This window comes from Scardinius erythrophthalmus (assembly GCF_964197995.2).
Source record: "Scardinius erythrophthalmus genome assembly, chromosome: 4".
Taxonomy (NCBI): domain Eukaryota; kingdom Metazoa; phylum Chordata; class Actinopteri; order Cypriniformes; family Leuciscidae; genus Scardinius; species Scardinius erythrophthalmus.
The window spans coordinates 53,168,070-53,312,248 of NC_138224.1; the positions used below are offsets into that span (position 1 = coordinate 53,168,070).

The window sequence follows — 144,179 nt, forward strand, 5'->3', positions numbered from 1 at the left end:
ATTGGGGCCACTTTTATTTATCATTTACCTCCTCCCGTTAGGCAATATTTTCAGACATCATGGCATTAACTTTAACTCCTATGCAGATGATACACAGCTTTATGTATCTACTAAGCCCACTGCTACACTTCCCCCAACCACTCTTGTCACCTGTATCCACGACATCAAGGCATGGATGACCACAATTATCTCCAGCTAAATAGTAACAAAACAGAGCTATTGGTCATTGGCACTCCATCCACACTCTCAAAATCCAACCTTTCATCAGTATCTATTGGGGAGGATGTCATACCAGTCTCCAAACAGGTTAAGAGCCTGGGGGTTATTTTGGACAGTACCCTTTCATTTTCCAAACACATCAATTACATCTGTCGGACGGCTTATTTTCACCTCAGAAACATTTCAAAGCTGCGCCCCACACTCCACGGAAGTCCTTGTCAACACCCTGGTGACCTCTCGCTTCGACTATTGTAATGCGACCCTGCAAGGAATCCCCAATAAATTACTCCACCGGCTCCAACTTCTCCAAAATTCAGCTGCACGCATTATCACCCGTACCAAGTCTACCGACCATGTCACACCCCTGCTGATACAACTGCACTGGCTCCCAATATCACAACGAATCAGCTTTAAAGTCTTGTTAATGACATTCAAAGCCCTGCACAACCTCGCCCCTCCATATATCACAGAACTGTTACAGATCTACATACCCTCACGTTCACTTCGTTCATCATCAGCAGGATTACTGGTAACACCAGACATCAGACTCTCCACAATGGGAGCAAGGGCTTTCTCCCATGCTGCACCAAAACTCTGGAACTCTCTTCCCCCTCATATTCGTGCTATAGACTCTATTTCTCAGTTTAAAACCACTCTCAAAACCTATCTTTTCAAGTCAGCTTATAAACTTTAAGCACCCCTCCACCTCATTAGCATTAGCTAACTAGTTGTTTTTAAATTCTTTTAATAAAAACAGTTTATTTTTAGACATTAATGTTATTTTACTTATTTTATTTTTTTTGTAAGGTGACCTTGGGTGGTTTGAAAGGCGCCTAAAATTAAATGTATTATTATTTATTATTTAAAACAAATCATTTATGTTTCAATTCCTTCCTCTAGGATCCTCCCAAAGAACTAATCGATAAGCTTGACTGTACATCCTGGTTTACACTGGCCGATGCATTTTCAAGGCGTGCACAGATCAGGGACAAAGTGCGAAGTAGTTTAGAAGGTGTATTTGTTTATTTTTTTAATGAATTTTACAGCCTGATGAAATGAATTCAGTTAAAATATCTAAAATCATGCGCCACTATTTTCTTAAATTTAAGGAAGATATTTTAAATACAGCATAGGGTGCACAAGCATAACTTTCTGTTGTTTTGATATGGCAGATGATATGTCTGTGCTACAATAATCTTGTAATACTGGTGATTGACTGAGTTTTGCTTATGCAGCGCAGGGAAGAGAAGAGAAGCAGAGGAAAACAAAGCAGAAGAAAGAGAAAGTGAAGAGGAGCAAATGGTTGCTGAGAGTGGGCAAGAGAAAAATATAGCCAAGAAAAGAAAGATAGAAGAAAAGATACCCGAAGAAAAAGAAGAGGATGAAACAAACATTCAGTTCTGGGAAGGCTGTCAGTGCCAGGCACCAAAAGAAAGTACACTGTAACCCAAGATGACTTGAAGAGAAGAATAATGGCAGAAAACATGCCTAACAATCTGTTAAGAAGCCTGATTAGGGTTTGTATATGCTATATATAAACATTATAGCTATTTGCTATACTTTTAATTTTATCATTTAAACATTTATAAAACCGTAACATATTGGTTTTACCTAAAGGTTCGTAAAAGAGGATCTCCTTGCGGAGCTCAGAGAACAACGGCCAATCAAAGCAAAGACAAAAATAAGCATCTTCTCTGCTCTCGGTGAAGGGGAGGCCTCAGATTTGGCCCAGGAGCTTGGAGCCATGCTTGGGCGACATGTAGACCTAGACATGATTGCAACTGTTCCCACTGCTGAGGCAGACATTGCAAAGTAAGTTGCTTTCCACTTTCCATCTAGATTTTTTAAACTTGCATCTTGTTTACAAATCTGTCCATTGATATTTACAAGGAATACACTCTGCACTCTCCAGCGCCTGCTAAGGGAAAAGGGAAAAACTGTGCTTGCTAAGGCTGACCCATACGTTTGGACCACAAGTGGTAGATGATCATCCCAGCTACAGCTTAATAGGCTTTCCATGGTCAGACTGGAACCATTACAGGTTGTTATTACAGTTTTATTTTAAATTTTAATATTTTTTTTATATTATTTTAAGATTAATGTTTATTGTAAATAAATAAAAAACATTTATACCTTTTATACCTGTTATAACCTTGTTATAAAACCACTAAAATATGACTCGCGATTGCTCCCGCCCACGAAAAGCCTGTAAGGATCCCACTAGGTAAGTTATGGTTGGACAAGTGACACTTGTAACTTGTTTGACGTGACCTGCACAAGCTTTCCATGGACAGGTAATAACAATTAAAATAATGCATGTTTATGAAATAAAAATGCATGTTTATGAGCTCTACTGTGCGTGGATATGTTAAACTGTATCCCTTGTAATTTTCCTTGTTCTTGTTTAACATTTTTTTTGAAAATGCAATTATTTTTTGAATATGTAAAAAGCGACCCTAACCCTCAAACTTCATTTCAGTCAGACGGTGTAAGCAGCTGCTGTAAACCCCTCGTATTTGTATCAACAGAACCCTTCGGCAAGGTAATTTCAAAGTATTATTTTGAGAATATTTCAGCCTACAGAGTTCCCGTCACTTAAGTTACAGTTGGGCACAGGAAGGGCCCACTTGCAACTTATATGACAGGGTCCCTGTAAGCATAAAATTGAGGACGCGGAGATAAAGGTGTTGCTGCGACTGGCAAGGGGGCGGATAAAGCTTAGGAACCTCAGGTGTCCCGAGTGTGGCATCGTTTATGACAACGTGGAGCGCCACTTTAAATGGGGCCATCCAGAGCTGACAGTAAGTATAATCTCAAACTAGCATACTTGTTTTTGTGAATTAATTTAATAAATAAAACTCTCTCTTCAGGGAAAACGGGTCAAGTTGTTGACAAAGGAGTTAGAATTGAAGGTTGCAGAGGAACAACTTCAAAAGTCTACGGGACCGTCAACAACCAGACCCTCCAGTCCTGTCAGCTCTGGATGTCCCTAAAGGAGCCACGACCTTCAGAGAGCCCCTCCAATTGCTGGGTAGGTTTTGAATGATTTTTTGCAATGGGAATATAACATATTTTTTACAAGATGTTGAACAAACTATTGAGTCTGTTTGTGTGTGTGTGTGTGTGTGTGTGTGTGTGTGTGTGTGTGTGTGTGTGTGTATGTTTGTTTATTGTAGACGAGTTTGAAATGGAAGGTGCTCCAAGCTTTCTGGGTAAGTGATCAACATGTAATTATGCTATATTGTTTATACAAAAACAGTACATTAATAACTTTTTATTGTTGACCTTCTTCTGGATGACAATGAGCCCCAGCAGGAAGTGCAAAACCTTGGTAGGTATCAGGTGAACAGTTGTTTAAACTTGGACTGTATTGTTTTTTCCATGAACAGGACATTAAGGAAAAAAAATTAACTTTTTCTTGTTCTTCTCTAGGATCAACAGATGTCTGCAGGTCCGCAAGGTAAGTAATAGGTGATAAGTTTACATGCATGAAACAAAGTTTTGTTGTTGTTTTATTTATTTTTTAATTATTGTTCTATAATATAAAGAATATAATATAATATACAGTGTCCCTTTTCCTTTTTTCATTTGCCAAGTTCTGCAGGAAAGCACAGATCTCTGCACAGTTGACCTCAGCGACCTACTTAATTTGTAAATCATTTTTTCTGTAAATTTATAAATGTATGTAGTTAAAATATTTTCAGAGTTTTATATTTATTGCATTTTAGATATTGTAAATATCTTGTTTTACTGTTCTATGTTCTGTTTTACTGTAATTTTGTTCTTTTAGAAGTCAAGGAAAATCAACGTTTGTAAATCATAGTTCAACAATTAAATTTTTGAAATTATGTTTTTGTGAGTCTCATCTATTTCACCAAAACATACCAACGATAGCTTATTTGACATGATCCAGATAGGCTTTCCGTGGACAATGCATTTGTATGCATATTCATCATTTTCATGAGCTGAAATGTACATAAACTTGTTATATGGTGTTTCCTGTGTATTGACCCAGAGCTTTTCCTAAATAAAACATTTATAATGATTAATTATGTCCTATTAATGCATTGACCACTGACAGCTTACAGAGACCCTGTCAAATAAGTTACAGGTGGGATGCTGTTTTTGAAATGTTCAGCGGTTGAGTGATTTTACAGGAAGTGCCCATCTGTAACTTATATGACAGGGTCCCTGTAAGGGTCCATGTCATTTTAATGCTAATAATGCAGAATCATGAACTGTAAAGTACACCAACATGTTTGAGTGTCTTCCCTGTGCACTCTACTCTATGATTTAAGCAATAAAACATCTATAATTATGAATTATGACCTATTAATGCATTGACCACGGATTGCCTAAAAAGGTCCCATCAAATAAGTTACAGGTGGGCCATTCCTGTGCCCACATGTACCTTATTTGACAGGGCCCCTCTAGGCTGTCCGTGGACATTACATTAAAAGGTCATATTTCATAACTACAGTGGTTTTATGTGGTGAAACCTACTGTACACCACACAGGGGACACAACACACTGATATACATTACAGCCATTCATTATGAATAATTAGCATAAAATTGAACTGTCCATGGACAGCTTACAGGAACACTGTCAAATAAGTTACAGGTGGGATCTGTTTTATATTTTGATGCCATGATCGATTAAAAATTAATAAAATGAATTAAATATCACTTTTACATTACTCTTGGGGCCCCCCTGAGCGATTTGCAGCCTTCAGAACCTCCAAATTCCACTGTCCACGAAAAGCCTACATTTTTGAATGGGATAGGTTGTACGTGGGACGTCCAGTTCTCAGCCTCTGGACAGAATTTTGAGCTGAAACATGCGCTCCTGCGCTCGTCTGGACGTGCCCCGACAGTGGTGTGAATTTCAGGGAGACGTCCCACCTATAACCTATTCCTTGCTTGTGGTTACTTAGTGTAATATTAACGCCTTTAATGATTGTCAAGTTAATAGTATTTGTTGTATTTTCTGCAACCCTGCATATATATTATGATTACTACAGAGACACGGAGAATTCGCGATCCTCATTATATGCGCTTCATGTGACATCTAGCCGTTAATTTTGGTAGTGCAGTACATGTCATTCTACATCCAATACACTTCTTAGGGTTTGGACTGCACTATAATAATGGACAAATTCTCTTTATTGGCTTTATTGGCATGAAAGTTTTTGAAACAATGTTGCCAAAGCTTATACAAAATATACAAATAAAATATATATGTAATATATACAAACATAATAAAAGTTATATGAAAAAAATGTGTGTGTGTGTGTGTGTGTGTGTGTGTGTGTGTGTGTGTGTGTGTGTGTGTGTGTGTGTGTCGGTCACTCACTGCCCATCAGGTTGTGGCATGTTTGTACATATTGGGCAGCAAGATAAGTTCTGTCTCCTTCTCCCAGGAGAAAGTTTAATTTTGGAAATTTAATTCAGGTCTTTGAAATTTGGGATTATATGGTTACATTTGTTAAAGTAAAGGTTCCTTGTGTCTTTGAACGCTTCACATTGTAGGAGAAAGTGCATCTCCGTCTCAACCTCACCTGTCAAACAGTGATCACACGTTCTGTTTTCTTTTGGTTGCCATGATTTTTTGTGTCTTCCTGTTTCAATTGCCAATTTGTGATCACTAGCCCCGTTTACATGGAGCATTGTATTCCGATTAGAACCAGTCTAAAAGTCCAATCAGAATGAAAATGCTCCATGTCAACACCTCAATCGGAATAAAAATGCTCAAACCGATTGAAATTTCAGTCGGATTGAAGGGGGTGGAATAAACCTTTTCATGAACCGATCAAACGAAAGATTACACCCTGTTTTCATAATCCTGTTTTTATTTTATCTGTCAGTAGCCCATAGGACTATCCTTTTTCTCTGACTGAAAATATAACAGTATCCTTCTGGGAGAGAGTGCCAAAGCTCCTCAGGTCATATTTTTGGTGGCATATTTGTAGAAATTAACATTCATTCTAAATGTGATGTTAATACGTGTTACTAACGTATTAGTACCAAATAAATGGCTACCAAATAAACAGAAACAGACGCGACTGAATAATTGTTTGTCCTCTTTCTTTTGTGAATGTTCACAAATGTCATAAAAGGTAAACCACTTTATTTCTGTGTGACTAATGTGCAATTTTGACACAAATTAATTCATTATGATCAATGTATCTCTTTTTATTGTAAACCTGTGGTAAAACATCTATTCTTGGGTTTTAAATATTCAATTAAACAACAAAAATGCCAGCAAACAGTCGCTCTTGTTTTGCGATCACGCTGTTTCCAGTGATTTCTTTCTGATCAGTTTTCTGATAAAACCTCTTTTTTCTTCTTCTTTTTTTTTTTTTTTACAATAATGATATATATTTAATTATATGCTACAATGAGTGTGATATGAGTATGAGAATGAAAAACTGATGCAAATACAAAACAAGACAATAATTAACAAAGAACACATGTGTGATATTGTTCAAGAGAGGCGTGTTACGGGCGTGTTTTAGTGAATCGCAGTAATTCTGGAAACGCAGCAGATTTTGGGCACGGTGCTAACGTTACGTGCCCGAGGCTATTAGCAGTGGAAATGTGGCTAATGCCTACAACTAACGCGACAATTAAGTGATGCACCATCTTGACAGGATTGAAAGCTTGGAAATAATGAGCTTCTAGATTCGGCAGACAAGCTGTGTGCGCATGTCAGAAAATGATTTCGATTGGAAGCGTCAGCACATGTAAACACCAGATCGGTTTAGATAACATCCCATGTAAACAGTCAACCGGAATCCGTCAATCAGAACGATCTCAATCAGAATAGCAAAAACGTGTGCATGTAAACGGGGCTACTGAGCCTGTACCTGGTTAGGATCTGTCTCTGCTTTCTATCTCTGACAGTAGAGAGATATTCTGCTAATTTACAGGTGTACGTGTTTATTAATTAAGGTGTGAAGGGCATATATATGATCAGTGGTGCGGTGTTTTGGGAGGAAACCAATCTGACTTTTGCTTAAGATGGAGTGTTCCTCAGTGAAATCTAGCATTCTTTTATTTAGAATGCTACAGAATAATTTGCCTAGACAGCTGCTGACAGAGATGCCACGGTAGTTATTAGGGTCTGATTTGTCCCCACTCTTATGAATGGGGGAAATGAGCCCTTTGCACCAGATGTCAGGAAAACATCCTGACTGTAGAACAATATTGAACAGCTTTAACATTGCAGCCTGCATCTCTGGGGTGCTGCATTTGAGCATCTCGTTTTTAATGCTGTCTGGACCACAAGCTTTCCTCGGCTGGAGAGATTTTGTCCATGTGATCAATTCTTCCCAAGTAATTGGAGAATCAAGAGCGTTTTGGTTCTTTAATTGTTTGTTCTAATGTTTGGAGTTTTTCTTTTATAATATTTTGTTCCGGTCTAATTTGTTTAATTGGTATGTCTTTGTAGAGGTTTTCAAAATGTGCTTTCCAGATATCACCATTTTGGATGGGTAATGTCTGTTGTAGTTTTGTGTTGAACTTGTTCCACATATTCCAGAATTGATTTTGATTAATGGCGTTTTCAATATCTTCAAGTTTCATGTGGGTATAATTTTGTTTTTTGTTCCTAATTGTACATTTGTATTTATTTAAAATGTCTTTGTATCTAATGCGTAAGGCTGCATTAGATACAATGTCAAGTCATCATCATCTCTCTCTCTCTCTCTCTCTCTCTCTCACTCTCACTCTCTCTCACGTCAAGTCATCTTCATTTATATAGCGCTTTTAACCATGTAGATTGTTTCAAAGCAGCTTTACAGAGATAAACGTATAATTCAATACAGGGGATTACCTTCTGGGGACTTTTGCTGGTTATCGTATCAAAGACATAAAGAGAAATCCTGGGCCCTCTGGTCTACAGGAAAGCAGTGAAGGGAGAAGGGCAAGTGAAGCAAAATCAGCCATGTCTGTTCAGAGAGAAACCAGCACATGTAGAGACTGTCAGATGATATTTCCTACGCTGAGAAGCTTAGGCATGCATCGACATTATTGTCACCCTCTGGAAGTGAATGAGGAAAGAATCAGGCTGCTTAAGACCAAGCGTAAGGTCAGGGACGAGGATGAGGATCTCATGCTATATGAGATTGTGGATAGAGAATGGAAGGGGGGCATGATGAAAAAAGACTATCTAATCATGGTATCTGCATTCCTTCCCCACCGTTCAAAAGAGGCTCTGAGGAAGAGACTCCAAGGACTGAAGTGGGAGCCGCCTGGTACCATCCGGGAAGTGATGATTACAGCGAGTACGTCAGCTTCGTTGGAAATGGGTGCAGCAGGAGATCAGAATATGGCCCATCCACCTATGGCTTCTAATTTCCCAGTGCCCAAACAAGGAAAGGTTTGGTCATGGGAGGAGGACCATGAACTGCTTGAATAGGCAGGTAGGGAGGGAATGTTAAAGAAAGACCTGGTGACTTCCCTTCATTCATCGTTCATTGGAAGCCATAAGAAAGAGGGTACAAAAGCTGGGATGGCCAACGAAAGAAACTTCTGTGGAAGTAGAGAGGAGGGACGGTGCAACATCTATTAATCCGCGACGAAGTTCTGAGAGGAAGCTACAGCACCCAGCCATTGTCGCTACCACTAGGGGATCAGCAACTATCCATGGTACAATGGAGAAGGGAGATCCTGGCGGGAATTCGAGACCAACTACGAGAGCCCAGAGTGGGTGCCAAGGAGTTGGGTCTGATGGTGGAGGATCTTCCATTTAGAGCCCTGCATTTCAGCCCGAGCCCGACGGGCCCCGACTTTTTTACGCCTCTAGGGCCGGGCTTCGGGCCAATTTTCGCGTCATAGTTCACATGCGGGCCGGGCCTCGGGCCTTTTTTAGGTTATCCTTCTTTTTAGATTTTTAGACATTAATTAAAAAAATATGAGAAGTTGACGTCGACGATAGAAGAACAAACATAGAAAGACATTTAATAACCTCATAACTTTCATAATCTTATAATTACACTGACATATGACTGACATGACAGTCTCACGCATGCGCGCGCGCGCACACACACACACACACACAGAAGGTTTCCCGTCAGCGCAACCAACGATTCACCGCATGTGCAAATAATGGAGAATATTAAGAGAAAAATCGCAGAATGATAGAAGAGAGGACTGGGTTAAAATCTTCCACTGTGGATGCTATTATTTTCTCCACGATGATCTGTAAGAGACTGTTCTAACTTTTCGTTTGATTGGACTTTATTTTCGTTTAACTGTTGGAAACTAGGCTACTGATGTTTTTCGTTTTTCGTTTGATTGGACTTTATTTTCGTTTAACTGTTGGAAACTACTGGAAAAAAGAATGAACATGTTCTGTGGTGCATTTTTGAGGTAAGATAACCTGCCAGTTTGTTTTTGATTTAGCTATTTAATTTAAATTGCTCTATTGCTCATTTCGTTTGCGAGCGCTGTTGCGAGCAGCCTGAGCCTGCCTCAGTATTTAAAAAAAAATTGACTCACTGTGGTTTAATAAATAAATATTAAACTAACTGTCTGTGTGATATGCTTGAAGTTTTATATCTATGGATTTTATTGTAGCCAAGTAAAGTATTAGCGTTGATTTGAGAGGCTAAATTGATCAAACATGTTTTACTCGCTGTTGGCTCGGCTGCTTGGTCGTCTTTCTTTTTTTTTTTTTTTTAATGCTCCAAACATTTGTCTAAATTAACTTAATAAAGAAATGAAAAGAAAAGAAACACAACTAACAAAAACGGACATATTTTAATGGCTGCAAATAGGGCAGGCTGCCGCTGTGAAAAAAAAAAAAAAAAACGGGCTCGGGTCGGACTCGGGCTGATAATTCTGATGAGCTGTCGGACACGGGTCGGGCTAGGGCCTGAGCGTCTCGGGCCAGGGCCGGGCTCGGGCCTAGATTTGAGGCCCGTGCAGGGCTCTACTTCCATTCTCTCTACACAGACTTTAAACGCAAACCTGTGATAAACGCTGATGGCGTTCACATGCGCATTAAGAATTGGTTCTATAGTTATGTGCGTTTGAATATCTGTGCGCAGATTTGGAATTCCCTACAAACCAAGCCTAAACAAAGTACTGGTCTTTCCTTATAAATTTTTATACAGAATTTTATTTTATTTTGTCACTTCGGGGTAGGTATGCGAAACAAATTTTCCCGACAATGCTTTATCTGTAGAGTGGTAAAGGGATCCTCCATAGGGAGAGACTAGTTGGCACTTTAGCACCCCGCTATGACATCGGGTCCAGGCGAAGGTCCTTTGTCAGATCTGGATACGGCCTGGATCCGGTAGGCTGCGGGAAAACTTCGGGATAAACAAAGACACTAAAATTAGCGTAGATGCCATTCTTCTCATGATGTAACGAGTACATCAGGATTTATGGGAAGTGTTCTCGGTTCCGGCTGAAGTAATCTATGCAGCCTAACATTGAATTATAGAAGTCTATAATGTGTTGTGTATGCTAGGTCAAAGAGATGTGTTTTTAGTCTAGCTTTGAACTGTCATGGGAACATTCCCAGGTGAAGGTAATGAGGAAATTAGGTGATATTTCATTGCTCCCTTCACCAAGTGCATTCCAAACAGCTACATAATGGCACGCCAATGCTCTGCTCCTTTCAAAGTCCCAACTTCAAGGCTCTGCCCTTGAGTAGGGGATAGGGATGCTCACTTCCATATATTCTATATACCCTACAAGTGGACTACACAAAAATGCTCATACTCAGAATTAAGATCATATGTTTTCTTTATAAATCAATATTTTCAAACAATGTTAGTTTATGAGAGGATGTAAAACTATGTGAAAAAAACAAAATTAAAAAAGGCTACTAGTGAGTCTCCATGGTGATGAGACTGCGTGGGATTTCGAGATCGCCCAAAATGTCCGGGATTCGGCTTTTGCGTTCTACAGTCCCCATTCATCATGTTTACTGTGGCGAGCAGGACGAGGCTAAGGCCGCGGGAGAACGGCGCGAGGCTGCTGGCGTGATTACTGATGAGCAGGACGCGCTGCAGTCAAAGACACACCATCTGTAAGACGCACCGGTCTCGTATCTCTCACGGAGGAGCGGGAATTTTCTGAGCAATGTTAAAATGCCAATGATCAACCGATCACTTGTTTAGCGTTCATGTAATGAATTTAGTTAAATTGAAACAAAAGGTGTGCATGTAAACAATGAATGGCGACTGCAGAAAGCAAAAGCCGAATCCCAAACATTTCGGATGATCTTGACGGCCGGACATGTCCGGGAAAAAGAGGATGGTAACCCCTACTACTCTGCTTTCTCCTACTACTCAGCTTTCTCCACAGAACAAGAGCCTGCTAGCTTAGCTTCCAAAGACGGCTGACACTATGTGTACATTCTGTGAGTGAGATCCCACCCTCTATGAGCGGGTTGAAAACATGCGGGACAGCCCCTACTACTGGCTGTAGTCTTTAGCCTCTGGCCAAAAAATACATACAGTGAGGAAAATAAGTATTTGAACACCCTGCTATTTTGCAAGTTCTCCCACTTGGAAATCATGGAGGGGTCTGAAATTGTCATCGTAGGTGCATGTCCACTGTGAGAGACAATCTAAAAAAAAACAACATATGAATTTTTAACTATTTATTTGTATAATACAGCTGCAAATAAGTATTTGAACACCTGTCTATCAGCTAGAATTCTGACCCTCAAAGACCTGTTAGTCTGCCTTTAAAATGTCCACCTCCACTCCATTTATTATCCTAAATTAGATGCACCTGTTTGAGGTCATTAGCTGCATAAAGAGACCTGTCCACCCCATACAATCAGTAAGAATCCAACTACTAACATGGCCAAGACCAAAGAGCTGTCCAAAGACACTAGAGACAAAATTGTACACCTCCACAATGCTGGAAAGGGCTACGGGGAAATTGCCAAGCAGCTTGGTGAAAAAAGGTCCACTTTTGGAGCAATCATTAGAAAATGGAAGAAGCTAAACATGACTGTCAATCTCCCTCGGACTGGGGCTCCATGCAAGATCTCACCTCGTGGGGTCTCAATGATCCTAAGAAAGGTGAGAAATAAGCCCAGAACTACACGGGAGGAGCTGGTCAATGACCTGGAAAGAGCTGGGACCACCGTTTCCAAGGTTACTGTTGGTAATACACTAAGACGTCATGGTTTGAAATCATGCATGGCACGGAAGGTTCCCCTGCTTAAACCAGCACATGTCAAGGCCCGTCTTAAGTTTGCCAATGACCATTTGGATGATCCAGAGGAGTCATAGGAGAAAGTCATGTGGTCAGATGAGACCAAAATAGAACTTTTTGGTCATAATTCCACTAAACGTGTTTGGAGGAAGAAGAATGATGAGTACCATCCCAAGAACACCATCCCTACTGTGAAGCATGGGGGTGGTAGCATCATGCTTTGAGGGTGTTTTTCTGCACATGGGACAGGGCGACTGCACTGTATTAAGGAGAGGATGATCGGGGCCATGTATTGTGAGATTTTGGGGAACAACCTCCTTCCCTCAGTTAGAGCATTGAAGATGGGTCGAGGCTGGGTCTTCCAACATGACAATGACCCGAAGCACACAGCCAGGATAACCAAGAAGTGGCTCTGTAAGAAGCATATCAAGGTTCTGGCGTGGCCTAGCCAGTCTCCAGACCTAAACCCAATAGAGAATCTTTGGAGGGAGCTCAAACTCCGTGTTTCTCAGCGACAGCCCAGAAACCTGACTGATCTAGAGAAGATCTGTGTGGAGGAGTGGGCCAAAATCCCTCCTGCAGTGTGTGCAAACCTGGTGAAAAACTACAGGAAACGTTTGATCTCTGTCAAGTCAAGTCAAGTCAAGTTTATTTATATAGCGCTTTTCACAACACAGGTTGTATCAAAGCAGCTTCACAGTAATAAATTAGAACAATACATCAATGTTTGTTTCTAGTGGAACGTCTACGTTCGGTAATGCTGATCAATAGTATCGTTGATTGATTAATTCAATTAAATATCCCCAAATATCCCCAACTGAGCAAGCCAAAGGCAACAGTGGCAAGGAACCGAAAAACTCCATCAGGTGACCTAATGGAGAAAAAAAAAACCTTGGGAGAACCCGGGCTCAGTCGGGGGCCAGTTCTCCTCTGGCGTTTATGAACTAGAGGTCGGATTTAACTGTAGGATTAAAAGTATTATATGAATGCCTGGCTGAAGAGATGCGTCTTTAATCTAGTTTTAAACTGGGAGAGCGAGTCTGAGCAACGAACAGTATCCGGAAGACTATTCCAGAGTTTTGGTGCTAAATGTGAAAATGCTCTCCCTCCTTTGGTGGATCTGGATATCCTAGGTATGACCAAAAGCCTCGAATTTAGTGACCTTAAAGAGCGCGATGGATTATAGGGCGATAGAAGATCGGTTAAATAGACTGGAGCTAAGCCGTTTAGGGCTTTATAAGTCAGTAGCAATACCTTGTAATTAATACGGGACTTTATAGGTAACCAATGTAGGGATGATAAAATCGGTGTTATATGATCATATTTTCTTGATCTAGTTAGAACTCTAGCGGCGGCATTTTGGACTAACTGTAGCTTGTTTATTAAGGATGCAGGACAACCGGCTAATAACGCATTACAGTAATCTAGTCTCGAGGTCATGAATGCATGAACTAACTTTTCTGCGTCAGAAACTGATAGCATATTACGTAGCTTAGCAATGTTTCTAAGGTGGAAAAAGGCTGTTCTTGTAACATATGAAATATGATTTTCAAAAGACAGGTTGCAGTCTAATATAACACCCAGGTCTTTTACTGTAGAGGATGAAGTAACAGGACATCCTACTATGTTAAAGTTGTATTGTGAGAGGTTTTGTGGGTGGTTTTTTGAACCGATAAGTAGTACCTCTGTCTTGTCTGGATTTAATAAAAGAAAATTATGCGTCATCCAATCTTTTATATCTTTAACACACTCTGTCAATTTGGATAATTTAGCGTTTTCATCTGGCCGTGATGAAATATAGATTTGAGTGTCATCAGCATAACAATGGAAACTAATTCCATGTTTCCTTATAATATTTCCAAGTGGCAGCATATATATTGAGAATAATAGAGGGCCTAACACAGATCCCTGCGGCACTCCATAGTTTACTGGAGTTATGATAGATTTTTCTCCATTTAAATAAACAAAATGGTAGCGGTCAGATAAATACGATCTAAACCAGCTTAATGCTTGTCCTTGAACACCAGTATAATTTTGTAGTCGATCTAAGAGTATTGTATGATCTATAGTATCGAACGCAGCACTAAGATCAAGTAAAACTAATATTGAGATACAGCCTTGGTCAGAAGCTAAAAGTAAATCATTTGTGATTTTAACGAGCGCAGTTTCAGTGCTATGATGCGGCCTGAATCCAGACTGAAACTTTTCATAGATGTCATTTTCTTGCAAGAAAGAGCCCAGTTGAGCGGACACAACTTTTTCTAGTATTTTAGACATAAAAGGTAGATTTGAAATGGGTCTATAATTTACTAGATTATTCGGATCTAATTGTGGTTTCTTAATGAGAGGTTTTATAACTGCCAGTTTAAATGTTCTTGGAACATGACCTAAAGATAAAGACGAGTTAATAATATTGAGGAGAGGCTCTTCCACTACAGGTAACACTTCTTTCAATAGTTTAGTTGGTATGGGATCTAATAAACATGTTGTTGTTTTAGAGGAAATGATACATTTATTTAACTCTTTTTGTTCTATAGTTGAAAAGCACTGTAATTGTTCTTGCGGCGTGATAATTGAGGCTGAATTATAAGGCGCGATTGAGGATTGAACGTTTACAATTGTGGTTCTGATGTTTTCTATTTTCTCAGTGAAGAACTTCATGAAATCATTACTACTAAACTGTAATGGAATACTTTGTTCAGGAGACATCTGTTTATTTGTTAGTCTCGCCACGGTGTTAAATAAGAACTTAGGATTGTTATGGTTGTTTTCTATTAGTTTGCGTAGATGCTCAGCCCTGGCCGCTTTTAGGGCCTTTTTATAACGTGACATACTGTCTTTCCATGCGATTCTAAAGACCTCTAAGTTGGTTTGTTTCCATTTACGCTCTAAATTACGGGTTTCTCTCTTTAGAACACGCGTAGTACTGTTGTACCATGGTGCTTTACTTTTCTCTCTGACCTTTTTTAATCTAATGGGCGCAACAATATCCAATGATCCAGAGAGAATGGTGCTCATAGTGCTAGTTAATTCCTCAAGTTCATCTGTTTGTTTGGGTTCACTGAGCAGCTGAGACAGATCCGATAAGCTGTTTGAAAAATTATCTATGGTGGATGGAAGGATTGTTCTGCCTAATCGATAACGCGGCGCAGCATGATATATTACAGGAGTACGTAATATGCAAGTTACCATGTAATGGTCAGTGACATCGTCACTTTGTGGAATGATATCTATATCGGTTGGATCGGTTCCATGTGATATAATTGAATCGAGTGTATGATTAAATCGATGAGTCGGTCCGGTAATGTTTTGCTTGACCCCAAAGGAGTTTAATAAATCTGTAAACGCAGCCCCTAACGCATCATTTTGATTATCTACATGGATATTAAAGTCTCCAACAATTAATGCTTTATCGAAGTTAACTAATAGGTCTGAGAGAAAATCTGCAAACTCTTTTAGGAAATCAGCGTAAGGCCCAGGCGGTCTATATACGGTAGCCAAGGCTAGAGATAATAGGGATGTTTTTCAAACATCTAAGAGCGTAACATTTAGTACAAGTACTTCAAATGAAATAAACTTATAACCCGTTTTCTGAGTAACATTGAGAAAATCTCTATAGATTGTTGCAACACCACCGCCACGACCATTCAGACGGGGCTCGTGCTTATAGGAGTATCCAGGAGGAGTAGACTCATTTAAACCAAAATAATCATTTGGTTTAAGCCAGGTTTCAGTAAGGCAAAGTACATCGAAGCTATTATCTGTGACTATTTCATTTACAATAACTGCCTTAGGTGTGAGTGATCTAATGTTTAGAAGACCTAGCTTTAAAAATTGTTTTTGATTACCAATAGCAACATTTTCTGGTTTAATAACAATTAGATTTTTTCTAGATCCTGCAGTAGATTTATGATTTGATCTCACTAAACGAGGAATAGACACAGTTTCTATGCAATGTTCTACACTATTTATATCAGTTAAATTGGTGCAGCAGAGACTATGATTTGGACTTTTGTTTACTAGTCAAAAGGTATTTAACATTTTGGAGATGTTATCTGACAGAAGATCCGATCCGAATCTGCTTGGGTGTAAGCCATCAGCACGGTAAAGCCTAGGACGCTCCCAAAACAGATTCCAATTATTTACAAAGAGAAGTTTCTGCTCATTGCACCATGACATTAACCATTCATTAAGCGCAAATAATCTACTAAACTTTTCATGACCTAGTCGATATGTGGGAAGCGGTCCTGACACAATAATCGTTATATCAGGCGATGTGCTGCGTACCGTATCGATCAGATTCCTGAAGTCTTTCTTCAAAACCTCCGTTTGGCGCAGTCTGATGTCGGCCCCTCCCGCGTGCAGGACAACGGTTCCGACGCGCTCGTTCAGAATCTCGGGAACGTGAGCAGCGATTTCAGAAACACGAGCACCAGGAAAGCAGTGACTATGCACCTTACTTTTATTTAACGTAACGTGTACGTGTCGAACGATGGAATCGCCGATGATCACAGCATCGCGTTCTGTTTCGCGAAGAGGGGAGAAGCGGTTTTGTGTGGATATCTCGAAAACCGGGAGGGTCGGAGAGAGTTTTCTTGGTCTAGACCTGACTCGCGACTTCCGCTGCGGAAAAATCCAGGCTTCGTGATGGCATGTTGGAGCCGGAGTGAACGAGACCATGGCTGATCGCGACCTCGACGTTCGGGACCGATGTTGAGGAACGCACGGAGTAGACGAGGTCGGAGTCAGCGGGTTAGTAACATTAATCTCTGATTTGTGTGCCTCGGCACGTGATGTTTCGAGAGCCAAACGCCGGTCTATCAGCTCGGCTTTTCTTACTAAAAGGTCGTGGATCTGTTTCTCAACAGCTTCCAGCTCAGACTGCACCGCGTGCAGCTCAAATGTGTCCTCACCTGCACCAAAAGGTAGACTACTTACATTTGATATATTCGCCATTTTAACAGATGGACAGTAAGTTAAGTTAGCAACGACGCTACCAGTGGTGCTATCAATATTAATACTAATTTATGGCTTAAGTCTTGGATATAATCCGTCTTTTCAGTGGTACGGGTGTAGAGTAGACGCACGATAGGCGAAAAAATGTTTGTTTGTAACTTAAATGAGTGCGGAGAAGACGCGTTCAGCCGTGATCCACGGACGTAACCTATAAGAGTATCCAGCGTTGGATCACAAGGCTTGAGACGCGTCTGCTCAACAATCCGCGTTATAACTATGAGGTGAGGAAAAGTAGAAAATGTTCGTTGTAAGTGAGTTTAAAGAGAAATCAAGAATTATAAATCAATCGATGGAGCTCCAAAGACAACAACGCGCTCAGACGCGATCTGTAATTGCAAACAAAGGCTACTGTACCAAATATTAACATTGATTTTCTCAGGTGTTCAAATACTTATTTGCAACTGTATCATACAAATAAATAGTTAAAAAATCATACATTGTGATTTCTGGATTTTTTTTTTTGATTATGTCTCTCATAGTGGACATGCACCTACGATGACAATTTCACACCCCTCCATGATTTCTAAGTGGGAGAACTTGCAAAATAGCAGGGTGTTCAAATACTTATTTTCCTCGCTTTAAATCTCTCGTCTCAGGGGGATATGAGGGAGGAAAGCACGGTAATTCGAAAATACTACAGGTTTTCTACTAATACAAAGCTTAATGCTAAATCCTGAAGTATCCATTTAAGTGTAATTGTATTTTTATTTTTTTTATTATTAAGTATATTTCTGAGTGGAACATTAAAACTAGACTGAAAGTATAGTTTATTTTATACTTTATAATATACTTTATATACTAATAAACACTTTTTTGTGAGGGGACTCTTTAACAAGGAAAAGAAACATTTACATGACTTTTCATAATGTATTTGTAAGTGTGATGTTTTTATTACACTGGTGACAATTTAATTGACTTTCTCTAGAGTGAATGCGCAGATGATTGCTAAAAATGCTCCTTTTTCGAAATTTCGTCACACTGAGGAAAACGGCTTTTTCTTTTCAGAATGAGTTTGCAAATGCCGTTTCAGCTCTGTGTGGTATGTGAAACTATTCTCACACTGAAGACACTTGTAAGGCTTCTCTCCAGTGTGAGCTCTCATGTGAATCTTAAGATTTCCTTTAACCGAGAAGCTCTTTCCACACTGAGGACAAGTGAAAGGCTTTTCTCCAGTGTGAACTCTCATGTGATTCTCAAGGTGTGCTTTGTTTGTTAAACTCTTTCCACACTGATGGCATATGTAAGGCTTCACAACGGTGTGAATTTTTACATGATTCTTAAGGTGATCCATTTCTGTGAAACTCCTTTCGCACTGATGACATGTAAAACTTTTCTCTCCTGAGTGAATCCTCATGTGATGATTAAGGTTTTCTTTATATCTGAAACTCTTTCCACACTGATCACAAACAAATGGCTTCTCTCCCGTGTGAATTGTCATGTGAGTCTTAAGATTTCCTTTTACTGTAAAGCTTTTCCCACACAGTTTGCAGGTGAAAGGCTTCTCTCCAGTGTGATGTGTTATGTGGGCATTAAGGTCTCTTTTCTGTTTAAAACTGTTTCCACACTGAGGGCATATGAAAGGCTTCTCTCCAGTGTGAACTCTCATGTGAGTTTTAAGATTTCCTTGTAGTGAGAAGCTCTTTCCACACTGTTGGCATGTGTGAGGCTTCTCTCCCGTGTGAACTCTCAAGTGAGCATCAAGGATTTTTTTCTGTGCAAATCTCTTTCCACACTGAAGGCATATGAACGGCTTCTCTCCAGCATGGATTTTCAAATGGGTTTTAAGGCTGTTTTTTCGACTAAATCTCTTTCCACACTGAGGGCATACGAACGGCTTCTCTCCAGCATGGATTTTCAAGTGGATTTTAAGGCTGTTTTTTCGACTGAAACTCTTTTCACACTGATGGCATATGAAAGGCTTCTCTCCAGTGTGAATTCTCATGTGAGTCGTAAGATTTCCTTGTAGTGAGAATCTCTTTCCACACTGAGGGCAGGTGTGAGGGTTCTCTCCCGTGTGAACTCTCAAGTGAGCATCAAGGATTTTTTTCTGTGTAAACCTCTTTCCACACTGAGGGCATATGAACGGCTTCTCTCCAGCATGGATTTTCAAATGGATTTTAAGGCTGTTTTTTCGACTAAAACTCTTTCCACACTGATGGCATATGAAAGGCTTCTCTCCAGTGTGAATTCTCATGTGAGTCGTAAGATTTCCTTGTAGCGAGAAGCTCTTTCCACACTGTTGGCAGGTGTGAGGCTTCTCTCCACTGTGAACTCTCAAGTGAGCATCAAGGGTTTTTTTCTGTGCAAATCTCTTTCCACACTGAGGGCATATGAACGGCTTCTCACCAGTGTGGATTTTCAAGTGGGCTTTAAGGCTGTTTTTTCGACTGAAGCTCTTTCCACACTGAGGGCAGGTAAAGGGTCTCTCTCCAGTGTGAACTCTCATCTGGACTTTAAGGTTTCTAGTTTCTGTTTTATGAGTCTGTGAGTAACTAAAAGATTTTTCTCTATTCATGAAATCATGACATTTCTCATACTGATTTTTCTCTTCTATTTTAATTAGTTCTTGACTCTCCTCTTTCAGCTCCATCAAGTCTAGGGTGAAAAGAAACGAAAACAAGTTAACACAAGTTTATTGGCACAAAGCAACAGACATTAAACCATTTAGACATGTAAAACATCAAATCCAACAAGAATGCTAAATACTACACCCACTAAACAAATGTAAAATGTGTATGTCGTCGTCAAAATGTTATTTCTCTGAAAGAAGCAGTCAAGCAAGAGGAGGCGACAGTAACTTTAAGTGTTTTTGTATCTTAAATTTGATCTAATCCCAGTTGTACTAGGAAACAGTGTTTGTTTACTGTGCTCACGAGCTGAAATCGCATTGGTGAAGTCTCGTTTGTTCGCGTTTTTTCAGTGCTCCAGTGAAGTTAACTTAATTTATTAGAATTTAGTTTCAATATTACTTCAGCTCTACGCTTAATCTGACTAAATCAGTGATAGACAGAAATCAAAAGGTCTTCAGATGACGTGCCTACTGCTCTGTTCATATATGCGCCTTTAGATTGACCAATCCTGGACACAGAGCTGCGGTACCACCAGCCTCCTCATAATCTACTAAAATAATGATTTCATTCATTTAATTGCGCGTCAATGCGGACAACGACGCAGAAGTATAAATCAGCCTTAAGACTTGAGACAGCATGACACTGACACAGCATTGCATGGGGGTTTTCCTGGTTACAGATTCCCAAAGACTGCTCTGTTACTTGCCCTTAACCCTCAGTGGTCGGAGATCACGCCGGCGTGATCTGCTCGCTTTTTTCCTTATGAGTTGAATTGAGACCCGAAATACTCTTTTGACTTTGATTTTACAAAACAAGTTTCATACATCAATCGATTCTGTTAAATGTGTATTATTTTTGTGTATACTCACAATAAAAACAAAGTGTTGTGCTTTTTGCCAAATAAAGAAAAATAAACACGAGGCGAGTTCTGCCTTCTCTCTGCCAGTGTAGTCCATTCTGAAACGCGTCCGAAAATGAACAATAACTCAGCGAATACACAGTCAAACAGGCATACAGTCACACAGGCATGAAGCTTGAATTCTCTTCTGTTAAATGAAGTAATTTATATAAAAAACCAATATTCTCATCTTGTGAAATCTGTATTAAAAGAGAGCGATTCCAGTCGAGCTAATTACATCTGATTCAGATGTAATGTGACTCCGCCCACTGAGAGCGCACGCTATTCAAACGCAAATGTCTGAGGCAATCCGCGCAATCCTGTGAACGCCCTCATATCAGCGCGAGAAAACAAGTTTATTCAGATCATTACTTGTTTACACCGTCTTGCAGCTGTGAGGAATAATAATGGAAAATGTCCCCCAGAAGTGCGGGTATATCGAGGAGCGAGCTGAGGAATACTAGTAAGTTTTTTTCCTTCTCACGTGAATTTCTTCACGTGGGTTTCTGTTTATGAATGAATGAACGGCAGAGATGTGCGCTGTTTACCACAGCTGGCAAAGACAGTTTAAATTTAAATCGCGTGTGTGAATGAATGATGATGTTTCAGCAAACTGTATTGCTATAGGCTACTGAGATGTGTAAAAATCGACTGAAATATGCTGAAATAAAATGTAGGCTATTTGTATAAGCAACGTATTAAACTGCAAATTAACAATATGCCCTAATATTTCATGAAAACAACGTTACAGTCAGGCGAAATATGAAAGTAATGAATACATAGATAAAATGTAGGCCTATAATCATTTATTTATTTTTTTTACAAAGAAAGAGTACACTTGAAATATTGTTGAAATTGTAATATTGTTGTAATTGTAACCTTTTTAATAAAATGGCAAAACATATTTACAAGATAGATGTAAGCAAAATCTTAAATGGTCAATATAAGTCTTCTTCTAAATATATCTTTTGTCCTTGCATTGTGGCTCAGTCAGTGTCACACCTGAATGAATGGCTAATTATGCAGAGTCATTATGCAGAGTGGGTGTTCTAAGTTGTAAACCACTCCTCGTTCACGCCCCCTCGCATATTGGCTTTCCAAGCAAAACCTGTTTTACATCGATTTAAATCAATGTATTGTTTTATGTGAATGATAAAGCAAGACTATTTTCACATAATTTTGAAGAAAAAACACTAGGCGAGGACATCCATTATTCAAAAGTCTTACTGACACATATTTACTATGTGTTTTGTGGCCTTATTTCAGAAATTTTATTTTTTATTTTTTTCAATAACCATGCATAAACATTATTCTCTCAAAAATGAAAACATGTACATACACGTGGCTCACATATTATGGTAGCCCTGTTTGTGCTTTATAGAGTGAATTTACACCTTTGCCATTAATATGTTTATAAGCAACTGAAAAAAGCACAAATGTCAGGGCATGTCAGAACATCTCAAGGGCCCCAAAAACAGCCCAGACCCCAGAGGGTTAAAGCTGCAGTCGGCAAGTCTGGCAGATTGAGTGGACTTAGCCAAAATTTTGAATGTTTACAACTCTCATGGCCCTCCCCCACTACCAACGAGCACCTGCCCATCGTCAGTGCATGTGTACCTGATTTTCTGTGAACGCGCGTGTCTCTTCAGCATCGATCAACACCATGGACTCGGAGGTAGGCTGCCCTGGCTAATCTATCCATAGATAGCAATAACAGAGGAATTGGAAGCTTGTTAGTAGATTTTCTCTCCGCCATCACGCTTCGTACAATCTTCAGGCGAACTTCAGGCGTGTCGTGTGCATGTGATATTGTAATGTGCGCGTCTGCGTGAGGGAGAGGGGATCTGTGGCGTGTGCACGAACTGTGATTGACAGTCAGATCTCACACCCCCCTGCGCTGATTGGACCCGATGAGACGGGAGCGGTGGATTTTTGCAAAACAAATAACACGCTTCAGGTGGAGTTAGAAGCTCGGGTTTTTTTCTAAATCCACTTTATTTATGTTGTTCTGTTGGATTATAGTGTCGATTACACTGAATATGATAAAAAAAAGTTGCAGACGGCAGCTTTAAATATCCAGACCAGAAAATCAAAAGAGCTGTTTTGGGTCAATTCATGTACCCCAGGGGGTAGCACCTGGTTTCGGGGGAGAGGGGAGATATCTTGAAGAGTCATCACCCAAAGAGGAGAACAATCTTTCTCATTAAACCAATGACTGCAATGAAATTAAGACCATTTTACGAATCAAACTGAGACACTTAAAATGATACCAAACATGAAAAGGAAAAACAATAGATTCACAAGATACATCATATGTGATATATTGACATTTTAGTGAACTTTTGGTGACTTGACTCAGGGGGGGAGGAAGGGTGGAGGGAGAGGGGGATGCAGAGTTAAGGAAGGAGAAAAGTTTGGACAGGACAATGTCATGTGCTCTATCTTTGAGATCTTTTTCCAGCGTGCGTTTTATTGCTTTATTCTAGGGTGAGCATTATCTCAGCTTTTGTCTTAGTAGGAAAATCAATTCTTACAGAGGCGTGGCCTAAGCCAGCTCACGCTATTTATACAGTGTGTATTGTAGCACTTATTAGAAAGAAGCAGTCAAGCAACAGGAGGCGACAGTACCTGTTAGTGTATTTGTATCTTTCTCATTTGATTTAAGTTCAGTTGTAGTTAATTGAAAACAGTTTTGTTTGTTTACTGTGTTCACAAGCTGATATCTTGTTGGTGAAGTCTCATTTGTTCGTGATTTTTTCACGTGGTAGTGAGGCGTTTCCAGCTGTATTCAATAACGACATTTCCGGAGTATAAAAGCAAGTAGTAGTACAGCAGACGTGACAGCCCTCGTGTGAAGACCAAAGAGTGTGAAGACCAGCGACTCTACCTGTGCGACCGAGCAAGGACACCGACAGGGCACTAGAGTATTATTTTCTAATATCTTTTCTCTTCTACATAACCTTTTTCTCATCTTTCTGTTTGTGACCTCTCTTTCACTATGTGCTTTCAAATCCCTACTATTACTAACACACGTAAATCAAATGTCCAATCCTAACAACCTGCGTACCTTTCCGGTGTCTTCTAGTACTTTATTCTCTTTTCCTATCGGTCTCTGGAATTGACCAGTCCGCTGTAAACAAAGCTGATTTCATTACATCTATTTCTAGTCATTCAGGTCTCAGCCTATTGGCCCTGACTGAGACCTGGATCAGACCAGAGGACACTGCCACACTGGCTGCCCTCTCCACTAACTTCACTTTCACACACACCCCTCTCCTGACCAGAAGGGGTGGAGGTACTGCTCTGCTCATCTCAAACGATTGGAAATTGTATCATTTACTCCTTTCTGCCTAGCTGCTGGTTTGCGTCTGTATGCTCCATATAGCTTCCTGCTTTTAATCTCTATTTACTATCATTCCTTGTTGTTTATATTGCTAATATAACTTACTCATCAACATATATTAGATATTGTCTAATATTGCCTGTCACATTAATCTGGCATTGCTAGCTTTTATCTAAATCATTATCGCTAGCACAGCATGCTAGTATCTCGCTAGCCTGTTAACCTGGCATCCGTGCTTGCCGTCTCGTGTGCGCTTGCGCCTTTTATGAGTCCATCAAACAACTGTGGTAAGTAGGATCAGTCAACTAGTAATGTTTTGAGTAATGTTTTCTCCTGTTATTGTCACTTGCACTTCGTGTCACATGTATAGTATATCCTTCTCAGCGGTAAGGACTACATGTGATAAATGCAAGGAGATAGTCAGGCTGACGGAGAAGATTTCAGAACTAGAGACACGCATCCAAGCTTTAATCGAGGTTAATTGTAAGAGTGCAAGGGCTTTAGATACTGTTTTGGATGCGACTAGCTTAGTGAACTCTGTACACTGTTCTGTTCCGTCTGAAGTTGAGCCCGTGCAGCAGGGCAACTGGGTGACCGTGAGACACTGTAGACGTAGGACAAAACACAGCTCTTCTGTTCCAGTTACAACATTACACAGATTCTCCCCTCTCAGTGAAACACTCACTGTGAATCCTGCTGAATGTGACCTAGTTATTGGTGATTCTATTACACGGAATGTGAAAAAGAGACACCAGCCACCATAGTCACATGTTTGCAGCACTTCAGATTACTGTTATAAAAACGAGCCACGTCTGAAAGGAAAAGGCTGTAAAGCACTAAATGTTGCTGTAATCTATAGTAATATTTTCAGAATTAATGAAAGTCTAGTTTCAAATATAATTATTTTGAAGTAATCACTATCTAGTGTAAATGGCAGTTTACATTTGTGCTAGCTACTGTATACAGGCCACCAGGGCACCATTCAGACTTTATCAAAGAATTTGCTGATTTTCTATCAGAGTTAGTATTGGCTGCAGATAAAGTACTAATTGTTGTTGATTTTAATAAACATGTAAATAACGAAAAAGATGCATTGGGATTGGCATTTAGAGACATTCTGAACTCTATTGGAGTTAGATGACAGGTGTCAGGACCCACTCATTGTCATAATCATAATTTAGATCTAATATTGTCACATGGAATCAATGTTAAAGGAACACGCCGACTTTTTGGGACTTTAGCTTATTCACCGTATCCCCCAGAGTTAGATAAGTCCATACATACCCTTCTCATCTCCGTGCGTGCCATAACTCTGTCTGACGCACCCACCGCTAGCCTAGCTTAGCACAAAGACTGGAGGTAAACGGCTCCAGCTAGCATACTGCTCCCAATAAGTGACAAAATAACGCCAACATTTTCCTATTTACATGTTGTGATTTGTATAGTCACCGCGTTTACAAATAACAAGGTCACATGAAACACAGCCATCTTCTAACCATATACATACTGGGAACTATATTCTCAGAAGGCGAAGCACTGCTACTTGGGCGGAGTGATTAGCGCAACACTCTGAGCGAACTCTCTGCTCCTCACCAAGGGGGCTTCTCAGGCGCTGCGAGTAAACCACTCCGCAGAAGTCGCCTTCTGAGAATATAGTTCCCAGTATGTATACGGTTAGAAGATGGCTGTGTCTCATGTGACAATGTTATTTGTACACGCTATGACTAAACAAATCACAACATGTAAATAAATTTGGATGACTAGTAATTTCCTTTTACTTAATTCTGAAAAAACAGAGCCTATTAATTCTGCAGATCTCAGAGCCTATTAATTCTGCAGATCTCAGAGCCTAGGCTACCTAGAGAGACGCGTTTTTTTGACAGCATGCTTATGGGGCGGGCAGCTAGCGAAATATTAGATGAATGTGATCATTTATGTTTGGGCCTGAAATCGCTGATACCACCTTTAAGTCTTCATCGTCGGTTAGGAACCTGGGTGTGCTCTTTGATACCAATCTTTCATTTAAAAGTCACGTTTCTAGCATCTGTAAAACCGTTCATGCGTTCATGACCTCAAGGCTAGATTATTGTAATGCTCTACTGGGTGGTTGCCCTGCACGCTTAATAAACAAACTACAGCTGGTCCAAAACGCAGCAGCTCGAGTTCTTACCAGAACCAGGAAGTACGACCATATTAGCCCGGTTCTGTCAACACTGCATTGGCTCCCTATTAAACATCATATAAATTTAAAAGTATTGCTGATTACTTACAAAGCACTAAATGGTTTAGCTCCGCAGTACTTGAGCGAGCTCTTAACGCATTATAGTTCTTCACGTCTACTGCGATGTCAAAACTCTGGCCAGTTAATAATACCTAGAATATCAAAATCGACTGCTGGCGGTAGATCCTTCTCCTATTTAGCACCTAAACTCTGGAACAGTCTTCCTAACATTGTTCGGGAAGCAGACACACTCTGTCAGTTTAAATCTAGACTAAAAACACATCTCTTTAACCTGGCATACACATAGAAAATTATACATTCCTATTATTTAAATCAGTTAAATAATTATTAGGCTACATAAATTAGGTCAGCCCGGAACCGGGGACACTTCCTATAACACCCAATGTACTTGCTACATCATATGAAGAATGGCATCTACACTAATGTTAATCTTTCTATTTATTCCAAGGTTTACTGTAATCAGCTGGATCCGGGCCGTATCCAGATCAGATGGAGGACCTGCGCCTAGACACGACCACAACATATCACTGAAGTGTCAGCAGAGATTGTGTCAACTAGACTCTCCCCTGTGAAGGCCTCATCGACACGACAGCCATCAGCACTGATCCTCAAAAAACCTGTCTCCATACCGGCGTGACTCCGATCTTCAACCAGAGGGAACTGGGTAGTAATCTGATTGTTCCAAACCAATCTGACTTCTGACCTGTAATGCTGCCTGAATCATAATCATACACTGTTCGTTCACTGGCCAGAGGAGATCTGAGTGACTGAGCCTGGGTTCTCCAAAGATTTTTCTTCCATTCTGTCACTGATGGAGTTTTGGTTCCTTGCCACTGTCGCCATTTTCCACCTTTGTTGCCATTGGCTTGGCTTGCTTAGTTTGGGACATTAAATTTAACATTTAATTTAATATTCAACAATAATATTGATCTGCCTGCACTGACACTATTATACAAGAACTGAACTAAGTTGGACAATGACATCACGGTTTACTCCAGAGCAGCTACAAACATATATATATATATATAAATTAACTAAATTAATAACTTTTTTAAAACAAAAATGAAACATCACTGAACTTACTTAAGCTGGACTGTGACGCTATTTTCTTCTGGAAACAAACTGTTTTGCATTATTTTCCTGTTATCTCTGTAAAGCTGCTTTGACTTGACTTGACTTGACCAAGGGTCCTTCTCTGTGATATAATTTTTTAATAAAAAAAAAAAATCGAAAGCAAATACCGTCTGATTATGTAATCATGCTCGCATCTACTTTACAGTGGAGATGTATGGTAGTAGAATACACTGATTTAGAAAACACTAGTTTATTAATAAACAATTAAAATGCTTTGTTATTTTTTCAGACACATTTATTATCATAAGCCTACTTTTGCTGGTGCTTTGCGGCAAGATTTCTGCATGCGCTTAAGTGCGGAATAGGCCATGTTCCTCCATGCACCCAGGAATTAATTAATATAAACGTGCGATTAGTCGATTAATTGCTTGAATGAATGACTACTAGTCGACTAGAAAAATCTTTAGTCTAATCTTATATGTTAATATATTAGGTATATAAAAAAGGCCTATATACCCAGGGGGCAAAACACCTGTTTTTTAGGAAATCAGACATGGGCTGCTGTAAAAGGTTGTCATATAAAAATGAAATCTATGATGTCTGAGGATCACAACCTGGGTGGCCAACCCGGTCAACAAGCTGCTGGAAACTTGTAGGATGTGTTCAAAGTATGCGTGTCCCCCCGCAAAAAAAATACGTTTTTGAACTCGCGCAGTTCCCTACGAGGCAACTAGCAGCAGCGATCAAATGCCATCATCCATAACTGCTTTCATATCTCTGCTATAGATAATTTTAGTTTTGAAATCAACAGCCCTGCCGACACAACGGGAATACAGCTTTCAAACGATATCTTGATTGTACAAGCAGTATGAAATAAAGTTGTGATCATGTAGGCTACATTAAAAAACTTCTGTTGTTGATAATTGTATTCCATCTTTCTCCACTAGCACTAGTTCTAGCTTAGTCTGCTGCAAAGAAAATAGTTTTGATTGGTCAAATAGTTTTACGTATACTTACCAAAAAGGTGACCTTGTAAGACAGACCATGCAAAATTAAAACAAATAACACATCAGTCGGTTCTGTCTTTATATCCTTACACTTTTACTGCAAATTTAGTCCACAAACAAACACATCAAAAACACAACTTCTGCATTGGTACATGTTTGCACGATTGTGTTAACGCTACTTCCTGTATTGTTGGAAATCTCATGTAAAATAGGCTACTTGGATTTTCATTACACCACTAGATGGCACTAAATAACCACTTATTGTTGCTGTGGACCGCAAAGACATCAACGTTAGCAGCGATACAATATCAAGAAGCTGGCAAATTCAAGGTCGAGAATTTCATGGTAAGTGCTAGAGTTCTCAACGGGTCGGGTCGGCCGAAAATATAAGCAAATGACTCGGGTCGGGTCGGGTCGGACCTCGGGAGGATTTTTTTTTTCCGCTAATTAAAAAATAAAATTTATTAATCATCGCTGCATCATGCTGTTCACCGTAAAGAAAGTCTGTCTGGCTGCTGTGTGTGCAACGAACGTGCATCGCGGCTCGTGGGGTCAGAGTGTCAGACCACCTGACGCCGCTGCGTGCACGCTTTTAGCCTGGACGAAGAAGATGGAGTTGCCGTTGGTGAAAAGAAAACTTGCCGCAGGTGAATTCACCGTCACCAGTCGAGGAGTGGGAAAATCAGAGGTCTGGAAAGTGTTTGGAGTGGTGCTGGATTCTGATGGAAATTCAACAGGTTATGTGCAATGCTTAAAATGCAAGGTGCTGATGAAATATGACAGCAAAAAAACAGGGTCGTGCAGCCTGAGCCGCCATACATTAAACTGTGGGCATGATTCGACCACCACCACAACGCAACAGCAGCTGACGAAGTTCCTTGCCAAAAATGTCCCCCTTAAAACAAAACAGGCAGTAACAGAAAAATGTGTTTACATGTGCGCCAAGGACATTAGGCCATTTTATTTTGTTCAGGGAGACGGCTTCTTAGAACTTGCACAGGAACTCATAAATGTTGGTGCAACACATGGCAGAGTTGCTGCAAGCTCTGTCCTCCCATCTCCCAACACAGTAGCAACACACTGTTGGAATTTGGCAGAGGAAAAAAGAGAAGAGCTTGCGAAGCAGGTGAAAGAGATCCTGAACAAAGGAGGAAAAGTGGGAATGTCTACAGATATGTGGACAGATGACTTCAGAAAGATTCACTATCTGTCAATAACGTGCCACTATGTTACAGAAGATTTTGAATTGATCGAAAAGAATCTGACCACGGCAATGTTTCCCGTGGATGAGAAAAAAACGGGCGATAACATCAAGAGGGAGCTGGTCAAGCTCTTGGTCACCAAGTTCGGGTTCGACCCACTGTCTTTAAAAGACATTGTTTGGGTTACAGACCAGGGGGCAAATGTAATTAATGCTCTCAGGTCATACACGAGACTTGACTGCATGGACCACGTCCTCAACACTGTCCTTCGCCATGCACTTGATAATGACGCACTGATGCAGGTGCCACCTGCATCAATAGCTATGTTTCCATCACCACGTTTTTATCCGAATTATGTGATATCGAATGAAAAATGCCTTATGGAAACAGTAAAATTCGATTGAATTTCGTGAATATCGACTCAAATGAAATACGGTCGGTCTCATCGGATTTTGTCTTGATCGATATACGGTTTATGCGCTAAACGCTGATGGAAACGTTATTTGCCGAATAAATAATGAATTGCGATTAAGTTTTAGGTCATTTATGGTTGCAACCCGGAAGAAGTTTTTGTTTATTTCAGCTCTGTTTGCGCCTCCTATGTTTGCACACATGGCGGGTATCAAAGACAGATGTAAGTGGACAAACGAGGAGACGAGATGCTTTTTGAGTTTAATTTATGAGAAAAATATAACGGCTATTTTAGATAGCAAAAATCTAAGAAATGCCATAATTTATCAGGAACTCGCGAAGGAAATGGCCAACAAAGGTTACGACAAGCCGTGGGACGTCCTCCGGAGTAAATGGAAAGCGCTCAAACAGCGATACATGGGTCAAAAAAGAGAGTTGTCTCGCAGCGGTGCCGGAGGGAAAATAAAAGGCAAGTTCGACCTTTTTGATGAGATGGATCAGATCCTCGGCCAAAGGCCCATCGTAGCTTCCTTGGCTTCTAATATTAACAGCTCAGGTAAGATATCACGTTATCATTTTCATTTACTTTGAGGAACGCGTTACGCTTTGATCCGGACTGTACGTCATTTCACATTTGTATCTTGTTCATTTTAGCCGAGACTTCAATTACTGATGAGAAACAGAACAATGATGAGGGAGACGTTACAGAGTCTACAGGTATGAATATTTATTTTATTTTCTAATTAAATGAATGTTTCAAGCGTTAGTGAATAAACCCCACATATATAGCCTATGTTTAAAAAGAAATCAATACTGGGGCTTTATATTGTGTATGGTTGTGGTTACTCAAATTGTTTTACCATATAAATTAATGCATAAGCTGCACATTATGTATCCCTGAACAAGGGAAGGCAAAGCCTGACTTGAGTTAGAAACAACAGCGACTGTTCAGCTGTTTTTCAATAAACTACATGAGGAAATATAGCACTGTAAATAACAAAGTGCAACCAAAACATTTTATGCAAACTTAAATAAACAACATGTGTAGATATAATGTGTTGTATGATTAATACAACCAACCATATTTTCATGAAACCTTCCCCTACATCAAAGTAAAAGGGTCATTTGTTCTAACTTCACTCTGACTAAGAACATTGTTCTTTTTACAGAAGAGTCAGGAGATGGAACATGCAGCTTGAGTGATGCCAACGTGTCTGCAACTATGGAAGCACAAGACACATCCTTGCCCATTGAAGAATCGGCCACACCGAGTAACCCACCAAGATTATGGCAACGCCAGTCAAGAAAGAATGATGCAGGGGAGATGAGATCCTTCTACATGTCCTTTCTCGATCAACAACGTGAGCAGGCAGCACAAGATCAAAAATCATTGGAGTCCATCACCACAGTCATTTCACAGGCAGTTCAGTGTCTTGAGCGGTGTGCCAATGCAGCCGAGAGGCATGCAGAAGCCACTCAAGTCTTAGCTGGGATGAGCCAACAACAAAGTAGGGGCAATTACAATACATTTCAAGGCCAACACCAATTTACCTACAACCACGCTGCCCACCCACCCACATCTGATGCTGCACACTCAACTCCTCACTCGGAACCTAACTTGCCATTCACTGCTTATCTTACCTTACAGTAGAGTAAGTTGTTAAAGGTGGAGTCAGCGATTCTGGAGAATGCTTGTTGTCAACATCAGTAAATATCTCCTCACGATCCGCTATCGGTCCAAACTTAGTGTGCAAAAAAAAAAAACTTGGTGTTAATGCACAGCCTAGGCTCTGTAAACTGGTATGTAAACAAAGGGGCCATCTTAGCTAGCAACATGCCGATTTACAGAGCCTAGGCTATGTATTAACACTGAACTTTTTTTCAGCGCACACACAGTACGTACAGGTAGTGGATTGTGAGGTGATATTCACTGATTTTGACAAAAAGTGATTTTGACATCAAGCTTTCTCCAGAACTGACTCCTCCTTTTTAAGAGCCAAATCATTGGGTTAGGGGAATAAAGTTCCAGAATTTGTTACTGATCATTTTGTTCAGGTGTATCTTAAAATGGCACTTTTGGTGTTACTGAAAGTTTTATTCAGTTGTATTTTTAAATGGCACTTTTAGTGTGTTTGTTTGTACAGGAGGGTAGGGGAATGTTGTAAGTACTTTGGTATCTACTACATGAAAACAAAGTTCCACTATATCTTTTGAAGCCTTAAACAGTTTAGGAGAAGAGTTATTGTCTTTGTTTAGTATTTTACAATACAGAAAAATTAATTGAGCATTGCATGTTTCGTTTGAATTGTACAATGTGGAACAGTTCGCATTATATATGTTTATATTTTCAATGGAAATACTGTACTGAAAATGCACTGATTAGATTTTGTTGGCAGCCAGTTGTGGCCATTCTGTGCCAGCTTCCCGATAAGAAACATGCAATAAAGCAGAAAGACTAGTTTGTTAGCAAAGAGATTCCCTTGCATCATTTGTTGTCACAAACTCCTATGCTATACTGTTTTTGAAAATGTGCTGTAGCTTTACCCCACTGTACTGAAAATGGCTTGAGGTTTAGACTGGGCTGGCCACTTACAGATGACAATACAATTGTCTGCATTCTAGAGCACAATCACTACATTACACTATACAAATTAAAAAGAGCTATAAAATGAGAGTGCCCCCAAGAAAGAAAATAGGCAAAATAAGAATTTGGAGGGAATACATAATCATACAAATCTAAAGTTGATATCAAGCATTTCCTTACTGAGAATGTATAGCTTGCTGTTGTACTACTGGCGGACTCTAATTGACACATATCTAAGTAGAGCTTGGCGGATAGCGGATAGCTGCTGCGTTTGGTGGACCTTCATTTGGGTGATGAGGTGGTTGTGGTAGGTTTTGGTGGTGCTGCTCAGGGCCCGGTTGGAAAAACCTTTGCCTCTCCTTTTCGCACAAGTTGTGCAATACACAACAAGCAACTACAACGGTTGGCATGAACTTGTGGTCAATATCAGACCGTTTGGCCAGCACACGCCATCTCCCCTTGAGGCGTCCAAACGTGTGTTCAACTTTCACACGTGAACCATTCAAGTGAAGGTTAAACACCTCTTCTTCCTCTGAGAGATTAGGGCCAGAAAATCCTTTCATCAACCATGGGAGGAGAGGGTAGGCTGGATCTCCAGCTAACAGGAGGGGCACCTGGACACCTTCCATTTCGATTGGGTTTTGGGGATGTCTCTCAGGGAATCTAGAATAGAATATCCACACAAAGTGTAGAGATAACATGTAGGCTATAACAAATAAGCACAATAATTAACAACTCTGCAGCTAATTGTTGTGATGATACTAAGTTCTGGTTAGGGCTGTCAAAATTGTTCAAAAATGACGTTCGAATATTCCCTCTAAAACACATACGAATATTCGAACTATTCGAACATCTGGTTGCGCATTTTGTCAATGACACGCCTTACGTCAATAACAGGACAAATTAATACAAAGAGACATAACTACTTGTATAGGTAGTTAATTTAAGTTTAAACATATTTGACAATTTATTACCAACACAAAATCAAGTAAATAAACTAATGGCCAAGACCGCAGACCTCACTCTCGCTCACTCGCAGGCACTCTCTCCCTCCCTCGCCCTCGCGCTCGCGCTCTCTGCGCATAACGGTTTAAAAATGAACAACAACAATAAGCACATGTTGAGTGCTGATCAAGAGTTTTGTGCAAGCAATTTAAGGTTGCGACTCTTGTCCCAAATATAGCAGGCTTCATTCAGTGATTGAAACAAATTTATTAACATTAATTGAAGTTTTACAGTATAGAACCGACATTGAACGCTCCGAGCGAGCTGTGCTGTGGTAAACGTGGAACTTTTCTGTTTAACGTTAAATAAAATGAGGCACACAATTTTCGAGATGTGACCTCATGTTGCTAGTGGTCGAATGGTATGCTATCTGTATCTTACATAGATAGCTTGCATACTACTTTATCTCGCGGGAGTCTTGGCTCCACAATTTTACGTTCTACCGACCAAAATCCAAAGTACTTCCAGACATGGCTTAAAATCACTTTCTCTGCTGCGGTCGAGTTGAACTTGGGCTCTGCACTTTCTGCCATCTTCCATGCAAGTCAACTTTCAGCAGTGACGCTGTGCTAGACAGGGCGACCCTGACGAGACAGCGCGCGCGCCCACTCGCAAAGCAGACAGCCGCGCCTCTGCTTCCGCGGGCGTGTTTTTCCATATTCGAAATTCACATTCGAATATTAATTTTCACTTTCGAATTTCTGTTTTTTAAAACTATTCGAATATATATTCGAATTTAGAATATTCGTTGACAGCCCTAGTTCTGGTACTCATACAGTACAAGCCAAAAGTTTGGAAACATTACTATTTTTAATAGTTTTGAAAGTTTCTTATCAAAGTTGGAAACAGTTCTGCTGCTTAATATTTTTTCATAACCTGTGATACTTTTTTAGGATACTTTGATGAATAAAAAGTAAAAAAAAAAAGAAAAAAAGAAGCAAATGCTTTAAAAATAGAAATCTTTTGTAACAACAATATACACTACTGGTCAGTAATTTGGGATCAGTAATTTTTTTTTTTAATAAATCAATTCTTTTATTCAGCAATGATGTGTTAAATTGATAAAAAGTGATAGTAAAGAAGATTTATATTATTAGAAAATATATATATATTTTTTTTTGAATAAATGTAGTTCTTTTTAACCTTTTATTCATCAAATATATTAGGCAGCAGAACTGTTTCCAACACTCATAATAAATCAGAATATTAGAATGATTTCTAAAGGATCATGTGATACTGGAGTAATGATCCTGAAAATTCAGGTTTGCATTACAGAAATAAATGATAATAAAGTATATTATCATTAATAAATGAATTTAAAGTATAATAAATTGAAAACCAATTATTTTAAATTGTAATAATATATCACAATATTATTTTTTTTTTCTGTATTTTTTATCAAATAAATGCAGACTTGATGAGCAGAAGAAACTTCTTTCAAAAACATTAAAAATAGTAATGTTTCCAAACTTTTGGCCTGTACTGTACATCAATGTGGAAATGAAACATAATATATGAACTGCATTTTCATTCAATCTGAGATTGCTTAAGTGTACCATCTACCAAGGTAAACAGACGCACCTGTTCAGGTCAGAAGTGGTGAAGACTGCCGCGTCATGCGCACTACCGGGAGTGCCGACACAAATGTCCCTTATGATGCAACGATCGTCTACCACAGCCTGTAGTACGATTGATGGCCAGCCCTTTCTATTGACAAAATCCCTGTAGCCTTCAGCAGGGGGTCTAATCGGGACGTGAGTCCCGTCTATTGCGCCATACACCTGTGGCACAAGGTGCGCTCTGGAGTTACGCAGCGAGATATCATGCGCCTCATCCACTCCAGGTAGGTATATATATCTTCGCATCATCCTCGTTCGTATGGCATTGCACACGGCGTAAACACACCGGTGCACGGTGGTTTTGCTGACTCCAAACGTTTCGCCTTCCACTCTGTACTCTGCGCATGTAGCCAGTTTGTAGAGCGCAATGGCGATACGCTTCTCGGTTTGAACCGGAGGGCGAGAGCTTGCGACATCTGGGGAAAGGGACGGGCCAATAAAATGACACAACAGGTCAAATGTTGTCTTGGTCATCCGAAAATGCTTCAACCAAAGGGTTTCCGTGAAGTGTCTCTGAACCACAATCTCCCAGAACTGTTTGGAGCGCTGTCGTTCCCACACCACAGGCCGCCTCCGTTGTCGTCTGGGATTTACGTGCATCTGCATCATCATAGCAATGTGTTGATAGCGTCGTTGTTTTCTTATTATAACTTGATACGTCGCTATCAGCTGGCACATAAGCACTATTATAACTTGTGCAATATTGTTCATTTGTTGGTAAATGGCGCGCTCCATTTTGTTTAGCAAAACTTTGTTCGCAAATGTTTGCTTGAATGTTGTGCGATTCAGTGCGAAAATGAATGGAAACACCTTAAAATGTCTCAAATTAATTCGATATACCAATTTGATCGCAAAACAGCATGTGACGTCATTACGCACAGGTTTTTATTCGCTTTAAAGCCGTTTGATGGAAACACACTTTCAGCAGCTTAATTCGCATGATTTTTTTTACCGAACTTCTGATAATTCGATTGACAAGTTGATGGAAACATGGCTAGTGCGTCATTATCAAGTGCATGGCGAAGGACAGTGACAGCATCAAAGGCGCTTGTCAGGTAAAGTAGTAGGCTACGGTAGAAATGTTTTACTCTTATAATATTAGTATCCTATTATAACCTAAATCTATATCTATATATATTTTTTAAACCTGTACTTTATACCTTCCTTTTTGAGTCCTGAATAAAGTTATTATTATTATAAGTCGCTCTGGATTATGTCGCATCAGTAAAAAAATGCGTCATGGAGAGGAAAAAAAACATAATAAGACAGTGATATATAATAATATAATATAATATAATATAATAGGTAATATAAAATCTGAGTCTTTAGTTTGTGTTTGATGATTATCACTAGGCTACTCATTTGTGTAACAGCAGCACGCTCTCTTATTGTCTCTACAGATATGTAAAGCAGTCGGGAATGACAGCGCAGCTCTCAAAGACCATCCTGCAGATGATAGATACACGCTTCAGCACTGTGTATTTGACCCTTAAATCCATCAGTGACATTTACGCGGAGCTGCAGGAAGCGCGTGGAGAGAGTGACAGGATTGAAAAAATAACCCCCGACACTTTGGGCATGCTGGTGTCATTTTTGAAGCCCTTTTATGATGCTCAGCGTGAACTGGATGGGGACAAATATCCCACACTGCATCTTGCGCTGCTATGGGTAGAGCGACTCCGACACCACTGCCAGCAAAATGCCAATGATACTGCCCAGCTGGCGGCTGTGCGTCAACGCCATGCGCACTGGTTGCAGGAAAAAATGGCCAAGTCTGTCACTGATCTCCACAAAGCTGCAACATTCCTGTGGCCGAAATTTAATCAGTTGCGGATGCTGCCCACTGACCAAAGGGAAAATGTGCAACAATATGTCAAGTCCAGCAACCGGTACCCGAGGCGGGCCCAGGTGAAGCGAGCCAGGAGACGAGTGCTTCGTTGTCGGCAGCAGCACCGGGCACGGCACCCGCCGCAAAGAAAACACCACGCTTTGATGAATGGGAAAATGTATTCGGGGTCGGGGAGACCGAATCAGAAGAGGATGAGGTTGACAGTTACGTCCGCCAAAGGCCAACAATGACCGACGATCAGGACCTGCTGGGCTGGTGGAAGACCAACAGCTGCGTGTATCCAAAACTGTCTCAGTTGGCACAGCAGGTGCTCTGTGTGCCGGCCAGCAGCAGCAGCAGTGAGAGGGTATTCAGTGCGGCTGGCCGTACCATTGAAGAGAGGAGAACTCGCCTCAGTCCATCCACTGTGGATGCACTATTGTTCCTCCATGATGCCTTATAAGCATACGAATATTTTTCAAAACTGTTCAAAAATTGTGTGGTGTGAAACGTAGCCCGCCCACTGCTGGGTACATGTTTGAGTTCTTTTTATTTATTATTGTGTGACGATTTTATTTAAGGCATTATATAGCCTATTTATATATTTAAAGTTTATTGTTTCAGTTGTTTTTGTATTGTTTGTATTGTTAAAAGGCGTGCAGTGAACATTAAAGTTTGATTTGAATTCCCGTCTGCTGGTCATGAATCATGATAATGCGTGTATGAGAAAAAAAAAAAAACGGCCGCGTCGGGCTGATAATTCATGTTGATGTGTCGGGTTACATCGGGCCGGGCTTTAAAAGCCACGGGCCGGGTCGGGTCGGGTTTTAATTTTCAGGCCCGTTGAGAACTCTAGTAAGTGCTTTTCAGTTTTCATTATCAAACAATCTTATTTCAAGTCGCTATAATATGAACACTATAATAATGATGATGGCCAGTAAAAAAATCAGATCCTCACTGAAAACAGTGTTTCAAGGACTTATTTTTAAAAAACAGTAATAGCTCGTAACTCACCCCATGGGGGCATTGTTTCTTTCCATCCTAATTAAAATGGTCATGTTATGTGTCCTGACATCCATATCCATTGTGTTTTGCTGGACACATTGGCTTAGTGATTTAGACATAATATATGAACTCAATATTTAAAAAAAATACCTCAAGATAGTGTCGGATTGCTAATGTTACCCATAATGTTAGCTATAGGCTAGCTATTTAACAGTTAATCGTATCTTATAGATTTAACCTCCTGAGACCTGAGAGTTTGCCTGGTGTGCATTTTATAATTGTTCTTGCTATTTGGGATAAGTAGGACCTAATAAGTATAATAACTAAAATTGGTTTTTGTACATGAAGTAGTTTTTACAGAAAATGATGTCCTCATGTGAGGACAGTGGGTCTATGATTTACCATAGTACTAGCAATTATGTGAAGTGTCAGTACAAATGAAGTGATGAACACTGACAAAATCTGACTGTGTTATAATAGTAATGGTAATGGCCAGCAGAGAGCAGTAGAAGACCACTTATTGGCTCACTTTCATTTTAAACTTCTTGATTTTTACCAGTTTTCTGCACTAAAGCAAAACAGTTTTTCCATGTTAACTCAAATAATGCATGCTCACACACACACACACACACACACACACACACACACACATGTTGTTGTTTTTTCAGTTTAGCTAACCACATGGTAGAATAAATAACATTATATAGTCCCAATGTCCTCAAACGAGTGCTTCACATTTACTGATGTCCTAGAGTGCTACTATTACTAAAATATGGCAAATTTTAATCCCCATATGATGATAGAGACAGTATTGTACATAAATAAAAAAAATTATTAGTATTTGCCTCATGTTTTTGCTATTGATTTATTCGACTTGTTTCAACTAGGCAAATAACTATGCTAATTTCAACGAAATTTTCAGATTTGGTTCCTGCACTATGACAAGCCAGAGGAAACGTGTGGCAGAAGTTGCCGTGTCACTGAAGCATGAGGTCAAAAGACCTTCACGCACAGACTACACCAAGTGCATTATATGTCAAGGTCAGTGCAACATAAAGCTGCAGTCTATTCAGGCCTCGACAACAACCAATTTCATCCAAGCCATGAATGCTCGGCAAGATGAGGTATTTCTGAGATTGTGTCATGACACATCTTTAGAGGACTGGTTGGAAGACAATGCACCAAGATGGCACAGGAAATGTCGAAACTTGTATTTGAATGAGAAGAGCATTAAATATGCTGAGAGGAAACAACTGGGTGAAGCAACTGGAGGATGCAGTTCATCACAGCATGATGCTGTCAAGGTCACCAGGCAGAATAGTGGGGTATTCGATCCAAAGACGATGTGTATCATCTGCAATAAACAGTGGTTTCAGGGAAAGCAGCCAATGTCTAAAGTCTCTACTAAAAGCAGCCAAAATGCCATAGAAGAAAAGGCAAAAAAACTGGGGAGAAATGACATATTATTAAGACTGATTGGGCAAGGCCATGACATGATAGCAAATGATATAGCCTATCACAATTCATGCATGAACAAATTTAAGGCTCAGCGTGTTCCATCTGGAGAGTCTAAGCCAAACCCTCATGATGCTGCATTTAGTCGTCTTGTTGCAGAACTGGAGGCCCCTCTTTTCCAAGACCTGTCGGGATTCCTTGTGAAGTCACTATGTGACCACTACCGTACATACTGAGGGAGCTTAATGTCAAAACCGCAGATCTTTACCGAACCCACACACTGAAATTAAAGTTACAGCAACACTTTGGATCACGCATATCAGTCCTTGACCAGACATGGGGTTCAGGCTTCATATGTGCATCCAGCGTACCCCTTGGTGATGCTCTTGAGAAGTTGAGACGACTAGAGGGTAATATGGATGAGAAACACCACATCCTACAAAAAGCAGCTAAGATCATTCGAGCAGATTGTCATAAGTGCAAAAATCAAAGTCGTGAGAAGCACTCAACTGACATATCCTTAACATCTGCAAGTCATATAGTGCCAGACTCATTATTCAACTTTACAGCTATGCTACTCCATGACCAGGTGCTCGAACTTTCTGAAGCAGGAAGAGTCATTGTCGATCAGGCAACAACAGAGAAATCACCTCACAGCACATCCTGCAGAATTTCTTTGGAGTACCAACACCTTTGGGCATAGCCACTGCGTACCATATATTCAATCAGACACGCAGCAAGTCGTTAATTACACTGAGCAATAGACTTGGGCTGGGGATCAGCTATGAGCGTCTGCAACGTCAGCTGACAGCAGAAGGTGAAAAGGTGATGCTGCAGGTAGAAACAGATGGTGTCTATATTCCTGAGGCCATGACCAAGAACTGCAAGATTCCCCATGTCTTTGCCATGGACAATTTGGATTGGTAAAAGAAGACGCTGGATGGGGGAAGTTTCCATGCCACAACAGCACTCATTGTCGAAAATAGAGAGAGTAGTAGAGTGCAGGAGGGTGTCAGACTCCCTACTTCAACATCCGACAGGAGAAAGACCCTTTCTGATGTCCCTGACCGACCAGCTCCTATATGCCACATCTCAACTAAAGACAGACAGAGATCCAGGTCACTTGAACACATTAAGAGCCTTGACAGTGTGATGACTTCCTCAGATGGCAGAGCTGAAGACCTTTTGCTTGTGTGGCGCCTAGCAAGGATAACTACAACTTCACAATTGCTGGATTCTCCTCCAGAGGCCGAAACGGTACTGCCTGGCTTCTCTGCCTTCTGTGTGGATCTCCACCCACACAGAGAGGCCAGCACCATTAGTTATCTTCCTCTTATCCCAGCATCTCCAACTGATCCATCTGTCCTCAAAGAAGCGATGAAGAGGCTGGTCAAGACATCACTTGGGGATAAGTATACCATCATTACTGGAGATCAGGCCACATATGAACTAGCAGTTACAATCAGAGACAAACACAGAGAAGAGTTTTGCAATGTAGTCTTACTGCTGGGGGGATTTCACCAAGCGCACAATTAAATGAAGGCTGTTTGCAAAATTATCAGGGATGCTGGTGCAGAAGATCTTCTGGTTTCAGCAGGTCTATGTCAGGAAGGGACCATCAAGAAAATGTTTGGTGAGAAAGCTGACTATTACAGGCACAGAGCATTGGCAGTCACAGGTAGAAACAGTCATGAAGATGTTGTTTAGAAAAGACACCACGGGTACTCAGAAGCTAAAGGTCATCCAAGTGTCACACCCACACTTGTCAATCCTGCGAGAACAGATGCTGCTTTTTCAGAAATCACTGCATGGACATCCAACTGCAACCTTCTGGTCAATGTTTCTGGAGATGTCAGACATTCTGCATAGATTTATCTATTATGAGAGGGAGGGTGACTGGGTAGGACATCTCTGTGAATCAGCGCGAATGTTACCTTACCTCACTGCAGCAGGTCACTACAAATATGGGCAACAGTCTTTGCCTCTGTATTTGGCCGAGATGAAGAAACTGCCTGAAACAGCCCCAGAGGTACATGCAGCTATGATGACAGGGGCATTCGTTGGACGGAGAGTTGACGGCAGCCATAACAGTGTGTCTCCAGACATGCTTCTGGAGCAGACTTACAATACAGATGCCAAGGAAGCGAGTGGACTAGATGGCATTACGCTCAACCCTGCAGCCCGAATAAAGTGGGTCTACACCAAACCCCTCACTGCAGCTGTCTCTGCAGAGCTAAAGTCCATGTTACATCTCCATTCATCCAGCCCACACCATGAATCTGGCCATAGTCGTGTCACCAGGGATGCAGAAATGGTTATCAAGGTTATTGCAGCAGTGGAGACCAACCCATTCACAGTAGCCACACCATGCTTGATAAACATATCAACAGGACAGTGTGCGGAACCCACAGTCAAGGACAACTTAACACATGTGAAGGAATTGGGTCTACAAGCGTTGTCTGAGTCACTGTCCAATGTTCAGAACAGAACAAGCATCGTGAAGCTCAACACTTTCCACACCAAACAAAAAAACAAAGACATCTGGTGGAAAATCTTCAGCACCTGGCAAGAGCCAAGAAGTTACTGCCCTTCTGCGTATGACACAGATCATTGCCAGTGGTGGAGAACTCAACATTATTGACTTTATTGGCAAACATGAGTGCAGTGACTTCCCCCCATCCCTCTTCCAGGAAGATGGCAGTATGAGGTCTGGTACCAAGGCGAGCGTAGTGAAGATCCTAAAAGAGGAGACCAGAGTGACCATCATTCCTGATCTGCCTCCAAGTGACAGAAAAACATCAGTTGTCATTGATGCTATGTGTGCCATACGCCACTGGTCTTTTCACAAAGGTAAAACATTTGGACACATTGCTGATAGATACAAAAAAATTATAACGTCAGATGTCCAGCTGGCTTCTCCTTTGTTGTTTTTTACAATAAAGTAAATTCTTCTGACCTGGAACCTCGACTCCGAGAAAGCTTCTTTGAGACCTGAACCAAAAAGAACTTAGAATTCGCCACAACATAATTGGCGAGCCAGCCAGAAGCCGAACCTGGAACTTCGACTCCGAGAAAGCTTCTTTGAGACCTGAACCAAAAAGAACTTAGAATTCGCCACAACATTCACAGCTAAGTTAGTGAGCAGTTCACAGCTCCAGATCCACAGGAGTTTTTTTCTGTATCAGCCAATAAAGCAAATCTCCTTCAATTCCTCTGTGAGAGGTGGTGTGAGCATGCCTCTCTCGAGCCTCCTATTGGCCTGACTCGTATCTACCTGGGTGGTGGATTTAAAGAAGAGATAAAGACCGTTGTGCTTGCAGATGGTTCTGTCAGGGATGTTCCTGCTCTTGAGTCCACACAGAAGGAGGCAGACACAAGGATAATACTCCACACCCTCTACAGTGTCCAGAATGAAGGAGTTGGCAGAGTTGTCATCCATGCCAATGACACAGACATCATTGTCATGTGCCTGTACTATGGTTCAACATACCTCAGTGCTCTGCCAGAGCTGTGGGTGAGAACAACGCAGAATGCCTATCTACCTATACATGAAATGGTAGCAGCACTGGGACCTTCACTATGCTGTGCTATGCCATTTGTCCACAGTCATAGCGGAAGAGATACAACTAGTTATCCTTATTTCACTGGTAAGAAGTCTTGGTTCAAAAGCAGCATGAGAATGGACATACCTGCACTTGAAGAGTTTGGTCAAAACACAACTGATGACATAACAGATGACCTGCTTCACCAGGCACGAGGCCTCATCATAGATGTGTATACATCCTCAGCTGATCACTTTGAAGATTCTGATCTGGGGACACTGAGAGCATACAAGTTCTTGAACAACAAATCAACACTCTTAAAGCTACTTCCTCCGACTGAAAACGCATTTCTCTTCCACCTTAAACGGGCAGCTCTGGCAACCATTATTGACAAGAATGCACACATTGCCAAGCCAGAAATTGCCTCCTTCAGAAATTTTGGATGGTCTCTGGATGAAGGCCAAGCAGTTGAAGTTCCAATTCCATCTACACAGCCTGCCTGGCCTGTGTCATTGGCCATGGCAATATCATGTGGCTGTGTTAAAGGTTTTCAGAAGAACTGCTCCTATGCAAAGAGGGCAATTCCATGCTACATAGGATGCCGTTGCCAGGGGTTGACAACCAAATGTAGTAGGATACAGCATGCTGAAACACTAGAGAGCAGCGACAGCAGCGGTGATTCCGAAACAGCTAAACAAATTGTATAAATTATTATAGAATTTTTTCATTATTACAGAAATTAGTTATCACCCTGAATTGTAATCTGTTTGTCTGTTTCATTAATTGTTTTTTTTTTTTCTTTTTGGTACAAATTGCTACTTAATGTAACAGTTTTAATCAGTAAATACTTTTAAACCTACTCCACACATGACTCCTGTTTGTTTTAGTCTTTCAACATTTAGTTGTCAGTACCTTTGTCTCACACTCCAAACATCTGGATTGAACAGTAACCAGCATAACCCAAAATCCTAAAATCCTTTTTTTTTATTTCGATAGAATAAATAAAGCTATCCCACTTGTGAAAGAATATTACAAATACTAGACATTGCAATACAGATAATAAATATTGTATAAATATGCAAACGGTATACTGTCCATACAAAAGCAGAGCAGTATACAATTAACACCAGTTAATGGTAAACTTCTTTCTTGGTCCTGGTTTGAATTGACAGGCTATTATAGGCTTGACATTGAATTCCCTCTAAATGTGTTATGGGCCATGAGGACTGTCTGGTTAGTAAAACAAAAATCAAAATATGATTTCATCAAGTAAAAGTTAACTTTACATGGAAATTTGTTTATTTTAACAACAAAGGGAAAAGAATGCTGCCGATTATAAATGGAACATTCAATATTTTTTTCTTTTTTTTTGCCTACCTATGAATTAAGAGGCATTGTTAACTCTTACATTGTAATTACATGAGGCATCAGATGAAAGCTTACCTTCCACTCTTTCTAAAGGTGTGCTCATTTTGTTTCTAGCATAAAGTATCAGGGAGATATGGCTCATGATTCATGAATATAATTAAACCGTTTTAGCATGTTTGGGTGATTTTGAGAGTTAAAGCCGAATTTGAGGTAACATTGTTTTGACCCTAATTACAAGTTTCCAGCAGCTTGTTGACCGGGTTGGCCACCCAGGTTGTGATCCTCAGACATCATAGATTTCATTTTTATATGACAACCTTTTACAGCAGCCCATGTCTACTAAACCCCCTTTGCCCCCTGGGTATATATATAATATATTTTAAAAAAAGGGCCTCACTGATTCATTTAGCTTGGAGCCCCAGTGTAGGTTCGCCTCTGATTGGGGGCTGCTACTATTTGCTTCAGCTTTTTGAACATAAAAGTATAAGGCATGATAGGCTATATAAATATATATATATTAATTTTATGTGGATAAAGGCATATTTTGTACATGACTACACATGTCCTAAGGCCTAGAAAATTAGTGGTCGACCGATATATCGTCGAGGCCGATATATCGGCCGATATTTGGAATTTTTTAGATATCGGCATCGGCCGATCTTTCCGTTACATTTTAATTTCTTAGTAAATATTTTTTTTATTGCAAAAAGAATATTGCATAAATATTATGTACAATAAATGTTCATTTAGTTTCACCAGTATCCTTTATGTCTCATTTACTGTATTCACATGTATTGTATCGGCCTCATATCGGCCAATCGGCCCGATTTCTTTCTCAATATCGGCATCGCATCGGCCATTAAAAATCCCATATAGCATACGACCACTATAGAAAATATGTAGTTTTAAAGACATATCTCGTTATTACGAGAAAAGATGTTGTCAAAACAACATATCTCGTTATTACGACATAATTGAGTGGAAAAAATAATATGTATGTGGCAGCAATGCGCCACCGTAGATCCTTGTGAAATTGCCCTAGAAATATAACTATAACCCACAGTCTGACCCAGGAGAACTGTTTAATTACAAACAGATCTTAAATCTGTCAATCATCAACATATTAGAGAAATAGTGTCCTCTCTACTGTGTTCAGTTTTGCAGAAAAGTATTTGTGAAGAATATTTAATATTGTCAACTTCCATGTGCATCACACAAAAATATAACAAACACAAAAACAGCATTTATAACATTACTTTCTCAAAAAAAGAAAGTGTTTTTCAGTTTATTTCCCTTGTTTTGGCAATTTATTATTTTTCCTAATTTAATGTGTGACGTCATTCACTTTGTCACGGGTTGCATGTAGTAAATATAGATAAAGAGACGCATGACAGAATAACTAAAGAAAGACTTTGATAATTAAACTAACCTGTGTGTTCCTCAGTATCTTCATGTTTGACTCTGAATGTTTCTTCAATCTTCACGTCTTCACTCTCCTCTTTAATAAACGCCATCTTTATAATAGTGTTGCGTCAGTCGCTTCACCAGGGGCCTCATGTATCAATCTTGCGTACGCACAAAAACTTTGCGTACGGCAGCTTTCACGCTCACGGTCGTATGTACTAACAGTGAAATTAACGCGAGAATGTGCGTTCCTCCACGCCAATTTCATGTCTGGCGTACGTATATTTCTCACTGTTTTTGTCCGTTGGCGACTCTTACAGGCAATGAAGTGAAGTTGCAAACATTACACAACGAATTGTTCTACAAGTCTATCGCACCACCACCTGTGGGAAACATTGCTATTAATTTGCAATTTATAAAATAAATGACATATATTGTCACACGAGCCTTATGAAAATATTCTATCAATTATGGAATTAAGTAAGAACATATAAAAGCATATTATGCAAAATGATACAACCCTTATTCTATGGCAGCTTTGGTTTTAATGTCCACCTTTATATCAGACCATTTCTTTTTAAGGTAATTTAGAGTAGACTGTGTACAGTTGAGACACCTTAAATAACTTGCTTAAATAACAAGTTGTATTTTTGCTGTGCACGTGCGTATTAGTGTCCTCTTTGATCGTGGGAAATTTGAACAACGGACACATCTCCGATCCGAAGAAATCGGAAAAACTTTTTTTTTTCTAAGATATGACGTTCACTTCACCATGCGCTCTCCACAATGACTAGCTTATTATCCTTATGTGACTGTTAAACGTAACTGGTATCACCACAAACGTTATTCTGTGCCCTAAAAACGGGCATATTTCATGGTATTGTGTCATGCAAGGTAATTGCAAAATCTAGAGAAATGTGCGAGGTGGCCAGCGGGGTATAGTTGAGACACACATGTACCAACTGTACCCCCGATAGAGTTCTAAAACACACTGTTTAGTTGTTCAGCCAGCAATCATGTAGCCAGCATAGGACGCAAATGAAAATACAATTTGATATGTGTGATATTTAAACTGTGTATTATAAATAAATATTGTTACATATCTTGTTCCTGCTTTATACATTTTAACCAGTGCTAATTTAAATAAAATGAATGAATATAAATGGATGAATAAACAAAAATGTTGCCCCAGTTGTTATTTTCTTTTCTATTTGTCTTTATTTTTTATATTTACCATGAATGGTTAGTTACCTTCACGACATTAGAAATGGGTCCCTCAACTGTACCATGCACTGTCTCAAGTGTACCACATATGGGTACAGTTGAGACAAAGTTGAGACAAAAAGCACCTTATATTTAAAATAAAAACTACTTGTGGGTATTATTGATTGATAATATCTTAGTCTACAAGCTAATGTAATCATGTGGCGTGTCATGTGGAAATTCACTTCTTTTCAATGTCTATTTTTGTGTGAAAAATCAAAACGCAAAAAGTGTCTCAACTGTACTCAGTCTACTCTACAGTACGACGATCCCACCGCATTGACGGCATCAGCCAAACTCTCCCACTCATATTTTTTTCCTTTTGTTATTAATTCCGGAGGACAAAGTTCCAAACTTTTTTTTTTTTTCGTTTCTACCTCCGATAGTAGCACCTCCAATTCACTTTCTGTAAAGTTTAATTTCTTGCCGTCATTTTCTTACTGTTTTCTTTTGCCAAAGTGGACTCATTACCATATTTAAATTAGTTTAATTAAGGGAGGAGACTGGGTGGGACGTTGTGCTCGTGCATGTGCGCTCAAATTTACGTTAATTGGGATGTACAAAGAGAATATGCGTGGGATCCTTCGTACGCAGAGATTCATACATCTGGATTTTTTTGTGCGTACGCACATTTACAGCTTTGTCCGTACGCAATGTTTTAGTATGAATTCAACGCAAGTCTTTGTACATGAGGCCCCAGGAGTTTTTCTGTGTGTTTGGACACTCTGTCCTGTTTAAGAGGAGAATAGTTAACAGAAAGAAAAACACGCTAAACTAAATCTCTGAGAGCGTCTCAATCAGATCTAGTTCAGTAGTTCAGTTCACTGGTAAGAGAGTCAGTCAGAGAGAGAGAGTTAATGGACTTAAATGATCAGATTAGACTAAAAACACTCTAAACTAAATCTCTGAGTGTGTCTCAATCAGATCTAGTTCAGTAGTTCAGTTCACTGGTAAGAGAGTCAGTCAGAGAGAGAGAGTTAATATACTTAAATGATCTGATTAGACTAAAAACACTCTAAACTAAATCTCTGAGTGTGTGTCAATCAGATCTAGTTCAGTAGTTCAGTTCACTGGTAACAGAGTCAATCAGAGAGAGAGAGTTAATGGACTTGAATGAAAACACTCAAAACTACCACTACAAAAAGGAACACAGAATACACAGACAGTTAATATTTAGGCATTTGTAAATTATATGTAATAGATTAGACTGTGATGAAAACATTTTCAGTTGATTTGTAGAAGTTGTCATTCCACATGTGTGTGTTGTTGTTCTTGCTGCATTTACACTGGTGAACTGCAGGAGTCGTCAGCGTGATTCGGTGATTCGAGCGCTTACAAACTCTGAATCATTTGATTCATTTGAATCTGAACCGGTTTCGAAAAGCTCCGTTTCTCTATCATTTCTTGCCAGAGAGCAAACAGCGTGTTTATGATGAACTGATTCACAATATAGGGAGCGAAATGAGACGAACATTTTTTTGTGTTATACATGTTTAGGCTACTCAAAAAAAATGTTATTTACACTCTACTCATAAAAAATATGCTCGTTACTGCTATAAGATTAACTACAATGTTGTTTTAATTAATAATAAACTTATTTCACAGTTCTCAATATAATTGTTTGAACGGGTTGTATTGATTTAAACACGTTAGATAATTAAAAAACAAACCTCTCTTCAGCAGAATCACAAATGCAGGAGTGCGGCGCAGCCTTATGACGTCATGTCACCACACCAAAATAAAAGTCCCCACTCGACATTCACAAACAGAAAACACATTCAAATGATAAGATAAAGAATTGATTCAAAGGATAAATTGTAGATTCCCAAAGCTACCAATACCACTGAGATTTTTTCAAAAGCTTCTGGTTTATGTCAAAATTATGCCAACTACAGATGATGATGATGATGCATTTTATTTGTAATGCGCTTTTCTCCAACCCAAAGCACTACACAGTAGGCTATAGTAAACATTATATAAGATAGTTAAACAATAATTAAAAATAGAAAAATCAAACAAGAAAAATATAAATAAGATACACTTCAAAGACAATAAGCATTTTTAAAAAGATGGGTCTTTAGAGACCTCTTAAAGCAGTCCGGAGTTGGGGAATTTTTAACCGCAAAAAGAAGTTTATTCCACAACCGTGGGGCGGTAACCGTAAAGGAGCGACCACCCATCGACTTTAATTTGAATGTGGGCTGCTGTAGAGTAGAAGAGTCAGACGAGCGGAGAGAACAATTTGGAATGTAAGGAGCAACTAGATCACAAAGGTATTCCGGTGCTATCCCATGAATGGCTTTATATGTTAAAATCAAGATTTTAAAATCGATACGTGCCGTTACTGGAAGCCAATGGAGTTCATAAAGAACAGGGGAAATATCCCAGTTAACAATTTTTGGTTCCCAGAACGTTCCCAGAACGTTATTTTCAGGTTCCCAGAACGTTCTCAGAACAAACATTCTAACGTTCCCTGTTAGTTAGCTAGGAAAGTTTTCTTTACGTTAATAGAACGTTCCCTATAGGTTAGGGGAACGTTCCGGGAACGTTGCCGAAAGGTTCTCGGAACGTTCCCGGAACGTTCTCGGAACGTTCCCTATAGGTTAGGGGAACGTTCCGGGAACGTTGCCTAAAGGTTCTCGGAACGTTCCCGGAAGGTTCTCGGAACGTTATAAAAAATAAATTAAAAATCTTTAATATTTATATAATTTCTATATTATAATTTATAATATAAGTATAACATAAATTACCAATCTAAATTAGGTTGTAAAGTGAGTTGAAAATTTCAGGCCTAATTTCAACCGTGAATAAATGGTTATATTTAATATTCATAATAAAACAATTCATAAAAGATTTGCAGACCATTTATTGACCCATCAGATACATCTTTCACATAAAAAACACGTTTCTGATCACATCTTAAGCCTGCATTTGATCAAGCATACCCTAAAAACAGTTATATTGTGAAATATTACTTCAATAAAAATAACTTTGCATACATGTAAATATATAGTAATGTGTAATTTATTCATGTGATGCAAAGCTGAATTTTCAGCATCATTACTTCAGTCTTCAGTGTCACATGATCCTTCAGAAATCATTATAAAATGATGATTTGATTCTCAAAAAAAACTGATTACTATCAGTTGTACGGCTTCATATTTTTGTGGAAACTACGATAGTTTTCAGTATTCTTTCAATAGAACTTTCAAAAGAGCAGCATTTATTCGAAACATAATTTCTTTTTAACAACTTTAAAGTTTTTACTGTGACTTATTAAATTTTTCTTTTCTGTATATTTTTTTTTTTCAAAACAATAAATCTTAAAAATATTGAAAATAAAACAGAACAATTGACCAATTATAACCAAATTAGAAAACAGTACCTAAAGAGATAGTTCACACAAAAATGTAAATTCTGTCAATAATTACTTACCATGTCGCTCCAAACCCTTTTGTGGAAAACACAAATGAAGATATTTTTAACAGATACCTTGTGTGCGCAAACAATTGCGTCTTTATTCACAAATGATGTATCTCCGACACATGTTGCACCATGAGATGGCCAACTCTCTTGCCAACACAACACTGATGAATCGTGGTGCTCCGTGAACCATGGTTCCCGTTGTCCGGTAATTGCCGGACATTGGCCGAAAAAAAAAATGAAATGTCCGACAAAATTAAATCTCTCCGGTCAAATTGTCCGATTAAAATTGGCTATCCCGCCCCCCTAACACAATCTGAATTTGAGAATAAGCCTAAAATGTATAAAGCAAAAATACACCTACCTTTGACTATGTTCTAAAGGAACAGTTTGAAAGTTATTAAACATTATTACATGGCTTGGTTGAATTCCAATGTGGAATGCGGTCTGTTATTTCTTGATATCAGACCGCTGCGAAGCACTAGCGGCGCCAGGATTTTGATTGTAGGTGGGCCTCCAGAAAACTGGATGGGCCAGTTAAAATAAGTCAAAAAAAAAAAAGTAAATAAAAACGGGTTCCCCTTCGTTTCCGTTACAGCGCTTTTCTGGGCACAGAGGACAGCGACTCAGAATTTAATGCGTAATTAGTATAGGTTAAAAAAAACTTAAACAGGAGTTTTGTTTTTTAGTTGCTTTTTTAATACAATTACAATTTCATTTAATTTATTGTTTAATAAAATTATAGGCCTATTATTTTTTAGTTTATTAACAGCAACAACAGCTGTAAAGAGTAAGTTGACGATCGCCATCTCCATAGTGAACGCGCTAGAGAGAAATGCACATCATGGATTACATAATCAGACTGTAGCCTATTTCTTTTCGTTTTAAATTGTTAAAAAGACATTTCAAGCTTTCTTAAGATATATTGCATGTGTGTGAGGGTGAGGCCAACGCTGAGTTTCGTTAAATTAGGATGAGATGCGCTCCAGCAATGCAAGTGACCGCGCGGGCGCCGTCATCATTAGGCCTATCGTCTGCTATATTTGCTAAAATCCAGGCAATTGGTTGATAAAAAAAATATTAAAATTAAGATACAATTTATACAAAACGAAATTCACTTAAAAAAGGCTTTCTACAAAACAAAAAAACTTAATTAAGTGGTCAAAATCATCTGACCCGCTCCATGTCTCTCGATATTGCGCATCCTTACATCTTATAAGATGTAAGAGAGTATACTCGTGCGGTTCACTTTTCATAATCAACATAAATTAAAAAATAACATTATAATATTTTAACAAATATTAAACTTAATGTTGCTGCACATTCATTTTATTCTGAATTTTGCACACATAAGTTGAAAGGCATTTGTTTGCATGCATAGCAAAACATATCTGCAACATTTATCAAATTCACTGATAATTATGCGTGCATTTATTAATTATTATCTTAATGAATAATGAAACAAGGACGAAGCATATAAACTGCGTTGTTTGTTTAGAATGGATCGCAAATAGATCCGAATGAAGAAACGTACATAACCATAGTAGAAAATGGGTCTCGAGTGTTCCTGCAGAGAGGGGGTTCTCGCTGCAGAATCGGATCAAGACAAGCAGCGATGTCGCCTTGCGGAGAACAAGGTTACGCGGCTTATGCGGCTTATGCGCATTGCAAGTTGTGGAGAGACACTGGAAGTTCGCTTGAGTAAAAACAATAGGCTTCAGATATTTTATGTTGGGAAGGGGGATTGGTTTGTTAAAATATGAATGTGAAACCATAGTAAAAACAATTGACGTTGATTGACGCCAATCGGTGGTTCATGTTTTTTGAAAGTTAGGCTAATAAACATGTTGCATTCTATACAGCCTTATGTCATTTTTTAAGTTACATAGCCTGCCTCCAGTTTTCCTCAACTTGACTAATTTAAGAGGCGATAGGCCTATTTGAACGGCATATCATCAAAATGTCCGGAAAACGAAACCTTTGTGACCGGCACCATTTTTTTCTAGCGGAAACTCTGCCGTGAACACGTGTCAGAGATGTATATTTTGTGAATAAAGATGCAATGGGTTTTTTTTGCACACACAAAGTATTCACTTCATAAAGTTGAGGTTAAACCACTAGTCATATTGATTATTGTTACAATGTCTTTTACCTTGAAAGTTGTAGTTGCATAAACTGTGAAATGGAGGGACAGAAAGCTCTCAGATTTCATTAAAAAGATCTACATTTGTGTTTCAAAGATGAACGAAAGTCTTACAGGTTTGCAACGACATGAAGGTGAGTGATGAAAATGTTTGGTAATGTTTGACGCATAAGGTAAATCAGTTCCTCAGGGGCACCAGTAGATCTCTTCCTGATCTCTGATCTGCTCCTTCCACCGTCCCAATCCTGGATTATTGAGCCACGACAGAAGTTTCCACTTTGAATGCTTTAGCCTGGATGTTTTTTCTCCAGCATCTAAAGTGAGAAAGAAAACAATAACCAAAATGTAAATGTAAAAAAACAATGGTTGTCCAAAATGTGAAGTATTTGGAGTTCTCTTACGAGAGTTCTCTCGTACTGCGTTTTATCAAAACGCTACGGGAAAAGTCTCTTTTCACGAAACACTGAAGCAAAAAATTATCCTTTAATTTTCATATATGTAAAACGCGTTGCGGCAGCAGCAGTCAGCTATGGCGAGACGGCTTGCTCGCTCATTTGCTGCTCTGCGGCAACTGCTTAAGCCTATCGAGCGAGGCCTGAGATGACGTCAGGCCAATGAGGGCGCTTCGCGCCCTCCTCGCCACTTCCCGCCGAAACGGGCGTGGCTTACCTCTATAAAAGGAGCTCGAGAAGGCTGATTCACTTGATTTTAATCTCTTCAGCGAAGCGCACGCATCGCTGGATCACGGAAGCAAGCGTCGTTCGAAGCAAGCACTTCAGCGGGACGAGCCCTCGAAGCCGCTGGCCAACGCCGCCTTCTACAGCCGTACCTGCTGCGCTTTCCGACGCCTATATCCTTTATTGCTATATTGCTCTGTTTTCTGTGTGTGTGTGTGTGTTCGCTGCAACACTCACCCCTAAAAGAGCTGCGTCTTTTTCAAGACGCCTTCTCATGCAGCGCTCGCGCTCGCTCCGAGCCAATTGCCTACGGTGACTCTGAGGACTCGCCAGGCATCCTTTCCGAGGCTGCCCTTCCTGGAAGCGGACGGCGGGATTAGTTTTTGTTTACGTTACAAGAAAAGCTACCCTGCCTCTGCACGCGTCATTCACCGGCGAAGGAGAAAAGAGTGTTCTTAGTCCCACCGTTGGTCGGTCTGACCTCTTTTCTCTCACATTTCTCAGTTCCCTGTTCGGCGACTGGAAATATTATTGCAGCAAGTGAGTCTGTTACACGCTTGCCTGCCAGCAAACGCCGAAGAATACATGTTGACGCCGCTTTCAAAGCCTGTATCCCCCTGTGGCTCAGTGGTGGAATTATAGGTTCTCCTCGCGGGAGACCGGGGTTCGGATCCCGGTCTGGCGGCATATATATTTATGCCGCCAATGCTTTGCTCTGTAAGTCCCCTGAAGGCGACTGCAGAGATGCATTTTGCAGCCAGCGAGCGCGTAGTACCCGCTTGCCTGCAACCGAACACCGTTTCTACGGTTCCCGCGCGTCACTGGCGAAAGAGAATGGAGTGTTTTCAGCCCCGCTGAATCTGGGCGATTTCCACTCTTCTCACATTCTGGCATTTTGCAGGCGTTCTGAAAATGCAAATCACTCTGTCTGTTCCCCGAGAGGCAACTGCAGACGTGTTTTTTGCTGCCCACGAGCACGTGGTACAGGCCTGCAAGCAAACGCCAGTGTGGATAATACTCGCGCTGACTTTGTCTATGTATCTTCACTGTGGTCCAGTGGTAGATTCTTAGACTTGCGCGCGGCCGATCGGAGGTTCGAACCCCAGGCTGGCCGGCAGAAAATATTTATGCCGCCGAATGCAAATCACTCTGTTTGTTCCCCGAGAGGCAACTGCAGACGTGTTTTTTGCTGGCCACAAGCACGTGGTATATATGCCTGCAAGCAAACGCCAGTGTGGATAATACTCGCGCTGACTTTGTCAATGTATCTTCACTGTGGTCCAGTGGTAGATTCTTAGACTTGCGCGCGGGGGATCGGAGGTTCGAATCCCAGGCCGGCCGGCAGAAAATATTTATGCCGCCGAATGCAAATCACTCTGTTTGTTCCCCGAGAGGCAACTACAGACGTGTTTTTGCTGCCCACGAGCACGGCCGATGATGCTATATGTGTAGAGAAGATGCCCACTGCTAGTGCCCATCCCTAACACTAGCACAGCCCTTCACACAGGGCCCGCGCTCATATATTCGACTCGGGTCGATCACGCACGCAACATAGTGAACGTGCCCACTGCCTAGTGCCCACAAACACTATGTTCTGCATGCCTTGTGGTTTCTGTAAAGACGAAACCTGTGTGCATTCACTCTGCTCAGACAGACAGTGCACTCATTGCAGTAACTGTGCCCGCTCTCCCGCGCCCACACTTACTCACGGTACTTCTGGTGTCCCGGCCACGGCCGATGGTGCTATAAATGTAGTGTCGATGCCCACTTCTCAGTGCCCATCCCTACACACAAGCACAGCCCTGCACTTAGGGCTCGCGCAAATAAAATCGACTCAGGTTGATTGCGCTCCCCACATAGTAAAAGTGCCCACTACTCAGTGCCCACGAACACTATGTCTATCAGATCACAGGCTCTCTGTAAAAACGAGACCTGTGAGCGCGCGCGCTGCTTACACAAGCAGCGCGCCCCAAGCAGTAAATGTGCCCGCTCACAGCCCACATCTACTCGCACACATGAGTCCCATGGGACTCGCGCAGCCCCCCCTCACTCAGCCAAACACTGTTGTAAGGTCAAGGGCGAGCGCTCCGCCCGCTGTATTAAGCGCGCCCCCTGCCTCAAATGCCGCAGGCATAACGCCTATGTTTGTGAGCCCCATAGCACCTCTGTCGCACGGCGAACAGAGCGCGCTCTGTATCCGGCCCTTAGCCAACCATGCAGATGCATGGGCAGCGCTTCCAGGGGTTTCGGACTGGGTCTTAGGCATTATAAAGAGAGGCTTCTCGCTACAGTTTTGTCGACGCCCTCCGCGCTTCACAGCGCGCGTCGAAACTTCGGTTCCGCTGAATGTAGCACACCTACTTCGCGCCGAAATATCAAAACTGATAAGCAAAGGGGCGATAGAGCTTGTTCCCCGAGTTCAAAGCGAACAGGGGATATACAGCAGATACTTTCTAGTCCCCAAAAAGGACGGCGGTATCAGACCCATTCTGGATCTCAGACGACTGAACAGAGTATTAGTGAAACGCCGTTTCAAAATGCTCGCAACCAGCAAAATTCTCGCGCATGTTTGCCGAGAAGACTGGTTCATGTCGATAGATCTGAAGGACGCGTATTTTCAAATACAGATAGCGTCACATCACAGGCGATTCTTGAGATTCGCCTTCGAGGGTCAGACATACCAGTATACAGTCCTGCCTTTCGGCTTGTCCCTGGCACCTCGTACATTTACGAAATGCATGGACGCAGCGCTCGCTCCTCTCAGACTCAGAGGCATGCGAGTGCTGAACTATTTGGACGACTGGTTGATCCTAGCCCAATCACGATCTCAGCTCATAGAGCACAGAGCCATTTTACTCGATCACCTCGAGAATCTTGGTATCACGGTCATTTGGGCGAAGAGTTCACTGAACCCCAGCCAAACGATTCCGTTTCTGGGTATAGTTCTGGACTCACAGTCTATGACAGCGCGGCTGTCGCCACAGCGCGTGCTGAACATTCAGCGCGCGGCGATGTCTTTCTGCCGCGGCGCTTTCACCCCGCTCAGAAAATTTCAAAGGATGCTGGGTCTCATGGCCTCAGCATCGTCAGTTCTCCGGCTGGGCTTGCTCCGCATGCGCCCGCTGCAGTTCTGGTTGAAAGCGCGGGTTCCGCGCAGAGCGTGGGTGTCCGGTCATTTACGCCTCAAGGTCGATCAGGACTGTGTCACAGCCCTGGTGCCTTGGATGGCGAACGACTGGTACCAATCAGGTGTAAGCCTGGGGACTTCCTCGAGGGTGAGGATGGTGTCTACGGACGCATCCACCTCGGGATGGGGAGCGCTGCTCGAGGGCAGACCGTCCTTCGGCCTATGGTCGGAACGGGAAAAGCTCCAACACATAAACTGCCTAGAAATGCTGGCAGTGCACAACGCGCTGACGCGTTTTTGTCCCCACATCAAGGACCAACACGTCATAGTCCGTTCGGACAACATGGCAGTGGTGTCCTACATAAATCGCCAGGGCGGTCTGAATTCCATACCCCTGTACAGGCTGGCGAAACGCCTCCTGCTATGGGCTCAGCACAACCTGCGCTCGCTGAGAGCAGTACATGTGCCCGGGCTGCTGAATGTGGGCCCGGACAGACTGTCCAGGAACAACGTTCCTACGGGCGAATGGTCTCTACACCCACAAACAGTCCGGCTGTTGTGGGAGAGATTCGGCAAAGCGGAGGTGGACCTATTCGCGTCCCGCGAAAACGCTCACTGCCCCGCATTCTTTTCAAAGACTGACAGCGCGCTGTCCCAAAAGTGGCCGCGCTGCCTGCTATACGCTTTTCCCCCCATCTTCCTCCTGCCTCAGGTGTTGGAACGGGTCAGGAAAACGAAATGCCCAGTGCTGCTTGTAGCACCGTTCTGGGAGAACCAGGCATGGTTCCCAGTTCTGATGCAGTTAGCAGACATCGCTCCATGGCCAGTGCCGTTGAGGAGAGATCTCCTCTCGCAGGCCAGGGGCTCGATCTGGCACCCACACCTGGAACTATGTTCCCTTCATGTGTGGGCGCTCAACGGATACCCGTTGGTCTCGCAGAGGGAGTCATGAATACCATCACGGAGGCTAGAGCGCCGTCGACCAGGCGACTCTATGCTTCAAAGTGGTCGGTTTTCTCCGGCTGGTGTACAGCTCGGAGCCTTTCACCCCTCGAATGTGAGGTAACGGAGGTTCTCTCCTTCCTACAAGAGCTGTTGGATAAGGGCAGATCCCCTTCCACGCTCAAAGTGTATGTGGCGGCTATTTCAGCGTTCTCCGGTTCAACGCTGGGTCAGTCACTGGGAAGGAATGATTTAGTCATCCGCTTCCTTAGGGGAGCTAGGAGACTGAATCCACCCAGACCTCCTTCAGTCCCTATGTGGGACCTTTCTACGGTCCTGGCGGCCATGAAAGGTGCCCCTTTCGAGCCTATCCAGTCTATTAGCCTCAAACATTTGTCTTTCAAAACAGTGTTTTTGATGGCTCTCGCTTCAGTGAAGCGCATAGGCGATCCGCACGCGCTCTCTGTGAGCCCGGCGTGCTTGGAGTTTGGTCCTAATGACTCTAAAGTCATACTCAAACCTAAGCACGGCTATGTGCCGAAAGCCCTCAACACGCCTTTTCGGGCTCAGGTTATTTCCCTGGCTGCCCTGCCAGCATCGAGTGAGGAAGGGGACTCGAGTTTTCTTTGCCCTGTTAGGGTTTTAAGAGCTTATATGTCCCGCTCTGCTGTCTTCAGACAGACAGAGCAGCTCTTTGTCTCGTTCAGTGGACGTTCCAAAGGAATGGCTGTTTCGAAACAAAGTCTATTCAGATGGATAGTTGACGCCATAGCGCTGGCTTATACTGCCAAGGGCATTCCATGCCCGTAGGGAGTTAGAGCGCACTCTACGAGAAGCGTTGCTTCTTCGTGGGCTTGGTCCAGCGGGATTTCCCTACAGGATATATGTACGGCGGCAGGCTGGGCCTCTCCGTCTACATTTATCAGGTTTTATAACCTAGAGGTTCCCGCCTTACAGGCTAAGCTTTTGTCGGTGTAATCTGTTCAGCCGTCTAGTCAGACCACTGAAACCCATGCGCAATGCGCTACCGACTATCTTGGGCAGAACTGTGTAAGACCCACATTTCCCACATTAGTTCAGGTTCCCTACCCTGTCTATGTGATGTTATACTTGCGTCTGTGGACATGTCTATTCTACGACGCTACAGTATAGGGAATTAAGGCTCCCACCCTTATTCCCTGACTCTGTGTGAGTCAATCTGGTGATTATGCACTGTGTGCCTGAAATAGCTTCCGGTGATCAGTGTTTTTATCCCAGCACGCACGGCGTTTTGCAAGGGGTTCCCGTAGCGTTTTGATAAAACGCAGTACGAGAGAACTCTCGTAAGAGAACGTACTCGGTTACTAACGTAACCTCGGTTCTCTCTAGAAGAGGGAACGAGTACTGCGTTCTCTGCCGTGCGTACGGTTCACTCTGGTTCGCTTCGGCGATCAAAATCAAGTGAATCAGCCTTCTCGAGCTCCTTTTATAGAGGTAAGCCACGCCCGTTTCGGCGGGAAGTGGCGAGGAGGGCGCGAAGCGCCCTCATTGGCCTGATGTCATCTCAGGCCTCGCTCGATAGGCTTAAGCAGTTGCCGCAGAGCAGCCAATGAGCGAGCAAGCCGTCTCGCCATAGCTGACTGCTGCTGCCGCAACGCGTTTTACATATATGAAAATTAAAGGATAATTTTTTGCTTCAGTGTTTCGTGAAAAGAGACTTTTCCCGTAGCGTTTTGATAAAACGCAGTACTCGTTCCCTCATCTAGAGAGAACCGAGGTTACGTTAGTAACCGAGTACGTTTTCTTGAGTTTTCCCTCTACATATTTGTGCAAGATTTCAGTCATAGATAAATTGTGAATGTTTGCTTGATTAGACATTACCTGTCTAGCAACGTATGTTTATGCTGAAATATAATATTGGTTTGTGTTTTAAAATCAGCTATCACGTCATTTTGTAGCGAACTGTCTCGTGTGATAAAGTTTTGAGCTTCAGAACTTCCGATAACATAGTGAGTTTTTAGGGAGCGAATGTTTCAGTGCACTGTAAGGATTTTGTGATAAAGACAGCCCTTAACCACTGACTACTGAGCTAGAGACCTGAGTGATATGCACCCAGAGTTTAGCACCTTGATTAGCTTGTTCAGGTGTGCTACACTAGGTTGGAGTAAACCTCTGCATGTAAGTGGACCTTGAGAGACAATGTTGATATCTCCTGCGATATGTTCTGAACTTACATCACTGGTGTCCAGACCAAAGTTCTGCAGAGTTTCTGGTGATCCTGGATCAGCTGCTCAGGTCTGCTTAATAGGGTTTGGAGCTTAACTCTGTGAACAGGACTAACGTTAGATGGCAAACAATACTGTAAAGGGGAGAAGACAAACAATATTATTATGTTATAAATAATTTGTTCTGTATTCATCTGCTTACCTGTACAAAGTATGCATCATGAATAAGCGGTATATATTGAATTTGATCTTTTAATAACACTGTTTTACTACATTAATACTACAAACCTGATAAAATGACTGGGCAGTGGAGAAAAGTCTTATTTTGCCCTCCAGGTGGGCGTAATGGTGTGACGTCACGTGATAACTGAATTAACCATACAGTGCACACTTTTTTGGTTAACGTTAAATAAATTAGCTTATTTCCATTCATCCATTGACCAGTTGTCAGCAAAACCTTTACAAAACTACAAAATCTCTCATCTACACATAAGATGTGATTAAAAGCCCAAAATTGCAGCTCAAGTCTATAGTTTACCTAAATTAACCTTACCTTTAGTTAACAGTTAGCCTAACAGTTGAGATGCTAACGGACTTTTGTGAAGACACTAAACCATTTCTATAAACTAAATATTCAACCGAAGCAAGTCATTTACATCAAAGAAAGTCTCAGAAACATTTGTATGTACTATTTGTGTAATTTTATGGACTAAACTTACCTTAAAGTAGTTAAAACAACAGTGCGAGACGGAGTTTCGCTGATTATCAGATGAGCTGCTGCCTCGTTTCCATGGTAACGCCCTCCGCTCCAGTTCAAATGCGGCTTGAATGTTCAGCGCGCGCGCCCATTAAAACACAGTAGAAGTCACGCAGCATTTACATTAATTTTGAATTGATGGAGTTAATAATTTGATAATCAGCTAAAATATCCTGAAACTTGATACGTTATTAAGTGGATAGGTCTGTGGCCATCGCAAACTGTAAATGGAATACAAAATGTATTTCAATATATTTAACAGTGCTTCACATATACAGTATGTGAATATATTAATATGCAGTTATTAATAGGCTATTTAAGTGCTGTTGTTTCGGTGTTAAACTACTGTGATGTTTAATGTTTTTATGGATGTATTATAGGCATATTTAATGTAGTAATTGTCAACAAAATGTTTAGAAATAGGTGTAATAATATTCAGCACAAGTGTTTTCTACGAGATATAAACCACTAGGGAGCGTTTTTTGCTGGATTTATGCCATATCATGTAGGTATTGCAAACATATGATATTAAAATAATAACCTGCAGAGAACGTTCCGGGAAGGTTCTCTTTAGGTTATAAAATAACAACCTGCAGGGAACGTTCCCAGAACGTTCTCTTTAGGTTGTAAAAATAAAACCTAAAAATAACCTGCAGGGAACGTTCTGGGAAGGTTCTCTTTAGGTTATTAAATAACAACCTGCAGGGAACGTTCCCAGAACTTTCTCTTTAGGTTGTAAAAATAAAACCTAAAAATAACCTGCAGGGAACGTTCTGGGAAGGTTCTCTTTAGGTTATAAAATAACAACCTGCAGGGAACATTCCCAGAACGTTCTCTTTAGGTTATAAAAATAAAACCTACAGAGAACGTTCCTAGAACGTTCTTATTTGGTTCCCAAAAAATAACCAAATGGGAACCATATGGGAACGTTAGGGGAACGTTCTGTGTTTACTGGGATGCTGCTGAACAGTTGTGTGTGTTAATACACGTGCGGCATAGGCGGAAATCGCGGGGGGGGGGGGTCGGGGGGGTCAGGACCCCCCCTATCTGAGGGTTGTCCCCTCCTAAAAATATAATTAAAATATGTGTATTGTAAATAATATAATGATATATACTTAAAATAATTGTTTAAGTAGTAAAACAATAAAAATGCAAACGGGGAAAATACAAATAAACGTTTTAAAATTTTGAGTCCCCCCTCCCTTGCCTCAGTGCTTCGGTCCACTGCCCGCTCCCCTTTTACCTCATCACAAACAACTCCAATAAACTGCAGTAAGTCAAGGCTATTTTATTTACTTTAAACCTCGGATGAAGTGATTATTTTCTCTTTAATACAGAATATGCTGCATCTGCGTCATTAATAAATCATTGACATAAAATGTTATGATAACCAATCACTTACTTTTGTCACCGATGTAGTCCGCCTCGCTATGTTGGCGATTATAACCTTGTTTTATACAGTCTGTGCGTTAAACGTTACCTAGATTGTTTAAAAACCGTTCCCTCACACACACACCCAAAGAGTGTACGCATACACCTTGTGTAGTCTTGTAGATTAGACAAGTGCGGGTGCGCATTTAGATTTTCACGCTTTCACTGTGTGATTTAGTCAGTTTATATCATTTAATATAGTTAATATAATATAATATCACACAAAGAGTGCAGTTTTTCTCCAGATATTAACATGATAATAAATGTGATTTAATAAATTGATAATTGAAAAGTTTACTTTTAGACACAATATTTCGCCAAAGAAAATAGTTGAAAACTAAGCCAAAGCACTGTATTTGCGTCTCTGAGAAACACTGAGGTATTTCCTTACTGAATTATGAATCAGCTTTTTGAACGAATCAGTTGAATCACAATGACTCACTCATTAACAATGAATTGCTGCCACCTACTGGCGGTTTTAATTTCACATTTAAAGTATCTTTTCATGTTTTAAATAATTTTACATATCAATATTCAACGTTTTATGTTTTAAACAAAACATTATTTATGTCTTTGTAAAATCTAAATGCCATTTCAAATGCAACTTTTGTGTTTCCTCTCCATTGCAAAGATTGTGTTGATATTATTTAATTTGATTGGTAACAGCCCCATTGTGACTTATTATTATAATTTAATTTAATGTATGAAATTGACACAAAAGAATTTATAAAGGTAAAAATGCCAATGAAGGTAAAAATCTATTGAAACTTATTGGAAAAATGATTTCTGTCACTGCTGTGAACTGAACCGCCACACAGAATATGAAGAATATCAAAAACTTTAGGAGTCGGCTGTCCTCGGCAGTCCTAAACATGCCAAGTTACCAGCACAATAACACACTCAGCAAAATATTGTCTAATTATCATTATCGATAAAAATCCCTTAATTAATCATCAACCATCATTTTTTTTTGTCAATTTTGCACACCAATGAAGAATATTTTGGTCAATTTAGTCAGCTTTTTCAATGAACCAGAGAGAAACTTTGAGAAGAAGGATAATGGAACGGTCTAGCTACACTAATAATAGCAGTAAGGCTTTCCTCTGTGTACTACACATATCCATAGAAAGTACAATTTTGCCTATATTATTGGTGTCCCCTTCAAAAAATTGCTCGTGAGGAATGTTATGTTTATTGTCCCCCCCAACATTTAGATGAAATTTACGCCCCTGACGTGCGGCCGAGTTTTTGGATATACTGTAATTTCTTAATATGTTTATCAGGGAGACCAGAGTATAGTGCATTACAGTACATAAAACTTCACATCGAGGTACAATATATACACATTTTTATGTTATACTTTACAATTTCAATCATGCTCTGATCTGCATCTTTTTCAAGCAAGGAGCAAACCACGCATAATCATCTGCATTCCCTAGAAACAGTGGGTTTAGTTTGTAACTGTGGCAACTTCATTCTTTCTGAGTAAATTAATCATGGTACTCTACAAATGTTTAATTTGTGAGTAAGAAAGAAAATACATTTCACCAAGTATTCACACACACACAGATGGATGACAATTTAAAACAGGGGTTCCCAATTCCAGTCCTTTTGCCACAAGTCACAACTATCATGATTACGGGTGTAACCAAAACAAATAGTGTTCCAACTAATCACCGACAGGGGTGTGTGTTATGACGGCTGCACCCGAAAAACACCCACCCCTGTCGTTGATTGGTTGGAACACTTTATTTTGGTTTTGAGTGGTTGGTGAAAGCAATTGTTTTTGTGTGCAGATCTCAGAGCCTAGGCTGCTTACAGAGATGCGTTTTTTTGATGGCATACTTATGGGGCGGGCAGCTAGCGGATCATTAGGAAAGATTAGATGAATGTGATCATTTATGTTTGGGCCTGAAATCACTGATACAACCTTTTACCCTCACAAATGTTAAAATTGGTCAAATTTTACTCTGAACAGTATGTTAAGACCATGCTATGCAAGTTCACATCTCCCCTGTGGAATCCGGACATATTCGAGGATATAAAATTTGGGCTTACACACATGAAACACAATGCATCACGCTCTATCAAATCCTGCACCATATTTAATGGCTGTTGTCATGACGTTTTTGAAAGACCCATAGTCTGACATGTGTGCAACAGGGAATGTTATGGTGTCTGTGCAAGCGCTGACTGTTGGATAACAGATTGTGTGGTTAGGCATCTTGTGACAGTCATGGTCAAACTTCACTGTGATCTTGAAGTTCTGGCGATCAGAAAGAAGAAGATGTCTGTGGGCTTGACCCGTAATCCACTGCATCACTGAGGGTACAATTGTGATGTCTTCTGACGTGGCATCTGGTTCAGCAACTAGAAAAAAAACTCCAGTGAGTATATCTAGGCTTACATATGATGTAATGCTCATTAAAGCATTTTAACACCGTAACTAAGACACCAGACTGGGTTGCTGTGGAGTCACAAACACTCACGCCAAAATTAAACTAAACACCGTCTGGAGTGACGGCCCAAATATGACAACCTATGGAATCCGGACATATTTGAAATGTGGCGGGATCGGGAATTGAATCCTGGTCTCTGGTGGGCAGCTGCATCAGATACCTGATACTTAGATCACCACACCACTGCGGACCCCTAGAGTGGAAATCTTAAATCACAATCAACACTTTCAATGACTAGTTGTACACATACCTTCCAGCTCGTGCAGGAAGTCTTGAAAGTGTTCAAGGATCTGTGTCTGTATTATTGTATTAATTGTAAAATACAATAATCAAAACATCTAAAACTGTTTTATAATCCAGTCAGTCCTAAAATTTTAACACACTGTTGTTATTAGCGGTGATAAGCTCGGGTCCAGGACGTGATCTAATGAGAGCTTGCCAGATACTAGAAAGTTGTAGCACCATCACTGGAGGAAACATGGTGCAGCTCCACCTTGGCAATGCTTGTAGCAAATATTTCACCTGCAATCCTATAAAAGAGAACATGGGAGTTAATACAGAAAGACAAATAACTTCCAGCTTTTTAATCACTAGGCTAAAGATTTTAACAAAGGCTACAAATTCATGAAAAAAGAAAGCAATGTATAACTGATTGCCCCCCCTCCCTTCCATCAAATCCCATCACTGCAAATCGCCTACCTGAAGAGCTCTTCATCAAAGTCATTCACAGAATATTTGGGCATTTTGGACTTCCCACCTTCAAAAAGGCGTTGCTCAATCCCAGATACCATTGCTTAGAATCACCAACAAAACAATTAAAATCATTAGACAAGACACCACAAATGTTATACTGTATAATATTGTCAGATTGGTTTTTAAATGCATTTCCCTTTTTAAAAGTAACTAATGAATGGCCACTACTCACTGGTCAGAAACTCTTTTCTAAGGGCCCCTGTATCAATCCCCGCCTCTCCAAGGAATTTGATCCGCAAGGGATTAATTAGTGTAGCCTTTTTGTTGCGCTTCCATAACTTCAGACCTATTTCAAACATATTATCTCGAGACACACAGAGCTCAAAGGTCTTGCTGGTATCCACTTTTGATTTGAGCCACATGATCACATCTTCCTCACTGTGAAAAATACCACATTTGAATAACCCTCTCATTGTATACAAATACAGTAAGGTAGAGGTCTCACCAAAATTAAATTTCAACTATTATCTAGTCACCCTTGTGTCCATGGAAAGGCAGGTTAAGGCAGTTCCATTCGCACAAGGGTGTCTAGATAATGGGTGCATTTTCATTTTGGAATAGAATAGAATAGAAGAATAGAATAGAATAGAATGACGCATTTATATAGCGCTTTCATATGTACTACTGTACACCCAAAGCGCTTTACAATCATATCAGGGGTCTCTCCTCAACCACCACCAGTGTGCAGCATCCACTTGGATGATGCGACGGCAGCCACAGAACAATGGCGCCAGTGCGCTCACCACACACCAGCTATAGGTGGAGAGAGGAGAGAGAGTGATAGAGCCAATTCAATGTAAGGGGATTATTAGTAGGCCATGATTGGTAAGGGCCAATGTGTGGAATGTGGCCAGGACACCGGGGTTACACCCCTACTCTTTACGAGAAATGCCATGGGATTTTTAATGACCACAGAGAGTCAGGACCTCGGTTTTACGTCTCATCCGAAGGACGGTGCTCTTTGACAGTATAGTGTCCCCGTCACTACACTGGGGCATTAGGACCCACACAGACCACAGGGTGAGCACTCCCTGCTGGCCTCACTAACACCTCTTCCAGCAGCAACCTGGTTTTTCTCAGGAGGTCTCCCATCCAGGTACTAACCAGGCTCAGCCCTGCTTAGCTTCAGTGGGCAACCAGTCTTGGGCTACAGGGTGATATGGCTGCTGGAGTGAACAATCCCTTACATGCTACATGAATAAAAACTTGGACTTACCATGAGATATCATCTGTCTCAGTATGGAGTTCCTTCTCAGGTGAGGTTGTGTCCTCAGTTCTATAAGAATAAAGGCATTAATGTATTTACAAATCCAGTCCATATCAGCTATCCCCATATCATTCAACAAAAATAATTAAAGAATTAAAGCAATACATACAACATCCTGAGTGCACACAGCAAGACACCCCACCCCTCTCCCCGCAGAAGAAGACAGAGCTGGAAGAAATAGGTAACCATTGCCTTTGGCCACAATGGCTAGCATGGTCCTCGATAAGCAGGACGGGGAAGAATATGCCACATATAGGACACTGGACATCCTCTTTCTGGATGGACAGAGAGACACTGTATTTATCTCTGTGAAGAAATTCTAGTGTCTTGCGACACTCACAGGACAGTTCAGTACAAACAAAAGGAATAAATACAAGGCATTAACATCTACATAGGAGACAACTTCTCAAAAATGGTTAGATATGTAACAGTTACTCCACCTGCTGAGGGCAGTGGTCCTCTTCAGTTGTCTGCACTGGCACTGGAGTTTGCAAAACTTCAGGAAATTGGACATCGTCGTCGTCATCAGAGATAATCTATAAGATTAAAGCACATTTCAAGCTTAAGATATTCATACACAGTTAATTTTAGACATTTAATATCCCAAATTCTAGAAAAAAAGTTCACATTTGTTATGTGGAATAACAAATAATATAGCATTTATATAGTGTTCCATCAATAAGAAGTTTGAGGTGCTCAAGACAAGGGGGGTGGCACATCACAACCAATGTGTAGCTCCCACCTGGATGAACACTCAACACACATCAGCTAGTGACGAGGTGAAGGAGAGGTAATGAGGGAGTTGAGGACCCAGATGTATGTTACGATTCTCTGTTGCATTACCTATTTTACATAAATAAAGTGTCAATTTAAGTATTTTTACATTACCTCCTGCTTTGTAAAGCAGCCACCGGTCCTGCAGCTCCACCATTTTTGGTTAGGTGGCCTGCAATAGCCTTGACTTCCTGTTGACGAATGCGCATGCGTCGCGTCTGAACGCGTTGTTGTCTTTGGAGCTCCATCGATTTGATTTATAATTCTTGATTTTCTCTTTAAACTCACTTACAACGAACATTTTCTACTTTTCCTCACTGAGAAGCACTACTGCTCAAACCTCATAGTTACAACGCGGACTGTTGAGCAGACGCGTCTCAAGCCTATTAGTGATCCAACGCTGGATACTCTTATAGGTTACTCCCGGGGATCACGGCTGAACGCGTCTTCTCCACACTCACTTACAAACAAACATTTTTTCACCTATCGTGCGTCTACTCTACACCCTTACCACTAAAAAGACGGATTATATCCAAGACTTCAGTCCTAAATTAGTATTAATATTGATAGCATCATTGGTAGCGTAGTTGCTAACTTACTGTCCATCTGTTAAAATGGCGAATATATCAGATGTAGGTAGTCTACCTTTTGGTGCAGGTGAGGACACATTTGAGCTGCACGCGGTGCAGTCTGAGCTGGAAGCTGTTGAGAAACAGATCCACAACCTTTTAGTGAGACAAGCCGAGCTGAGAGACCGGCGTTTAGCTCTTGAAACATTGCGCGCTGATGCACACAAATCAGTGATTAACGTTACTAACCCGCTGACTCCGACCTCGTCTACTCCGTGCGTTTCTCAGCATCGGTCCCGAGCACCGAGGTCGCGATCAGCCATGGTCTCGTTCACTCCGGCTCCAACACGCCACCACGAAGTCTGGATGGTTCCTCAGCGGAAGACGCGAGTCAGGTCTAAACCAAGACTCTCTCCGACCCTCCCGGTTTTCGAGATATCCACCCAAAACCGCTTCTCCCCTCTTCGCAGGAGTGAACGACATCAGGCTGCGCCAGACAGAGGTTCTGAAGAAAGACTTCAGGAATCTGATCGATACGGTACGCAGCACATCGCCTGAAACAACGATCATTGTGTCAGGACCGCTTCCCACGTACCGACTAGGACATGAAAAGTTTAGTAGATTATTCGCGCTAAATCTATGGTTAATGTCATGGTGCAATGAGCAGAAATTGCTCTTTGTAAATAAGAGATAACTCGTCAATGGCGGCGAAAGAGTTAAAAGTCTTGTGTAGCCAGACTATTCTAGCTTTGCCTCCCAAATCAAACAATACAAGGGTTTGGGGTCTGAGGTGGTGTAGCAAAATAATCATCAGGCTTCTGATGCAACTTTCCACTGGAGATAAGGGTTAAATTCCCAGTCTGGCCAGATACTGCATATGGCAGTAGCCCACAGGGGAAAGGCATATTGGGCAGCCACTCCTGAGGGTGGTTAGTATAATTTCGGCATAAGGCTATTTGGACTGAATGTTTAAATTATTTGTGTAGGCTTTGTATAATCGTCGTCAGTGTAACCATTGCCTAGAAAATTTTAAATTTTCCCACGCCAAAACAAGTCCAGATTATGTCAGCTGGACTGGTTTCTTAATGGTACTAGAACCAATAAGTTAATTCAAAACCAAAATCTGTCAGACCTCTACCTGGCCATTTCACACTGGACGGAGCTGCGCTCAATCTGACTTCCTGTGGGCCTGGAGGAATTGGCCATTTCACACTGGCTGCCCTGTCGCTGTTCTGGAGGAATTACTGACGAAATCAGGGCAAGTAACTGCCGTGCCCTCTCCTGTGTCTCAGCTGTATTTAACTGGAAAGGGATTTTAGTTTAGATGTACAAACATATTTAAAACAACTATCTTGCGCCAATGTACTCAACTAAAAATAATTTTCAATGGCTTACCTGTGGTCGTTTTTCCATGCTGGAATTTAAAAGAAAAAATAATTACCATGACAGTACAGGCACAAACATATTCGTGGGTTGTTAATGTAAGAGTTAGTCCTAGACCTGCAATATACCTTGTCAGCTCTAGACCTCGGCTAGATGGTAAAAAATGTAAAATGGTAAAAAGCGTGTAGTGCAACAACCATACAAAGACTAACTTATTTTAAACAAAACTAGGTGGGACACTTTCAAACGGTATATCGATCACTGTCTAATGTTAGCTAGCTATAGGGTTGCCACCTTCCATGCATACTAACGTTAGTTGATAGTTGTACAGGAGGTTGTATATGATGAACAAGCAGTTACTCTTCAGCTGCTTTGAGGCTAGCAAGTGCAAAGGTAGAAACTAGCTCATTACTTACTAAATAAGGCGTGAAACTATCTAAATCAAAACATTAATTTGGCATTTGATTTAAAAATAGTATATAAACCAGGTGAGTTTGCAAGTTTACCTAGCATGATGGCTGGTTAGCTTTACTAGCGATTAGCAAGCAAATAATATAATACACATTCATTCCTGAATATGAGTGCTATTTTTTAATGTTTAATCTTCAGTGATGCTGAACTTGCTCAGCCAGCTGTGTGTCATCATCTTACCCAAACATTGGAGTCTCCGTGCTCAACTAAACTAGCCATAAGGCAGAGGCGGCATCAAGGGGTGCTTCTCAATTCTTATTTGTGTATCCTCGTTTCCTCTCCTCGCTTCCTTTCCTCTGTAGGAGGGAAGGCTGCAAGGAAAAGACGCGAGGACGGAGGGATCGAATGAAAGCTTTTTTTATACATTGGAATCCTTGATCACTCGAGCATCACTTCACATCAGCAGCGCTCAGAGGATCTGCCATTATGTTGTTGAAGTTTGTTTATTCAAGAAATTCATAATAAATATTAATAAAGCAAGATACCCTGTTGAAATATGTGAGATGTGTGGTTTATATAAACTGCAGAGGTAAAGTATAAATCAAAATGATTGTGACCAATGTGAAGGGGGAGGAGAATGTATACGTGCGTCACGTTTTAGTCGATAAAACTCTTCTGCACAGGATGCACCTGTGTATCCTCGCTCATGACTCCTCTGGAAGCCTCCTCACTCCTCGATCCTCGACTCCTGCCGGTGCAATTAGAGAATTGAGATGTCCTTCAAGATGGCTGTGCTCGATCGGTTTCCGGGTCATAGGATGGAGGAGAGAGGAGACGAGGAGGGATATTGAGAAGCACCCTATGTATGCCGGTGAACTGAACAATGGTGTAATGATTCAATTCGACTCCCAAGACAAGACGATGGCCAATAGGAACTTTTTTTTCTCTCAGATCATTTATTTTCTCGCATGTAATAAAGACACAATTCTATCTCCTTAGAAGTCAGTTTTCTATACATACATATACATGCACTAACATTTGTATAGCATTTATGTACAAATAAAAAAGTTCCTGTGCAAAACTAAACTTGTAGTTAGGCACTGGTTTGGTATAAAAAAAAAGTCATTTTCATGCTGTGCAGGGCCCCACCACCCTTCTCGAATCAATGTAAATGGTACGACCCGCAGGTCGGGTGCTTCTGCTGCGGACCTGCGGTGAAATTGAATCAGTTGATGAGACAGGAGCTGGAGTGAGCCGTGATAGGAACTAGGAAGACAGGGGAAGAGTCATGTCTTTCCTTAAGAAAGGAAAATCAGGGGCTCAAAAACGAAAAGAAAAGAAGATTAAAGAGAGAAAGGCAAATGAGGGCAAGCAGTTGCTCACTCAGTTTTTTTAAAAGAAAGGTGAGCTCCAAATGCATCATCGAGCATTGACATTGTTTTAACATAAATATCTACTCCAGGTAGAATAGCATACATTTATGTTCGTACTCTATTTGAATAATATACCAATTCTTTATAGTATCACACCCTACATAGCGAGCAAACAATGTTCTGGGTAAATAACAGGGAGTGAGAAGCAAACGGAGGCGGAGCTGGGAGCTCAGCACAATGCCACTCCAGGCAGCTGCCTAAACGCTTGTCTCCTCTTCTGCTGCAGTTCTCCCCAGAGTCAGAAGTTTACATGAAAACACTGTATATTTCCCTCCATTGTCAAAATCTAACACCCACGAAAACACAGATCGTTAGCGCCTATTTTACTGCAGAGTTATGCAAATTAGCTTGTGCATGCTCTTACATTAAGTACAGGATTGTTCTCAGTTTAATGCACATCTTCATGATTGAAAATGACTTATTTTAAAACGTAATTCAAAGACTGAATGTCTAGTTTGGCGGTTAGTGTACCCCGTGATTCTTTAGTCTGCATTTATTTTAAACAGACAAATAATCATCAATTAACTTGTACTTAGCCTACACTTTAAAAAAGGTATTGTGACAATAAAGGATATTTTAGTGGAATTGCCTGTATTAACACTTAGTAATTAACTGTTAAGAGGAAATAAGCAAAATGGGTACATTGTTATTGTACACATTTAAACTTTAAACTGTAATTAATTACAGTTTAAAGTTTAAATGTGTACAATAACAATGTACCCATTTTGCTTATTTCCTCTTGTAGCAGAGGCAGAAATAGAAGATGAGGTTGATATTCATATAAGTGATGAGAGGGAAAGTGAAGAATGTGATGAAGGTAGTCAGGAGCAGGAGGACAGAGCTGAAGAGGAAAGAGAAGAGAATGAGAGACTTAGGGATACTGGTGAGGGATTGTCAGAGGACCCACGATTATGGCCAACAACTCTTACTGATAAGCACAGGAAAACTATTGTTCAAATGCTAGCCAGTGAAGGTGGAGCAAAACCTGGTATTGGAAATATCACACCTAAAGATATGGAGGGCAAACCATTCCCAACTTACCTTCAGTATGCAAAGTCCGCTAATGGCCGTGAGAAAATCAGAAGAGATTGGCTTATATATAGTGAAAGTGCAAAAGCTCTATACTGCATCCCATGTCTGCTCTTCTCTCATGAGCAGAAAACACCATCAAAAAGTGCACTAAATAGCAACGATGGGCTTAAAACAGCAAATGTCAGATGAAAAAAAATGTATGAAAAGTTTCCAAAACATGAGACACATGCCCCCCATAAGCAGTGCTATTTGAAATGGAAAAGTCTTCAGCACTCCATATTGGCAGCAGGAGGTGTGGATAGTCACGTTGAACGACAAATACTGACAGAAATTGAGAAGAACACATTATTATTGGAGAGGCTTTTGGATGTGACCATTCATTTGGCTTCAAGAAATCTTGCATTCAGAGGCAAAACCCTGGAACTAGACAATGTCCATAATGGAAATTTTCTCGGCACTCTTGAGTTGTTAGCACATTATGACCCCATTTTACATGAGCATCTTGAAAAAGTAAGAGAAAAGAAGGCATCACGGCTAACTCATTACCTTAGTCCTGAAACACAGAATGAGTTCATTGAACTATGTGGCAAAAAAGTTCTGAACAGCATTCTTGTAGAAAGAGAAGAGGCAATTTATTACTCAGTGATCTGTGACTCTACACCTGACACATCTCACACAGAGCAAAATGTGCTACTACTAAGATATGTGCATCAAGACAAAAACAGTGGTGTTTGGGAGATAACAGAAAGATTCCTCCAGTTCAAAGACTTTAATAAAAAGTCAGGCAAGGAAATTTCACAAATGATCCTAGACATGTTGAAAGACAGAGGCGTACCATTGGAAGACTGTCGAGGGCAAAGTGAAAGGTGTTCAGGCTCAGATTTTACAACAAAACCCAGTTGCAACATACAGTCCTTGTGCATCCCACACTCTCAATCTGGTGGGAGTACATGCTGCGCAGTCCTGTCCTCAGGTTTCGACTTTTTGAATGTTACTAGGTCCCCATCCCGGCATCAATCCCGGGACGTGTTTGCGTTCACACAGAAGGCACTCTAGCAATTTTACGGCAATTTCCCGGGATCAACGCGCTGTGTGAAAGGTACTTATGAGAGGCTTACTAACTACCAGCTTGAACGATCTTGGAACATGACCTAAAGATAAAGACGAGTTAATAATATTGAGAAGAGGCTCTTCCACTACAGGTAACACTTCTTTCAGTAGTTTAGTGGGTATTGGATCTAATAAACATGTTGTTGGTTTAGATGAAGAGATAAGTTTATTTAGCTATTCCTGTCCTATAGTTGTAAGCGCACAGTTAATAACAAGCTTATCCTAGCGCCACTAATGTTAGATAGCTAGCTAACATGCTCTACTGATAGCTAGTGAGCGCAGTTAGGCTATGTGCCACTTGACGTTACACAAAACACAAACTTAGCTTAGCTAACGTTAACTAGGCTTATACGTGTTACTTCTTTTGCAAACAGTAATGATAACTTTAGGGACATAATATTATTAGACCCAACATTATTAGCCACCGTACTGACCTTCTCCATCAGGGTCCACTAGACAGTGCTGAGCTCCAGACGGCTGAGTTTCTTCTCCATTATCACCGTTGCAACAGGGGCTTGTTGATCAGCTGCCCAACAGATCATATCGTAGGTACTGTTCCAGCGGGTGGGGCAATCGTTGATGAGCTGGACTGGTTTGAGACCAAGGAGCTTCTGCTTGGACTCCAGGAGGTAGCTGTCTGTAGGGGAGTGCTTGAAATGCTGAGCGGCAGCCTTCAGGCGACTGACTGTTGTTGCAACGGAACGCTCTGCAAGCCCCTTTCTCGCTGCCAGGTTAATTGTGTGAGCCATGCACGGGATATCCGTGATCCCCAAGTACCTCTCTACTGCATTGACATAGTTGGCCGCATTGCCTGTTGTGATGGCAAGCACAGACTCACGCTCCACGTGGTACTCTCGTAGAATACTGTCGATGCATGTGGAAACATTCGCTGCTGTGTGAGTGGTTTGAAGCTCTGACGTGTCCAGGACGACATTTCTCATCTCTCAGTCCTCGTCGATGAAATAGGCTGTGACCGTAACATAGGACTCAGTAGCCAAAGAACTCCAGCCATCAGTAGTCAGTGCGTGTTTTTCTCCACGCAGCATTTCCCTTATGCCACCTTTGGTTGTGTCGTACAATTTCGTTATTTTACCATTCATGGTTCTGTAGCAGGGGATCTTGAATCTTGGCTCTAGCTTGTGGACGGAAGCTTGAAACCCACTTCTCTCTCATATTGCTGGTGTGTGTTAGTTTAGTCCTACACACTACTTTGTCTTTGCTCCCAAAGTAGCGCCACATGTTGCTTTTTAGATTTTTAGGAGTGTATATTTCAAACTCCTCAGGCGTGTTTGTAGGCAAATTTTGTTTTCTTGTATACAAAATTGGCGCTAAGTAACCAGGACGCTAACGTCACCTATGACAACGCTACGATGCTAACATTGGCCCAGATGACCAATAATAGACTTGTTAATGAACTTGCGATTCACAACTTCACCAGGCGTGAAAAAGCCTTGAAATTTGAATTGAAAACAACATTTTAAGCAAACCCATTTACAAAAAATAAATAAATGCACATAACAGTTTCGAATATTAAAGGATCCCTAATATTCGTTTGAATATCTTTTATTTTTGTTATATTCGAATTATATTCAAATAATGAAGTTCAGAGTCAAAGCCCTAGTATGAATGGATCAGGAGCTGTGTGCTGGTAAATCATTTTTTGAGGCTCTGGAAAGGCTGGGTGGTAGTCGGTGTCCAGGACAGAGACTTGGGCTTGTTCTTGAGTAGGAAGAACAGTATGAAGATTTAGAGGTTGTTTTTGTTCACATTTTTTTTTTTCAGTTTAATCATGATCAGATTTTTTCTAGATCCTATAGATTTATTGTTTGACCTCATTATTCAAGGAATAGACACAGTGTCTATAGAGTGGACTACACACACATTAATATCAATTAAGTGGGTAGAACCAGGGCTGTGATTTGAGGTATGACTTACTATACGCATGGTGCGTAGTGTCTTGGAGATGTTGTCCGACAGAAGATCTGCACCAATTCTGCTGAGCTGCAGCCCATTAGCACAGAAAAACCTAGATCACTCCCAGAAAAGATTAAAATTATTAACAAAGAGCAGTTTCTGTTCATTACACCATGACATTTCGAATGTGCATGCGAATGCGCATGCGTCGCGTCTGAACGCGTTGTTGTCTTTGGAGCTCCATCGATTTGATTTATAATTCTTGATTTTACTCTTTAAACTTACTTACAACAAACATTTTCTACTTTTCCTCACTGAGAAGCACTACTGCTCAAACCTCATAGTTACAACGCGGACTGTTGAGCAGACGTGTCACAAGCCTGTTAGTGATCCAACGCTGGATACTCTTATAGGTTACTCCCGGGGATCACGGCTGAACGCGTCTTCTCAACACTCACTTACAAACATTTTTCACCTATCGTGCGTCTACTCTACACCCGTACCACTTAAAAGACGGATTATATCTAAGACGCTTGTCAGAAATTAGTATTAATTGATAGCATCACTGGTAGTGTCGTTGCTAACTTACTGTCCATCTGTTAAAATGGCGAATATATCAGATGTAAGTAGTCTACCTTTTGGTGCAGGTGAGGACACATTTGAGCTGCACGCGGTACAGTCTGAGCTGGAAGCTGTTGAGAAACAGATCCACGACCTTTTAGTGAGACAGGCCGAGCTGAGAGACCGGCGTTTGGCTCTTGAAACATCACGCGCTGATGCTCACAAATCAGAGATTAATGTTACTAACCCGCTGACTCTGACCTCGTCTACTCCGTGCATTACTCAGCATCGGTCCCGAGCGCCAAGGTCGCGATCAGCCGTGGTCTCGTTCACTCCGGCTCCAACACGCCACCACGAAGCCTGGATATTTCCGCAGCGGAAGACGCGAGTCAGGTCTAGACCAAGACCCTCTCCGACCCTCCCGGTTTTCGAGTTATCCACACAAAACCGCTTCTCCCCTCTTCGCGAAACAGAACGCGATGCTGTGATCATCGGTGATTCCATTGTTCGGCACGTCCATGCTACATCAGGTAAAAATAAGGTGCACAGTCACTGCTTTCCTGGTGCTCGTGTTTCTGAAATCGCTGCTCGCGTTCCCGAGATTCTGAACGATAACGAGCGCGTCGGAACTTTGGTATTGCACGCGGGAGTGAACGACATCAGGCTGCGCCAGACGGAAGTTCTGAAGAAAGACTTCAGGAATCTGATCGATACGGTACGCAGCACATCGCCTGATATAACGATCATTGTGTCAGGACCGCTTCCCACGTACCGTCTAGGACATGACAAGTTTAGTAGATTATTCTCGCTAAATGAATGGTTAACGTCATGGTGCAATGAGCAGAAACTGCTCTTTGTAAATAATTGGAATCTGTTTTGGGAGCGTCCTAGGCTTTACCGTGCTGATGGCTTACACCCAAACAGATTCGGATCGGATCTTCTGTCAGATAACATCTCCAAAATGTTAAATACCTTTTGACTAGTAACCAAAAGTCCAAATCATAGTCTCTGCTGCACCAAATTAACTGATATAAATACTAGTGTAGAACATTGCATAGAAACTGTGTCTATTCCTCGTTTAGTGCGATCAAATAATAAATCTACTGCAGGATCTAGGAAAAATCTAATTGTTATTAAAACAGAAAATGTTGCTATTAGTAAACAAAAACAATTTCTAAAGCTAGGTCTTCTAAACATTAGATCACTCACACCTAAGGCAGTTATTGTAAATGAAATAGTCACAGATAATAGCATCGATGTACTTTGCCTTACTGAAACCTGGCTTAAACCAAATGATTATTTCGGTCTAAATGAGTCTACTCCATCAGGATACTCCTATAATCACGAGCCCCGTCTGATTGGTCGTGGCGGCGGTATTGCAACTATCTATAGAGATATTCTCAATGTTACTCAGAAAACGGGTTATAAGTTTATTTCATTTGAAGTACTTGTACTAAATGTTACGCTCTTAGATGATAGAAAAACATCCCTATTATCTTTAGCCTTGGCTACCGTATATAGACCACCAGGGCCTTATGCTGATTTCCTAAAAGAATTTGCAAATTTTCTCTCAGATCTATTGGTCAATGTCGATAAAATATTAATTGTTGGAGATTTTAACATACACGTAGATAATCAAAATGATACGTTAGGGGCTGCGTTTATAGACTTATTAAACTCCTTTGGGGTTAAGCAAAACGTTACCGGACCAACTCATCGTTTTAATCATACACTCGATTTAATTATATCACATGGAACCGATCCAACCGATATAGATATCATTCCGCAAAGTGATGATGTAACTGACCATTACATGGTAACTTGCATATTACGTACCCCGGTAATATATCATGCTGTGCCGCGTTATCGATTAGGCAGAACAATCCTTCCATCCACCATAGATAATTTTTCAAATTGCTTATCGGATCTGTCTCAGCTGCTGCCTGAACCTAAACAAACAGATGAACTAGACGAACTAACCAGCACTATGAGCACCATTCTCTCTGGAAAATTGGATATTGTTGCACCTATGAGACTAAAAAAGGTCAGAGAGAAAATTAAAGCACCATGGTACAACAATACTACTCGTGTTCTAAAGAGAGAAACCCGTAATTTAGAGCGTAAATGGAAACAAACTAATTTAGAGGTTTTTAGAATCGCTTGGAAAGACAGTACGTCACGCTATAAAAAGGCCCTAAAAGCGGCCAGGGCTGAGCACCTCCGCAAACTAATAGAAAATAACCAAAACAATCCTAGGTTCTTATTTAACACCGTGGCTAGACTAACAAATAAACAAGCGTCACCTGAACAAAATATTCCGTTACAGTTTAGTAGTAATGATTTCATGAATTTTTTCACTGAGAAAATAGAAAACATCAGATCCACAATTGTAAACGTTCAATCTTCAATCGCGCCTTATAATTCAGCCTCGATTATCACCCCGCAAGAACAATTACAGTGCTTTACAACTATAGAACAAAAAGAGTTAAATAAACTTATCATTTCCTCTAAAACAACAACATGTTTATTAGATCCCATACCAACTAAACTATTGAAAGAAGTGTTACCTATAGTGGAAGAGCCTCTCCTCAATATTATTAACTCGTCTTTATCTTTAGGTCATGTTCCAAGAACATTTAAATTGGCAGTTATAAAACCTCTCATTAAGAAACCACAATTAGACCCAAATAACCTAGCAAATTATAGTCCCATTTCAAATCTTCCTTTTATGTCCAAAATATTAGAAAAAGTTGTGTCTGCCCAACTGGGCTCTTTCTTGCAAGAAAATGACACCTATGAAAAGTTTCAGTCTGGGTTCAGGCCGCATCATAGCACTGAAACTGCACTTGTTAAAATCACAAATGATTTACTCTTAGCTTCTGACCAAGGCTGTATCTCAATATTAGTTTTACTTGATCTTAGTGCTGCGTTCGATACTATAGATCACACAATACTCTTAGATCGGCTACAAAACTATACTGGTGTTCAAGGACAAGCATTAAGCTGGTTCAGATCATACCTACCTGAACGCTACCATTTTGTCTATTTAAACGGAGAAAAATCGATCATAACTCCAGTAAACTATGGAGTGCCGCAAGGATCTGTGTTAGGCCCTCTATTATTCTCAATATATATGCTGCCACTTGGAAATATTATAAGGAAACATGGAATTAGTTTCCATTGTTATGCTGATGACACTCAACTATATATTTCATCACGGCCGGATGAAAACGCTAAATTATCCAAATTGACAGAGTGTGTTAAAGATATAAAAGATTGGATGACGCACAATTTTCTTTTATTAAATCCAGATAAGACAGAGGTAATACTTATCGGTTAAAAAAACCGCCCACAAAACCTCTTACAATACAACTTTAACATAGTAGGGTGTCCTGTTACTTTATCCTCTACAGTAAAAGACCTGGGTGTTATATTAGATTGTAACTTGTCTTTTGAAAATCATATTTCATATGTTACAAAAACAGCCTTTTTTCACCTTAGAAATATTGCTAAGTTACGTAACATGCTATCAGTTTCTGATGCAGAAAAGTTAGTTCATGCATTCATGACCTCGAGACTAGATTACTGTAATGCTTTATTAGCTGGTTGTCCTGCATCCTCAATAAACAAGCTACAGTTAGTCCAAAATGCCGCCGCTAGAGTTCTTACTAGATCAAGAAAGTTTGACCATATAACACCAATTTTATCATCACTACATTGGTTACCTATAAAGTTCCGTATTAATTACAAGGTATTGCTACTGACTTATAAAGCCCTAAACGGCTTAGCTCCAGTTTATTTAATGGATCTTCTATCGCCCTATAATCCATCGCGCTCTTTAAGATCACTAAATTCGAGGCTTCTGGTCATACCTAGGATATCCAGATCCACCAAAGGAGGGAGAGCATTTTCACATTTAGCTCCAAAACTCTGGAATAGCCTTCCTGATACTGTTCGTTGCTCAGATTCGCTCTCCCAGTTTAAAACTAGATTAAAGACGCATCTCTTCAGCCAGGCATTCATATAATATTTTAATCTTACAGTTAAATCCGGTCTCTACTTCATAAACGCCAGAGGAGAACTGGCCCCCGACCGAGCCTGGGTTCTCCCAAGGTTTTTTTTTCTCCATTAGGTCACCTGATGGAGTTTTTCGGTTCCTTGCCACTGTTGCCTTTGGCTTGCTCAGTTGGGGATACTTAAATTGATTAATCGATTCAACAGTGCTATTGATCTGCATTACCAAACGTGGATGTTTTACACCAGAAACAAACACTGATGTACTATTTTATTTAATACTGTGAAGCTGCTTTGATACAATCTGTATTGTGAAAAGTGCTATATAAATAAAGTTGACTTGACTTGACATTAACCATTAATTTAGGGCAAATAATCTACTAAACTTTTCATGTACTCGTCGGTATGTGGGAAGCAGTCTGGACACGATGATCCTTGTGCTGCGTAACGCCTCGAACAGGCTCCTGAAGTCCCTCTTCAGAATCTCCATCTGCCGCAGCCTGATGTCCTTTACCCCAATATGCAGCACGAAAGCTCTGATGCTCGCGTCACCATTCAGGGTCTCGGGTACTTGCGCTGTGACATCGAGAACACAAGCACCAGTGAACACAGTGACAGTGCACCTTACCTTTAGCTGAGGTATTGTGGACGTTACGGTCGACACCCGATTACCACAGTGTTGCGTTCCGTATCGCAAAGAGGTGAAAAGCGGCTCTGGGAGATATTAAAGACTGGGGGCAGCAGAGGGGGAGTGGTCCTGGGCCTGGCCCGAGTCTTCCCACTGCTGAAGCTGACATGCAGATGGAGCTCTGAGAACAGAGGCCTCAGCAGGACAACTCTCAAAAGTGAGAGGAAGCCCAGCCACGTTCAGTGCTAAGAACTACTTATCAAGATTTATGCATCTAAAAATGTGTAATACTGTCAGCTCAAAGGGAGACTAAGAACCTGATACTGATATCAAAGCGGAGATATGGGGAGTGGAGGCCACAGCAGGAATACTCTCTAAATCGAGAGAAGGCCTAAGAACACTCCACCCTAAAGACAAAAGCCAAGGAGGCTCACAGAGAGCCTGGCAACTTCAGCACGACTCTCTATACAGAGCTCCATGAGTGGAGACACCATTCAGCAGAACATGAGAGGAAGCCTAGCTACGCTCCACATTACAGAACATCTAACCAGGGAGGCTAAGAAAATAAACATGTATTATTTGGTAATATTAAGGAGAATAAACTATATATGAATTCTTGCAGAATTCTTTAAACATAAAGCAAATTGTATCCAGACCCACCTCTTTTGAAAACTTTATAACTGGAAGTAAATATTACTTCCTTAATATTTATGAGAAATAAGAATGAAAGTTGAGATTATTTAAAATTGTTAATGACCTAATGTTTTCAAGTTATATGTTGAATTAATATTACAATCAATTATTACAAGGTTACAATCAATTAACCCTTCCGCCCAGCAAACCTTCAGTATTAATTGTCTATCAATTCTCAGAAAGGTTATTTTCGTGGCCACTGAAAAACAACGTTCTTACTGTGTACAGTACTACTACAGCATGTAGCAAGATCAGGAATTGCTGTGACTTTGATTTGCAAGCAGTATATCAGAATCAAATACTCACATGTATTGTGTTTAAGTTTTATTAACTAAATCATGAACACATAACTATTCTAAACAAAGACATACACACTAATCACTCATACACACATGGGTAAAATGCAAAGTGAAAGAAACCAAAAAAGAAACAGAGGAATGAAGCTATGGAAAGAGTCAATTTAACCATCTTCAAGAACCATTAGTTTTCTAATTCACCTTGTTAAAAGGGGTGCAGAAATAAATTTTCTACTGCCGTACTCTTTAACAAAGAACACAAACAGGGTCTCACATTTACATGACTTTTCATATGTATTTGTGAGTATGATGTTTTTATTGCATTGATCACAATTGAATTGTCTTTCTTCAAAGTGAAAGTGCAGATTATTATTGAAATTCCTCCTTTTTCTCAACCTCGTCACACTGAGGAAACGTCATTTTCTTTCCAGAATGAGTTTGTAAATGATGTTTCAGGCTTATGTGATATGGGAAACTCATATCACACTGAAGACACTTGTAAGGCTTCTCTCCAGTGTGAACTCTCATGTGAATATTAAGGTTTCCTTTAATTGTGAAACTCTTTTTACACTGAAGACACTTGTAAGGCTTCTCTCCAGTGTGAACTCTCATGTGCAGCTTAAGGTTTCCTTTAACTGTGAAGCTCCTTCCACATTGAGGGCAGGTGAAAGGCTTTTCTCCAGTGTGAACTCTTAAGTGATACTCAAGGTGTGCTCTGTATGTGAAACTCTTTCCACAGTCATGGCACATGAAAGGCTTCTCTCCGATATGAATCTTTACATGATTTTTAAGGTGATTCCTGTCTGTGAAACTCTTTTCACACTGAAAACACTTGTAAGGCTTCTCTCCAGTATGAACTCTCATATGAATATTAAGGTCTCCTTTAATCGTGAAGCTCTTTCCACACTGAGGGCAAGTGAAAGGCTTTTCTCCAGTGTGAATTCTCATGTGATCTTCAAGGTTTGCTCTGTTTGTGAAACTCTGTCCACATTGATGACACATATAAGGCTTCTCTCCGATGTGAATTTTTACATGATTCTCAAGGTGATTCATGTCTGAGAAACTCCTTTCGCACTGATGACATATAAAACATTTCTCTCCTGAGTGAATCTTCATGTGATGATTAAGGTGTGCTTTACGTCTGAAACTCTTTCCACACTGATCACAAACAAATGGCTTCTCTCCAGTGTGAATTGTCATGTGAGTCTTGAAACTTTCTTTTAGTGTGAAGTTCTTTCCACACAGTTTGCAGGTGTAAGGCTTCTCTCCAGTGTGTACTTTCATGTGGGCATTAAGGTCTCTTTTCTGTTTAAAACTGTGTCCACACTGAGAGCATATGAAAGGCTTCTCTCCAGTGTGAATTCGCATGTGAGTTTTAAGAGTCCCTTGTAGTGAGAAAGTCTTCCCACACAGAGTGCAGGTGTAAGGCTTCTTCCCACTGTGATTTCTCATGTGGGCATTAAGGTCTCTTTTATGTTTAAAACTATTTCCACACTCAGAGCATATGAAAGGCTTCTCTCCAGTGTGAATTCTCATGTGAGTTTTAAGATTTCCTTGTAGTGAAAAACTCTTCCCACACTGTTTGCAGGCAAAAGGCTTCTCTCTAGTGTGAATTCTCATGTGGACTGTAAGGGATTTTTTCTGTGTAAAACTCTTTCCACACTGAGAGCATGTGAACGGCTTCTCTCTAGTGTGAACTATCATGTGAGTCTTAAGATTTCCTTTTAGTGAGAAACTCTTCCCACACAGTTTGCAGGTGAAAGGCTTCTCTCCAGTGTGGATTTTCAAGTGGATTTTAAGGCTGTCTTTTCGATTGAAATTCTTTCCACACTGTTGGCAGGTCAAAGGCTTATCTCCAGAGTGAACTCTTATCTGGAGATTTCTAGTTTCTGTTTTATGAGTCTGTGAGTTACTACAGGATTTGTCACTAGTCATGAAATCATGACATTTCTCTTCAATTTCATTCAGTTCTTGACTCTCCTCTTTCAGTTCTTGACTCTCTTCTTTCAGTTCTTGACTCTCTTCTTTCAGAGCCATCAGGTCTAGGGTAAAAACAAAAACGAGTTAACACTAGTTTAATGGCACAAAGTAACAGACATAAAAACATTTAGACATCTAAAACATTAAATCCAACAACATATGCTAGATCCTATGCCCACTAAACAACTGAGTAAAGTTGTAATCTGTATTGTGAGAGCCTCTTATTAATACTGTTAATTCTTAACTTTATTTAGGACACATCCCAAGTACTGGGTTGTCACTTTTTACGTTTTCAGGGTTGGTAGATGCACCAGGGACCTGATTATAGCACTTAAACACAGGAAAAAGTCAGATTTTCATGATATGTATATACATTGATATGTATATATATGTATAGATATCTTTAACTGGAAAAGCTTTGGACTGGGAAACTGTCGTCTGGTCTAATCAGGGCTTATGTCTCACCTCCTTGAAAAAATTCATTCAACGGTTATGAGAAGTTTTTGAACACCCTGGGGGAGGAAAGAGTGTCCGGGATCAGCTCCTCTCTCTCATACAGGGGGGAAACCCTGCTTCAGAGTATACATTTCATACTCTTACTGCTCAGATGGTGTGGGTGGATGACCCCTTTTGCAGAAAGGTTTAAAAGATGAGGTTCAATCTGAATTAGCCTGTCGCAATGTGGGGAGAACATAGAATCAATTCGTCAAGCTAGCAACCTGAATTGACAATCTGAGTTGCTCCAGAAGGCCAGACTGACCATTCAGTCAAGCAACTGCCCATAACGATGACCCTGAACCGATGCAGGTCGGATGTTCCAGTGAAGAGCGAGAACGCCACGTAAGAGAACATCTGTGCCTGTACTGTGGCCAGGTGGGGTATCTGAGAGCGAACTGCCTGGCTTGACTACCACAGCAGAATACTCCCAGGGTGAGTACATTCATTCTTCCCAGTTATTCTACCTCATGTATGGAAGTGCCAGTAAAGATAACCTTTTCCACAAATGCTATCATTAGCAAGGCCCTTCTTGACTCTGGGGTAGCGGGCAGTTTTATTGATGAAGGCCTAGCCAGACAGTGCGAGATACCCCACTAATACCCCACTAATCCCCTGTGAATCTCCCTTGACAGTGGCAGCGTTCGATGGACGCCCCCTGGGGACCAGTCATGTTTGAAGCACCACCACTGACATTATCCTGCAAGTTGGTATTCTTCATATTGAAACCACACGCCTCTTTACTCAATGTAAATGTAAGCCCCAGTTCAGGGTACCACAAACAGTCTAATGGCCAAACTGAATATTTAATCCAAGAAGTTTTCTGAGAATGTACAGCCAACAGAATCAATCAGGCTTTCAAATCAATCAATCAATCAACCAGACTGGAGCCAATTCCTTCCCTAGGCTGAATATGCTCAAAACGGTCTTCAGTGAAGTGATATACAACGTGTGTCACCGCATTTGCGCGTGCAATTGAAGAGTGCGTGCTACGAGCGAAGTATAACGGCTGAGAGGACAGGAAAGTCTGTTTTTCTGAGTCGAGAGACTTTTTATTTCAGCGTACACTTACTGTACGTCACTGGTAGTTTCTACTGTGCTGGGTTCTCTGAAGTAGTCGTGATTCGCCTCACGCAATGTAACATCCTCTAAACACACCTCTTAAGCACACTGAATAATGTAAGTAGACTTTTTTTTACATAACATTACATAATCACGATTAGAAATGCGATTAATTGTGCAACCCTATGTGTTTCTCTCACTTTTTATGTTTCTCTGCTGAAACCTGTCGGGGCCCGAGGGAAGAGGGGGAGGGCGATATCCAGAGCCCACTAACCATAATCGTGGATGACGAGGAGCCATACCAAGTGCGAGATCTTCTTGACTCCAGACGCCAGGTTTGATGACTGCAATATCTGGTTGACTGTGAGGGGTATGGCACGGAAGAGAGGTCCTGGGTCAATGCAGAGGACATCCACAAACACACACTTAACACATAATTCCATAGGACTCATTCAGAGACCTGCCCCTCGACCTCGTGGAAGACCCTGGCGTCGAATGCACCCTCGCGTCAGGAGGCATCCTCTGGCTGGGGGTGGGCATTGGGAATTGGGTATTGGTTGTGGGCGGGGGGTTTCTGTCACAAGTGCCACTCCAGAAAATCTTTCCATTGGCCAACGGAGGTCACCCTTTCCTGAGTATTAAACCACAGACTACAATTCCCAGAAACCTCATACCCTAACTAATCACGATCACACCTTTCAGTCATTTCACAAACTATTTAAGCCATGAGAACACTAGGTTCGGTGCAAAGTCTTGTATTGCCACAGCCTACATTTCTGAGTGTTTGTCTGTTTGATATACCCGTTTCTTGACCTTGTTTGGATTACCTTCTCTTGACCATTTGCTGCCTGCCTGTTCTTATTTTTCTGCCACAATTCTGCATGTGCAAGATCATATTTTGAGTGCGCAAAATGGCATTTGGCACGTGTTAAATGAGTTTTGCAGAGAAATGTTCGTCTCGCAAATGAAAATATTTTGAGCGAACGAAAACTAATTTTGCATTTAAAATACATTTTTCCGTATGTGCGCAGACATTCTCTTTTGCATGCGCAATGTTTCACCTGCTTGCTACCCTGATACCTGTCCTGAGAAAAAGTCTGAACCAAGAAAAGTCAAGAGTCTCCAAGCGCCGACAAGATTTGTATTTTATGTACTTTAAATTTCTGACAGAAAGCATAACAGCATGCCATAACTGCTACATTCAATTTGACCAAACACAGCCAAGCTTTTCAAATCTAAGTCGAAGCAGAGACGAACAGATGAAGATACCACCCACAGAAGTAGCAGGTAAGTTTGTTGCTGTTTGGATAAATAACTTTGAGCTCACTTTTGGACTAATGTTAGCTAACACGTGGAATACTGAAGTTAACCGCTGTAACATGATACGGATGCTGGTGTTTTGTTTTGGCTATTTCTTTGTTTTTTTATAATTTAAGTTGTGACATGTGTTGACAAAGAATGACTGAAAAAAGACTTGAAGAATGAAACCAACCTGTTTGTTCCTCAGTTTCTTCAGGTTTGACACTGAATGTTTCTTCAAATTTCACGTCTTCACTCTCCTCTTTAATAAACGCCATCTTTGTTTGTTCCTCAGTTTCTTCATGTTTGACACTGAATGTTTCTTCAATCCTCACGTCTTCACTCTCCTCTTTAATAAACGCCATCTTTGTTTGTTTCTCAGTTTCTTCATGTTTGACACTGAATGTTTCTTCAATCATCACCCCTTCACTCTCATCTTTAATAAATGCCATCTTTGTTTGTGTCTCAGTATCTTCATGTTTGACTCTGAATGTTTCTTCAATCCTCACGTCTTCACTCTCCTCTTTAATAAACACCATCTTTGTTTGTGTCTCAGTATCTTCATGTTTGACTCTGAATGTTTCTTCAATCTTCACGTCTTCACTCTCCTCTTTAATAAACGCCATCTTTATAATAGTGTGTCACATGGATCTCAGTCGCTTCACCAGGAGTTTTTCTGTGTGTTTGGACACTCTGTCCTGTTTAAGAGGAGAATAATTAACAGTAAGAAAAACACGTTCAGACTAAGACATTTCTACACTGACCAGTGAAATGTGTCCACGGCATATTAACTCGTGGGAATGTGATACTATGCAAGATGTAAATAAGTTCAAATGTTGAGGGAACGATATATTTTTCTCATGGCCACGAGTTAAATGTGTAAACAACCTGTGTGACCATAGCAACCTGGAATTATCATAAACGGATAGGCCTATATTAATATTTATTTTAAAATAAGGGTGGAATTAAGAAATGATTAAATTAACCTATATTATAGCCTTTTGTATTGCGTGCGATGTTGACCATGGCAGCATTAGAATGAAGTTTTATGAAGTATTATCAATAAATGATAAAAGAATGTCACATCATAAAATATTATAGGCCTACATGAAAACACTTATCTATCCCATCTCACAGCATTTTAAATCCATTCACAATCGTGTCTTCATTTATTATTATTATTATTATTATTATTAGCTACTATTATTATGCATATTGAATCTAAATAAAATGAAATATACAGCCTAATATGGTAAATTCCCATAAAGTTGACTTTTCCTGTGCGCCTACAGAAATAAAGTCAATTAAAGCTGCAAGCAGCATTTATCGGGGTTCAAGCAGTTAAGGCCTTTAAGCACAAGAGCATCAAAAGTTATTAAGTTTTATTTAGCAAGCATGTAACCACTAACATAATAGATGGAAAAGACAATTTACAGGCAATCTACCATAGGAAATATATGGTTTTAGAGCTTTTTAACAGTTATAGCGCCACCTATCGTCTGGTCTCCATAAAATTTTTGCATGCTTGTTAATGAAGTTATGTCACATATGCTCACCAATTTTTGTGAAGTTCTGAATTTTCATTTAGGATTTATAGGCTTTTTAATGTATTTTGCCACGCCCATTTTATAAATGACCCTATTACAGCCATCCATATGCAAAAGTTCAACTTTTTTTTTGATAATTCTTGATCTAGAGAGTCCAGAGAATTGCCTAGACTGGTCTGGTTCCGATCGGGCGAAAAACCTAGGACTAATTCACAAAAGTAGGTTTTTAACATGTTCGCGAATATTTAATGAACGGTTTGATTGACAGCAATGGTTCTTCAGATCTATAAAATGATATGCATTTTGTGGCGATAAGTGTAACACCACGTGATTACAGAGCCATAAAACTCGTAAGCGCCAACTAGTGGCTGATTTCTTTCAAAATTCTTACAGACCTCTAGGGTCATGAGTTGAACATGCCCATCGAGTTTCGTTCCGATCGGCCTCTGTTAACCTTGTCTAATAGGTGCTCAAATTCATTGGCCAATGCCGGCCATGTTTTTCGAGATACGCCAATGTCCTCATAGACATACATGGGGCCTTGGACCAAGACACTGCATACCAATTTTCAAGTCAATCGGACTAACTAGTTTAGGACTAGTTTTTTGACTAAATTCAAAATGGCGGGAAAATTTGCATACCGGAAATGAAATCAGAGATATATGTTTTGTTCTTTATGAGTCCAGCTTTCCAATGATATAAGACACTTGAGTCTATGACATATGGTCTAGGAGTTATATGTTTTGCACTTTTGATTGCTATACCGCCACCTATGGGCCAATCGGGGTCATACTCTCTCAACCTCACCTCTATTTTTGTACTACCATCTGGCAAAGTTTCAAGTCTCCAGCACTTACGGTTTGGGCTGCACGATGCGTTTTACATATAATATAATATAATATAATATATTAGGGATGATTCGCAATCTTTGAATAGTTGAATAGTCGAACTGCGTGCGAAATTTGAACATAAAATAGCTTTTTCGAATATCATTATATTTTCGTTCAATTCCAGTGTGTTCTACATAATTGATGCCATGCCCAATGTCACAGATCGCACAGCAGGGTATTTTCCTGTCGGGGACACAAGGTGTCGCTAACATGAATGAAACCCCCTACTGCGTGATCTAGGCTACCTGCATTGTGCACATAGTGTAAACAAACAACAGAAGAAGAGCATTGTCGTGACCGTTAACTCTGCGACCAACCATGCAACAACCAAGAAGCTCCGTGTGGGACTCACTATTTAAAAAAAATAACAATGATAAAGTTGAGTGTAAATTATGCTAAGCAAAGCTGGCATACCACCACTCTACAACAACAATGCATAGCCACCGGAGATCAAAACACCCAGGAGCAGCTTCATCCTCCTCAGGCAGCACCCAGCAGTCAATGGCTAGTTTCTTGGGTAGACGCAAGTTGGATGCTAGGCGCAGTGAGCAGATCACTATGCTAATTACTAAGATGAAAGCTAAGGATATGGAGTTGGACAAAAACTATGATAAAACCTGTTGGAAAGCATCTTTTGCAGAAAGAGAGAGAGAGAGGGGGGCGCGGGCGCGATCGAAAAGTCGCAAAGTGTTTACTTTTATTTGTGTGTGCGCGCGTGTGTGTAAGGCGCGGGTGCGATCGAACAGTGGAAACATAAAAACATACTCCATTTTGTTTATACAGTCATTCAAACTGCTAAGTGTTTAAGTTACTGTTCATTAATCTTAAATGTAGCAAATTAATTTTCAATTCATTCAGGCACAATTACCAAACATACCGGTATCTCAAGGTCAATTTAATTAATAAACTAATTATATAAAACTATTGTCAGTGCACTACAAATAAACTGGTTCTATGCCTTATATATATATATATATATATATGTGTGTAAAATATAATATTAAAATATAACACAATATATTATGCAATGAAAGTATACTGACATGCAAACGTGAAGGCTGACATTTTGTACAGTATACACTATATTGTACAAACACACTCTCTTTCACACACATCACACATAGACATGCATGCCCATGCGTGTGCACGCGCTTACACTCACACACGCATGCACACACAAACGCACACACACCTATCATTCTTAAATGAACAATTGTGTGCAATTTTGATTATAGTCCAAAGTTTGTATTTATGTCAGTGCTTAGGGGAGAGTGGGGTGATTTGTGCCAGGGGGGAAGTAGTTCCACCCTTGTTTCTGGAAAACCATAGAAGAAATTGGTAATGTGACCACATAATTTTGAAAAGCAATCACTTTTACTCGTCCTCCAAAGAAGAGAGACACATGGCATGAGAGTTAAACACATTTTAGTGCAAAAAACAGTTTTTTCCCTTTCAAAGTAAAATTTCTATGATTAAGGTTTTCTGATTGTAGTGTCTGAACAAATATAGACAAGTTTGAAAACATTTCACACATGTCTTAGTGCTTTAGTAGGCTACACAATGAGTCTATACAGTTAGCATGATATTAGCTCTTAACTGCTGGATCATGCTAGTTTTTCAAACTTGTGGGTCTGGGGTTATTTGTGCCAAGGGCCTGGGTTAAGTTGTGCCAGATCCAGACCACCTAGGCCTACATACTCACAGGGGATAATCTTGAGAAGTGAGGAGATGGGCATGCCTCATCATTTTTTTGACTTAGGCCTGCCTGCTATTTGTTTAATTTAGCTAACACTGATTTCAGTTTTGAGTTTGCTCTATGTTATTAAAAAGAAGTTTTATTCCGTTTTTAAGTGGCCTATGTCACAATAAGATGTTTAGAAATTAGCCTAGTCACTTTATTCTTATATGTTACATAATTGACAGACAGCGCTATGTCAACAGGCATCTATTGCTAAAGCCTTTTTGCCTGAAATGATTCACAAATATCATATATTGTGTTGCTATGGTGCTCTAAATGGTTACTAGGGCGTAGCTTGATAGCTTCACAATGATCCTGAGAGACTTATTGGTCATCTGAGTAAAATAAGCCCGCCCCCTTGTCTCTATGACACTGTGATCCAGAGTTATGTTCAATACAAAATCCCTATGCAATTGACCATAGTAGGAAAAACGCATGCTATGGTATTCCAGGGTGACAATATCTAAATAAACCTTAAATGAGTAATTTTGTATGGAATTTATCTTGCTTTCATATAGCATTACGGTTCATAACATTAAAATGTTCTGTTTTACTTCAGAAATCACTGGCACAATTTACCCCCAATGTATTCCCCCAAAGGCACAACTTCCCCCGCACCAGGGGCAAGTTGTGCCATGAGACCACTTTTTCCCCAAGAGCTATATTTCTGAAACAATTTATTTCAGATCCAAAGTTATTATTCTCAGGGATGCACCACATCCTGAAATATATGTACATCCTTAAGTTGAAGGCATTACTGCCATGGCCTCACTTTAAAGTCACTTTGAGTAAAAACTGGCACAACTCACCCCACTCTCCCCCTACTGCATTTCACCTTTCATTCATTTTTCCTTTTCCAGGTATCGGAAACGTAAGTACTCAGGACCTCACAAGATTGTAACTTGTATACACAACACTTGTTAACACAAGGCATGGTACTGTGATGATTACGATAAATGAGAAAATGAAACACTGTTTATGAAAAAAACATTCTTTTAAAAATTGTATGCGTTTTAAATATGTAAAGTAGGGTTAGGCATCAAACCCCTTTGTCAACAGTGAATGTGTGAGCTAAATCTCATTTCCGAAACATTGATCCTCATTACCGAAATGGCATTTTCATTACCGCAACATGTATCTTTTTTACAAATTAAGTAATAATTAGATAATCATATTTTGTTTTAAAATGTATATACATATTATACAACACTACTTATTTAAGGTCTGCTACATAACAAATGTGTATGTTATCTTTTAGTGAAACAATTAAATAAAAGAAACTGTAAATCATCACATATGTTTCGGTAATGAGAGAAAATAAGGACAAAAAATTATAAATATGAAAAAGAAATTTCTCCAGAGTTTTACATAGCTTTGAGCATGAGTAATAAGAGTCTACTTTAACACTAGCCAAAAATACACATTTTTAACCATTTATTTAATGTAATGTCATGTTGCGGTAATGGTAATTTTTTATGGACTTCATCTAAAAAATGTAAATAATTATATAGGATTTTTTTTTAAATCTTCTAAAAATAATGGTTAAGTTCAGACCTTAATCTTATATGTGCAAAAAGAAAATTGGCTTCAAGTGCATTAAAAAAATTCTGATACTGGACACCTTCTAAATCTGGATTTCGTGAGAATCACCCATATACCATTCAACAAGAAAGACAATCACCACCAGAGTAGAAGAAATGCATGGTGAAAGCGCAACTGATCTGCGCGGCCGTTTAGCGAGTGCACGTACAGTGTCATTGACTGATCACTGAATCATATGTTACGATCACTTGCCATTACATGCTTAACTGGGAGATTCAGAGTGCCGTTCTGCAGACCAAAGCCATGCCAGAGCGACACACGGCTGAAAATCTGGCACTTGTTCTTTCTAATGCTAGAGACCAGTGGGCGCTAACTGGAAAGGTCACAGCCTGCGTGCATGACAATGCCAAAAACATGGTTTTGGCTAATGCTAACGATGAACTTGAATGGAGAACGTTGTGTGGGGAATATGACGTGTCCATCTCCATGGTGTACCCGGTGACCGTAACTTTACTGTCCAAGCATCTCAAAGAAATCCCAGGGGAGAACGCCAAAGTCAAGGGATTCAAAAGCACAATGTGTGTCTCACTGGAAAGGAGACTTGGGCTTGCAGAAGTCAGCAACACGCAAAAGGTTGCATCATTCCTAGACCCAAGGCACAAGCACCTGAGATTTGCAACAGATGATGCTGAAGGCGCTGTGCAGGCCGAAGTCAGAGACCTCCTGCCCAGCATTGATGACGCTGGAGACACGGAAGGCGCAGAGGAATCGGGAGAAAGGCTTACAGCGATTGCTGTCTTGTTTGGCGAGGATAACAGAGCAGACAGCAACAGCCACAACCGAACTCTTGCAATACTGCCAAGACATACGTCCACCAATGAACGCTAACCCCATGACATGGTGGAAGGCCAACGAGAAGAAATATCTCCGCCTGGCAAAGTTAGCAATCTCCTACTTGAGTGTGCCTTCGACTTCTGTGCCATCCGAGCGGGTGTTCTCCGCAGCTGGACTAATAGTTAACAGATTGCGCTCGCGTCTCCTCCCAGAACATGTTGACATGCTAATTACCATAACCATACAGAGACGTAATTTATAGGCTCATGATAATAAATGTGTCTGAAAAAACACAGAGAACAGCAGACTGTTACCTGGCAAGAAGGATACAGTTACAAAGAAAAATCAAAAAAGACAACGACGTGTGCTAACAAAACCACTGGTTGAGCTACATGCTGAATACCAAGAGATTGGACACATGCTTCTGTCTTACAGACAGTTTTCAAGTTACCGCCCTTTTTGGGTAACAGTGGCAAAACCCAGGGACCGCAACACGTGTGCGTGCTTTGACCATGAACATATGAGGCTTCTCATAGAAAAAATGAATCAGAAGATGCTCGAGCTCCGGTCTGCGATAGTGTGTGACCTCAAAAACAAAAACTGTATGTACAGAGTATGTCCTCACTGCTGCTATAGCTAATGAAGTTGAAACACCTGAGGCAGAGGAAGTGATCCTGACCTATGAGCAGTGGAAGAAGGAAGCTGTGTCTGTGGATGGAAAAACATTCACACACTTTGTAAAAGTGACAGAGACGTGCTCAATGCAAGATCTTAAAACCTTGTTCAATGTCACATTGCATGAACTAGCCAGGCACCAGTTTAACTGGATACACCAGGTTGAGGCATGTAGATCACTGAAGGAAAGTTTAATGGAGGATGAAGTGGCCATTCACATAGACTTTTCTGAAAATTTTAACTGCAAGCTGAACACCGAGGTGCAGGCTTTCCAATTTGGTGGTAGAAGGCAGCACAAACCCTTGGATATGCGTCAAAATCTTGTGTTTATTTGTTATAATCTTAGCCCTGTATTATTATTGTGTAACCTGTATTATGACTGACATTTGACGGATTGCTTTGTTCCTTTTTTGGATAAAAGCGTCTTCTAAATATGTCTATATGTAATAATAATAATAATGATAATTATTATTATTATTAGGCTATTTGCGTTTACTATAAATGAGTTCACTTAAGACAGTAATATGTTTATCATAAAATAATTTATGAATGTTTTATTTTTATATAACCTAACCTTTTACAGTTTTGGAAATGTGTTTGTGTTATATTTATTTTTTATATGTGAATATTTTATATTCCTTTTTTGCTTATTCTATTATACTGAGCTTTTTCCTCCCAAAAAATGGACTTTAAAGATACAAGTAAATGTCGTTTTTTAGAAAATAAGCTGTCAATAGAGTGCTGTCACGAGGGGCTACAAATGAAAACAGACGCTTATTTGTCCTCACTAGGCTATTGGTGTATTCTATAGAAATACAGTCATATAGCCACAACTTTACTGGCATGATCGGGCATTTACAGTCCTGACAAAATACTTTAAATAACATAAAATACAGAAAGTTAATTAGGTAAAGAGATACAGGGAATACACAGGAAAACAAAGTGTCCTACAATTAATAAATGTAATACATACAATGAATAAATGTAACCAAAAATAACAATATAAAAATATATTAAATAATAAAAAATAAATGACCAGTGAATGGATTTAAAAGATTGTTGGATTAGATAGATAAAAATGTTTTAGAAGGCATATTCTTCTAACATTTATTGATAAACTTATCCACGATATATAATCACAATAAGTGACCACATTAAAAAGAAGTGAAGCGAACATGTCCAGAACGCATCTCGGGGTGATCGGTTCTGCACAGACTTTGCTAACCTCAAACGAGCCTATTAGTTCCCAGAGAGCAACAAACAGCTGATTCACTATAGGGAGCGAAATTATACGCATCTTTGTTTTTATTCGCGTGTGGATGCGCTTTACTCACACAACACTATATGTTCATTACTGTTATCAGATGCATACATTACGATGTTAACTTAAAAAATAATTCATTTCACAGTTCTCTTTATTATTGTCTGAACGTGTTGTGTTGATCAAAACACTATAAATGATTAAAAAACACAAACCTTTCTTCAACAGAATCACAGATGCAGGAGCGCGGCGCAGCCTTATGACGTCATATTCCCACACCAAAATAAAAGTCCCGTTCACTCGAAATAGAAATTTACATAAAGAAAACACATTAAAAAAAATATAAGATAAAGGATTGATTCAAATGATAAATCGCAGATTCCCTATCAATACCAATGAGATTTTTTTATTTTTCAAAAGCCGCAGGCTTATATCTAAATGTAATTATACCAACCATACTACTATTTAATTTATTAACTAAAACTGAATCCTTATCATGATGATTATATCCATCTTATTCCATCTCAGTTTCTCCAGAGAATATAAGGGCAATAGCCTATATAAAATCAACATTACTTCTTTGTTTCGTTAAAGTGCATTATATTAAAATGACTGTGACTGTAAAGAAGTACACTCTTGATGGGTTTAATATGATGGGTGGATAAAATCTGTTTTATATTTCATTATCTCTAATAAAATTGGAGATATGGAATTTGTGCTGAAATGTTACTAAACATCTCTTAGGCTTTCAGATTCACAAACAGTTTCTCGTTTACTGGAAACTGATTTGCAAACGTAATTGTACTCCTCATAATAGCACGATAATATGAATAACAGATAAATCTGTCTTCTATAAGAAACATGTGGTCTGTCTTTGATCTTATTGATTTCAGCAGTAATGCTATATGAGCAATGTTGTTTATAATAAAAAGGAATATAATTCGCTGATTAAAGTCATACCTGTTCAGTTTATATTGGCAATAATATGACAGCATATTTTTGGTACTAGTTTAGTTGTAATTAGGCCTAATGATATTGAAAAAACAGATAATCTTTTCTTTTCATGTCCAATCGTAAATATATTTGTCGAGGAGGTTTTTGTAGAGGAAAATTATGTATTATTTGCACATATTAAGGAGAATACAAATAATAATCATAAACTACATACTAATTCTTGCAGAATTCTTCATGCATAAAGCCAAATTTATCAAGACCCAACTCCTTTCGAAACTATGTGAACTGGAGGTCAATGTTATTCTCGTTAGATTTATGAAAAACAAGAATGAGGGAGTCACATGGCTCTGGGGAAGACGACTGGTTGATCGATTTGCTCCGACCACCCTTACACCAAAAGTTATAACACCCCTGTGAATTTAATTAAACCCAATCGAAACAGAAATCTCTGGCGATTCTGACCTGACTGCCACGGCGGATACATCAGTGGGGGAAAAATTTAAATACAATGCATTTTGACATTTTGATTGTGTGTGTGTGTTCATAGAGAGAAAGAAATAAGATCTTGAAAGGATTTGTGTAAAACAGTATATTTCATGGTCTGTGCATTGAGGAAGCCTCACTGAATAATTCCAAACAACTACACAATGTATTGTAGCCAAATTACAACACCAATCTAAATGTCTTGTAAAAAGGCTTTTCACTGGCTTATCTAAATTATATATATACAATGCTTAAACTAAAAGTATAAACTATTTACCTAATATACGTAAGCTCAAGTTTAACAGACAGAGCTGAAGGTGAACAATATAGCAGTTTTTATTCTGTATCCTCATGGATGTCAGCTTGCATGTTCACAGGCGCTGCACACACTTGAGGTTTTGTCATTTTGTGCGCCATGTTAATAAGGACAGACAACACCTTGAGCCGTCTGATAACTCTTTCCACATGTACGCAAACTTTGGCGATCCTCGTGTCTGTAACATCCCCGTCAGAAACTGTCCACCATTATGGGTAAATGCTGGCATGATAAGATTTACCTCTCAAACAGCAAATCATGAATTGTGAAGCTCTGTCTCTGTCTCACTTCATCAACGTGCTGAAGATAGTCCTTGAACTTGTCACTACATCTGCCCCCATAAGCAGAGGTCATGAAAATAATAAGTCCATATGGGGAGTATTGTTTGAATAATGGTGACTATACAATATATCCCCTCTGGAGTCAAGATTGTGTGCTTTTTGCAGAGTTGTCTCCCACTGAGTGCAGGCATCACTGTACTGAAGGGACAGCTGCAATCCCAGACAGCAACATTGCATAGGCCCAGATCCGGGCCACATCTTGTAAATGGCATACCAGGGGCACGTTCAAGTTCAAAATGGTGCGCAGCGTTTTGCTACGGTTTCCGGGTTGAACGTCATGTTTCCTGGAAACGGCGTGCACCGGTGTGCAACGGGGTTTGAGATACGTCTTCTCTTGTTTGGTGGGTGTGTCAGAACTGCAGTCCAATCAGCAGCAACATGTATATAAAGCACGGGGTATTAAAGTGAACTCGCACAATGGGTTCAAGGAAAGTAATTTACAAATGTGTTGGATGCAGCTCGGTATACGCAACAACTGAGGATATTAGAAGACATGTTTGTTTTAAGTTTTATTGTAAAAATATAGGATATCAACATAATGATGTAGTTGTTTATATTTTTAGCTTCATTGCAAGTGTATGACATTTGGTATAGAAATAAACAATGGTAATTAAAGGGGTCATATAATGCTATTTTTGTACAAGCTAATATGATTCTTTAGGGCCTAAAGTAAAAGTTTGTCATATACTTTAATTAAAAATTCTCATTAGTATTGTAAGAAAACACTCATTTTACCTGGTCAAAAACAGCTCTGTTTTCAGCACGCCGTTTAAGTGCATGTGTCTTTAAATGATAATGAGCTTTGCTCACCCCGCCCCTCTGTTCTGTGCGTACACCGTTTCTAACACAATAACCACGCGTTGTTCATTATAAACGTGAGATTATGAATTATATTGAGAACGTCGTACATAGAAAACATGCCGTAATGTACCCTGAGTGTAAACCTTAGATGCATTCATCGTGAAGCCTGCAGCAAGGTTCGCAAATTTTGCAAAGATTAATATAAATACTAATATAAAGGTTAATAAAACATTACACTCACTTCTTTTGGAGGTTCAGCAGGAACACGTTGGTACCGATCCGTTTTTTCTCGTTTGTAAAGCTGTCTGATTCACGCAAACATGAAAGCACAGATGATCGTGGGGAATCCCCGTGAGGGAATCCCTGCGTCAATCCTTTGGGCATATCGCTTCAAAAACAAAACTCAGCCACTGCATCTTCAACGGCTCAGATTTAGGAACATCCAAATGACTGCTGTGTTCCTTATTACATCTAAGAACAGAACACCACAATTGCTTAGACGCCATTCTGCTCCAGCATATCAACAATGGCGGACTACTATGACGACAGCTGTCACAGCTCGCTCAGGGCGGGTCTTGTGTTGAAACACTGCTGTCACTCAACAATCACGGGAGGGGCGTTGGATATTGTGACGTCACAATATCGAACGGCTTGATTTGAGACAGGGGAAAACATATAAGGAGATTAAAACAAAACCACTGGATGGATTTTTATCATGATAGGATGGTTGTGTACAGGCACTGCCAACAGACATTTCAATGCAATCAACTTGTAAAAGTGCATGTACCATTATATGACCCCTTTAAGTGTTTTTCCTAAAAATGAGAAAGAAAATACAGAGTATTAAAACAGTATGAACTACAAATAAAGTCAGTATGTGAGGCTAAATAGATGTGTTTTAGTCTGAATTAGGTAAGATGTGTGCTTCCATTTCAGTTTCCACAAATCCCTTCACTCGATTGGGATGTTCTCTTTTGTTCTGGGCGGCAAGTGCAGTAACTGTAACATCGGGCATATTTTGTAGTATTAAACACATATTTATAACGACTTCATCAGGCTCCGAATATTCTTCACAAAAAAAAAACAAAGAATGGCCTTCTCAGCTGCCATAGTTGCAACTCTTGCGTCATCAGAACAGTGTGTTCAACGCATCACCGTTTATGTTTAAAAAACGTTGTGCAACGTTTTGTCGGGGCTGAACGCAGCCCAGATGTGGGCCGGATCTGGGCGACACTAAGTTGCTGTCTTGGAATGGCAGTATCTGTGCAGTCTCATGGTCCACCTTACCCATCATCTGCAAAACACAACACCAGAGTAAGTCGGGTGCTCAGTAAAAACTGATAAGCCCTCTACCCCTTATTTACAAAAAGTATAACAAAAAAGTAGCAAAAGTATTTTGTACATGGTACCATGGTGTTCCGAGTTGCAGTACAGTGGTATTTTCATTCAATACCATCACAGTACTAGCAGCACTTTTTTGTAACACTGTTTGCCATTGTTAGCAACAATTACAGCTAAGCACAACATTTTATTCATGCCCAATAGAAGTGTCATCCAAAAATGCTGAAATAGTTACTATTTTTTTCTGTTTAAGGACGTATTGTAACAAGATGCTGTACCTGTTTGTTTGTGATGAGATGTGACTTCACTGGAGCATCGTAGCCCAACCACTTCTCGGGGAAGGGATGATCTTCTGTGGCTCTGCCATTAATGAAGAGGAAATAGGAAACGTATGGAAATTTTTACAGTTTCTTTAGGTTTAAAGGGCACCTATTATGCAAAATTCACTTTTACATGGTGTTTGAACATAAATGTGTGTTGGCAGTGTGTGAGCAAAACCACCCTAGAATGATACAAATCCACCCAGTGGTTTTTTTTACAATCTAAATAAAACATAAGCACTGTCTCAGAATGAGCTGTTCTCAGATTCGGCGCAATGTGACGTAGAATTGAGCAGGCCCCTCCCACGACTGTTGAGTGACACTTCAGTTTGAGCCCAGACCCGCCCTGAGTGAGCTGGACACAGAGTCCGCCATTGTTCGACGCTTAAGCAGCTGTAGACAAGAATGTCTCTTAAGCGATTGAGGTGTATTGTTGATGGATGTAAGAATGAACATGGCAGTCTTCATTTACTCTCCTTGTTACTCGAGGATGGATCTGTACTGTTTGTGATCAAGCTTACGGTCTCCGGAGCAACAGGCCTAACGTGACTGGACACGGAAGAAATGAAAGTGCGAGCGCGCTCTTTATGACAGCTCTTCGAGTCATTTTACGGATATAAGGTTTACCAGTTTATTTAGCACCCACTGAAAAGGTGTGTATATTTGTTTACTATTAGTTGTAACGAGTGTTTTGTGTACTTCGCTGTGTATGTTGTTGATAATGAAAGGGAGAGAGAGAGAGAGAGTTTATGGATAAGACTGTAATGCTCACTTCTTATACTATGTTTATTCAGCTCTTACAGAGATTCTCTGGAGTAAAAGTAACGCTCATCTTTTGTGTGATGTACAATAAACTTCACTGAACTCGTCAGTACATTTTGGTCATTATTCAGATGGGTTTTGCTACAGCAGGCTTGTGTTAGTGAATAAAAGCAGATGACAAATAAGTTATAACCATAATTAAACTAAACTATACCAGTTCTATGTCCATACAGCGCAGTAGTGAAAACTGGACCCGAGTCTGCGCAGTAGTGAACGCTGGAGCGAGTCTGCGCAGTAGTGAATGCTGGACCCGAGTCTGCTCAGTAGTGAACACTGGACCCGAGTCTGCTCAGTAGTGAACGCTGGACCTGAGTCTGCGCAGTAGTGAACACTGGACCCGAGTCTGCGCAGTAGTGAACGCTGGACCCGAGTCTGCGCAGTAGTGAACGCTGGACCCGAGTCTGCGCAGTAGTGAACGCTGGACCTGAGTCTGCTCAGTAGTGAACGCTGGACCTGAGTCTGTGCAGTAGTGAACAATGGACCCGAGTCTGCGCAGTAGTGAACGCTGGAGCGAGTCTGCGCAGTAGTGAACGCTGGACCGGAGTCTGTGCAGTAGTGAACACTGGACCCGAGTCTGCGCAGTGTTGAATGCTGGACCCGAGTCTGCTCAGTGGTGAACGCTGGACCCGAGTCTGCGCAGTAGTGAAAGCTGGACCTGAGTCTGCGCAGTAGTGAAAGCTGGACCCGAGTCTGCGCAGTAGTGAACACTTGACCCGAGTCTGCTCAGTAGTGAACGCTGGATCTGAATCTGCTCAGTAGTGAACGCTGGACCCGAGTCTGTGCAGTAGTGAACGCTGGACCTGAGTCTGCTCAGTAGTGAAAACTGGACCCGAGTCAGCGCAGTAGTGAATGCTGGACAGAGTCTGCTCAGTAGTGAACTCTGGACTGAGTCTGCTTAGTAGTGAACGCTGGACCTGAGTCTGCTCAGTAGTGAACGTTGGACCTGAGTCTGCGCAGCTGGACCTGAGTCTGCGCAGTAGTGAACGCTGGACCTGAGTCTGTGCAGTAGTGAACACTGGACCCGAGTCTGCGCAGTAGTGAACGCTGGACCCGAGTCTGCGCAGTAGTGAACGCTGGACCCGAGTCTGCTCAGTAGTGAACGCTGGACCTGAGTCTGCGCAGTAGTGAAAACTGGACCCGAGTCTGCGCAGTAGTGAACGCTGGACCTGAGTCTGCTCAGTAGTGAACGTTGGACCTGAATCTGCTCAGTAGTGAACGCTGGACCCGAGTCTGTGCAGTAGTGAACGCTGGACCTGAGTCTGCTCAGTAGTGAAAACTGGACCCGAGTCAGCGCAGTAGTGAATGCTGGACAGAGTCTGCTCAGTAGTGAACTCTGGACTGAGTCTGCTTAGTAGTGAACGCTGGACCTGAGTCTGCTCAGTAGTGAACGTTGGACCTGAGTCTGCGCAGCTGGACCTGAGTCTGCGCAGTAGTGAACGCTGGACCTGAGTCTGTGCAGTAGTGAACACTGGACCCGAGTCTGCGCAGTAGTGAACGCTGGACCCGAGTCTGCGCAGTAGTGAACGCTGGACCCGAGTCTGCTCAGTAGTGAACGCTGGACCTGAGTCTGCGCAGTAGTGAAAACTGGACCCGAGTCTGCGCAGTAGTGAACGCTGGACCTGAGTCTGCTCAGTAGTGAACGTTGGACCTGAGTCTGCGCAGCTGGACCTGAGTCTGCGCAGTAGTGAACGCTGGACCTGAGTCTGTGCAGTAGTGAACACTGGACCCAAGTCTGCGCAGTAGTGAACGCTGGAGCGAGTCTGCGCAGTAGTGAACGCTGGACCCGAGTCTGCTCAGTAGTGAACGCTGGACCTGAGTCTGCGCAGTAGTGAAAACTGGACCCGAGTCTGCGCAGTAGTGAACGCTGGAGCGAGTCTGCGCAGTAGTGAATGCTGGACCCGAGTCTGCTCAGTAGTGAACACTGGACCTGACTCTGCGCAGCTGGACCTGAGTCTGTGCAGTATTGAACGCTGGACCTGAGTCTGCGCAGAAGTGAACGCTGGACCTGAGTCTGCTCAGAAGTGAACGCTGGACCTGAGTCTGCGCAGAAGTGAACGCTGGACCCGAGTCTGCTCAGTAGTGAACGCTGGACCTGAGTCTGCTCAGTAGTGAAAACTGGACCTGAGTCTGCTCAGTAGTGAATGCTGGACCTGAGTCTGCTCAGTAGTGAACGTTGGACCTGAGTCTGCTCAGTAGTGAACACTGGACCTGAGTCTGCTCTGTAGTGAACGCAGGACCTGAGTCTGCTCAGTAGTGAACGTTGGACCTGAGTCTGCGCAGTAGTGAACACTGGACCTGAGTCTGTGCAGTAGTGAACACTGGACCCGAGTCTGCGCAGTAGTGAACGCTGGACCTGAGTCTGCTCAGTAGTGAACACTGGACCTGAGTCTGCTCAGTAGTGAATGCTGGACCTGAGTCTGATCAGTAGTGAACGTTGGACCTGAGTCTGCGCAGTAGTGAACGCTGGACCCGAGTCTGCACAGTAGTGAACGCTGGACCGGAGTCTGTGCAGTAGTGAACGCTGGACCGGAGTCTGTGCAGTAGTGAACACTGGACCCGAGTCTGCGCAGTAGTGAACGCTGGACCGGAGTCTGTGCAGTAGTGAACACTGGACCCGAGTCTGCGCAGTAGTGAACGCTGGACCCGAGTCTGCTCAGTAGTGAACGCTGGACACGAGTCTGCTCAGTAGTGAACACTGGACCTGACTCTGCGCAGCTGGACCTGAGTCTGTGCAGCTGGACCTGGGTCTGCGCAGTAGTGAACGCTGGACCTGAGTCTGCTCAGTAGTGAATGCTGGACCTGAGTCTGCTCAGTAGTGAATGCTGGACCTGAGTCTGTGCAGCTGGACCTGAGTCTGTACAGTTGTGAAAACTGGACCCGAGTCTGCGCAGTAGTGAATGCTGGACCTGAGTCTGCTCAGTAGTGAACGCTGGACCTGAGTCTGCTCAGTAGTGAACACTGGACCTGAGTCTGCTCAGTAGTGAATGCTGGACCTGAGTCTGCGCAGCTGATTAAATTGAATCGCCAAATTATAGAGAGGTGAAGGATATGAATAAAAGATCATACAAATTAAAAGTAGTCATGAAGGCAGACAGTCAGATGAAGCCCACATTTAGCAGCGGTGTGAAAGTAGCCTTGACTTCAAACAGATACACATTTTCTATTGCCATACTATTTAACAAAGAACACAAACAGGGTCTCAATGTATTTGTAAGAGTGATGTTTTTATTGCTCTAATCACAATAATTGACTTTCTCCAGAGTGAATGCACAGATGATTGTTGAGATTGCTCCTTTTTCTAAACCGGTTGTCTGTTATACCTAGTGTAGGGAAAAGAGTGCAAAATGAAAGAATTTGGTACAATGATTATTTATTGTCTTAATTTGGGACTTTTGATTCAGGAACTGACTGGGACAAAGTAACAAACTTTCTTTTTAAACCTCTTTACAATAAACAAAAGTGGCGTCAGACTCTTTACTTTCCCAAATACACAATATTTACAATATATTTACAACCAAGCAAACAAAATTGAAAGGGCAATCCAAATTCAGCATCAGAAACCAGGCAAAGGGGTCAAATATGCCAACAAAGTTCCTCAGATACAAACAATATTCAATTCAAACAAACAAGCAATACTCACAGTCTCTAATACTCTTAAAACATTCAAACTCTGCACGATACAATCAATAACTCTGTCTGCTCAAAACACAAGATCTCTCTGTAGAAGAAATGATGACATGCTTTCTAAAGTTCTATGCACCAATCAGGACAGCATCGATCAGTCTGCAGGAACCAATCAAATAACGTTCCAGAAAGAGACACAAAACAACAGAAATATAACAAAACACAAAACATAGGATCGTAATATGTCACACTGAGGAAAACGGCAGTTTCTTTTCAGAATGAGTTTGCAAATGCCGTTTCAGGTCTGTGTGATACGTGAAACTCTTTTCACACTGAAGGCACTTGTAAGGCTTCTCTCCAGTGTGAACTCTCATGTGAATCTTAAGGTTTCCTTTAACCGTGAAGCTCTTTCCACACTGAGGGCAGGTGAAAGGCTTTTCTCCAGTGTGAATTCTCATGTGATCCTCAAGGTTTGCTTTGTTTGTTAAACTCTTTCCACACTGATGGCATATGTAAGGCTTCACTACGGTGTGAATTTTTACATGATTCTTAAGGTGATTCCTGTCTGGGAAACTCCTTTCACACTGATGACATGTAAAACAGTTCTCTCCTGAGTGAATCCTAATATGATGATTAAGGCTTTCTTTATATCTGAAACTCTTTCCACACTGATCACAAACAAACAGCTTCTCTCCCTTGTGAATTGTCATGTGAGTCTTAAAACTTTCTTTTCGTGTGAAGCTCTTCCCACACTGTTGGCAGGTGAAAGGCTTCTCTCCAGTGTGATTTCTCATGTGGACATTAAGGTCTCTTTTCTGTTTAAAACTGTTTCCACACTGAGGGCATATGAATGGCTTCTCTCCGGTGTGAACACTCATGTGAGCCTCAAAACTTTCTTTTCGTGTGAAGCTCTTCCCACACTGTAGGCAGGTGTAAGGCTTCTCTCCAGTGTGATTTCTTATGTGGGCATTAAGGTCTCTTTTCCGTTTAAAACTCTTTTCACACTGAGAGCATATGAATGGCTTCTCTCCGGTGTGAACTCTCATGTGAATTTTAAGATTTCCTTGTAGTGAGAAGCTCTTTCCACACTGTTGGCAGGTGTGAGGCCTCTCTCCAGTGTGAACTCTCAAGTGGCCATTAAGGGTTTTTTTCTGTGTAAATCTCATTCCACACTGAGGGCATATGAACGGCTTCTCACCAGCGTGGATTTTCAAGTGGATTTTAAGGCTTTCTTTTCGATTGAAACTCTTTCCACACTGTTGGCATGTAAAAGGGCTCTCTTCAGTGTGAACTCTAATCTGAAGGTTATTAGTTCCTGTTTTTTGAGTCTGTGAGTAACTAATAGATTTCTCCCCAGTCATGAAATCATGACATTTCTCATACAGATTTTTCTCTTCCATTTCATTCACTTCTTGACTCTCCTGTTTCAGCTCCATCAAGTCTAGGGTGAAAAGAAACAAAAACAAGTTAACACCATTTAGACATGTAAAACATCAAATCCAACAACATGTATACTTTATTCTATACCCACTAAACAAATGAAAAAGGTGTGACACAGAGGTGACGACCACTGTGTAAAGCATAAATGACAAATCTAAAAAGTTAAAAACTTTAAAGTATGGGGCCTGGAAATGGCAAGCACAAGTTTCCTACTGCAGAGGACTTGGATAGTCCCATTTACCAGTAAATGAAAAGAAAACATGGAAATAGAGCAATAGCTGGAGTACTAGATTGGCAAGAAAATTATGGTTTTCCAGCAAAGGGTACACTGAGTGTGACCATGTTAAATAAGGTTAAAGAAAGTATGGAAAAGCATGAAGAGAAATTGAAAAGTAAAAAGAAGAAAAACAGACAAAATATGAATTTCAGATATACAAAATAGCATTAAATGTGGTTAGAAGAAGCAGAACAATGCGAAAGAAAATGTACAGGGAAAAGCTCCCACATGGAGACACAGAGAAAAAGACAACAGATACTGCTAAGTGTTCTCCATGTCCCCATGCAACATTGCAGTGTGTGAAGGTGTACAATCTCGACTCCTGCCCCAGTGCACCGTCACCTCCAAGAGCTTCAGGATCACTGCCAAATTACGTCTAGTCCCAGGGTGCCTCAGGAGGAGCCGACCAAGTTCTTAAGAAAAACCTAAGGAAAAATCTACTCGCGCCTCGTTCACCAAGATTGCCAAAGGAGGACGATGATGAAAAACATTAGGATGAAGAGCCAGATGAGCAGAAACCCATATTCCAGATGCCAATGGTGGAGGTCTCAGGATCAGCAGGAGCGATTCTGGTGTTTTGACAAGGGCAATCTCACGGACCAAGACGTGTTCGTGGCCGAGGAAGAGGCAGAGGGTATGTGAAAACCAACTATGGCACTTGTTTTTCCTGTGGAAGGAAAGGATATTGGGGAAATGAGTGCCCTGAAAACCCTATGGTGCCTGAAACTGTGACTAACACTAAAGCAGACTGAGAGAGTGGCGGAACAGGGGAAGAGGGAGTGGTCAACCGCAGCAAGAAGTGAAACTCCCCTGCTAATAGCAATGAAGAAAATCTTGCCTGCTTAAACACTTGCATAAGTCAACTAGAAAACCAGCAGAAGGTAGGCACATATGTTCATCTAACTAATAATGCCTGATAATAACCTGAAAGATACATTTTCTTTTCCATTGAGGTGTTAAGATGAAACTGGCATAATAATCAAACATTGTTTCCTGCTTTTAGATTTTTTGGGATAGGATAGGAATGTGTAAATTGGGTATTTAATTGTTCTCTAACCCAGAGGCCGTACATTTACACAAAAACTGTGTTTTGGGTGCCTGAAAACGCAAACTTTAAAAAAAAATGGGTTTCAAAGTGGAAGTTTTTGAAAACGGTCTCCTTGTAAACAACAAAATGCGAATCTCTAAAGACGATGGCGTCATGCATGTGCGTATTACGTGTTCAGTCTGTAGTGTTTCATTGCCATTTAATGGTCTGGCAGCAGAATACAGCATTTGCAGTAGTTTTCGTGGATCCGTGTGAATGGGGATCGTTTTGACAATGGTGTCGTCTGTACGCGGAAAACTCAAAAGAAAAACTTTGTTTTAGGCATATTGTTGTCATGTAAAGTTAACACAAGACACAACATAATCCTGACAGTACTCCCCCCTCCCATGATACACGACCTTGCGCCGAAAGTAAAAGTCCAACTGTGGCCGGCGGGAGGCGGTTTTGGAGGAGGACGAGGAGAGGCTGAAGATGGACAGGAGACAGGAGGAGACAGCAGAGAGGAATGCCAAGGCGGAACTGGTGGACAGAGGAGCCAAGGTCTGAGTCCTAAACGTCCTACTGGGACATCGCAAGCTTGGAGGGCCGAGGTGAAATCGTTGGCTCGCGAAACCAAGGTGGAGGCGGGGGCCTGGCAGAGCGGGGGGACACCGGTGGGAGCGAGGACCATGGTGGAACCGGAAGGAAGTTGGATCCCAGTGAAGCTGGAGGGGTGGAGGGTTGAGGCGCAGCCGGAGGCCCTTAAGTCCACAGCGAAACCAGGATGACGAGAGACCAAGGTGGAGCTGGAGGGATGAGGGAGCCCGGTGGAGCCTTAGTGATGGCGGACCACGGCGGCGCTGAGGGAGCGCAGAGCCAAGGTGGATCCGAAGTGCTGACAGTTCGAGGTTAAGAAGGTGTAGCCAGGGGAGCAAATGAGCTGGTGGGGATCAGCGGCAAGGACAGAATTGAGGAGTTATGAGACAACAGTGGAGCAGGTAAGTCCGGGAATATGATGGAATCAGTGCAGATGATGGTGACTATGGGATGGGCAGGATATTGTGTGGGATTGCGTCATCCATGATAGAGAATGTAGTAGGCTGGAGAGGGACGACCTCCGTGATAAAGTTGATGAGCCAGCGCTCAATAAAATAATGGCCATGGATGAATTTGGCTAACTATCTTGGCCTGGGTTATTGTTGTGGCAGAAAGAACAGTGCCACACCTGCGCAGCGCATAACGTGGGAAGGCAGAGAGGAAGCAAGCCTGCCCTGTCCACCCCACACTTAACTTTTTTATTTTTCAGCATGTTATTATGAATTCACTAGAACATAACGGATTCTGTTCCAATTGTAGACAATATTTTCTAGTTAGTTAACATAAAACATTTCCAAAGGTCACACCAAAAAGGACGACCAGCAAGATAAGCAGATGAATTAATCACGTTTTGGCTGGATTTTCTTCACGTAGTAGCAAAATTGACATAAAATACTCTCTTATGGTCATACAGATAAAAGAAATATGACTATAATAGGTCTACTTTTGTATGTGTCCACTTACAATCAAAACAAAACATTGTGCCTTTGTAAAATGAAGAAAATAAACAAGGTGCAGTTTCTGCCTCTCCATCTCCGTGAATTTTTTTTCTTGAGCACGTCTATAAACTGAAACAAAACTCAATGTCACACAGACATGAGCTATATCTTTATAAACATTCAAGTGAATTTTAAATGATCTAATTCAAAACAAAAACAAATATCCTCTGTTTAAGTAAATTGTATGAAACCAACGAGAGGAACAGTTTCTCAAGCGTCTGCTCATTATCTCAAATGTGACCACACCCACGCACGCACAAGCGATTCACATGCTAATCATCCACGTGAAGGAACACAAACCTGTAAACGCCCGATCTCCTCAAAATAAAGCATCAAACTTCATCATTCCTCTGCTCTTCATCGAGTTTAGAAGACACACTGTGAGTTTACCTTGGATTTACCTCAGAAGAAGAACGTGATTTGATGATTAGAAAGATTTTTAAGGTAAGAAATTTATTCTCACTTATATTAATTAGTGTTTTATTGTTGCATAAACTTAACATTGTACTAGCTGAACAGGTGCCAGACTAATATGTATGAAATCGACGGAAACATGTTGAAATATGAACCATAGACAGGTAAGCAACCTTTAACCCTCTGGGGTCTAAGGTGTTTTTGGGGTCCTTGAGATGTTCTGACATGCCCTGACATTTTTGCTTTTTTCAGTTGCTTATAAACATATTAATGGCAAAAAAAAATTACACACTATTTAGCACAAACAGGGCTACCATGAAATGTGAGCAACAAGAATGTACATGTCTGCATTTTTGAGAGAATAATGTTTATGCATGGTTATTGAAAAAACTAAAAAGTGAAGTTTCTGAAATAAGGCCATAAAACACATTCTAAATATGTGCCAATAAGACTTTTGTCTAAAATATGTCATTGCCTAGTGTTTTTTCTTCAAAATGAAGTGAAAATCACCCTGCCTTATCATTCACATAACACAATACATTGATTTGAATTTTGCAAAGCACTTTCTGTTTGGAAAGGCCATATGCGGAGTGGGCGTCAACGGTCATGTATATGTAGTGGTTCACACCCGAGGAGACAATGGGGCCGCATACTTAATTAGCCATTCATTCAGGTGAGTCACTGAGCCACAAGAATGCAAGAGCAGCAGTTGGAAGCATCTCAATTCTTTTTTAATTTTCCACATATTGAGCTTGCAATTTGGCCTATAATATCCAAGGAAAACATGTCTAGTAATTGTGCAGTTAATTCTCATACTGTATTTTCAGTTTTGGAATATTTATCCTCTCCCCAAATTTGTCAATAATAAAACACAATAAAAGTTATTTAAAGAAAAGGCTTATATTTACCTTTTAATAGTTTGTTTACATCTACCTTGTAAATATATTTTTTTATTAAAAAGGTTACAATTACAACAATTCAAGTGTAATCTTTCTTTGTAAAAACTAGTATACATTTTATCATACATATTTCAAAGTTAAGGATTTGATTGATTATTTGATAACTTTATTTTTGACAAAACATATTATATTTAACATAAGCAAATATTGGCAAACTTATTTGAAAGCTTATTTGAGGTGGCAGATATTTTACATTAAAAATGTATAATCTATCCAAAACTAATCAACGAAATGTTGTCTTTCATATGTCTGTAACATAGGTCTTTCATTTTTATTATAAGAAACATAAATGTTAATTTGCAGTTTAATACGTTGCTTTTACAAATACATTTTATTTCAACATATTTTAGTCGATATTTACTGAGTGTAGCAATACAGTTTGCTAAAACCGAAACATTCATACACAAACAGAAACGCCTGACTGTAACGTTGTTTTTATGAAATATTAGGGCATATAAATGTTAATTTTCAGTTTAAAACGTTGCTTATACAAATACATTTTATTTCAACATATTTCTGTCGATTTTTACTCAACTCAGTACGGCAATACAGTTTGCTAAAACATCATCATTCATTCACACAGAGACGCAATTTAAATTGAAACTGTCTTTTTGCGAGCTGTGGTAAACAGCGCGCATCTCTGCCGTTCATTCATTCATAAACAGAAACCCGATTCATGTGAGAAGAAAAAAAAACTTACAGTATTCCTCAGCTCGCTCCTCGATATACCCGCACTTCTGAGGTACTTTTTTCATTATTGTTATTCCTCACAGCGCTACGAGACGGTGTTAAAGTAATGATCTGAATAAACTTGTGTTTCTCGAGCTGATATGGGGGCGTTCACAGGATTGCGCGGATTGCCTCATTCATTTGCGTTTGAATAGCACGCACTCTCCGTGGGCGGAGTCACATTACATCTGAATCAGATGTAATTAGCTCTACTGGAATCGCTCTCTTTTAATACAGATTTCACAAGATGAGAATATTTGTTTTTTATATAAATTACTTCATTTAAGAGAAGAGAATTCAAGCTTCATGCCTGTATGTCTGTTTGCCTGTTTGACTGAGTATTCGCTGAGTTATTGTTCATTTTCGGACGCGTTTCAGAATGGACTACACTGACAGATAGAAGGCAGAACTCGCATCACGTTTATTTTTCTTTATTTGGCAAAAAGCACAACACTTTGTTTTTATTGTGAGTATACACAAAAATAATACACATTTAACAGAATCGATTGATGTATGAAACTTGCTTGTAATATCAAAGTCCACAGAGCAAAATTAATTTCTTTTGAACTGAACTGAAAAAAAGCGAGCTGGTATCGCCGGCGATACCGTCGACCTCAGGGGGTTAAAACCAAGCAATCAGAGCGATCGTCATCGTGTAAAGCCTGCCTCAACGTTTGTGATTGGTGCCAAGATTTGGAAAGATTGGAAATGGGCTTGAATGGGCTCTTGCCCAGACTGACTTGCAGGCTAGTATGTCAGAAGAGAAAATGAAGAATCAAAAATATTTATAAAAGATTTGCCCATATAAACTTGTTTTTAATTATAACATTATGATGTTTGGGTGAAAGTAATTGTTTTTTCTAATTTAATTTGTGACACCAGCTGCATGTAATAAATCCAATAAAGATACGCATGATGCAGAATAACTAAAGAAAGACTTTGAGAATTAAACTAACCTGTTTGTTCCTCAGTATCTTCATGTTTGACTCTGAATGTTTCTTCAATCTTCACGTCTTCACTCTCCTCTTTAATAAACGTCATCTTTATAATAGTGTGTCACGTGGATCTCAGTCGCTTCACCAGGAGTTTTTCTGTGTGTTTGGACACTCTGTCCTGTTTAAGAGGAGAATAGTTAACAGAAAGAAAAAAAGTAAAACATAAAGACCTTGCATCACAATTGCTGTGTTGTGATTGTCAAAACATTTGGTAACTAAACAGAATTCCAATTAATTTGAGTGACAACATGGTACAATAACTGGTACTGTTTTTATTAATGCTTGACAAAAATTGTATGAATTCATAAGCTTGTGATTCGATTGCGATTCAATATTCAATATCGATTCATTGTGATAAATATCAGGTAGAGCTACATGTTAATCTTTCTCAATGACAAAATCTCTCAACTAAAGCTGTAAACATACAGGGAGCCTGTCAGCTGATACTATTATTATTAAAGGTTAAAATTAAACGGATAATTCACACAAAAGTGAAAACTGTCATCATTTACTCTCTCAAGTTGTTCCAAGCCTGTGTGAATTTCTTTCTTCTGCTGAACACAAAAGAAGATATTTTGAAGAATGTCGGTAACCACGCAGTTGTGGGCCCCTTTGACATCCATAGTATGGAAGAAAATAAATTCTGTGTGAGAATATGGATGTGTGGCGTGATAACAGTGTGAAATGCCTGAGTCTCAGGCTGAATGCATGAGAGTTGGCAGTCCTGTAAAAACTATATTCATTACTGTTATTAGACACATTATAACGTTTCATTCAAAAAAAAAATCATTTCAAAGTTCTCTATATAATTGTACTGATGGGTTGAATTGATTTAAACACATTAAATGATAAAAACACAAACCTTTCTTCAGCAGAATCACAGATGCTGGAGCGGCGCAGCCTAATGACATCATGTCACCAAAATAAAAGTCCTTTTCACACGAAATAGAAATTCACATACAGAAAACACATTCAAATGATAAGATAAAGGATTGATTCAAAGGAAAATCACAGATTCCAAAAGCTATCAATACCACTGATAATTTTTCAACAGCTTCTGACTTATTACTTAATATAATTGTACCAAATACTGAGTATTTGTGATATTCTCAATCATGAACAAAGTCAAGTATCTTGATATTCATATTACAAGGATTGGAAATAACTTTTTGAGTATTTCAAACTCTTTTAGAATTTGTGATTAAAAATTAAGTTTGTGGTTGCAGAGAAAGATCTACTGTTTAATTTAATAACTATAACTGAATCCTTATGATGAATATATCCATCTTGTTCATTCTCAGTTTCTCCACAGAATATAAGTGCATTATATTAAAATGGCTGTGACTGTAAAGAATTACACTAATGATGGGTTTAAAACAATTGATTTTGACTGTCTGAGTGGAAAACTATTGTTAAAATCATTTCTTTTAAAAGACAATAAAATCTGATTTACATTTCATTATTTAATCAAATCGACAGTATAGAATTTGTGCTGAAATATGACTAAACGTCTCTAAAGCTCTCAGATTCACTGGAAATTGATTTACAAACATAATTTTATTCCTCATAATTTCCCTCTATGTAATAACAGATACATAGTGAAGAGTAACAAATCTGTCTTCTATAAGTAAGGTATGGTCTTTCTTTGACCTTATTAATTTCAGAAATAATGTTCTTTTATATAAGCAATTTTGTTTATAATAAAATAAATATTTAATTGACTAAAGTCATACTTGTTCAGTTTCTTAAAGGGATACTCCACTTTCTCAATATGCGTTCTTGTCTGTACTTGTTTTCTTGTGGACTTGTGAAACGTCATCAGTCGCTGCCCAAGTACTGTTCCAATTCAAAGTTCACATCTAGCCAAGTCCAGTTCAAATCCCCGGATGTGTTCTTGATCCGCCCCTTTTACCGAGGATGCATCGAGAGGTGACTTGTGCGGACTTGAGACAGCCAGGTATCCTAGAATGCATGTCACACACCAACCAGCAAGCGTCAATAGCAGAGGAGAAACCCTGCGTAATTTAAAAATACTGCTGTTATTGTGTCACGAAATGTAATTTTAAGAGTGTTCAGGCGAGAATGTAGTTGTTTAAAGCTCAAATCTGTGGTTTATTTATAAAGATAGCGCCTATTTGAAAGAATAGGCTAGTCCTTCTGATGTTTGCCGCTGGCTCTGATGTCTCTAATCTATTGGTTAAACATGAGATATAATTCGTCTTGTGTATGAGTCAATCTTTGGTCTCATTAATCTATAGTTTGTTCCATGGCAAATCGTTTTGGCAAAGTGATGTTTCACAACTTTATATATTTAGGCTTAACTTTAACTTTGTAGCCTATTAGAGAACAGACTTATGTTTGACTGAATTGTTTGCTTTATTTCTCATTGTATAGCCTCTTATACCTTTTAGGCTACTTATACTTTTATACTGGATATTATTGATCATTAAAACGGACATTTAACAAAAAGAGAGGGTTGTGTAATTTTATATATTTTTAAATATATTTATTTTAGTACATTCTCTTCACTGTATGTATGAAACGGGGAGTCTGAGACATTCGGATCCATCTGCAAGGCTTTATTTAGAATCGTCAACAGGCAGGAATAATCACCAGAAAACAGGAACAACGTAGGTAATCCGGAACACAGTTCAATAGACAGGCAATGGTCACAATGGCAGGTAGCAGGAATCGTCAACGGGGTACACAGTCCAGAGTCATACACAGAAAATCCAACACAGAAATAAACGCTCAGAATTACGACCATAGGGAACGATAAGACTTCGCAATGAACAAGAGAAAGTCCGCGCCTTATAAAGGCGATCACTAATGGGATGATGAGCCACAGCTGAGACGGAAAAGTACTGGGTCCGTGTGAGAAAAGAGTCCGGGCGGAACTAATATTCGGGTGATGGTTCCCGCTGTGTTCGGTCGGAAAGGGCCACAGAGGCGCTATTGGTGACAGAGCCCCTCCCCTGCGAACGGCTCCCGACGTGAGCTCCTCCTCGGCGCCGGGGTCTACCACGAGGACGAGGAGCGGGTTTCTCCGGGTGTTCACGGTGGAATGTAGCAGTAAGTTGGGGGTCGAGCATGTCCTTAGAATTGACCCAAGACCGCTCCTCGGGGCCGTATCCCTCCCAGTCCACAAGATACTGGAGGACCCCGCCTCGGCGCCGAGAGTCCAAGATCTGGTTGATCTGATAAATGCTCTCTTCTGCGTCCATTAGGGGAGGAGTCTCTGCCGGAGCGGCCTCGTCCTGGTCCCCCTCTCCTCCCGGTTCCACAGCGGGCTTGAGCAGGGAAACATGAAAAGTAGGTGAGATACGGTAATGAGATGGGAGATCTAAACGGAAAGACACAGGAGTGATTTGTCTGAGGATTTTGAACGGACCCACGTACCTTGGGCTAAGCTTTCTGCAGGGGAGTCGGAGTCTCAGGTCCCGGGTGGAGAGCCAGACCCACTGTCCGACCTGGTATGGGGGAGCAGCTCTCCGGAGGCGATTGGCTTGGCGGGTAACTCGTTGGATAGCCTGTCGTAGGTTGGTGTGTGCTAGATCCCAGGTAGCTTCGCTCCTCCGTAGCCAGGTGTCCACTGCGGGGAGGTTAGAAGGTTCCCCGGACCACGGGAATAGTGGAGGTTGGAAGCCTAACACACATTGGAATGGGGTAAGTTGGGTGGCGGGCTTCCTTAGGGAATTCTGGGCGTATTCAGCCCACATGAGGTATTCGCTCCAGTCCTCCTGACGGAGGTGACAGTAAGCTCGTAGGAAGCGGGAGAGTTCCTGATTCAGCCTCTCCACTTGTCCGTTGGATTGTGGGTGGTACCCTGATGTGAGGCTGATGTTGACGTTTAACTGAGACCAGAGGGACCTCCACACATGGGACGTGAATTGGGGTCCTCGATCCGAGACTATGTCTTCGGGCAAACCATAAAATCGAAAGACCTGGTTGAGCAAGGCTTGAGCAGTCTCCCATGCAGTGGGAAGTTTGGGAAGCGGAATAAGGCGGCATGACTTGGAGAACCGGTCAATGATGGTGAGGATCACGGTGTTGTGGTGAGAAGGTGGCAAGTCGGTCATGAAGTCGACGGCCAGGTGGGACCATGGTCTCTCTGGGATGGGAAGAGGCTGGAGCAGACCGGCAGGGCGCTGGCGTAGGGATTTGGTTTGGTTGCATGTGACACACTCCTTGACGAAGGTTAGAATCTGTTTAGAATCTGGCCGATAGGTTATGGTGAAGAGAAACCTGGAGAAGAATAACGACCATCTGGCCTTGCGGGCATTGAGACGTCTGGCGGTTCTCAAGTACTCCAAGTTCTTGTGGTCGATTAGAATGAAAAAGGGTATGGTCGAGCCCTCCAACCAGTGTCTCCATTCCTCCAGGGCTGCTTTCATGGCCAACAGTTCTCTGTCCCCGACATCATAATTACGTTCCGCGGGATTGAGTTTGCGAGAGTAGTAGGCACATGGGTACAATTTCTCTGGGGTTCCCTGGCGTTGTGACAGTATAGCTCCGATACCTGTGCTGGAGGCGTCCACCTCCACAGTGAACTGACGTCGGGGGTTTGGATGTTTCAAGATGGGAGCCGAGGTGAAACGAGTCTTCAGATCTTGGAACGCTTTCTCGCAGAGCGTAGACCATGCCAGTTTGTTGGATCCACCTCCACTGCGAGTGAGGGAAGTTAGAGGAGCTGCTACTTGACTGAAACCCCGGATGAATCTTTGATAGAAGTTGGCAAACCCCAGGAAACGTTGGAGGTCTTTGACGGTTTGGGGACGGGGCCAGTGTAGTACGGCGGAAACCTTGCTGTCATCCATTGTGACTCCCTCAGCAGAGATGATGTATCCTAAGAAGGAGAAGTGGAAGGCACACTTAGAGAGTTTGGCGTACAGCTGATTCTGGATTAGTCTTTGGAGCACAGCCCGTACGTGTTGGACGTGTTCGGACAGGGTGTCAGAGTAGATCAGTAGGTCATCAATGTAGACTATGACGCACTTGTTGAGCATATCTCGGAAAATATCGTTGATAAGGGACTGAAAGACAGAAGGACTGTTGGACAGACCGAAGGGCATGACCAGATATTCATAGTGGCCAGTCGTCGTGGAGAAGGCCGTCTTCCACTCGTCACCTGCCCGGATGCGAATGAGATTGTAGGCGCATCTCAGGTCGAGCTTGGTAAAGATAAAGGCAGTGCGAAGTTGTTCCAGGGCTGAGGGTACCAAGGGTAGGGGATAACGGTACTTGGTTGTTACTTCGTTAAGGGCTCGGTAGTCGATGCAGGGACGCAAGGATCCGTCCTTCTTTTTTACGAAGAAGAAGCCCGCCGAGGTTGGTGAGGTGGAGGGTCGGATGAACCCCTTGGCGAGTTCCTCGTCGATGTATTGCTGCATGCTCAGAGTCTCGGGTTGAGACAGGGGATATACACGACCCTTGGGGAGCGTGGCTCCTGGTAAGAGCTCGATGGCACAATCCGTGTCCCGATGAGGTGGAAGCTGGGTGGCCCGGGATTTGCTGAATGCAGAGTGGAAATCCCAGTAAACCTCGGGAAGGTCCTGCGGGGGTTGACTTTCAGGTTGAGGAACTGGGACCACGTGATGGTTCCTCTGTGGGGATTTGAGACATCTCTGGAGACAAGATTGGGACCACTGGGTGATGTCCTGATCCTTCCAGGAAATTTGTGGATCGTGGAGGGTGAGCCAGGGGTGGCCTAGAATAATGGCGTGGTGAGGTGATTGGGTGACATGGAGCTGGATGGTCTCGGTGTGCAGGGAGCTGGTGATCAGTGTGATGGCCTCAGTGAGGTGGTGGATCTTTCCAGCACCTAGTGGTCTTCCATCCAGGGCTGCCACCACCATAGGAGGGTCACATGGAACAAGAGATATGCGATGGCGATTAGCAAAGTCTTGGTCAATAAAGTTACCGGCCGCCCCTGAGTCAATAAAGGCTTTAGTCTTGATGTGGCGGCCATGGACAATCAAGCACACATCCAACAAGAGAGAGGGTGACAAGGAATCGTGGCTTACCCGAGTGCTGGTGGTTCTAGGAGGACGAGCGAAACATTGAGCTCGGAAGTGACCAGACTGACCACAGTAAAGGCATAGACGATTTCTCATCCTTCTCTCGCGCTCCTCATCCGAGAGGCAGGAAAATCCCACTTGCATGGGCTCCTCCAGGGCGTGAGCCGAAGACTGGGGTGAGGCGAGAGGTAATCGTGGTTGGCGATTCCTGCGAGAGCGGAGCAGATGGTCCAGTTTGATCGCCATCTCCATATACTCCTCCAAAGTCTTGCTCTCATCCCGACAAGCGAGCTCAGCCTGCAGGTCCGTGCGAAGCCCTCGACAAAACATGGCCTTAAGGGGTTTTCCTTCCCAGCCCGCCTGGGCTGCTAGTGTGCGAAACATGAGAGCGTAATCCGCAGCGGTGGAAGATCCCTGGCGAAGGTTTAATAGTTCCTCCTCAGCCTCCTTGCCATCCTCAGCGTGATCAAACACCTCCCGGAATTTGGTGAGAAAGTGCTGATACGACGGGAAAACCATCTGTTGGCCCTCCCACAAGGCCGTTGCCCAGCTCAAGGCCTTACCGGTGAGAAGAGTGCAGACGAGGGAAACCTTGCCATCCTCCGTCACAGAGCCCGGCGGCAGCGAGTTCACATAGATGGCACACTGCATAAGAAAGCCCCTGCACTTGCCTGGAGAGCCGTCATACTTCTCTGGAAGTGCCAAGCGGGGTGCGTGAATTCCCGTGGTGAAGACCGCGGAAGGCGGCGCGGTGGGGGCTGCAGTGGGAGGATTCGATGCAGTGGGGTCTTGTTGCACAGCCTGTGTGAGCGACCGCATAGACCGCACCAACTCCTCGGTCATGGTGGTCAGCCGATCCAACTGTTGGTGATGCACAGTCAACAGAGAGGCTTGCCGTGTCACTTCAGTAACCACTTGATCTAAAGCCGCTGGATCCTGAGAAGGCGAAGTCTTCTGTAACGGGGAGTCTGAGACATTCGGATCCATCTGCAAGGCTTTATTTAGAATCGTCAACAGGCAGGAATAATCACCAGAAAACAGGAACAACGTAGGTAATCCGGAACACAGTTCAATAGACAGGCAATGGTCACAATGGCAGGTAGCAGGAATCGTCAACGGGGTACACAGTCCAGAGTCATACACAGAAAATCCAACACAGAAATAAACGTTTAGAATTACGACCATAGGGAACGATAAGACTTCGCAATGAACAAGAGAAAGTCCGCGCCTTATAAAGGCGATCACTAATGGGATGATGAGCCACAGCTGAGACGGAAAAGTACTGGGTCCGTGTGAGAAAAGAGTCCGGGCGGAACTAATATTCGGGTGATGGTTCCCGCTGTGTTCGGTCGGAAAGGGCCACAGAGGCGCTATTGGTGACAATGTACATGTATAATAAAATAAAATGACACAACCCTGTCTCTGTTTGTTAAATGTCAGTTTTAATGATCAATATGTTTCATATTTTTAAAATGAAAACAAAAAGAAGCAGGGTTGCGTTTTAGATTTCGTGTTATAAATATATGCAGTGAAGATAATCAATTGTACGCGTTTGCCTGAACCACATTTATGTGGCCATTAATATGTTAAAGATTTTTTAAATGAAAAGAGGCAGAGTTGTATTTTATACCATATTTCGTTTTATTGTTGCCTAAAATATACATAAAGAGATGACCGGGGTAGCCAGAGCGAGCTGGGAGGAGCAGGAGGGAACAGGTGGAAGAACTCAAACAATAATCAGATTACAAGGGGGAGGGATCAGACTATGACACGAGCACATGGCCCAAAATAACAAAACACCCATTCTTTTTCTCTTCTTCATTTATTTCCTCTTCATTCTTTTCTCCTCCTCCTTCTCCTCGCTCTCTACCGACTGCTCCATCTCTTCCTCACCATCATCCTCTTCACTGGAACTTTCAGCTCTATTTCGCCATTCCATTTTGTTTCTTTCTTTACCTCTCACAGCTCCATCCGTCCCTTGCCTTTCCACATCATCAGTTGCTTTCTCGCCTTGTTCCTCTGTCAGAATGTTGTTTCTTCTTTCACCTTCTTCTTGTCTATCCATCTGCTCTCTCTCTATTCCCATCTGTTCTTCACAATCTCTTGCATAGTGTCTGCTCTTGCCACACTTAAAACACTTAAATTCAGGGCACTCTCTGAATGTGTGCCCTGGTTTGATGCAAAGTCTGCAAACACACACTTGCCTATCATGGATGACCCGAAAATATTCTGTGCCCCGCAGAGTCTAAAATTTTGTGGAGTATGGAAGCGAACATACCTGCTCCGTAAAGCGGGCTTTTAGGAACTGTGTTCCATCCACGGTGTCCGTTCCCGGCCATAACCGACGTTTTATTGGTGAAAGTGGTCTTACTCCCCACTCTTCCAGTTTAGAGAGTATCTTCTCATCTTCTAAATAAACCAGCAAGTTGATGAAAGACACCACCAAATCATTATTGATGATATCCCTGGCATGCACCATCACTCCATCCATTAGTTTCTCTTTTGCTTTTTTGTCCTTCATTGTGAGTTCGTAAATCTTTTCACCGTTGTGAATCTTTTGTAAAGTTTGGTTGTGCTTTGTCTTGTCTTTTTATTAGGTGATGGCAGAATGGATTCTCCAGGTGTGTGTGTGTGTGTGTGTGTGTGTGTGTGTGTGTGTGTGTGTGTCAGGGATGCAAACTACTCACTTTTTTGATACCAAAATAGGTCACTTGTTTGATTCATGCAAATTCAAGTAGACATTTTAAAGGGGGAGGGGTTCAGGAGCCTGATCAGATCAGAACAAGAGCTACTGACTCGAGGAACTTCCTTAGGAACTGCAACTGTCAGGGAAGGCTTATTTTCTACTTGCATGTACAATAAGAAGCTGGTGAAAGAGGAGGTGACAACCATAATGGAGCACTCACTGAGATACAAAATATTTCCCAGAAAGGTGTTTGTTTGGGTTTTCTTTTGTTAAAAAAAAGTAATGGCAATTTACCTTGGTAATGGTAAGTTGCTTATTGTGTTTGACCAGTCAACATGTCAGTTATGGTTCCTATGTGTAGGGGAAAGACACTACCTTAGAGTAGGAGGTAAATTAGTTATAGGAACTGGCATGCGGTCTGAGCACATGAGAAGGTCTAAAAACTATTACAAAGGTTATGAATATTGTTTATATTCTGAACAGCAGTGCCAGTTACATAGGCTTGCTCCAGTCCTCAAAGCATTTGTGCCCCATCCAGATGCCAACCCCCTCCCCGCCCTCCGTCACTGGTTTACTTACCAGCACCCCCCACTCCTTGGATGTACTCACTTATTCCACCCTTCGCCTGTTTGCATCCCTGGTGTGTGTGTGTGTGTGTGTGTGTGTGTGTGTGTGTGTGTGTGTGTGTGTGTGTCTGTGTGAGGAAGAGAGAGAGAAGTTGACATATTGACCACTCTGCTCTACATTCTGTAGGCCACTGTGCACAGTATTGCAGCTACACAACCATAGAACAGGAATCTAGAGACATCGTGCACATTAGCCGCTTTCCGACCAAGTAGTTACAGGAACTTATTTATAGGAACGGTCCACTTCTAAACAGTTCTAGGAACTACTCTCCCCCAAACTCGGTTTTGCTGTTTGCGTTCGCACTGGCCAAGTGCCCATAGGAACAGGTAGGAGTGACGCAAGCACGGCGACTTTTATTTTGACGGCTCAACGGACCTTTATTTTGGCAGCGCTGAGAACGCCAGAGCAAACAATGCTCGCATTCTCTGTGTTCGTTAGTTAGCGATCTGTCTAACAGTACTGTTTAATATGTTATTAGATAGAACTGTTATGGAAAGTACACAGTATATGAAAAAAAGGTTTTTAGCCTATGCCGTGTGGTTGATGTCCTGTGTTGCTAGCTGAGCAGAAATACATAATCATGTTTGCCTTGGTCCCCCCCTGCGTTGGATTTTCTCTTCAGCATAAAGGTTTTAGAGACTCATCTATCACTGTTTTCCATGTTTGTATAGTTAGTTTCTGGAGTAAATATATAAGGGGTATAACGGTACGTGTATTCGTACCGGACCGTTTCGGTACAGGGCTTTCGGTACGGTGCACGTGTGTACCGAATGACTGAATGCAATATTTTGTGTGCGGAACATAGGTACATTTTCGTGTTTCCACACGAACATGTTAAGTGGCAGAAGTCTCCGCGTGCAGCGCAAATCCCGCCCTGCAGCTGATTCTAAAGTATTACCCGTCGTCACTGTAACCTAAACCAATGAAATCGACTGCAGGGCGAAAAATCACACACCGCGCACTGTACAACAACGCTTTAGCCCAGCCTCTCGCTAGCTAGCGTCATGGCCAATGCAGACAAGCCCATATGTGGCAGGATTAGTTAAGTGAGTGACAGTCCTGGTGTCCTATCAGGAAAGAGTACAGGCTATTTAATGCCGGTTGGCTGTACTCTGAGATATGTCACGTCTTGCCCTTCCCCTCCTGCGTCATCCACTAGCGCCTCAGGTATGTGCTGGTAGTGAGTGGTTTAAATCGTGTGTGGTTTAAATCGTGTGTTTAGAACGCTACTGATATGTGTTATCTCTTTAAATTGTAGCGTTTCATTTAAGCACTTTTCCGACGGTGCATTTCATTAGCTCAGAATAGGTGTCCGCGCACCCTTCAGGTATGAAAACTGTCCCTGTATTGAGTCGTGGTTATGATGGCGTGTAGTATACTGAGTCGCTATATCACTGTTAATGCATTGCTTCCTGTACCCCAGTTAATCGGTGGTTATGATGATCGCGGTAAACAGTAGCCTGTGGGGATTATATGTGGGGTGATGTCATCTTTTGGTAAGTGTCATGTACGATGTCTGGAAGATTATAGTGGAAAGAGAGGCACTAACATCTCGCTGCTTCTCTTTAAGGCGTTCGTGAGGCTCGGGTCCTCCCTTTCGTCCTCAGGACCATTTTGCTGGTTCCCTGTACAATCTCCCTCTCGTTCTTCTGTGTTCCTATGAACTCGAGTCCACCCAGATAACTACGGTGCTTGCGCTGCCCTACGAGTCGCACTGATCGCGCTGGCGGGAATTCATAAGGGCACAGGATTTGTATCGCCTACTTAGAAAAGTTATGCTCAATAATAATTGATTGTTATTTGTACAAGAACCAGTGTGTGTGTGCCCGCGAGTGTGTGTGTGCTGCACCAGCTCTATCTGCTGTTATTCTTTTCTGTTTCTTTAGTTCAGCTGTGTGTATTTTGTTTCTGTTATTTACTTGTGTGTCGTTGCTGCTTTTGATTTATTATATTTTCTTTTGGCTATTTATTGTTTGGGTTTTACCAAACTCAGCTGTTTATCTTGTTTTCTCCCAGGAACTGAGGTGGCCAGGCGGGAGGACCTTCGAGTGCATTGTGGTGGTGGTAGTGTTGCAATGGGTGACACTTTTGGAGTGCTTGCGTGTGTGATCCAAGTGCACGGTGACGTGTGTGTGTGTGTGTGTGTGTGTGTGTGAGTAGAATTACGCTTTTGGAAAAGCCATTAAGTGGTCCTTCCGCCGGTAGACTCAGCCTGGTGGTTTGGTTTTATTTTTTTGTTTGACTGAAACTCCTCCTACCCTTGTGGGTAGAGGACTATGTTGGTGTGTGCCATTCATATTGCCCCCCTGTGAACACCTGTTTTTGTGCTTTGACATTTGTGCATTGAGCGCTGAGCTTTTTAAGAAAAGATACTGTTTTAACTGTTTTTGTATGTCAATAAAATACTTTTTTTTGTAATTTAGTTGTACTCTTGTCTCTAACCTTCCTGACACACACGAACCTGTGGGACCTAATGCTAATTTCTGGGTTATTTAGATATTCCCTGATTTATTCAGGGTGGCGTAGTCGACAATTATCACCATAAGCAAAGTAACTTATTGAAATCCTATACCGCCACTCCGCCACACATAGACCGAAAGTATGGCAATCGGGTTTCATTCTCGCGCAGCTTTTATGAGCGGGGCTTTTCCGCTCCGTGTGCGCCGCCGCACTCTCCGTTCCGCGTGTGTGTCGGCGCGCTGCGCTCTCTGCTCAATGTTCGACTCCGTGTTTGCGCTGCGCGTTCTGCTCTGTCGTTAACGGCCCAAACGCTCCAATCATGTACCGATCACGCACTGGAAAAGCAAAGTCCGCTCAAATAATGTGAAATTTCTCAGTAGTAGACTTTGAGCTGGTATAGTCATGCTGGCAACAATGGTAAAATCCTCTGATCACATGCTCTGGTAATAATAGCTTTGTAGGGCTATATTTTATTTTGATAATTAGTAAAAAAAAATTAAGAAAAAAAATCTTAAATTGATTATGTTGATTGATTATTGAAAAATAATAATACATTGATATATCTATGTTTAATATTATTTTAATATAGGGCTATTTTCTGTTCCTTTTTTTTCCCTGGTGTTTCATTTATTTAGGTCAGTGGTTCCCAAACCTGTCCTGGGGCCTGTTTCAATAAGGAGGTTCAACCAACTCTGAGTTAAAACTTGAACTCTGAGTTGACTTACCCTGAGATGGGAAACTCTGAGTTTTCGGTTTCAGAACAGCTGAAATGAGTTAGTTTAATCAACTCTGAGTTGACTGACTCTGAGTTAAGCTCGTGCACCACAACTATAAAAAGCCATTATCAATGGAGCGCAGATATTATGAGTCACCATGGCAACAGCGCCAGACAAAAAGCGGTCTTCATATTTTTCACCAGCAGAACTGGATGTGCTTATGCAAGCATATGGAGAGTACGAACATATATTTTAAAAAAAAAGCAACATGGCTGCAGCGGCGAAGGACAGAGAGTTAGCTTGGGAGAAAATAGCTGCTCGAATCAATGCGTAAGTTTACATTTGAATTACTGTTATACAGTGTTGTGTGTAATTAATTTATATGTAATCTAAAAACTGTAATTTAATTAAAGGGATTACTCCGTAATTTAAAGTAAAATCTGATGTAATTGCATTACATGCTGCATAGACTATAAAGCAATTCTGTATAAAACAATAGTGGATTTAACATCAAATTTTAAAAGATAAATTTTTTCAAGAATAATTCATGCAATTGTATAATGTTTATTTGAAAGCATTAAAAGTGCAGTTTCTTGTCTCTCCTTGTATTGTTCAAGTGGTTGAGGTTGATATGGGATTTAGAAAGTAATTAGTAATAAGTAGACCAATACTTTCTAGAGATAGTAATTATTACATTAATCTAATTACACTGTTGAAGATGTCATTTGTAGTTAGTAATAAAAGTGACTTGCCCAACTGTTATAATATCAGAGGTGAAACTGGAAGAACAGTATGTGTTATTCAACTTAATTTTAATCTTCATGTAGGTGCAATCCTGCAGGCATTAAAAGAACATGGCAGCAGCTGAAAATGAAATATAAAAACATAGTTCAATCAGGTAAGGCTTGAGCATATCATGGTTGTAGTCCACCTGACTTTACAAACATTTGACATATAAAATACTAAATAGCATCCAGTGTCTAGCAGTGCAGCAGCATTTTTGACATAGGTCTAAATGTTCATTCTCATTTGACTACTCAGCCAACAGAAAGAAGGCAGAGGCTTGCAAAACGGGGGGAGGACCTGCACCACCACCTCTGACAAATGCAGAGGAGATGGCCCTGAGCCTGAATGCTGGAAGGCCAATGGCTGAGGGAATTCCTGGAGGGACTTTATCAGAGCCAGTCACTCCAGAAGATTTAAGTGCCTTCATAAAATGTAAGAGGTCTACCTATGTGTTGTGTTTTTATATAGGCTATTTTTGATATTTCCATTTATTTAACTTTGGGGTGGGTTTTTCGTTGGTCCCAACAGATTCTGATGGTAAAATCTGTCTTTTGGAGCCTCCTGTCCCAACAGAACCACAGGCAGTTGTAAGTAGCCTACTTAATACACCAGAAATTATGACAAATAGTGTTATAAAGTGTACTCAAATGCTCATCTTCACAGGATGATGGGGATGAAGAAACAGTTTCTGCTGCCACAGAGAGGCCTACAGAGGTAATGGTAATATTATGTGTCTATCAAACAATCTACACATTCACATTTATTCACCTTTTTTTATGTGGAGTAGCATATAGAATCTAAGTTTAAATCTAAGTATAAACAGGTATTTTATCTCTCCCCAGAGTGTGGAAGAACAGCAAGAGGATGGTCCATCAACTTCTGGTGCACAGATGAACACAGTTCAGTGATTTTCAGTAATGCCACAGTTTAACGCCCGTTTCACACATACTCCGTGTGCAGTGCATATGCGGTGCGTGTTGCAGTGCGTATGCAGTGCAGGAGCAGCAGGCGCAATAGTGCTTTCACATATGCTGCGTTTGCAGTGCGTAACTGATTCGCTGCTGTTATACCACGAATACATACTCACTGTATTTCAAATCCAGAAGTTATCAGCAACTTTTATTTTAAAAAAGTTTTTTTTGTCAGCATTGCGATTCTCTTTGTACACATATACACTGTTTAATAGACGTATTCACGTTTAAACACAATTTAAACAACATATTATTAAAAGCATTACTTCTATATAATTATATATTAAGTTGCTCAAGCAAGTGGTAAAAATGTTTTACCATGTAGGCTATACTATTAAAATCGCATAGCCTACATTTTAAATTAAAACTTAAAATTGACAAAAACAGCAGACTCATACCCTTGCCTTTCTTTTGCATAATTTAAATCTTTATACAATAAATCTTGCATGTCACTAATAACTTGTTTTTCCACCTCCACGAATGAGACGAGTGTTGTTCATTATGTTGTCTTATTGAAGTAAATGGTATTTTCCCTTGATTTACCCCGGTCTTAACGTCTCAGCATTCCGATTGTCTTTGTACGCATATACACTCTTTAACAGACGCACGTTTATACACAATTTAAACAACGTCAGCCTATTATTCAATGGATTACTTTTACTTATATTAAGTTGCTCAAGCAAGTGGGCAAATATTTAACCATGTACTTTATATTAAATCGCAAACATTTTAAATTAAAACTTAAAATTGACAAAAACAGCCGACTCTCATGCCTTTTCTTTTTCATTTAAATTTGAATACAATAAATCTTGCATATCACTAAGAACTTGTTTTTCCACCTCCACGAATGAGACAAGTGTTGTTCATTATGTCACCTTGTTGATGTAAATTGTAGCTTTCCTTGCTTTACCCCGGTCTTAAAGTGAAAAAAAAAAAAGTATTTAAATACATTTATGTTGAGATTACAAAATTTTATTTAATTAATCGCATTTATGGTGAAATTGCTACATTTGTGTTCATTTTGACCACGAAACATGCACTGTCACTTTAATTCAGCGCGTGCAGCACAGCAAAAATAGACTCGGTGCGGAAACGATCGCTGCACTGCTGTATACGCACCGCAACTGGAACGGATCGCCGGACTGCATCCGTGTGCAGTGTGAAAGCTCTAACCTGTTAACATGGGTACGGAAAAAAATTCGCACCGCATACGCACTGCAAACAGAGTATGTGTGAAACGGGCGTAATTCTGTAGAATTTTAGAACTACATTATGTAACTGTAATCTACTGTATTTTCAGTTGCCAGTTAAGGAGTTATATAGACTTTTTCTTATTAAAAAGATAGAAAAAAACAGCAAAGAACTAGTATACTTGGACAGCCAGATCCAAAAGGCAGATCTGGAAATCGAGATTCTGAAACTAAAGCTAGAGGTGAGTGCATGGTCACAGGTGAATTCTAAGTATTGAAAATATATTAATCTTTTTTTTTTTTATGTGTAGGAAATAAAGAACACCAGATAAATTGCTATGATTTTGTGTTTATTCATTTATTTTATTTTGTGGTTGGTTGTGGTGGTGGATATAATGTGTATTAATCTGTGAAGACATTTCGGCACATCATATCCCGGACTACCCTTCCATCCTGGAAATCTGCCGGGTTGATGGGGGCTTCCTCTGGGTCTTGTATTTGTAGGGCAGGGTGTTGCTCCCCTCTAATTATGGCAATATTATGGAGAACAACGCATGCCACAATAATGTTGCAGGCCCTTTCAGGGGTTACCCTGAGGTGACGTAGGCACTGGAAACGTGCTATCAACAGGCCTATGGTCATCTCCACCCAGGCTCTCGTCCTGCAGTGTGCCACATTGAAGCGGCGCTGGGGGCCTGGTACAGGTTCTGGGTAAGGGGTAATTAGTGTTGGTTGGCATGGGTAACCCCTATCTCCCAGCAGAAAGCCATCAATCTCTCCTGTAAGAAAGTTCACATTGCTTTAGAGCTGCATAGAAGTTCCCCAGTAAGTGTGTAGTGCATACATTGAAATACATGCATTTACCTACCCCTTTCCAGTCTGTTGCTCAGGGTTGACTCACGATACATTTGTGAGTCATGAACAGAACCGGGCCACTTGGCCTCCACATTTGTAATGAGATGTGCAGCATCACATATGATCTTGGCAATGCAAAGAATGAGACATGTTATAGTATTGTGATGTAGTCTTTGACCATTAGAAACAGTAGGCTGTCAGTGTACCTGCACATTAATACTGTGGATGGACCTCCTGTTGACATAGTCAGCTTCATTTTTGGAAGGTGCAATGATGAAAATATGTGTGCCATCAATGCATCCAACCACATTCGGAAATCCTAAAAGGAATTCTAATTATTAGTTTACTTCCAGGGGTCGCAGCAAGATGCTCTTAACTGAACGTCATTTATCAGGTTAGCCTCATTTAAACCGATTTATACATCACTGACCTGCAATCCTGTGAAACTCCTCTTTGATGGCTCTCACGGGTTTGTGCCCAGGAAACAGAACAAAAATTCGGAGAAAGCGCTTAAGAGCGAGGCACACTTTCCTTACAACTCTGCAAACAGTAGCCTTACTGATATGTTCTGCATCCCCAATGTTATACAGAAAACTACCATTTGCAAAGAAACGTAATGCAACGCAAAGCATCTGCTCGGATGTAAGAGCACGACCGCGATGGCTGATGTTTCTGATGTAAGGATGGATGAGATTATGGATGTATCTTATTGACTGTAAAGAAAAACGGTAACACTCAAATAAAAATGAATATGGATATGACAAAAAATCCACTCTGGGTCTCAAAATCCTCTCCCGACGTAAATGTAACTCCCTACGGATTAATGCAGCCTCTTCATCCACAGGATCGTCCATAAAAGGACATGCCATTTCATTCACTTAATTTGATGCGCTTTGCGTGACTGAAATGTGCACAATGAATCAATGTACCGAAAGAATGAATGAGGTGTTTAAATACCACTTCCTCTTTAAAAAAGGGGAGGAGACCGAAAGAAACTCTGGGTTTCCCGAAGAAAACCTGCTCCCGACCAGGTTAGATTCACAGAGTAATTTGCCATGGTAACTGACTCTGAGTATAAGTTACCTCTCTTTCTAAAACAGGCTTGACTTACTCTGCTTTCTCAGGTTTAACATACCTCCCATTCTGAAACAGAAAACTCATTTCAGGGTTAACATACTCAGAGTTTTCACTTAACCTCCTTTCTGAAACAGGCCCCTGGAGTACCCCCAACACCGCACGTTTTCTTCGTCTCCCTAATCAAACACACCTGATTCAACTCATCAGCTCATTATCACATGGGTTAATGAGCTGAATCAGGTGTGTTTGATTAGGGAAACGAAGAAAACGTGTGGTGATGGGGGTACTCCAGGACAGGTTTGGGAACCACTGATTTAGGTGATTCTAAGTTTAATTATTGATGATTACAAGCTTGGAGGAAATGCAATTAATTACGGCAAATTGTGCAATTAATTAGTTCATTTTTTTTAATCGATTCCCAGCCTTAATTTTTAAATATGAGCAGGCCTACAAGCTGGGATTGGTAATGCTGCACTGTAATCATAGTTATTTATTTATATTTTTCATTAAATTTATTATGTGATATTGGTTTGAGACTGAGAGTATTTTATTTAGTGGAGAACTTTGCAGCAGTATTTTATTTCTTATTCTTTTTTTAATTTTATATATATATTATTTAGGGCCGGGACTCGATTAAAAAAAAATTAATCTAATTAATTAGAGGCTTTGTAATTAATTAATCGAAATTAATCGCATTTTAATTGCATATAAATTAGGGCTGTCAATCAATTAAAAATAATTGTGTTGAACATGTTATTGAAATAATGTTCAAAGGGTGAGCATTGAAATAATTGTGCCTTGCAAATAATCAATACAATACAATTGAACATTATTAAGTTATTGAACATTATTAAATTATACATTTAATATTAAACATTAAATTATAAACATTATTTACACTTGCTTTACAGGTTTTTAACATTACAGTTTGAGATGTTTTTCATCTGTTTTAGAAAGTATTTTTAGACTTTTGTTTTTTCAGAATAAAACTTGTTTTACAATCTTGAGCATGTTTTATATTTTTATTAAATGTTTAATTAAGCCATTGCTGCAAGTTATTTGACAGTTAACAATATTTTAGTGTACAGTTAATCACAAATTCAGTCAGCATTGTCATGACTCATTATCCCATGATGAAAAGTAAGACTGTGAAACAATGTCACGATTTCAACGTTGATTCGTTTTGCACAATCGAAACATAATCCAACATTGATTCGACCTTGGTCCCTTACGTTCACCGGTGAATCAACGTTGAAATGCCGGCTGTTTTTTTATAAGTAAATGTTCCAATCAATGATCCAGGCAGCGCCAGCGCGTTCTCGTCTCCCTTCTTCATTTTACAGTCGAATGGTGGCTAGCTAGAACAGCTCCAGGTTCAAAGGTCAATACGAAATGGATTAATCTGCGTTATTTTTTTAACGCGTTAATTTCGAAAAATAACGCAAAAATAAAAAATAACGCGTTAAAAAAAATAACGCAGATTAATCCATTCCGTATTGACCGTATTGTTAATGTCACAGCCCTAATATTATTGTATTTTATTAAAAAGTGTTTAAAAAAGTGTAAACAAATTGTTAAAATTGTAATAAACAACCTGCAGTTTAATGTTTGCATTTCTTTCCCTTACTGTACCGAAAATAAACCGAACCGTGACTTTAAAACCGAGGTACGTACCGAACCATGATTTTTGCGTACCGTTACACCCCTAAAATATATAGGCTATAATCTGTGTTTACATTATAGCTGTTTTAAAAATGGTGGGTGCTGGTGTTCGGTCATCAGCATACACTAACGTCACGGGTAGCTCCTATAGTGCTGGTTTAGACCCTACTCTGAAGTAGGAGCTAAATTAGTTCCTACAAATGGAGTTCCTAGAACTAAAATCGTTCCTAGTTCCTGCGGTTATTGCGGCTATTGTCTCTCTGGATAAGCGGGAAACAAACAGGAACTTGGTGATTATGGAGAAGGAGTGTTTCGTCAGAACAATGGACGCACTCTTGCCGGAGATCCATATATCGGAAGTGGTGACCGATGCCCACCCTCAAATTTCTGCTTTGCTGAGTAAGGAAAATGGCCGTAATAGTGGATTATCAAATATTTATTTATTTTTATTCTAAAGGCTTCTTTTTCCACAGAACCAGATGGGAAATACAAGCAATGGGGTCTACATCATTCCCTAGATATTTGGCACGCAACAAAGAATTTGGGGAAGAAGCTGCGACGCGTAAGCAATGTTTTTATGAGTGATTAGTGAGTTGTTAGTAACCGGATTTCAACCTTTTACATATCTTGCTGAAAAGCAGCAGCATATTTATGGTGGCTGTCTCACACTGGCACATCCTGTTTTCAGGCTGGTGTGATGAAGGACCAGTCTGGAATTTTGCCATGGATCAGGGACATATGGCGCTTTTCCACCGCATGGTACGGCTCGGTTCGGCTCGGTACGGTTTGACTCGGCGCGGAACGGTTCGGCTCGCTTCGCTTTTCCACTGCGTGGTACGACTCGACTCGGTACGGCACGGTTCGGTTCGCTTTAGCTCGGTTGCTTTTCCACTGCAGTTAGTACCGCTTCAAAGTGGGTGGGACTGATCGTTATAGTTGCCGTCTCTACTGCCATGACATCATCATATTAAATGCGAATTTTTCATTCCGTGTTTCCCCATCCACTCCTCGGCAACCAACGAGAGGAATGTCTGAACCTCGTCCACTGACCACGATTCAGCCATTTTTTTTTTTTTAAGTTTATACTCTTTTTTTGAAGCAAATACTTTTAAAACAGGTGCTACAGTGTTGGCTGTTGTCTACTGGCTATTTAAATCTAGCGGGTTTAGTGTCTCGTGTCGTAAATACAATGACGCTGGTAGTGATGATTCTGTCTGACCAATCAGTGATCTGCAGTGTTTTCACGTCACATTTTAGTATCGGTACGGTACGCTTGGAGCCTCAACAGAGGTGGTACCATATAAAGCGAGCCGAACCGTACCATACCATGCAGTGGAAATGCGCCATAAGTGAGCCGAAGCGAGCCGTACCGTACCGAGCCATACCGTACCATGCAGCGGAAAAGCGTCAATTGTAAGCCATTGTGCTATTGTATTGTGCTAAGCAAGCGTCTTCGGTAGAGGAATTTAAGGTATGTTTTTGGGAAGTGAATAGATGCTGTAAACAAAACCGTTGTTTTACTGTGTGTACAGAAGGCGAGAGAGATCACGTTTCTATTTCTGGTTTCTATTTCTGGTTTCTATTTCTGCAGCTGAAGTGGCATGCTGTTATACACCACGTTTGCAACCAGCACACCTGGGCTACTGGATCGTGTGAGCATGAACCACAGGGTGATGGTACCCAGAAAAAAAACGTGCTAGAACAAGGTAATTCTATTTATTTTCATGAGGAGTGCGTGTTGCTTTGAATGGACTATTGTCCTTCTCACAATATGATGATGTGTGATTACAGGTTCAGCAGCTCACCAAGCATTACTAGCCATCGTCCTGGACAAGCGTTGGTTGAAGAATGTTAAGAAGTTCATCAACTTCAGGTATGTACATTACCTTTAGTGTACACTAATACCAGTGTCTTACAAGAAAGTTATCCTGAGTGGTGCTACTATAGCCTATTTCAATAACTAGATAAAAAAAACTGTTCTTTGCAGATCAGTATGTTTAGTAGCATGTTAGTTACTATCAAAGCAAAATAACACTGAAGTGTTTATTTGTTCTCCCACACTGCAGGACTACATCAGATCTGGAAAACTTCCAAAATCACATACTCATGTATGCAGGGAAGCGGTATTCCTACAACGCAGCAGTGTATCGCACGCGGACTCTGCTTGCAGCAATAGACTACAACTGTCACAAGCGCCGGCTCCCTTCAAGAAACAGAGATGGACACAGGATGCAAGTTTTTAGCATCCGCTGAGCTATTCCCTTTTGGAATCTTATAGTGTATTTCTGACAGTTGTAAATCAAGACTGGTCTACAATTGGTACATTCTTTCTAGTTACAGACGATACTACAACAAGCGGTAGATCACAGATCACAATGGCAAAGGTGAGAAAGACAGGGACAGATTGTCAGATGCAGAAAGAGAGGCAGAAACAGGGAAAGGATAAGAGAAAGAAACTTAATCAGTGGAGGCAGGACAGGATGAAAGAGCCATAGAGGAGTATAGATTGTTGAGGATGGTGGGGTCCCTCAGCTGAGACTGTTGGGCCAGGGCATGGAATGTCCCTAAATCTACTCTCCAGTGTATCTAAAATAAAATAAGATTTTACTATTCTACATGTATCAGTGTGATTTTTGGTCTTTTATCATAGATTTTTCAGTGTCCCACATTAGGAAGCTGCAGATTTTCTCAGACGAGTTGCAATAAGAGCACTAATATGTCTATAATTTTTCTTATGAATGGGTTATCTGAATTTTCTCTTTTTATTTGATTAGGATACATCTTGTTGTTGTTTTTTTAAATGGTATTGGGTGTGGATTTAATGTTTTGGTTACACATCGCAATATGTCACAGAAGTCTGAAGTGCAAAAAATGTCCCACATTAAGGCAATTCACCCTATGTGTGTAAATACTTCTAAAGGTGTGAAAATAAAAGTTTGTCCTGTTTTTCAAACAGGACAAACGTCTATATTTATTTTCAAACAAGTGAAATGGATAAATAGAACAAACTATTTACTGCAAAATTCTAAATATTATTATTGTCTACATGATCTGGTGAACCCTGAAACCTATATACTGTCGTCAACGGCGTCAATATTGCCATACAAGTTTGAGCCCAAATCAGACCCAGAGAATGCTATTGGGAGAGGATCGAGCAGAACCTGTTCAAGAACGGCTGTTAACCCTCTGGGGTCTGAGGTGTTTTTGGGGTCCTTGAGATGCTCTGACATGCCCTGACATTTGTGCTTTTTTCAGTTGCTTATAAACATATTAATGGCAAAGGTGTAACAATTACACTCTATTTAGCACAAACAGGGCTACCATAATATGTGAGCAACATGAATGTACATGTTTGTATTTTTGAGAGAATAATGTTTATGCATGGTTATTGAAAAAACTAAAATCTAAAGTTTCTGAAATAAGGCCACAAAACACATACTAAATGTGTCAATAAGACTTCTGTCGTCGCCCAGAGTTTTTTCTTCAAAATGATGTGAAAATCATCCTGCCTAATCATTCACATAACACATTGATTTAAATTTTGCAAAACACTTTTTGTTTGCGAGTGGGCGTCAACGATCCAACACCATCATGCATATTTAGTGATTCACACCTGAGGAGACAATGGGGCCCGCATACTTAATGAGCCATTCATTCAGGTGTGTCACTGAGCCACAAGAAAAAATGCAATATATATATATATATATATATATATATATATATATACATACATATTCTACCAAATTGTTTGTTTTTTGTTTTTTCACAAATTGTGCTTTCAAATTGTATAATATCCAAGGAAAACATGTCTAGTAATTGTGCCGTTAATTCTCATACTGTATTTTCAGTTTTAGAATATGTATCCTCTCCCCAAATTTGTCACTAATAAAACACAATAAAAATGATTTAAAGAAAAAGCTTATATTTACCTTTTAATAGTTTGTTTACATCTACCTTGTAAATATATATTTTTTATTAAAAAGGTTACAATTACAACAACAATTCAAGTGTAATCTTTCTTTGTAAAAACTAAAGTATACATTTTATCATACATATTTAAAAGTTAAGGATTTAATTGATTATTTGATTACCTTATTTTTGACAAAACATACTATACTTAACATATGAGCAAAAATGGGCAAACAAAAGCTTATTTGAGGTGGCAGATATTTTACAGTAAAAATGTATAATCTATCCAAAACTAGTCAACGAAATGTTGTCTTTCATATGTCTGTAACATAGGGCTTTCGTTTATATAAGAAATATAAATGTTAATTTGCAGTTTAATACGTTGCTTATACAAATACATTTTTTTTCAACATATTTCAGTCGATTTTTACTCATCTCAGGATAGAAATATAGTTTGCTAAAAGCGGATCATTCATTCACACACAGAAATGCGATTCAAATTTAAACTGTCTTTTTGCCAGTTGTGGTAAACAGCGCGCATCTCTGCTGTTCATTCATTCACACACAGAAATGCGATTCACTTGAGAATGAAAAAAAACTTACTACAGTATTCCTCAGCTCAGCGGCATCCGTTCTTCCCTGAAATACCAGCACTTCTGAGGTACATTTTCCATTATTATTATTCCTCACAGCACTGCGAGACGGTGTAAACAAGTACAATTATCTGATGCGTTTTCTCGAGCTGATATGGGGGCGTTCACAGTTTGCAGGATCGCCTCAGTCATTTGCGTTTGAATAGCGCACGCTCTCCGTGGGCGGGGTCACATTAAAAATGATGAGCTGAGATGAGAACGACTGACATCTTGCTCTTTTCTTACAGATTACATAAACTGAGAATATTTGTTTTTTATAAAAATTACTTCATTTAAAAGAATAGAATTCAAGCTTCATGCCTGTGTGTCTGTATGCCTGTTTTACTGAGTATTTGCTGAGTTACAGTTCATTTTCGGACGCGTTTCAGAATTGACTACACTGACAGAGAGAAGGCAGAACTCGCTTCGTGTTTATTTTTCTTTATTTGGCAAAAAGCACAACACTTTGTTTTTATTGTGAGTATACACAAAAATAATACACATTTAACAGGATCGATTGATGTATGAAACTGGTTTGTAAGATCAAAGTCAACAGAGTATTTGGACTCTCGTTTGAACTGATATGAACAAAAACGAACCTATCGTGCCGGTGCGATTGCCGACCTCAGGGGGTTAAGGTTTCCTTTAACCATGAAGCTCCTTCCACACTGAGGGCAGGTGAAAGGCTTTTCTCCAGTGTGAATTCTCATGTGATTCTCAAGGGTTATATTTTCTGCAGTGAAGGCATATGTAAGGCTTCTCAACAATGTGAATTTTCACATGATTAAGGTGATTCCTGTCCTTGCACTGATGACATGTAAAACATTTCTCTCCTGAGTGAATCATCATATGATGATTATTAAAGCTATCTTTAAATCTGAAACTCTTTCCACACCGATCACAAACAAATGGCTTCTCTCCAGTGTGAACTCGCATGTGGGAATTAAGGGTTTTCTTCTGTATAAACCTCTTTCCACACTGAGAGCATATGAACGGCTTCTCTCCAGTGTGAACTCTCATGTGGCCTTTAAGGCTGTCTTTTCGACTGAAACTTTTCCACACTGTTGGCAGGTGAAACGGCTCTCTCCAATGTGAACTCCCATCTGGACTTTTAGTTTTCCAGTTCCTGTTTTATAAATCATGACATTTCTCGTACTGATTTTTCTCTTCAATTGCATTAAGTTCTTGACTCTCCTCTTTCAGAGTCATCAGGTCTAAGGTGAAAAGAAACAAAAACAAGTTAACATCAGTTTAATGGCACAAAACAACATACATGAAAGGAGATGTAAAACATCAAATCCAACTACATGTATACTAAATCCTATACCCACTAAACAATTAAAGTGTGTAACCTGTAATCTCAGAACTTCTCAAAATTGTTATTAATTGCTTTCTTTAGGATATGTCCAGAACTGGCAGATATATAAACCTTTGAATAAAAAATGAATTAAGTTTGGCAATTTAATTCCAATTATGATTAATCAGATTCAAAAGTTTAAATGATAACAAATTTATTAAAATACATATCAAAATCACGCAGTTAGCTATCAATGTATTAATCTGCCTACTTTCCCCATGTCCTCTTGTACATTACTTTCTTTTCCAATTGGTCTCTGGAATTGACCCTTCGCAGGGAGCTTGATTGACAGGTGATCTGACCAATCATACTTCGCCATCCGCCATTTTGTCCGACAAAGCAGTTAGTAGATTACATGGGAGGATTTGAACTTGAAAAACGGAGTGTGACGCCTTTCCGTGGTTAAAACAACATTCCTTCTTATGTTTGTTCATGTTTATTTGAGGCTATAAATTAACTAGAAGGAAGAGATGATCGGTTCACGAGCAGCTTTAACTGATGCTCTACAGCGATCTGTCACGACACATGAAAGAGCCACAAAACGGTATTTATTGTTTAAATTTCTTTAAAAAAATGACCAAATTTGAAAGGTGAGACTTTGTTTAATATGTTTAATATCAAACGTAACGGAAAAGTAACCTGGGGTCCGTTCTTCGTACGTCGCTAACTCACTTAGCTGGATTTGATTGTTGGCGATTTGGCATGATCTTGGATTGTTTGGTTCTTCAACGCTCTTCCTGGACTTGCTGTCATAGCAACATGTGCGCAAACTTAAACCTGCTCGGGAGCAGGCTTATTTCATGTTAACAGGATTAGATCCCGGCTTCATAAGCGGAGCTGATACGGGAAGTCCAGCGCAGCGCGATAGAGCACTTTCTGAGATATTTATTTTTTCTCGTGATTCGTGAGATTGTCGTTTTTTTTTTTGTCGCTTTTATGTTTAAAAGACAGTTTTTTTTTATTATTATTTTTTTTTTTGTTTTTTGGCATTTCCAAGCCACTTAAGACCCAATGTTGTAAAGCAGTGTTTTTTTTTTTTTTTTAGGCTATCCTAATTTTTTATGAAGATCATACAATCATGACCATGCCGATTACAGATGTCACTCAGGCTTCACTAACGTGATTGGTACCATAGACTAGGCTACCATAGACTGCCATCAAGGCCTCAATGAAGGGGATTATGTGAACAGAAAGGGGGTTCACAATGTAAATGTGCAGCCCAGTTACTATTGTGATTCTTAATATTCCAGATTAGTAATATTATATCAAATAAAAAAAAGGCAGTTGACTAAAATCTTCCATATCACAAAAGTGAAAGCAAAATGGCCAGGATCTGTGCATGACTTAAGAATTTTCAGAGATTCACATTTATGCACATTATTTGAAAGTGGTAAGAAAAGTTCCACAATTAAATATCAAGCTCACTGTATTACATACACTTATGCTGATCCTAACAGAACTGCATTTTTCATAGGTGATTATGACATGTTCCTGCAGTCAGGTGTTTTATGACCCCATTCCCTGACCCAAACCAGTTACAATGCAGCTCTAGCCAGGACAAGGGCACACAATGAAATGAACTTTGGCTAACTAAAGGGAAGAGTTCAGTGTCTGAAAAGTCTGAGGGTTGCACACCTGACAGGGCCTGTGACATTGTTGGCAAATGTGCCATATTACACAACATTGCCACAAAAAAAAAAACACTTTTCATTAAATGTTTAATAAAAGACAAATATGCTTAGTTCCTTGAGTTTTATTTCAATTGTTCTTTGTAAAGAAAAGCCAGTGGTCAAGTGCCTGCAACAAGAGATATTAGACACATGCCTCATGCAACAAATAAAAAGGAAAAGTTGGCTATACACTGCCCACCTGTAGTAGGCCTATGTCTCCTCTGTCTGTGCAGACTCTTCTGTAGCCTTTCTGTAGATGTGGAATCCTACAACTTATATTGCAGCCATAAAGCATACAAGTATAAATGAAGTAAAGTTATTTATGCACTTGCAGGTAGGCTAGTTCCTCCATATGACAGTTATCTGAGAGGCTTTATTCACTGTCCAGTGCAATGGAAACAAATGGACATTACAAAGTCTTATACTTTCTTTCCTTTGGAAAGTTAGAAAATGTCCACTTACTGCACATATTTCAGCCACCACTTTCTTGGGAACAGATACAAGTGTTGGTGTATTATGTAAAAGTGCACAAAAGAGGAAAAAGTAATGTCATTACAATGAACTACACTTGGGAAAAATATTTTTACATTAACATAAGTTTATTAGTTTTCACTTTCACAAGTCAAAGCAATTCATCATTACTCAAGATTTAACAGTTGAAATGACTATACGGCCTTAATTTAATGCAGCAAAAAATATTTTACAGTGTAGGCTAAGATCTTTTTTTTTTCTCAGCCTTTTTCTTGGTTGCTTTTATAAACAGAACACCATTTATTTAACAGTGCCTTTTATAAAAGAAACTATATAACTAAAAATTAGGCTACCATTATGTAGAATATTTTTGTACTTCACTTTTATTTGTTCCCATGTTCTAGTGTGGTGACTCTGACATTACAATGAACAAAGCTATTATGCAATTATTAAAATACAAAAATATAGGCTAATAAGTGATAAAAACATCTAACATGGCCACTTCTAACGGATTTAAATTGTCTGCTACTTTTTGTCAGCCCTCTCTCCTGGCTTTGGCAGACTTTGAGGTGTTCCTTGGCGTTTTGATTAAACATTAAAATTCTGAATAAACTTCGACTATTAGTTCTTGCTCTGCTGAGGAGAAAATCTGAGCGCGCTCAGAGAATATCTAAAAGGCGGGCTCTGGCGCGCTCTTTGGCCACGCTGAACAGCCAATAGCAGCGTTGCTGATCAATGTTTCTACTATCGATACATATCCCCTTTTAAACTTAGCATGAACGCGCAATTATCTCAGATAACTCAATCCAGCTATACTAATCATATCCGGCAAGTGTGTTCGAAGAACCGAGTTAGCCAGATCATGAGTAGCACGATGATATCATCTTGGATGTCTCATTTGATCTCGGATGTTTTAAGCAACGTACGAAGAACGGACCCCTGGTCTGTCCTGTCTGTCAGCGTGTTTTCAGTCTCCTCTCTGCTCCTCGATGTATTTTTCACTGCGTGAGAACATGGTGTGGCGTGAGAACGGCGTAGCTTGTCGGACATAGCGACAGTAACTAAGGGGGGCGGGTTTTTGCGAACGATCAATTGCCTGCTGTAAACAAAGCCACTTCCAGGACTGTTCTGTGACTTTGTGCCTGACAAAAGTGAGTGTCAAGTGTTTTAATCTGCACGGGTCCCACACTTGAAAGGGGTTCCTTACTCCTGAATTGAACACTGGGTTCCACTCACAAGAATGAGACTTAAGTTTACTTTTCTCAATTTATTGTAGAATTTCAGTAGGTGAAAAACCTTTAAAACCACACACAACAAAGCAGTGTAAATATTTACAGCAATGCACATGAATTAAACCACCACAATCTCACACTTTACATAATTTATACAGGTTTCATTTGGTAAGCATTAGCACAATACTATTTCTTTTTACTACTATTCTGTAGTATTTTACAGATGTACTCTTCTGTGGAGCCTCCATTTTTATTTATCTATCTTTCTCTTAATCTATCTATGTATCTATATATGTATCTATCTATTAATCTATCTGTCTATATATATATTTCTATCTATGCATCTATTATTGTATACTCTGTCTGTCTCTAGCCTATCAGTCAATGTGTAAATTTAAATGTAAGCCTAAATATAACTAAACAAATCGCACTATAAATGCCACTATATCACCAAAAATCCGCTATCTCAAAATCAAACCCACAAGGTCAAGATGCGTTGACTTCACTTTTATACAGATGTGTGATTGTGAAGATATATCTTTGTGTGCTGGGTGTTTTTGCAATACTGTTTGAATGTTGTTTCTTTGTTTTGAGTCTATTTGGGTGTTTATATAAAGTTCACAAAAGTCGTAGTCAGAATATGAGTCCGATACTGCTCCATTGGGCTGTGATTATGGGGCGTGTTTCAACCGAACCAGGAAAGAAAATGCCTCTGCACTCAATTGGATAGACCTACAACCAATGAGAGCAACGGAATAAGTGAAGCATGTTCTTCATTCATGTTTCCGATCGACATGTACCTATTCCACCTATTCCATGTTGAATTCCTATTAAGGGTTTTCTTTGTGTTGCTGATAATGTCTATTTTCAGGGCTCCTGGCAGAATTTGACATCATCTTTAAAGGATGACAGCCCTCGTGCTGAAAACAAGTCTGAATCTTCAGGCGAAAAGGTAGTAAAACTGTATGTATTTTTTTACAAAACAGCTCGGTTTCTGCTTCAGTAATAATACATCTCAGGAAAGCCATACTGGCAGAATATTAAAAGAAATGTCTTTCTTTAACCTTTTCAATATCTTATCACATTCAAACAAGTAACAGTTTGATATGAAAATGCAAGTATAGAGAGATTACATGACAATTTACAAAAATATTCAAAGGAAGATAATTTATAAATTTATAAATAATAATACAATATCATCTGTTTAATAGTAAAAGCCTGCATATTGAATTTCAATCAAAAAATGTCATTGGAATTATTTTTGTGTTACAGGATAATGACAAGGCATCCGACTTGGGTGAATCAACTTACATTTCAACAGAAAGCAGTGGGGCAGAGGATACATTCTTCAGATGTAGTTTGCCACAGGAGCCATGTTTCTTTTTTATTGACAAAAAAGAATGGCAAGACCTGAGCAAGCATCCAAAAGGAAGATGCTTTCAAGGATTACAGTGGACAAACGTGATTCCCAGAGGAATCAGATCTATTCACCCATACTGCAGTTTTGGTTTCAAATGCCACAGTATAAAAACCCTGCAGTCACTAAAAACCACACCACTATTCAAATGTAATGGCTACTGCCGGTTTGAAAATTGCCCCATTAATGTTTCTGTGGAAGTCAAAGATGAGGTCACCCTGAAGGCAGCCCTGATATTCACAGGAGGAGATGTGTGCCACAGTACCACTGAGGAGGCCAGTGCGTGCAGATTCACGAATATCCATTGGAGAAACTCTGGAAACCAAACTACCCAGAAGTATCTATTTGGATTCCATGCAAAAACTCCCCGAGATGGTGATGCAGTCTGGGTGCAGAGATCAAGCGCCAACAAAAGAGGTTCTGAAAACCATTGCATGGAGCTCGCATGCCATTGCATTTCATCGACTCGGCTCGGCTCGCTTTTCGCTCTGTTTTCCATTGCAGATAGTACCTCCACAACCTGGTCATCATAGCGATGCCGCAGGAAACTGCCGTAATGTAATCTTCTACGTGACACACACCCGCTACCCACACACACAGGACAATGGAGGAAAACGAGTGTATGCTGTTTTTGATCCTCGGGATGTGGCTTTTTCTCACAGCAAGAAGACAAACGTTGTTTCAGGAGAGGCTGAGGGCAGCGAAACGAAACACTGCTGAAAAAAACAGGAGAGTTTGGGATTTACTACAGAGTTCAGACTACGAGACGAATCCGGTTGTTCAAAGCCGACGCAAGAGGGTAAGTTATGCTAACGTTTGCATATGTGTAAATACTATACTATATAAAAAGTATTTGATCAACTTTATAGCTACCAGTATTACATACTAAAATGTGTATGCTTTATGTGTTTCAGATCTGTTTCGCTTTGCAAAGTTGCCGCGGCAGACCGTCTGTTTGGGCTTTCAACCGAGCTACCGAGTGGTGGGATGTGATTGTTCCCAGTTTCACAAACGTGCAGTGGGTTCAGAACTTCAGAATGTCTGAAGAAACATTTATATACTTGTACAACTGTGTCCAGTGATGGAGAGACAGGACACAAGCTTCCGCAAGTGTGTTCCTCTAAAGAAGAGCGTGGCCATCACACTATGGAAGCTTGCGACCGGTTCAGAGTACAGAACTGTCGGCCATCTTTTCGGAGTAAGCATAACAACTGTTTGCCGGTGTGTTCAAGAGTTCACTGCTGCTGCAGAAACGTTGTTGGTTCCCGAACAAATTCGTTTCCCAGACCAGGAGAAGTTTGAAGAAATGGCTGCCTACATTGAGAACAGATGGAGGCTCCCGCAGTGTGTTGGTGCTATTGATGGATCACACATACCGATTTTGGCACCACAGGAGTACCACTGTGACTATTTCAACCGTAAAGGCTGGCACTCCATCATCCTTCAAGGTGTTGTAGATGGAAAAGGACTGTTCTGGAAACGTGTTTGCAGGACTGCCTGGCAGCTTGCATGATGCTCGTGTTTTAAGACTGTCCACATTGTGGGAGTTGGCCAGCCGTGGCAACCTCTTTCCAGCTTACACCAGGAATATTGGTGGGGTGAATGTTGCCTACTACATCCTGGGAGATTCTGCCTATCCCCTGCAGAACTGGCTCATAAAACCATTCACTTACACTGGACGGCTGACAGCAGAACAGCAGATAAATATGTAAATATATAAATAAATAACAAGAAAATATGTCAAGCACGGGTAGTGGTTGAAAACGCTTTTGGTAGACTGAAGGGAAGATGGCGTCTCATGAAAAGAAATGACTGAGATGTTACAATCGTGAAATCTATGATTCTTACTTGCTGTGCTTTGCATAACCTTTGTGAGAGTCATGGAGAGGACTATGACTGGGATGCACCTGCAGCAGCAGAGCCTGTGGTGGCAGTGGCACAGGGTGTAGAGGAGGAGGGCAGGGATGTACGAGAGGGTCTGATGTGTTACTTTAATTGCTAAAAAATTAATATACCTTATCTTTAAAAATGTTGTCTGTGCTGTTTTTTTAAGGTTATCACAGTATAAAATCAGAAAATACATGGTCAAGCACTTGTAAAAAAGCAAACCATCAAAAAAGACACTTTGTAATGAGTTTCAAAAAGGTTTTATTTAAACACACACATACAAATAGAAAAAAAGACTATAATATAAATATAAATTCACACAACCAACTATATACATATGTTACATGTAGTGCAAACATGAAGTTCAAATGAGCAAAGGCCGGTTCAGTGCCTGTACAAGCTGGCTCAGGGTTCCCAGAAAGGTCTGGTTGAAGGCAACATTGCAGCAATCTCCTCCCTCCTCAAATCCTCAATGGGACTACTATGGAAGTCAATGGGACCCAGAAACTGTCTGGTTACGGATATTCTTCTAAATATCTTCCTTTCTGTTCAGCAGAAGAAAGAAATTCAAACAGGTTTGAAACAACATGAGGGTGAGTATATGATCATTTGAAAGTGAACTACTCCTTTAAAGAAATCAATTTCTAAGGACTACAGCAAATGGCCGGTAGGGACTACAAGACATTCCTCCAGGGTTAGTGACATCACCAACCCCAATATTTACATAACCCCCTCCTCTGGGAACACAATAAATAAAGGGGGCGAGGCCATTTTATGTTGCTTTGGAGAAGAGTTGTTGCGGTAGTAGTGTCGTTGCCTCTATGCCGTCGAAAAGCTGTTATTTTCACCCAGATTGCAGGTCCACTTTGTTCAGTGTTCCTAAGAATGGTTACAATTTATTTTTAATTGTAACCATCTCGGTCCCTCATAATTATAATCCAAATGTCGCTCTATGTGCTGCACATTTTCCGGAGGAAAGCTTCCTCAATCTACGCAAGTTCAGTGCAGGATTCGCACAATGGCTTGTCCTGAAAGATCGAGCAGTTCCAACTTTAAAAACAGAAGCTGTTGTTTACGAGCCACAACCTGTAAGTATGATTTTTTTCGTTGATGTGTTTTCCTGTAATAGTTCGTATTGTTAATTGTACGTTGTAGCAAGGAAGTAAACGTAGGACAACGCTGTTTGGCTCCACAAAAAAGTTTGTTAAATACTAATTCATACTTACCCGACAAACACATACAAACTTCTGTTTAATATCACCAGCGCAGTGAACTTGGAATGTTTGTGGTGGTTGTCGTTTATGTGATCAGTGTAAATTATTCTTTGATTATAGCTTTTATGTATTGTTTATCTACAGGCATGCTAAACATGGTTTGTGTTTGATTTGGCTACTGTTGTAAAGCCCATGTTTAGTGTTCATATTGGGTTAATAGTTCTGGCGACAGATATTTAGCTACAATCGTTCTAAATATACAATAGTAACAGTGTCATATAGCGATCACAATAGATCTGCAGTCTTAAAAAAACATACCATTCTGAAACGTCTATGATTAC

At 40.7% G+C, this 144,179-nt stretch overlaps 3 protein-coding genes across 3 annotated transcripts; all 3 read right to left on the reverse strand.

The window, feature by feature from the left end:
* Window positions 1–18,293: 18,293 nt before the first annotated feature.
* LOC308689597 (uncharacterized protein) lies at window positions 18,294–48,941 on the reverse strand. The gene is made up of 4 exons (XM_081363401.1): window positions 48,911–48,941; window positions 47,929–47,970; window positions 46,003–46,112; window positions 18,294–20,015 (listed from the first exon to the last, which is right to left on the reverse strand). The coding sequence occupies exons 3-4, from the start codon at window positions 46,085–46,087 to the stop codon at window positions 18,394–18,396; spliced, it is 1,707 nt and encodes a 568-aa protein (XP_081219527.1). The 5' UTR covers window positions 46,088–46,112; window positions 47,929–47,970; window positions 48,911–48,941; the 3' UTR covers window positions 18,294–18,393.
* A 32,312-nt stretch (window positions 48,942–81,253) lies between these two features.
* Window positions 81,254–94,839, reverse strand: LOC308689553 (uncharacterized protein). The gene is made up of 3 exons (XM_081363338.1): window positions 94,780–94,839; window positions 86,271–86,775; window positions 81,254–83,283 (listed from the first exon to the last, which is right to left on the reverse strand). The coding sequence occupies exons 2-3, from the start codon at window positions 86,701–86,703 to the stop codon at window positions 81,611–81,613; spliced, it is 2,106 nt and encodes a 701-aa protein (XP_081219464.1). The 5' UTR covers window positions 86,704–86,775; window positions 94,780–94,839; the 3' UTR covers window positions 81,254–81,610.
* Window positions 94,840–103,152: 8,313 nt separating this feature from the next.
* On the reverse strand, window positions 103,153–111,922 carry LOC308689599 (uncharacterized protein). Its single transcript, XM_081363404.1, has 3 exons — window positions 111,865–111,922; window positions 110,964–111,120; window positions 103,153–105,007 (listed from the first exon to the last, which is right to left on the reverse strand). Exons 2-3 carry the CDS (start codon window positions 111,046–111,048, stop codon window positions 103,812–103,814), a joined length of 1,281 nt encoding a protein of 426 aa, XP_081219530.1. The 5' UTR covers window positions 111,049–111,120; window positions 111,865–111,922; the 3' UTR covers window positions 103,153–103,811.
* Window positions 111,923–144,179: the final 32,257 nt, after the last annotated feature.

Bases quoted from the DNA above. Each gene is read 5' to 3' on its own strand.
- LOC308689597 (XM_081363401.1), bottom strand. From the start codon at position 46,087: ATGGCGTTTATTAAAGAGGAGAGTGAAGACGTGAAGATTGAAGAAACA. The intron at 20,016-46,002 runs GTTAGTTTAATT...TTTTCACCCTAG, and splicing joins AGATACTGAGGAACACACAG to ACTTGATGGAGCTGAAAGAG.
- LOC308689553 (XM_081363338.1), bottom strand. From the start codon at position 86,703: ATGGCGTTTATTAAAGAGGAGAGTGAAGACGTGAAGATTGAAGAAACA. The intron at 83,284-86,270 runs GTTGGTTTCATT...TTTTTACCCTAG, and splicing joins AGAAACTGAGGAACAAACAG to ACCTGATGGCTCTGAAAGAA.
- LOC308689599 (XM_081363404.1), bottom strand. From the start codon at position 111,048: ATGACGTTTATTAAAGAGGAGAGTGAAGACGTGAAGATTGAAGAAACA. The intron at 105,008-110,963 runs GTTAGTTTAATT...TTTTCACCCTAG, and splicing joins AGATACTGAGGAACAAACAG to ACTTGATGGAGCTGAAACAG.